Source organism: Pyxicephalus adspersus, chromosome 2 (genome assembly GCF_032062135.1).
Source record: "Pyxicephalus adspersus chromosome 2, UCB_Pads_2.0, whole genome shotgun sequence".
Taxonomy (NCBI): Eukaryota; Metazoa; Chordata; class Amphibia; order Anura; family Pyxicephalidae; genus Pyxicephalus; species Pyxicephalus adspersus.
In genome coordinates, this window is record NC_092859.1 from 123,073,082 (window position 1) to 123,217,260 (window position 144,179).

The 144,179-nt window shown below is 37.3% G+C and overlaps 2 protein-coding genes across 3 annotated transcripts in view; both read left to right on the top strand.

The window, feature by feature from the left end:
* The first annotated feature begins 22,719 nt into the window (after positions 1-22,719).
* TRPM1 (transient receptor potential cation channel subfamily M member 1) lies at positions 22,720-109,745 on the top strand. 2 transcript variants are annotated; one of them, XM_072402285.1, is made up of 28 exons: positions 22,720-23,065; positions 66,530-66,609; positions 68,743-68,938; positions 69,496-69,709; positions 70,612-70,736; positions 72,039-72,210; positions 73,999-74,173; positions 75,461-75,584; positions 80,969-81,041; positions 81,396-81,496; positions 82,086-82,256; positions 82,678-82,814; positions 84,292-84,340; positions 86,202-86,237; positions 87,620-87,760; positions 88,205-88,234; positions 89,505-89,791; positions 90,044-90,272; positions 91,973-92,095; positions 92,556-92,687; positions 94,469-94,597; positions 95,646-95,897; positions 97,149-97,341; positions 101,852-101,872; positions 102,482-102,626; positions 106,922-107,124; positions 108,107-108,239; positions 108,330-109,745. In XM_072402285.1, the coding sequence occupies exons 1-28, from the start codon at positions 22,934-22,936 to the stop codon at positions 109,618-109,620; spliced, it is 5,094 nt and encodes a 1,697-aa protein (XP_072258386.1). In that variant the 5' UTR covers positions 22,720-22,933; the 3' UTR covers positions 109,621-109,745. The 2 variants fall into 2 exon arrangements, with proteins under 2 accessions (XP_072258386.1, XP_072258385.1); XM_072402284.1 differs by lacking the exon at positions 86,202-86,237 and having other exon boundaries at positions 22,721-23,065; positions 97,149-97,323.
* Positions 109,746-119,287: 9,542 nt separating this feature from the next.
* Positions 119,288-144,179, top strand: part of MTMR10 (myotubularin related protein 10) — a 52,669-nt gene continuing 27,777 nt past the window's right edge. Inside the window, exons 1-2 of the mRNA XM_072402286.1 lie at positions 119,288-119,587; positions 120,316-120,376. Of these exons, the coding sequence (XP_072258387.1) occupies positions 119,531-119,587; positions 120,316-120,376 (118 nt within the window). The 5' untranslated portion in view covers positions 119,288-119,530. The remainder of the gene's footprint in view (positions 119,588-120,315; positions 120,377-144,179) is intronic.

Genomic DNA, 144,179 nt, shown 5'->3' on the forward strand with positions numbered 1-144,179 from the left:
TGCCTGTAGTTAGTGGTGGAATGTATAATATTTTAATTGGAACCCACATGGGAAAAGGAGAAAACATTTAGAGCAGGCAGACAAATCAGATTGTGTAACATCTGGTGTACGCCTGGGCTATAACTCATTGACACGCTCCTTTCAAGCAACATAACTGTTTCTAATGCTGTCCCCTTCTTTATTAAAGGGAACCTCTGACAACAGGCATATGCAGCTGCCATTGCTAAGATGATTTTTTAAGGTGCAGGCTTCTGGTTGTTATGCTGATCCTTAGTTAAAATTGAACTCCAGGGCCCTGCCCCCTTTCTTTATGCTTATTAAAGACTATTTATATTTCATTCATTTTATTTATTATTTTCAAAATATACAGCAAGTAGGGTAAAGTATTAGCATAACAATGGAAGTCAAGTCCCTTTAAGAGTGAATAACATACCCCAATAGCCCCAATACCCCAAAACTACCAACGGATCTAGTGAACATAACCACAAAATACCCATACAAACAGAACCCAAAAGGAGACAGGACTGAGAAGAACCGCAAAATAAAGAGGATACAAAAGAAATAAATCAAAAATGGAAACAAAAAATAAGATAAAAAGAGAAAAAATATTTTTATGAAGGTTCCCATTTATCCAAGTAATTGTATATCTAGCAGCTGCTTCATTAGATCTAACAGTGTAGGATATACCCCAAAATTTAAAACCATACAGCGCGAACACCTTAATCTAAATGCCATCACCAATAAAACATGAAATGACATGGCATTACCAACAAGTAACACCTTCCACCATGTAATTGGATCTTTTACAGCCATGCAGACTTCCTTACACCAGGGATGTGATTATGTTAATAAAATAAGGTGGTTCAACAGATTCACACCTTCTGATCTTGGTCAACCAACATCTATAGTGTCACATTACATGCTAGTTGCATTAAGATGTGGCTAATTAATTTTTGGGAAGAGTAAGAGTTAAAGAAAAATGTAAGAATGACAGTAAGTGACAGATATGTGTTTAGATGATAGTTTAGCATAGAGGTGTCCAACTCAAATACACAGACCAAGTCGCGGACCAAACTTGAAATTTATTGAAAAAATTGAGGAAGTTTTTCCTTCTCATTCGATATAAAATATTTTTATACGGAAACAAAGAGTTTTGCTTAACATTCAATCTGGAACAAGCCTATAATAGAGCTATGATAAGAAAAAATCTCATGCCTCCTTCTCTATTTGCTAACGAATGTCAACAGAGGAGGGGGTGCTTGTGCATCTTGACTGACCGCGGAAGATGCTTATAAAATCCTGACCGCCTGCGCTAAACTTGAAGCCCCTGTAACACCAAAAGCCTCCTGGCACCTCCCACGTGTAGCTGAGGGGGAGTGTTGGAAATGCCAGACGTGGCCAATGCGGAGCTAGATCTTATGAGTGGCTGGAACTCCTTCTTCACTGAAATACCACCGCTACTACAATTCCCTGCGTCAAAAAAAAATGCGGAGCTTAATGTTATGGGAGCCTGGAAGTCCCTCTTCACTAAAATATTGACAAAAGTATCACCATGTGTTTCCTAATTGTTCACAGAAAAGTGATTCTTGGATATATTCATATAAGCAACCTGAGATAAACGGAAATCAGCGGAGGACGTTGGGCAAGACGAATATTTGTGCCCACTATTTTCTATAGCTAGAACCATAGTAGTAAATGTTGGATGAGGATATTGTGTGGCAATAGGGTTACTGTGCCGAGGAACAAATTTAGATCAATCCACTGCATATTACTGCATGCTCTTCTCATGTGTTCTTGTTTCTTCTTATTGAGAATAATGGTTTTACTTTGCCAGAGAATGCAATGTGAAACCAAATGGATCATTAGTTTGGTTTCACATTGCATTCTCTGGCAAAGTAAAACAATTATAATAGCAATGGCTCTATGATAATTCCTGATAATAATAATCCTGATAATTCCTGAATATTGAGCTTACCTGTCAGTATAAACTCTATGCATAGGCTGCTGTTCAATAGACACTACTACTTTCACTACTGCCGCTACTACAGTTTCCAGCATCCCTTGCGTCTATAAAATGCGGGGCCACGCATAGGCAGAGAAGCCACTGGTCTAGTGTGATGCCATGAATTGTAGTAGCGGCATTGTACTCGTGTCTATAGAACAGAAGCTTAATATGAATTGCACCTGGCCCGCTGTTACTACAGATTGCAGTAGCGGTAAACCAGCTGCAATTCATATTTGGAATTTTTTGGGGGCCATAAAAAAAGACGTGCTGGGCCAGATTTGGCCCGTGGGCCAGAGTTTGACCCTGGTTTAGGAATTATGTGATTGGTAATAAAGGAGATGGTATAGAGGCCAGTGAGAAATGAGTGGTTAGATGATATTAGGTTCGTTTTGGGTTTAGGGTCAAATTAAAGAATGACTAAATCCAAAACAAAAATGTGATATATATTATGGCTCAGTGTGAATACATTACAGTCCTAGTGGCTGCAACATTTTTATTTTTTTATTTTTTAGGCTTTTGCTTTAGCAAACAAGTGTAAAAAATCCTCTTGTCTCTATGAAAAAGCAAATTTCTGGCTGAAACACATCATAGCAGACGGTCCCAGTTGGGCTTCATTTGTACTAGTTCCAGTAAACAAAATTTAGCCAGAACGTTGAATTGAGCACATTTCAATGGTGTTCTTAACAATTAAACAATCAATGTATGTTTTTTGCATTGCCATGCCATAATGCAAGTCACTAGTGTGAACAATCCCTAAATACACAGATGTCATACATATATAAAAGTTGTTTTACCTGCTAAAGGATTTGAACTTCTGTCTATCCTTTTTTGCCCCACAGCCCTGTCTAGCAGGTTATAGGATTTTGCTGTTTGTAAGAACCAGTTAGTTGTGATGAATAACAAGGTGCTGATAAAGATTGCAGTTTGTCACTTTACTGCAGTATGGATTTAAGTTTTAAGCTCATTTGTTTTAAAGCTCTCTAAGGCTGGAGAGGATACACTTCCTTCAGTGAAGCTGGGTGATCCAGCAAACTTGGAATGGATTTCTTCAAAGTCAATTGCTTTTTGCCAGCAAATGTTTTGAAGCCTTGACCAGATTCATTCCAAGTTTGTTGGTTCACCCAGCTCCACTGATGAAAGTGTATCCTCTCCAGTCTTGGAGAGTTTTAATAAATCAGGCACACTGTCCCAGAACAAGAATGCAGATTAAAATAAATGATGTGAGTAGCGCAGCATTTCCCTGCTCTCTAGCACATCCTACTGTTTTGTTTGAGAAAGTTTACCTAAAAGTAATTTCTGACCATAAAACCCAAATTTATCAGAAACAAAGGTAAACAACTTGCAGCTTCAGAGGGAATGTAAGTCTCAGCAAGCCTTGCTAGTCAAAGCATAAATAATCTTGAGGCATTACAAGTGATTTTAGTAATCTGCATTTTAAACTGCTTTTATCCCTAATCACTAACACAATCATTATACCATAATGAGCAGGCCCCATTCCATATAAGTATTACAAATTAATACAGAACAATGCGTATGTAGGTTTTTGTGTCAATGAAAAAAATGGGCATTAGATTCTGCTAAAATTGTTAAGTAAAAATCCATGTGTTTTACATATGTGTGCATGGGGGACTGGTGTTACTCTACAAACAGCTTTTTATAACTCTCATTTTTAATTATAAATTTATTAAAGGTTGTGTTTGTCACACTTACCTCTTCCCCCCAAAAGCGCAGGCATCTCTTTCCTGCGCATGGGGGCGGTCCTGACTCTGGGTGTGCCTTCATTCCAAAGATTTATAAGCTCATCCTACTCGCTGGCCAATCAGAAAATAGCCTCTTGACCAGCCCTGACTATTTAGCTAGCTCACACACTGCACTTAGTGTTGGCGCAACATGTATCCATTGTGCCGAGCCCCCCTAGTTCTGTTGACCTGGTTCCTGTTCACCTGCTGCCTAATTCAGTGTTTTCCCTGTCCAGTTCCTGTGTTAACGCTTTGTTGTCCAGTCTGTTGGTTGCCAGCAAACTTCCCTGTGCTGTTCCAGTGTTCCTGTCTGTCTGTGGATATCCCTGAGTCACCTGTGTCTCCTGTGTTCCCTGTGCCTGCGGTGTCCCCTGTGTCACTAGTGTCTATCTCCTGGATCCCTGGCAATAGACCCCTAGCGTGTGACCTGACCTCTCTTGCTTGCTTTCTGCCCCGACCTCGGCCTTCCTCGACTATCCTTCTGCTTTGTGATTTGGTACCGTGCTTTGCCCACCTTGGTGTGCCCAAGGACCGCAACATCTTCACTATCAGAGGCTCTGGAGAAGACCTGGTTACTGCTTAGACTCTGCACCTTGGCCCTTCTCAGGACCCACACCACCTCTTTGCAAGCCGTAGCGCCTTCTAGTGACCCGGTCTTCCTGAGCGTGACAGTGTTGAATAATAATTTGTCATCATAAGCTCAGCATTGGTATTGAGATACTACGTAGTAGCACAGTGGATAGCAACAGCTGTAGGCAAAATCATCACAATATAGAATGTAAGATATCAATAACTGCATACTATTACACTAATATACTAATCTAGCTATTAAACTCAGACATCTCAAAACAGTTTGGTTTGATAATGTTTGTATTATGAAACTTATGTAAGGAAATGTATTTCTTACACAAAAGACATAAATTCAAAAATTAAAGCAGAACAAAACCTAAAAATTAAGAACTTGTGAGCAGGCAGGTTCTAATTGCAGAAGGGTCAGGAGATATGTCTTCTGCAATAAAACAAACTTACTGTACTTTCCCCTTCACATGCTTTTCTATAATGTACACTGAGTTTCACATGCAGAGTTCAATGCTAGATACTAGTATAGCTGGTTGCTGGAAATAAATGGAACACCTATGCACATAAGTTACAATATTCTGACTTGGCCAATCAAGATGGCTAAAGATCTCTATATATAGATCCCTGGTAACATCTTCATCAGTTCTATTAGTGTAAGAAATACCTCAGCATTTATATCCACACAATATAAACATCTTTCTTGTTAAACCACCCTATATTGGTAGTACAATCCCATCCTTGGTGCCGGGAAGCCTGAATTGATGTTAAATGTTTGAATCACATGGCTGAATGTGTGAATTGTCAGAAAAGACAGGAGATTTCTCTTCTGCAAGATTGCTGGTAATGGTAATAAATGAACTTCCATGCACATGAGTTTCGGCCATTTCGACCGGCCAATTAAGATGGCTGAGGATCTCAAACCTGGAAGTAGAGCTTTATCCCATAATTTTCATATATGCTTAGCACATTTGCACATTATGGTGCACTTACCAGCCAAAATGCACACATGCACACATTCAGTGTACAGAAAAAGGTCAGCAAAAGGATCTCTAGCAGAGGAATTCATAGTCTTGTCTACCATGAAAAAAACCCTATCATGACAAAAAACCCTTGTCATGACTATTTTTGAGGACTTTACGTCTGCATTATATAAAAAAATGACAAGTCTATTGTGGTTGAAGCAATTGTGTGAAATGACTTTTAACAAGCTATCCAGGACTAATGTGCTGTCTGCTGTTATGAATTTGGAATTAACAGGCTCTTTACTGAAAAAAAAACTAAAACACATGTTCCGTTGTTTCAGACTAGTCTAGTGGTTTTATACAGGAAATTTGTTTAATGTGCCCCTGTGAAATCATTACTTACAGTAATTAATAGTTAGATTGACAGCAATAACTCACAATTGTGATAAAAAGTATAAAAACATTTGCAGCACTCAAATAGAATTGAACAATTTAAATATTCCTAAACTTCAGACAGAAAAAAAACACAAATACAAACACAAAAACACAAATTAATACAGATAAGTGAGCATCAAAAAATGTAATTATATTTTGAAAAGCAACTAAGGTAAGTACAAAATTTTGATTTGGTATCAGCCTCTAACTGCCCCCAGTCAAAGAAAACTTTGGGGCAAAGAAACCAAGTGGCTACAAAATGGAACAAGCTGTTAGGACAACAATATGCTCATCAGTCTGCTGCTGCTCCTTAATGTTCCATTTATAGGCTGGAACAAGGTCTATTGGTACTATTTAAAGTGGAACTATAATTCTGCTTTGAAAGTTTGTGATCAGACAAGATCTTTAATGCGGACAGGACATGCAATGTCCATTCTGCAATATAACATACTTACCTGCCTGATCGCTATCTTCCTAAAAAAAAACAACACACAGCTGCACATTCACAGCTTAGCGTATGATGCCAGGATACACTGGGTATCCCAGAATCTCTTTGGACTGCCAGGACTGGATGATTCCCACAAGCTTGCACATGATTTACACCATCTCTGCCCTGCAAATCATGATGGCCAAAGATTGTGAACCTGGAAAAGGAGCAGAAGAAAATGGCAGTTTCTATGACAGAACAGAGACAGGTGAGTGTAGTAGTTTCTTCTGAAATAATTTCTGGTCACAATTTTTTATATGTTAGGATTAAAATCTGCATTAACTGTAGTAGATTCCCGGCTGGTTATGATGTCTGGCAGAGCTGTATAAACCTCAAGAATTAATGAACAAAAACCCAAATTCTTTGTAATGTAAAACAGTTCTCATATAATTATCTCACCTGTTTATTTTTTGTTTGCTTAGAGTTTAGCTTCAAGGAATTCAAGTAATTAAAAGAGGAAATAATATTATAAAATGTGGGTAATAATATTCAGACTCCTGGGGGCCATTTTGGCTCTCATTGCACATACAGTATTATGTGCTTTGGTACCTATTGGCTTGATTGGTGAGACCAGGGGCCCCTTCTTATCACTGCCTGGAGCAGACCAGCAGTAACAACCCAGCTGATTGTGGAAAGGGAAGCTGGTTTGGTCAAGCACAGTCTCTGACCATTTCTAATAGAATACTTATATGACCATCACTTTTTTGCATTCCTGTAGTCTCTTCCGCTTTCTATAGCATTATGGAATGAGTATTATATGCGAATATTCCGTGATGTCAGAGGACCACTCCTAAAGCTCTATATCAGGTAAGTTACCTGCTTTTGGCTAAGATTGTCTGTAAATGGGGTTTATACCCCTCATGTTTGGTAGGCTTTGTGTTGAAAAATTTCCCCTTCTATCTCTATACTTGAAATTAAGGGAGCAGTGATGCAACTCTCCTCAAAGGTTTGGTCAGCATAGTAATATTGTGGGAAAAGGTGTGAGTATTCTTGCTGCTTTCCCAGTGTTTCTATTGTTGGTGAACTGTTACCAATGACATTTCTAGTGTAGTAAAGCCATTAAGGCTTCTCAGACTGCTAGGTTACACTAACCCAGACTGCTAGGTTAGTGTAGTAAAGCCATTAAGGCTTCTCAGACTGCTAGGTTAGTAAGTTGAAATACTGGGTGGGCATTATAATTTGCTTTCTGCCTATCCAACTTCACACTAAAGCCTATTGTTGAATTAACACGCATGCAATGAAGTAAAATACAGTACATAATAATGTGCATTGTGTTATTGCAGCCTAGTCATTATAATTAGGCTGCCAGCGCACTACAATGGATTTGAAAAAAGAACATTTTAAATCCACACATCATACTACTTTACTGTAAAGTATGTTGATTTGCCATTCGCAAAGAATACCACAACAACTTACATATAGTATATGCTGCGTACAGAGGTTTCCATATCCTTTCCCTTTAAGTGTTGGGAATCCACTGAGCTCCCAGCAATCTGCTGCTCATCCTCTGATCTCATCAAGCTCCTGTGTTCTATCCTTCCAGGTGAAGACCTAGACATGGACTGCGTGGCCAAGGAACCCTCCCAACTATTCCATGGCCGGCTCCAGGACCCCTAAAACTGGCTTTTCATATTAGGCAACTGTCCGGCAGACTAACACACATATTCCTGGACCCCCTAACAGACAAAGTGTTTTTGCCTGGGTGCTACAAACAGACGTTCCCAGCCAAACCATGGCACACCCTATCATGATATATATATGTGTACAATACCTAAGAATCTGGAGTTGATCCACGAAAAGTATGGCAGGTCAGTGATTACTAATGAAAATGATGTCTTTACAAATCTATGACACCAAATGGTGGCAGCTATCCTAAAAAGCACTACTGTGTTTTTGTATCTCCTCTGAAAGATACTTGATGAGTAGTCAGACATGCCAAGATGTATATATGTTATGGTTTTTTTGCAAACATACTGCCAACAAGATTGAATGTCGAAACTAAATATTTTTCCGCCTAATGCTGAAAGCAAACTAAAGCCTGCAGTGGCCAGTTGAAAACCAACCAGCAGTGTGGATATCGTTGTATGTAAAACACAGGGTTACTGTTATCAATATATAACTTTGGAAACTGGAGGAAGACAAATAGTTACTTTAGTTCCCAACATACCCTATATGCCATGCCTGTTAAAGCAAAAGATTATTCCCTTCTTTTTTTTTTCAATTAATTCTGCCTTAGAGGCTGCAACATAAGGAAATTAAATGCTTTCTGCATTAGGAAGTAATCAAGTAGAACCCAGTGTAAGGAGAAATCAATAAATGATTTACCCACCTGGATCTACCTAATATATAAGTATTAAATTATTTTTTCGTAATAAAGCTTTTTGATGATTTTTATGGAACAAGTGGGGACAGTAGGATGGAAGAACAAAGATTTGGATATAAGTACATGTCTCAAGGGACTTCTATTGTTTAACTGCGTTGAGGAATGTATATGCTTGTAAAGAATAAGAATGTCATAGATGAAGTGTAATTAATGGTTTAGGAAATGCTTGCTAATAACATCTTTAATGTTTCCATAACAACACTATGCATATTTATTCTTCTTCCCCAGTCTTCTCTTTATTCTACTAGTGAGCTTTCTCTTTGGAGTGAAATGGAGGATGGAGCTCAGCTGAAGGGATGTAATGATGTTCAATCAATAAATGTTACATTGAATATTGGTGTGCAACAATTGTACTTTCTATGAAGCAAATGGATATTGGTGAAGATTTCCTGAGATTGTTCCTTCGCTTGTAGTGGAAAGGTAGCCTGAGGGACCTGAAGCAAAGCATTCCAGAAATGTATGATAGAACATGTCCAAGGTACATGAGCATTTTTGGGCTTGTAGAGTATTGTTGCAATTTATTACAAGTTACATGCTCCAGAACAGGGCTTCTCAACCTCCTAACATAGGGGACCCTTGAAATAACATTCAGGTCTCCAGGGAACCCCTACTACACGCACAGTACATTAGTGTGGTGGTCAGTAATAGGAATGCATCTTATACTGCTGGCCTCAATGGGGAGATTGTCACCCATACAACTAGCCAAAAAAGATCATTGTTATATTTTAAACTGACCTTAGAATCACAAACTACCCATTGCTCAAGGAACCCCTAGCAACCTCTTGAGGAACCCTGGTTGAGAAACACTGCTCCAGACACTATAACCCCCAATTCAATGGATGGCTTCCCATACAAATGTAGGTCGTAAAATATCCATGTGGAAACCCAACAATACTTTTTATATACAAACTGATTCGCTTTTTTCACTGTTATTTTTTTTCTTTGCAATACTGTCTATTGCAAAAAAAATCTAGATTCTTTTGGGTTAAAGTAGGGTTACTAGCAACAAAATACAATAAATTTCCAAAGTGCAATCTGTAGCAAATGTTCATAGGGCCGAATGCCCTGTTGTCCAAATGTTGATAAGTATCTGTGAAATGTTTAAAAATAAGATTAAATAAGGACATTAGATTGTGAGCGCCTCCAAAAGAGTTAGGCTGATGTACACACGTCACGATCCTTTCCAACAACAAACAACTGCACGGTGCATGAACGAGTGCTGTACATAGAGCACCATTCTGCTCCATTGAGAGGGGAGGGGGAGAACGATGGCGGGGCACCCGCTGCGCTTTCTACCCCTTCACTTTTATTATGATTGTTCGTCGTCCATAAACTGTGGATCCGCCAGGATGGTCGTTGAGACGATGGACGACGCGCACTGTACACACTCAAGATTCTCGTCCAATCATCCCCGAGCTGATCATCGGACAAGAACCATTGCACATGGATACGAAGCCTTAGTGACATGACTATAGACTACAAATCACATATTGTTTGTGATGGGAGCAGGTCTTACCATGACATGTACCCTTTGTACTCTGCCTATTACCATGAGGATATACTGTACTTAGAGTTTTTGAAAACTACTGTAACACCAATTATTTGTGTTGGATGTTGAGAATATGTTGTTTAATACATGACTTTTACAAGAAATAACACACTTGTATATAATCTAACAACTTGGATTTATTTTATGGATAGACGGTTACTCCAGTGAATTATTATGAGTAAACGTAATTACCCCAATATCATAAAGTTTTAATATGTCAGTGTAATTTTTGATCATTTAAAATCTTCATATTTTGTTCAAATAATTCTTGGTGATCCACTCATGAAAATCCTTGTTCACACACTGGCTGTTTCAGGATGTCAACACTCGTTTCCTATGTTACCTTGCTGTCAAGTGGGCTTCCAATAGAGTCAAAACTTCCAACACAACTTTCAACACAAATTTTTTAGGCATGGTTTAAGGTTGTCACCGTCATCAGAAACTCCACATGGAGAAACATGCAGTCAATCCTCCTGGGTATGCATGTAGATAGTAGACGGCTTAAAAGATACTGAAGGAGATCAGAAGTGCTGAGCTGTTCACAGTACCTTAGGATTTACATCTACTTTTATTATTTGGAGTTACACTGTTTTCTACAAAATAGGAAAAATACATTAGTTCAGTCTACAGCAATTGTCTCCAGATCTAGCCTTTGTTTTTGTGAAGATAACAGCAATAATACCATTGCATTACTTGTGGCTAAGGGTTCTCCGACCTTTGGTCACTGTCTGTTGCCTGCTGTTACCTTGGTCAATTTACAAGTCTTTTCTAAGATGACAAGTAAATCTGTGGCAGCCTTTAGCTGCACCGGGGCTTATCTGGTGGAATTAGGAATTAGCTTTTATTAGAACAGACAATGCTTGCTATTCTTCCGTCCTAGAGTTTAAAAACCAGCTAGGAATTAATGGCTGCTAGATCTTGTAATGCTATGCACCTTCTGTACGACTAGGCGATATCCTAAGGATATGTTGCTTTCTCTATGTCTGACAAGGTAGGCCAATCATTTTACCATTCTAACACATTTATTATAAAATTAGGATAGTTACTACCATTGATTACCTGGAATTGTACTACCATTTTTCATGTTGAAGACTACATATATGCTACCATTCTCTTTATTGCTGGTCATAAGATTTATTCATTTTATAAAAAAGTTGAAATATTGGCAGGTGGCTTTGAGTTCTCCAAGTTAGCAAACCAAGAATCCAGTGTTCCATCACACAAGCCATGGGAGTGTGCATTGGGCCTGTGCATTGTAGAACTGATCGTACCAGTCTTGCTATGCATTAGCTGTAAGGTTATTTTATTGGCAGACTTATGGTTTATTTACTTGACACAATGCTAAAATCTTAGCATTCTATAAGTGCATGGGGTCAGCAGACTGAAGTCAAAGGTTAATCATAATGAGGATCTGACATGAAATATGAGCTTCTTTTCTTAGAGAGTACAGCTTAGCATTAACCTATTACATGATACAGCATTTATATACTAATCTATTTCACAGTATTTGTTTTACATAGCGGCAGTTATATATACTGATATGTTACTGATGTGTTTATTATATTTTGTTATTTATGATAGTCCCATGCTCTGTACTCTGAAAGAGTGCATCTAGCTAGACGGTGGAAATAAAAGGGCCTTTAGATATACGTTACATTTAGGTAAGGGTAAAGATAGCTTTAGCTATGGTTATTTTATTGATATTGTCAAGGGTGTACAATGTGGTGTGGTAAATGTCACATACCTAGAAGGGGAGCAAAGTGAGGAAGGTGATCCCTCTTGTTTCTTCTGGAACAGACAATAATAATACTGTTGAGCTATAATCTGGAGTCTGAAAAATGTTTCCAGAGGCCAACCCATTTAGTTTAAGCTTTTAGATTACTTGGAACACTAGAAAAACACAGCAGCAAGTCAGGATTGCTCACACATGTCTCCCAACTTTAGACTTTTGTAAGGAGGGAGTCATTGGCAGCATACACTAAAAAGCCACAAGGCATGAATAAGTGCATTTTTGAAAGTGAATGCATTCAAAAACACAGCATACAATAGAGAATTTTGCAACAACCCTTAAATATACGTTGACAGCAAACTATATACAACTACTGTATATACAAGGAGAAGGAGCAGGATATTTATGAGCAAGTGGCCAGAGCACCAGCAAGGTTTCAGGTATAAGGACACAGATCCAATGCTAAGACAAGGGAAAGGCATGTAAAGCGGGAATATATAAGCCTAGTAATAATGTGTCCCAGCATTAGTATGGTTGCAGCAAGTGCCCCACCTGTTGGTTGCTAGTGGAAGTACATGCAAGGAGTGCTTAATCGGTGCCACCAGCAGGCAATATAGGGGGCTGCAAGTTTCCTCACAGAGGGACAGCTTTAAAAAAATGATAATGTGAAAAGCATGACTACTGAATATTGAATATTTGGCATGGGTTTAAAGTGGTGCAGAGTATTAAAGGACATTGTCAATGACAAGTCCCCTAGTGCAGACCTCTGTAACAGACCCCCAGTGGCGAGTTGAAAACACTTACCTTTCCCATGCTTCTGATCTCTTCCTTTGACACCTCCTCTCTTTTGGGATAAAGCAGTCTGTCAGACAATAGCTCAGGGACATTGCCTGTATTCATGGAACACCAGGATCTATCCGGGACAGCCCCATGGAATCTGGAGGAGACAAAATAGGAGTTCAATACCAACTAAGAAGAATGGTAAAAATTCTAAACTGGGCCTAATTCAGATTCTAAACTGGGTCAGCAGGCACATAAACAAGGCAACTGGATATAAATCAATGTCCAAGAGACAAGCCAATATTAAACCAGATAAAGCAAAAGATACAGAGAAGTCCACCATTTAAGGATACCTAATACACATCCACTGTATGAGGATGCCCTCAAGTGCCAAATTTTTTGGAAGAACAAGTTTATCCAACATTAACAGCAGGACAATATCCTATGAAAGAAGCAAACTATGGAGCTGTTAAGTAGCCAAGGTTGTTACCAAGGACCAAGCTTCCAAGGCAAAGGCTTCAGCATAGACATAGATAGCCAGTACTCCTAAAAGGTCATCAGGCAAAGGTTCAAATCCATGGAGTCCAATAGGCCAAAGATGGTGGAAGCAGGATCAGGGATATCAGCTAAAAAAATGTAACAGGGTCTGGACAAACATGGAACAAGTACCAAACAATCACTGAGGAATCGGGCAGAGTAATAAAGACAAAAATGGCAACAGTTGTACTGGTAATGGATGTACTTACCTCAAATTATTATTAGTTCAGACATTTCCACAGAGTAACTGCTACTTTGTTTTCTAATTTGCTTTGTTTGCAAAGACCCTAAATAAATGTTTATTACCATATTATGTGTATATATTATGTGGATTATACATGCTAACTAAACACCATTCCTGTTCCTAAAGAATCTTAAAACAAAATGTTTGTAAAATAAAGATTTTAGACTAATGATTTAAAAAGATGAAAAAATCAGTTTAAAAGGTATAAACCTAAAAAAAATATAATAAAATGTATTAAAAAAAATATTTTATATTCCATACAGCTTATACATTTCTTTATCAAAGCAGAGGCAAGTGGCTACGTCTTGTTTATTTATAAGATGGAAAGATTTAGAGCAGATTGATTACGCGTTGAATGTGAAATGCTCCTTAATTAAACAGTTCAGCAATGGTTGACCTAAAGTCACACATGACTGGCTAAAGAAAACATATGCAGCCAGAGGAAAGCATGGGCCCTCCATAAAAAAAATATTTTATATTCCATACAGCTTATACATTTCTTTATCAAAGCAGAGGCAAGTGGCTACGTCTTGTTTATTTATAAGATGGAAAGATTTAGAGCAGATTGATTATGCGTTGAATGTGAAATGCTCCTTAATTAAACAGTTCAGCAATGGTTGACCTAAAGTCACACATGACTGGCTAAAGAAAACATATGCAGCCAGAGGAAAGCATGGGCCCTCCATAAATATTTATACTGACTGTTTTTCCTTGACATTGGTGCCGTTCATAATGTTGTGTAAGCACAGCTAGGGTTACATTATTTCACATTTTAGAAAAGGAGAAGCAAGTATTGTAATGCTCAGAAGCACATTTTACCTCTTTCATTACCCAGGCACATTGCTGACAGTGTTAATAAATACCAGAGTTACATTTATTTTATATTTCAACTTACACAAATGCCATTACTGTACACTGCCTTTTTTATTGTGGATAGTTTACTGTCAGCTCAGTGTAGAAATGAATAGTGATTACTCTTCTTTATCATAATTGCAGAAAGTAATTCACTTGCAAAACCACAAGGTTTGGAAACTGATCTTGTGATGGGGACAGCAGTCTTAATGTATATCATTTCTGAGCTGCCCAACATTGAGAGTCCATTCACGCATATGTGGAACATGTACTATAATGTGTGTCCCTGGATCCGTACATTAATCTGTGCATGCTATATATTTTGTGATGTGGTGCCATTCATTCCTAATGTCACTCCAACATACATTTAAAGTGTATTGCCTGCACTTAAAGGCACCACGCTTTAGTAAGCTCCCAAATACTGTGCAGACTTGATTTTTGTACCATTGTAGTGCATTGGAAAACTGATTTAACGGAATATGCTGCCTTAAACACAGCAATCAGTAATGCATGACAGTAATGTGTGGGCAAGCGTATCTGCTGAAGCTGCGCATATATGTAAATCCCCCCTAAATGAATGTGTGAAGGATGTACCTATTTTTTTTCCTAAAGGCACACTTTAACATTGTGGTGTGGAGCATGTTATTACACTGTAGTGCCATTTATTCTGCATGTCACCCCAACGCATCTGTACTGCATAGCATGGTAAACTGTGAACTGCAATATAGATTGGTTATGCCCTGTATTGCAAAAATACTGCTGGTATGTTATTCTGTCTACTCCTATTTCTCACAGCATTTGTAAACATGGCTGCTTGGTCCATTGGGCACAGAGTTTGACCATTCTGCTGAGTGTACTCTATAAAATTAAATACCTGGTCAAACATTCCCCCTCTCCTGCAATAGAATTCTCTGGGGTTAGCACTCTGGTCTTTGCAGCTCGAGGTCCCAGGTTCGTATCTCGGCTAGAACACTATCTGCAGTTTGCATGTTCTCCCCGTGATTGCATGAGTTTCCCCTGGGTACTCCGGTTTCCCATATTCCAAAAGCATGCAGTTAGGTTAATTAGCTTCCCCTAAAAACTGACCCTTGTAATAACATATGACTATGGTAGGGACATTAGATTGTGAGCCTCTTTGAGGGACACCTAGTGACATGACTATTGACTTTGTACAGCGCTGCATAATATGTCAGCGCTATAAAAAATACTGTTTAATAATAAAAATAATGATGAGTAGTGTGTCTATTATTTGCCAGCACAGTGCACTGGTGTAGGGGGGGAGGAGAGGCATTTGCACTAAATGTAAATATTGTTTTGAGAGCAGGCAATGCTCTGATAGTTACTGTATTCAAAAAATATAAAGCACTTTTTAAGTAAAACCAGACATATGATTATAGAGCTGAAAAGTGATATTTATAGTTTTCCTCCAACTTCACACATTTGTAGAGAGTCCATTTCTGTCAATAAAGAGATTATAGGTAGTCCCCGGGTAACATGCGAGATAGGGACTGTAGGTTTGTTCTTGAGTTGAATTTTTATGTAGGTCAGAACAGGTACATTATTTTAAAATATGCAATTAGGACAGATGTTTGTCTCAACATAGTATTAGGCAGTGTGGTGTCAGTTACTGTATAAAATCCTCACTGTGAGTTAATCACAAAGCAAGAAAAAAAAACTATATGAAGCCTAGACATTCATTAACTTCTTTGCAAGCTGTGCTTTGATATGCAAAAATAAACAATTGCAGAGTTTGTCTTGGACATTACAAGAATTACAAGAGGCTGCAGAAAGAGCTCACCCCCCTAAGATCACCCACAATCTTAGCTGTGTTTACTAAAGCACTTCTTCTGCAAGTCATGCAAACCGCCCCTCCCCTAATCAAGCCTTTGTCCTGCACACAGCAAGCAGGGAAGCCCCATTCATATATAGAAGGCGTCCATATGTCCGATGTCCTTAACACAGGGGCTACCTGTAGTCCCATTTCCCTGCAAATTTTGTTTACACAATAAGCATTAGAAACCTCAGCAATTATCCTAAGCGTACCTTATTTCTTGTCTAATAGACTCCATGCATCATCAAGTTCTTTCCCACAGGTCTTTTCTGTCCATGGCTCTTCTATTTGAGCTATTTGTTTTCCTGTTTTTTTCATTGGCGTTATGGAGGGCAGTCTGTGAGAATCCCACTCAATTAGCCTAAAACTTGTATCCTAATTGCTAGAATCTGCATTGTTGTTATACAGCAGGGGTCAGCAAACTTTTTTGGCTACTAGGCCATTTTAGGAGGTCAAGGGCCAGACTGTCACACTGGGCCAGACTGTCACACTAGGCCAGACTCTCTCTCGAGTCCTGCGTTGATGGCTCCACCTCCCACCAGGAATGCCCCTGAAGGGAAATCCCTCTCCACCGCAATGCATACAGAGGAGAGGGAATGTCCCCTTACCCTGGCGGCAGTTAATGTTACTGGTGCTGATGCATATGCCTATAGTTGTGGGCAGTGACATTCTACTACGCTGTATCTAGTTTAATTAAAGTGATTTATAACTTGTTAGCATTTCTATTTTATTATTTAATAACATGTTACTTTTCTTTATAGGTAAGGTTTGTCCTGATTTGTGCATGCCAGACCTTGTCTTACCATATTTGTGACAAAAGAAAGTAAAATGAATGTTAATTAGGGGAACCTTTAACTCAAATTCTTCCTCTCCTCCTGCGGGAAAGAAAAGCTTGCAACAGTAGGGGTGTTGGAAGAGCAAAAGCAGATTTCTAGAAAGAGGATTGGTGACAGAGGAGAAGAGAATTGCCCTGTCACCACTATAGCACATTGGTTGTTGCTATACTCTTGTATTTTGGTATGTCTACTGCAATTTTTTTCTCATATGCTCATGTAGCTATAAATTTGTAGTGTTGTATTTACAGGTATCTGGCTTTTGGAGAGCCATTCCCCTCCCTGCATGTCCAGTTTCTGATGAACCCAAAGATATTTGTCAAGTCATGAGGAAATGGTTAAGCTGCATACACACATTAAATTTTTCTCGCCCGATAATCGGCATCGGCCAGATATCGGGCAGGAATCTGGCGTGTGTACAGCCCAGGTCGTTCATTGTCCGTGGATCCGTCCTGGCGGATCCACGGACGATGAACGATGAGCGATCCTAATGTAAGGGAAGGGGGAGAGCGCGCAGCAGGGTGCCACTCCGTCATTCTCCCCCTCCCCTCTCCATTGAGCAGAACGGTGCTGTATGTACAGCATCATTCATGCATCGTGTAGTCCTTTGTCGTTGGAAAGGATCATGAAAGATCCTTTCCAACGACAACAATTGCACGTGTGTACGCAGCTTTAGATTGTAAGCTCTTCTGGGCAGGGTCCTCTCCTCCTCCTGTGTCACTATCTGTATCTGTCTGTCAGTTGCTACTCCTATGTAATGTACAGTGCTGCGTAATATGTTGGGGCTATATAAATATTATTTAACTAATTATTGTAATATTAAAAAAAAGTTATAAAATAACTAAAGGCAAAACATTATATATAAAATGGGTAAGGGTTATCTCTGTCAGATTTATATTTCTATCTTTGTCCCTGTTAGTAATGGTTATCTCCAGTCCTCTACCAATAGCTGCAAAGCAATGTCCGTCGAGGGGGCTAATCACTCAAGGAAGGTCACAGACTACATGTTGCATCCATGAACCTGTTGCAAACTACTGCAACAGGAATGCAACCATGCACACAAAATAGTTCCCAACCGCTACCATATGGTTGAGTAGGAGTGTTTGGGAGCATGGCTGAGCACGTGTTAAATCACTGCGGTCTACTGCAGGTCTAGAGGCCTAAGATTAAAGGAGAATTACCCTAATGGGACACATATAGCAAATAAAATACATGACAGTATCTCTCACTCTCTCACTCTGACCTCTATTTTTTGCAAAGAAATTCAGATGATCCCGTGTGAGTCACATGGAATAAATCCCAGTAATGGTTTTACTAAACTTCCATGGACCAACTAATAACTCATCATTCAATTTTGTATTTTAACTGCTGCAATAAAAGCAAACAATTAATTTTCCTCTGAAATAACAGGTGGAAAATCCTTAGATTAGTGTTTATAAGCCAAAAAAAAGAGCGAGCAGCACGGTGCCGCTCCGTCGCTCTCCCCCTCCCCTCTCCATAGAGCAGAACGGTGCTGTATGTACAGCATCATTCATGCATCGTGTAGTCCTTTGTCGTTGGAAAGGATCGTGCAAGATCCTTTCCAACGACAAGAATTGCACGTGTGTATGCAGCTTTAGATTGTAAGCTCTTCTGGGCAGGGTCCTCTCCTCCTCCTGTCTCACTGTCTGTATCTGTCTGTCAGTTGCTACTCCTATTTAATGTACAGCGCTGCGTAATATGTTGGGGCTATATAAATACTATTTAACTAACTATTGTAATAGTAAAAAAAAAAAGTTAAAAATAACTAAAGGCAAAACATTATATATAAAATGGGTAAGGGTTATCTCTGCAGATTTATATTTCTATCTTTGTCCCTGTTAGTAATGGTTATCTCCAGTCCTCTACCAATAGCTGCAAAGCAACGTCCGTCGAGGGGGCTAATCACTCAAGGAAGGTCACAGACTACATGTTGCATCCATGAACCTGTTGCAAACTACTGCAACAGGAATGCAACCATGCACACAAAATAGTTCCCAACCGCTACCATATGGTTGAGTAGGAGTGTTTGGGAGCATGGCTGAGCACGTGTTTAATCACTGCGGTCTACTGTAGGTCTAGAGGCCTAAGATTAAAGGAGAATTACCCTAATGGGACACATATAGCAAATAAAATACATGACAGTATCTCTCACTCTCTCACTCTGTCCTCTATTTTTAGAAAAGAAATTCAGATGATCCCATGTGAGTCACATGGAATAAATCCCAGTAATGGTTTTACTAAACTTCCATGGACCAACTAATAACTCATCATTCAATTTTGTATTTTAACTGCTGCAATAAAAGCAAACAATTAATTTTCCTCTGAAATAACAGGTGGAAAATCCTTAGATTAGTGTTTATAAGCCAAAAAAAACATTCATACACATCCAACTATAACTATGAAATAAAATATTACACAAATAATTGTTATTAGTAGGCTATTGACCAGTGGAACCCCAGATACTATCTATCCCTGGCTGCTTTTTGAATTGGATATTGCTTGTGTCTCCTCAGCTGAATCTGTGATGTGTGTTTTATTACTGTTTCTGATTGTAATATCACTATTACTATTATTAGTTTTAGGCAGGGTATTCATTTTGGCAATGTTTATGGGCACATACAGAGTTTGTTTCAATGCTTGCTATCATTATTACACTATGGAACATTCACTGAAACATTCCCTGGTGGAGAATCAATTAGTGCCATAGACCCGGATAATTCTCTATCAGGGAATGTTTGTGAGATGTCAGACTCACTGCGTTATACATAGATCCCTTTGAGTGCTAGCTTTTGTTTTATTAGGTTAAATTAATAATTATTAATTAAATTTAGTATAATAGATTATTTCAATGCTTAGGAGTTTTTTATATTTGTAACGCATTCAACCATTTAATCAGGTAGAACATCCAGTGTGTTAATGCTTTCTCCATTCTATCACACAATCCTTTTCCCAAACAGTTTTAAATAGATAAATAATTAAATAAATTAAAATAAATAAAATAATAATAAATAAAATGTTAAAAATGAACCAAATTGCTCTACTTTGCTTGGCTATTGCAGCAGCTTGCAATTGGCTGGAATACCCAGGGGTTGCTGCCTGTTACCACTCTTGGGCACCTAGCTGTCTTCAGCAGATGTCTGGGAGTACTACTAAAACTAAAACTAAAAATACTACTAGGTCTGAGCTCACCCGAAACCTTTTTGGCCTTTATCATCACTCCTTGTACATGATGACAGTTTTCTACAGTAGCAATCACATATTTTGTGCCAAAATAATTATTCCTTTCTGTTTATGTTATCTCTCAAGCTCAATCAATAGAAGTGTTTTTTTTAAACAATGCCCCCTGTATTCTTCACAATAGTCAGGGGGGTAGTTTAACTGCCTGACATACACGTGGCCACTGGATAGAGAACTAAAGCTGCGTACACACCTGCAATTTTTCTCGTTGGAAAGGATCTTTCACGATCCTTTCCAACGAGAAAAGACTGCACGCTATACGATCGTTCATATATATCGTGCATGAACGTTCGTCGTTCGTTTTCCGACGATAATAATTGGAAGTGTGTACGTAGCTTTATTTGCCCCACTATAAGGTTAAGTTTCCACTAGCAGTTTTTGCAAGAGGTTTTACTATATAAAGCTCTTTGCAATCTTTTTCCCAAACAGTTTTAAATAGATAAATAATTAAATAAATTAAATTAATTAAAATATTAAATAAAATGTTAAAAATGAACCAAATTGCTCTACTTTGCTTGGCTATTGCAGCTGCCTGCTACCACTCTTGGGCACCTAGCTGTCTTCAGCAGATGTCTGGGAGTACTACTAAAACTAAAACTAAAAATACTACTAGGTCTGAGCTCACCCAAAACCTTTTTGGCCTTTATCATCACTCCTTGTACATGATGACAGTTTTCTACAGCAGCAATCACATATTTTGTGCCAAAATAATTATTCCTTTCTGTTTATGTTATCTCTCAAGCTCAATCAATAGAAGTGTTTTTTTTTTTAAACAATGCCCCCTGTATTCTTCACAACAGTCAGGGTGGTAGTTTAACTCCCTGACATACACGTGGCCACTGGATAGAGAACTAAAAAATGTGTATAAAAAAGTGATCGTAAAAATATATTACAAAAAGGCTTTACTACAGACGCCCTGTTTTATTAATAAATATGGTGTACTGTGTATGTTATATTGCATATCTGCACCCCCATGCAATAAACCTTCTGTATCTTTAGAATATGGCATGATATTATTTATTGAGTTGAGTTGCTGTTTAGTTTGGCAACTCAAAAAAATTGTCCAATTTTCAAAACTTATAAAAGATTACTTTTTATTGCTAGTGAAAAGCATCTAAAAACCCGTCAGGGAAAAGCCAAAACCCTTCCTTCTGTAGGCACATGTCAACCAATGATAAATCCAGTCTTCATCATATTAACCTTTCAATATAAATCAAATAAATCCAAGTGCAATAAAAGAAAAGGTGTGGTTAGACTGTACAGTTGTTTTCTTTTGGAAAGCAGCCAAAGCCTCAGAGTAAGAAAGAACAGAGAAGGACCCTTGCCATGTTTGTGTGTAGGCAGCAGTCTCTCTGCAGGGGTCAGACATGCCTTCTGATCCTGAGTCAGAGATCTCCAATTAGCAGGAAGCCGATTGCATAGCTCTTACTCTGCAGATGACGCGTTGGATCTGTTCAGAGAGACTACTGCTTTGACACAACAGAAATTTTTTTTCTCCACCGCATGGATGCAGGTCTTGCTCTGGAAATCAGAGGGGTGAGACCTAAAAGCACACTTTATAGGTAAAGCCAATATTTGCACACTAGGTTTTCTCAAGTTTTCAGGCTCCATATAACTTCTAGCAGACAATAGAGAAGAGCAGCCACATTACAATAGTATCCATTATAATATTTTAGTGTAAACCTATTGCAATCAGTAGTATTAGTTTAGTGCGTGATAAAAAAATACATAGGCACTCATGGGATTCATTGAAATCCACAGGCTAAAAGAAGCAGTGAAATTAGGAATAAAATAAACTGAAGTTTTCTGAAGATCTCAGCCTCAAGCTTGAGCCTCACCCCTCCTACCACCCCAGCTTCCAATATTAGGACCATCTCTGCTGTAAAATAAACAGTAAGGTACAATGCACCAAATAATATATAAAATAACAAAAATATTTTTAGCCAACCTGTAAATATTGAAGAAAAAATGTATTTCTGTTTCTTTAAGCCCTGGGAGCTCCCAGGTAGTTATTTTCAGTAACTAAGGATATAAATACGATGGTAATCTTCTCAAGGCAGATACCGCTGTCGTGTGTTCGAGGAGTGTGAATATACTGTAGCAGGATGCCACTTTTTTCTGTATGGCCTTTCAATGCGGCATTGCTCTTTTTTGCTCAGCATTATCCTAAGCCTATCCTTGTTTCTATGATCCAGATCTCATCCTTATCTATAGACCTGCTGTAGGCACTTTTGCTGCACAAGCTGCTCTTGACATTTCACTGTGGAGTCTCCTAGCTTCTGGCCTAGAGACCATCTGCTCCTTATGCAGTGATACCAGAATGATTGACCTATGTTTTGCTTTAGAAAAAAAAAAACAACTTTTTGGGCTGATGCTTCACAAAGTAGATTTACCTTCAATCACCATTTATTAAATCTCCATCCATTAAAAACCATAGCTTGCTGGAGCTGCGTGCATTAAGCCTGATTATAGAGGCTGTAGCAAGGGGGATGGGATGCAGCAGTCTGTACCCATGTGTTGCTCAGTTTGTTCCCTCTCCATGATAGCTTCTTCATTGCTAGCTATGCCTCTTCTACTCTGGGATCGCTCATTAGAATTATCATGTCTTTTTCTTTAGAGTTTGACATGCTTTCCACCGCTCTCTTGAGCTGCAGCTCCTTGGAACTGTAGCTTAGACTACATGAATGGCTATAAAGTTCTCCTTAATGGCCTAGTGCTGCTAGATTATCCATGGAGGGGAAAGGGCAAGGGGGCAAAAGACCTGTTGGATCTAGAGGAGGAAAGTTCTCAGGTTCTTTAAGAAGGATGAGCGGATCCTTCAAACGCACATCACTAAAGGGCTCATCTTCTGGATCTCAAAAGGTACGTCTTTAGATTGCAGTTTAAAGCATCTATATCAACATATGTATTCATGTGAGCTTTGCTGATTGTTTTCACTGCTAACCTAACATATTATAAAAAAGGAAAAAATAATGTCCTATTTTCTATAATACCTTTTATGCAACTTATTTGAAGTTTTAAGGCATTTATTTTAATTGCATTTGGTACTACTTAAATATATCATGATGTATCAGAAACTGAGAAATGAAAAGTGTAAGAATTTCCCATTGCCATCAATTAATATTCTTGTTTAACAGATTTTTAAATCCATTGTTTGTATATATTAAACTGCAGACATGATCTGGATATTATTATTTTCACCTTTAGGAAGGATATGTGGCCAATACAAGAATTGTTGAAACCATTATAACCTTTTTTATGAACTACAACACTATATTTGTCGATATCTGGCTTGTAAAATGAAATTGTTGAAATGCTTTTACTATAATATAGCTATGTAGCTACAAAATTACAGTTGCAGACATTGCAAACTAAGAAGATTATAAATATGTAAAAAGAGAAACAAATGGTCATCCAAGATACATACATAGATATATATTTGCATGCTATGAATATTTATAACTGGCATGTAATAGGAAGGTAGGTATTATGTCGTATATTAGCATCATCTACACTAAATTTCAGCAATGTTATAGGCCCCAGGGCACACATAACACAATATTACACTCAAGGAATACAGGCAACACAAATCTGGATTAACAGATAGCACATAAAATAGAAAACATACCGGTATTACAGAGCTATACCTACTGTACATGACAAACATTACAAAAAAATACACTCACGGAACACACATAACACTACATGGCACTCACATGGCATACACAGAATTACATCCCCAAAGCACACATTGCACAAGACTGCACTCAGAGATCACAAATACAGCACAAGATTAATATAACACCAGAAAACAGAACTGCCTACATAGCGCATAACATAACACAGAGACACAGAACTACACTAACATGACAAACAATACAATGACATACACTCTCAGAGCACTGGTAACACAATAACACAGCAATATAGTCAAAGATCACATATATAGTAGCACAACAGTATGCTCACAAACCACACATAACACAACACTACATTTGCATATCAAACATAAGACAGCACTGCGTTTATTTCTTTAACACAACACTACATTCACATATCAAACATAGGACAGCACTGCATTTATTTCTTTAACACAATACTACATTCACAGACCACACACAACATATTGTATTAGCAGAACACACATGGATATATCTACAGATGCCTAATAGCAGTCCACTCACACAATACACATAACAGATCATTGCAATCATAGAGAACACATAACACACCATTGCACTCACAGAGCATACATCACATAACACTAATCTTACAGATCATACGTAACACACCACTAAAGCTCAATTAACACACACAGTATAACACTGCATTACAATCATAGAGCACACATAAAGCACTACACTCAAGGTGGAAAGTTATCAAGTGAATTGGCACCACCGTTATTTCCTGGGCATCCAGCTGCAAAATATTAAATTTTTTAGTTTATTTTTTAGACACAGCATTTACCAGCTAAGAATAAAGAGTGGTTATGCCCTTAACCCACTTTTTGGTAAAACAAAATTCTGCCATGGTATTAAAGGGGCATCTTTATAAAGCAGGTAATGGTATATAATAAATGTAACATTTGTTGTCACGTATTAGACATACTCCTGGAAGATTCACCTACTGTGATTATTTGAGTGACTGCTTTACAAACCTTTTTTATTCTTTATATTTTAGATTTTTTTTAAAGTTGTAGTCATACCTCTATCTAGCGCAACATCCTTTTTTTGGCCCCCAAAGAAATCTTAAATATGAATTGCAGCTGGCCCTCTGCTGCATTGAAATAGTGCCGCTACTACAATTCCCGGCATCACTCGCGTCCATAGACCAGCGGCTCTCTGCCTATGTGTGGCCCCACATTGGACTGTTTTATAGGCGCAGGGCATTATAGCAGCCGTGCTATTTCAGTGAAGAGGGAGTTACAGCCACTCATAACATTAGGCTCGCATTGGACTGTTTTCTTGACGCAGGGAATTGTAGTAGCAGTGCTATTTCAGTTTCATGTTTGGCCCGCGACCTCGTCCAAGTTTTTAATTTTGGCCCACTGTGTATTTGAGTTTGACACCCCTGTTATAGTGCATCAGTTGTGTCATTTATTAAGGGTGTTGTAGTTTTAGTGCATGTTAGTGAAGTAAAGATGAATGTGGAATTTAGTGAGGTTTATCTCCTATACAATGTCAGCTTTTGGTTGCATTTGACTGTGAAATTCGTCCAAAAGAGGAAAAGTTTTCTGATCCGACAAACTAAGCAATCAAATTAGGAGCCAACGTATGAACATTCTGGGTTTAGTGTCCACTATTACAGCATCTTGAGCAATAGAAATAGCATGGTAATCTGACAACAGGTAATAATGATTGTAGTCTTACAGTCAATCTGCAACCAAAACTAGTATAACTTAATAATGGCAAAACTTAGTATAGAGAGGACAGGGCTGGTTCTGGGGTGAACAACATGTATGGATGCACAGAGCACATCCTCTCTGCCATATGAGAGGGGATTGTTATCTTCCCTGTAGATGCCTACCCCACATATGACCCCTATGTGTGGAATGCTCTACTCCAGCTAGGGTCACACTTTAGTCTGAGTGACCAGTGTGATGGCGGCTGGGACCCAGGCAAGGATTTTATACGGAGGGCCTGATTTATTAAAGCTTTCCAAGGCTGGATAGATATTATGGGTGAACCTGGATGATCCAAACCTGAAATGGATTTTCTGGATTTTTTTGGCAAATGTTTAAAATCCTGGATCAGATCTGTTTCAGGTTTGCTGGGTCACCCAAGTCCTCCCATGATAATCTATCTTCTCCAGGCTTGGAGAGCTTTGATAAATCAGGCCCAGAGTGTTGGAAAAAGGTCAGGCTTGCAAATGGGTGAGCCTTAATCACTGTCCTGTTTTCTTTACTATGATCCTATTGTAGACAGATCCTGCTTCTTGATTAGTCACCAGAACAGTAAGGGCCCGTTTATTGATATGCACTGCTGGAACATTCTTGTGTTTCTATGCTTACCAAAGCAGACACGCCAACGTTCCTGCACCATTTCTGGAAAGCACTTTGATGTGTTTCTGACATTGCACTGTGCTGAAACACAGGTTCACTAAGAAGGTGCATTGAGATTATCTTACAAATGCAATAATGTTATTACAAATGAATAGATTATTTGCAATGGTAGTCTACAATAGTAACTCTGAAAGCACCTTTTTAGGGTTGAGAAGAATTCGAATTTCTGCCATTTTTAAAATTGCTGTCTTGGTCACTGATTTCTCTTCTTGCTTGTTCTTGGGTAAGAAGTGTGAGAAAATCTATCCTTAACAGCAAGTAGAACCTCCTTCCCACTCTGTCCAACATTAAAGAAAGTTTTTATGGAAATTTAGTATATAAAGATGAATGATGACAAATAAGCTTATCGTCCAAAACAATAAAGTATTCCAGCAGCAATTTTCCCTGTCTACAGCCTTGTCCCTTTTAGCCCTAATACACCTAATAAGGCTATTTCCATTTCTTTTCTGATCACTGATGCAATAAATTAAAGGGATGGAGATCTAAAATAAATTCAGCATCAGACCAATTACAAGCAACCAACATTTTGGTCATGGAGTCATCAGAGCTGTTGGTAAATACCAACAGTACAGATTGTTAAGTTTAGTTTCCAGTTGGGAACTCCTATGGTCCTGTGGTTCACCTTATTCCCAGTGATCACATCAGAATATTGTGCACATGTGTACTGGGTTTTGGGACTGGTGACCAAACAATTACTGATTAGCATGCAGACCGGTAAGTTGAGTACAAAATTGGCAGTGCATTTGCCCATGTCTAGTAGGGCAGGTATACGCATCAGGTATACTATAACTTGCTAGTTTCATTTTTAAAGTCTTTTTCAATATTTTTAAATCTCCTTTAATTAAAATAAAGATTAGTTATCCTGCCACTAGAATTGTTTCAACACATTTTATACAAGTATGGTCCTGAGAAATGGCATGAAGCTATGGCTTCTTTGTATACAGTACATGATGGGTAAAAAATGGTAAAATATATGTTTTATTCATACAGAACTGCAAATGTTTATAACATACATTCCTATGGGATTCTGCTTATAAGAATGAAAGAGGAACTTCCATGTATACTTTTTTACACGACCCCCCCCCCCTCCCTTAGCCTTCCTTCTGCCATATCTCCTCCACCAACAGCTTTCTTTTTTTCATTTTCTTAGATGCTCTCAATGATGACACAATGAAACACACATTAACATTAACACACGCAAACCCACTGTTACATTCTATGCATGAGTACCTGTAGTCACAAGAACCAGATCCTATGCATCTGGACCCACTGGCAGATCCAAAGTTCTATCTGAGGATCCTCATTGTCACCTAAACCAGAAATGTGGAAGTGAAGTAACAACACAGAAATAAAAGATTTATGCGCACACACTAAAAAGGATGAACAATTTTATAATGTGACTGGGTAAAGGGTAAGATTACATAATACTGACAAATACGTGAAAGATTTAAGCTTTATAAATTAAATGAGGCCTAAAGAGTGAAATAAATTAAAACATTTGTTTTATTTCATAAAGGGATAAAATACTAACTTTTAAAATCACCTGGTAGAGTCAACAGTTATCATATTTGATGGCAGTCCTAACCATTTCAAGTTATGCAAATTAGGCAGTTCAATTATTAAATAAAAGAGAATGTTCCATTTTTTCAGAATAATGTTAGCATGTAATTAAAACATATTTAAACATTCTCTGCAGTGCTCTGACACAGAATGATGTTCTAGCAGCCTGGCTCCAATCATCTCTTATGCAGCTTCTGAACAGCTGTGCCCTTTGATAGATAATGAAATAAATCCAGCCACAATTGTCGTTTACCCTTATCTGTATAAATTGTAAAAAATCAAAGGGATTTTTGTCATTGATGCAAAGTTAATCTGTAGGAATACTCAATACTTAAAACAAAGTCTGCATCTAAAAATCAAAAGCACATTGATGTGCAACTCTTGTGTCTACTGAGGTCCGTTAAACATGGCCTTCCAAATAATGATTTTCTCAAAGTTGCTGTTTATATATCTACAGCCATGGAGCATAGTGGGATACACTTTCTCATATAACTGAGATAGGCAAACAGAAGTAAATAGTGGCTGCAGCAATCACACGATTCATGATGGTTGTGTAATCCTGAGCAGTGGTTGCCAACCTCTTTGGACCTATGGACCACTAAATGCACGGAATCGGGACCGCGTGGGAGCCGTGTGTCACTCAAAGGGGAAGAAACTTCCTCCATAGTGACGTCATGATGCCAGAACCCACCGACTCTCCCGGGTTGTGTCTATACGAGAGACATAGTCTGTGGCTCTGGCTAGTGCACCCCCAGCAGGGTCCTTCCCCTGACCCCGCTGGGGGATGCACCGGCCAGAGCCACGGACTACCAACATTTTTTTTATGAACCACCAGTTGGTGTCCGCTGATCCTGAGGGTTGCAGGAAGACCTTGATGCCTGCACATGACCAGTGACCTAAATGTCAATTAGATTAGTGTGCAGACAAGATGGCACAAAGGTGATTGGTGGATTGACTCTAAATGAAGTCTATAAGCATTTCCAATGACATTGTCAGCATGGGATCAAACTACAGAAGCGGATTTTTGCAGGTTCGTGGGTGTTTCACAACTAAAGTATATGTCAAGACAATTTTTTTATTTTTTAAAGTAGAATAGGGAATAAACTTTCAAAATCTTGACAATACTGCCTTATGCTGTCTGTTTGAGACAGTAAGAGAAATCTTCTTTAAGAAAGTTGTTACCAAAACAAACGCCCCAGTTGGAAGTTTTGCCCTTTATTGCTGTTTTAGCATAGCATTTTCAGAGAATTCTGAATTTTGGATTTTTCCCTAATTTTATCTGAGGACAAATAGACAGTGACAATAGTCACCTAGACTATCCCCCCAGCAGGGGCACAGCAGTACAATCCCAAATGTTATACTTACCATTTCCTATACTATCCAAACTTTCTTTCTACATGCTTTTTAAAAATGTAACTACAGGCAGTGTCTTTAAACTGGGTTATCCTATCCTTTACACTTATCCTACCATTATAGGAATCTTCATAAAATAGTATAGTATTAATAAAAGTACTATGTTTTAGCAAATGTAAAATGTCACATATTTGGGTGTGCCTTCCAAAGCCACTTAGATTGTAAGCACAATTGAGCAGGATCATCTCTTCCTTCATTGGGCCTGGTTCATTAAAGCTCTCTAAGGCTGGAGAGGATACACTTTCATCAGTGAAGCTGGGTGATCCAGCAAACCTGCAATGGATTTCCTAAAAGTCATTTGCTATTTGTTAACAAATGTTTTGAATCCTTGACCAGATCTATTCCATGTTTGCTGGATCACCCAGCTTTACTGATAATATTGTATCCTCTCCAGCCTTGGAGAGCTTAAATAAATCATGGTCCATTGTTTGTATCTGTCATTTATGCAGGTTTTGTCACCTACAACCCCTATCTGTTGTAAAGTGTTATATAATATATTGGTACAATTAAAATGAAGGTTAATAGTAAAAATAGTAAAAAATATTCCCATCTTTAACAGTGTCTTTGCCAAACAGTCCACATTTGTGTGCAGCCCTTGTGGGCTTTGAGCTCTCCCTGATGGAAAAAGACTATACAATATGGTACCATACAATATGGTTGGTGTAGATTAATTTATTGTATAACTTCACTGAATCCAGAAAACCATTACAATCAGCAGTTCATGCTTAGTCTTTTTTTGTGAAGAAATAACGAACAGTAAAATCTACGCAGACATGTGGCATCAACTAACATCAGATACACTAGTATTATTACCTGTAAGTGAATGATTTTTAGTGGCTGTCATTATTCTAGAAAATGTGTTTGTTGCTGGCTTTAGGGTTCAATACATTATCCTAAAATCTTATTGATGGTGCTATTTAAATAGCAGTATTCAATATATATTTTGCTAATAAAAGTTGCTGGAGCACGTTTGGTGCTCAAGTTTGTATTTTGCTATTGATAAATTGTGTTACACCACTGGATTTATTGGAAGCCACTGGAACACATATTTCTGTATATTCTCCACATATATCAGTGGAATTTAGTAAATTAAATGCATATAATATTAATACAAAATAATATTCATCATTATGTGTAGATGGAGCTAGGGCCCTAGTTACTATGTTGTATAACCCGTTATGGGAACAGAGTGTTCAGAAGTAGCTCAGAAAGATTGCAGCTGGATGTTATGCAAAATGTTGATGTGTACTTAGAGGCAGCTTGAAAAAGGCAGCCGAGCTGCCCAAAGATTAATCTCTGATAATGGCACAGCAAAAGAGCTAACAGCTGGTGTGGATTAATATAACTTAATATCTGCTTTCATGTGATTAATAGATAGATGGCTAAAACCTTTACCTACAGAATGCAAGAGGAGTGCTGCCAGTGTTTGGCAACATTTTATAAGTCCTGGGTTGGTTCTGCTATTGTAAAAGCTAATATGGATTTCTAGCTGCTGAATTGTCCATTTGCAGGTCTGACTTTGTTATTTTATTATAATGCCATCAAATATAATTGATACAATGTTCATGAAAACAAACCCAGTTTAGGGTCCCATTGCAGCTGCAAACAGTTGCCACAGTACATTCATATTTCACATGTATTTCATTATTTCCTTTTTATTTTTTAAAGTACAGATACAAACATTTTTTGTGATCAAAGCTTTTATTTGAGTCTTTTATTTATTTTCAGCCTCATACAATATGCAGTCTTTATTTGTACTTATTTGAAATAGAACCTTTCAGTAACTTGATAATTCTGCCTGGATACATACCAGACGTAACACAATATACAGTAACTTTATTATTATTATTTTTTTAAATATGCATCTTTCCTCATTAAAAAGCAGTCCATGAGCTCCATTCAATCAGGATTTTCTCTAGCTGGGGGATATATCATCAGTCCACTGCAGGCAGAAGGAAGCATTTTCCCAGTCACCCATCTCCTATTACTATAAAATGCAAATGCATTGTAATTTCAAAGTAAGTCATGATGTGAGATGCTGCTAACAGAAGATGATCTGCAGGCACCAGGATTTTCTTGATTATGTCATCTCAAACCAGCATCTCAGCCCAGGTAGTTCATAATAGTTTTATATGATACCTAGTGGTGGTTAAATTGATTGGCATCTATTCCTACTTATATTGGAAACATTTCCAACACAGATTGGAGCTACTCCAAACTTCGGTCAGAATTTTAGCTATCTGAGCTAAAATTCAAGTTTGGGTATCCCGACATGGGCAAACATGCCTACTTTAGAGATCATCCAATGACAGTCTGCCTAACAGTCCCTAGATTTGCTAACAGCTCAAATGGGGCCTTGGCTAGCCAAGCACCGTCTTTTACAGAGGGCATCCAGTAATGTCAGTGCAGCCCTTTATAAAAGACATGCATGACTTTCCCAAAGATGCTTCGGAACTGGGTGACTGTTAAAGAAGTTATATCACAGAAATGTTTCAGTTGTACACAGGCAATATTTTTCCATAGTTTCACAAAAATGTACCAATTTTTTTATATTGTAAAGCACAATAAAGGAGAACAGCCCAGTCTTTTACATAACCATGATAAAAAAAATATCTTTATATAGCTGTAATGATTCGCTGTTATTTCAGCTGGTCAACAGCAACAATAGGAAAAAAAAGTGCCTGTTAACCAAGTAAAATCATGGTAATTATTTCTAGCTATACACATTCATACATTTAGAGATGAACAGAATAGGATTGAATGGGTTCACACTGCTCCTATGCGGTCTAAGAAATCAAAAATCCAACTTGGAAATTATTAATCTAGTTTGATTGCTTGGCTAATCTGTTCTGTTCATTTGTAATGATGGCCGGATAAGAAATGAAAATAAAAGTTTTCTCTGGTAGGGTACTGTAAATAGGTAAGAATAGAAATAATTTTTCCTATTTAGTTTAGCATTCCCACAACTGCGTGTATATTTTACAGTTACTGATCAACAAACATATGGAGAGAAGAGCCCAGAACCTATTTTACCCATATTTAAACATTCGTATATTCTTGCTTTTTAGAATGATCATAAGCAGTGAACAACATGTTCATTTTTCTAATAAAATGAATAATCTACAGTATATGTAAGTCCAAAAACAAAAAATTGATAGTTGGAAGCTTACCCGTTTTTATCTTTACTAGTGTTGTCCTTATTTATTGATGGCTTCTTTCACTTGTTTTAGGACCTGGCAAACTGGTATCAGTACTTCCTCTCCTAGGTAGACAATGCTGTCTTAGTGTCTATACAGCTTATTGTTGTTATCCTAGGGCACTGCAGTACAAGTTAAAAAGTTCAGCATGACTGACATATTTGCTTTTTAACCAAAAGACATTCCATTTGCATAAAGTTATTTTCATTGCTGCAATCTCTTTATATACATATTTTCCATCAGGGACATAGTGTTGATTTACTAAAAGAGTTAGTAATAATGGACTTACCAAATATGGTAAAAATCTATTTGCAAAATTGAACACAGTCATGTTGAATTCAAGGTTTTCATTTAAATGTTTGGATGGCTGAAGTCAAAAGAGCATCGCCCCATTCACTAAGGTAAGTACATCATCACCTTGACCCCATTCACTAAGCCAAGTAAAAATTCCCTTGTAGAGTGAATTAATTAATTTTACTAAATGAACAGCACATACCCCACTGGGGTTAATTCACTGAAAGTATATAGGCTGCTCACTTAGCAAAGTGAATTGTTCCCATAAAAAGGAACAGCCTATATTCCATTAGTAAATCTACCCCATTGCTATTGATCCTGAAAAGTTGTTCGTCCTTTTAACTTCTGGCCTTTATGTGAACAATTGCTATAGATTCAGTCATCTTCCTATGTGGTGCCAAGCAGTCAGAAGGGCTTAGCTTTTGATTCTTGGCTGTAGAAAACATGATTATGTGTTTTTTATTGTCTTGTATGACTCTTGTGTTTTTAACTAGTTTGCTTATTTTATTTTATGATTAATGGAGTATAACCTTCTTCCTGCTATTTGTGAGCATGTAGCCACAGACCTAAACCCTTTTTATTAAAAAGAATTTTGTTCAAGCAGGTCCTTTATTGCCAAAGTACAGAAGAATAAAATAACCTTACCTGCCTGATCACAATGTTTTTTAATACATTCACCTAGAGGGCCATCTTCTTTCTTCTCCTCTTTCTGGTTGCAATCTTTAGCCATCTTGATTGGCCAGGCTGGGATAACGTAATTTCTATACAGGCAAATAGAAGTTAATTCAGCTGCGGCAGCCAAAGTGGAAGACGGGAGGCACTGGATGCTGCATCCATAGCTCAACCATTTTTTAAAGAAGACAGTGATCAGGTGAGTAAGTATGTTTTATTGCAGAAGGGACATTATTATATGTATTTTAACAAAAAAGTAAATATTATTAACCCCCTGAGCGGTAACCCCCAGTCACACTCAGGGTAGCTAAACCAATGTAAAACAATGATAAATCGAGACTTACCTGATCCACCGACGTCCTCCTTCGCAATCCTTGCCTTCTTTCTTCCTCCGGCCAGCGTCTCCCGCATCTGATGAATCAACGGGAGTTGCTAGAGACGTCGGTGCATGCAGTCGTTCTTTTTTTTTTTACATTATTTTGACATGATTTTGTGTTTCAAACTTTATTTAACTCATACTAATATATCATACTTTAAAAAAAATGTTCATCAAAAAACAATGTACCGCTTTTTGACATATAAAACGGGACAGAAATGAACCACCCAGCAGGTTAAAGCATCAATCCGTCCAGACATATTATCATTCTTCCAGGTATATGCTAGTTGGGGATCCAGCAGCAAGTTCACTGAGTTTTCTTTTCAAGCCCATTTGAAAAGAATCTCAATTTTTTAAAAGATTAAAATAATCCTAAAACTCCTCCTACTGTAAGATGTAAAGTTCAATGTGGAACTCCTATAACTAAAATATATGGTTTGATGCTTGTTACCATAGGATTGTAAATATTTTAAAGTTTACTAAAGACTGCATAAAAAAAAACTTTCATGTGACACCTCCTCATACCTTGATGTACTGAGTATTTGGCTCTACTAGCTGGAAAAAAAGTGCAGAAAGTGGAGTATTGGCAATGGAGGAGGAGGAATATTCAGCCAGGTTGTTACTTTGTTCTTCATGGACAATATACTGGTTTGCCTAAACACGCTTGTATAACGAAGGGCCTATATGGAATTCACAGTGATTACCAAGTGGGCTCAGCCTATAACTGATTTTACCAAGATTGTCACAACACTTCTGAAATATATGTAAGTTTGTGTATATACATGCAATTTCTTGTTTTGTTTAATCCCTCTACAATTCATGAGTGTCCATTCATAACTGTCATCTCAATAGAAAACTAGATCTGTACTACAATGTGGGGAGATCCAGGTTAACAAAGATGAACAATACAAACCATAAACAAAACCATACAAACTAACAAAACCATACAAACTAACAGAAAGCAAGGATAGTTCTGTCCTGTACTATTATAAACTTTCAGGATTTTAGGTAGCCCCTTAAGGCTTGTTCCCTCTACGTGTTCTCTGTTCTGCATATGTCGCTGTTCATGCTCTTATGAACTATATTTAGGGCAATACTTACGAATGGGTTGCCAAATACACTTAAGAAAAACCCTTTTAAAACTGTGTATGCTGCGCTTTTGAAAATGTGGCTTGGTTTTGCCTTTTTTACCTCTGTTTCCCTAATTATTGGCTCAGAAATGCCATATGGTATATACAGCACTGACCACAAAGGGTTAACAACATTAAAAACAGACGTGTTTCTTTCCATGGATGCCATAGGATTACTGACCACCACTGTTCTTCACTCTTTGTTGCTGGCTTTCCCTTGTATAAAGAGTGTTCTTGTTATTTGTCATTTGCAATCCCTATTTAATGTACAGCGCTGCGTAATATGTTGGCGCTATATAAATCCTGTTTAATAATAATAATAATAATTGTGTATGAATTGTTTCTAATGGCAAGCAAACAGCACCAAATTGTCACTTTTACAAACTTGGTTTGGAAATTATTCAAAGTGTCAAATTGGTTGCTATGAAAAACCAAAATATTTGGTTTGAACAAGGTCATATTACTTTAGCTCATGTAATTTTATATACGGTAGATACATTGATTTTATTTACCAGAAAATAATATTTAGGTGCATGAAGTATTCATTTTCCCTTAACAGGCTGCCTATATATAGTTTAATAGACTTTAGGTTATTTGTAGAAAATAGCAGAGATCCTGTGTTAAATGGGATTATGCCAAGAAAAGGCTTGAAGTCAATGCTATAATGATCTGATTCACATAGTGATGTTTAAGCTTTTCATGGTCTGTGTGGATTAAAGCTCCCCTACTATCTACTAAAATGCTGGATTTCACAGGCAAGCCCCTTTACCAGTGGGAAATCCCTACAAAATCCATTCTGTGTGTGTTGTAACACATTGCTTTTATACTGATAATGTAGGGGTTCCACATATTTAGTAAATAGGGATAATCCTGAAATGTTGTTGCCTTTAGAATATAATCAAGCCTTTTTATTTTTAGAAATTTGGTCTTTTTGCAGAATATTAAAGATAATTCCTTTTATAGGATGAAATCATTGGTCTTATAACAAAGGTCATGGTTTATTCCTGTTTTTAAAAAATCCAATAAGAAAAATAAATAAATATAAAATAATGCAAAGTGATGTGTCCAACTAAGCAATATTTGTGTTTAAACATAGATAGACAGATAGATAGATAGATAGATAGATAGATCCCATAAATAGTATTAATGGGATTCCTTTGTCACTGTGAGTGGCCACTCTTCTTCTGTGACTAATTTGCAAAAGTTCTATGTTCTTTTTTCACAATCTGCATATTTTCTAATACCAAGTTTTCAAATTCCAAACTCAGCATTAATTTTAGGCCACATATAATGAACATTGAGTTGCAAACAGAGTATTTTTATTACTTTTATTCATCCTTGTGGAGACAGCCAGATTATCGTCCATACCCCTATTAGTTTATTTGTTTACAGTATAGTAGTAAAACCATAGTATAGTCCTATTTTAGATTTATACACTGTTTCACATATCCATGAGCATATACCTATTATACCTTTAGGAGGGTCACGCATAGCAGATCTATCCTCAAATTGCCATCACTAAAGAAAATTCAAAAATAATTTTCTAGGGTAGAATTTTTAATGGCAGTGAAGGACTAAAAGTGTATTGAACAAACTGCCTCAATAACTGTAATTGTAACAACATAACACAAGCTGTTTTATGATGATGATGTGTGTTCAATATTGTTTAAGCCAAAGGGCATCGAAAAATGATTTCAACCCATTCCTGGGTTTCCATTTATAAAACAGGGTACCAGGCATTCCTTTAAACATTTCCTTGTGGGAATCTTCCAGATATATGTGTTTCAATGGCAGTGATTGATTCCCACCAGGGAATGTTTGAGGGAATGACAGGTTACCTGTTTTATTTATAATGGAATAGTCAAATTCCAGATTCTTCGGGACCTGTTGAGGTTTTTATTGAGCATGTTCTCTCTGGATTCATGGGGTTCTACAATGACAGTGAATGTTTTTAAGACAAAGTTTGGCACTTGCAGGCACCTTAATGTGCCCAAACTTTGGAATCAGTAATACTTTAAATACCTTTTAGGCAAGGTGAAGTTCAAATTAGGTGTGTGGGAGGCAGGGGTGCATATGTTTTGCTTTCAATGGCCATCAGAATTTTTTTTCTATTTTAACTTTGTAGGGAATTTTATAAAAGTATTGGAGTTTATACTTATAGCTAAAGTTAATGCTAATTATTTATTATTCCACATTTGCTTTAATACTGAATTTCCTAATTTAGATCCAGTAATGCTGGTAATTCAAAGGTTGAGGGAGGGGTTGGCATTGTACTCTTCAGTACAAGGGCACTGGAATGGGCACATCTGCAGTTTTGAATTGCTGATCTCCAACATCTAGAAGAGGCTCCTGCTAAGGACAAAGATGGGGGACTTACGGAAGTAAAACATTGCCATACAAGATATTTGAACACGCTGAAGGTATGAAATGGAGTAGGAGAAGTTTCACTTGTGCCCATAAATACACTTTATTTGTGTCTTTTATGTCTGCCTAAAATTCAGCATAAATGGTATTAAAACTTATCTTTGCAACTTCATCTGCAGCTGCTGCAGTTTTTCAGAAATTCCCTTGCACTAGGGCAAACTGAATGGGAGTTGTTGGTTTAAAAAATGCAACCAGAAATCTAATTTCCTGGTTCACTGGTTCACGTGATTGACTCACTTCTTTTCTCAGAATTCCACTCAAATCATCTATCCTCCAGCAGCAGGAATTTCATTTTCCTGGCTTGTCTTCGGAGATTGTGCCAGGCAATTATAATGAAGGCTGACCTTCCTATTCTATAATCAGTTTGAAAAAGTTGATATTTGTAAATGTTAAAACAAATATAAATTTGAATTTACAAGAAAGTTTTGTAAAATCCTTGCAATGTATATAGTTTATATACTGGGTATAGTTAACCAGTAGCTGAATCTGTTTATTACATTTTTTTCACATAGATAGATTGTATCCAATCTTACTTTTTCCAGTTACTTGTGAATATAAAGTGACAACATTACCTGTAGGATGGCACAATAAATGTCTGTGACTGTTTCTCTTAGTGAAAGGCTTTGTCTATGTAGATGGTCCATGCAGCAAAGCTTTTGCGAAAGACGACAGTGCATAATTGGACCAAAAATTATTGTTAAAGTAACACAATGTGATGTCTTCATTGTCCAGTTGACTGATGGATGTTAATCGTATAGTCTGCAAATACCTAATAAAATAAATAAAAGTGTTTTTTAATTCCCAGGGCCCATTTACACCTTTCCAATCTGTTGTAGTGCATTAATGCATGTTGTGTCTCATGTAAATGTATATTACTTTAGGGTAGCCTACTTATTTGCATAGGCCACCAACACATCACAACGGTATAGAAAAAGGTCACACACCATATTTTTCCAGCAGCACACCACAGTGTACAGTAGTATATACCCAAGCATTGCATACTGCACTGCAATATTCCCTAACTGCACTCTACACTAACACGCATATGTTGCATTGCAGTAATAGGTGATGCAATACATAGTGTAGAGTAAATGGGCCCCAGTGTCATAAACTGCCATAATGCTATTCATACGTATAATATTTCAGGGATCATTAACACCATGCTAGTCTGTCACATGTTAGCACATTTTGCACTGGGGTAGTCTAATCATTTGAATGGGCTGCCAATACATTACAACAGTCCAAAATCACACACAACGTATGGTAATGTAGAAGATGGCAATATGCTCTGCATGGGTTGCTGTAATGCAGATGCATTTTGGAAGCAAATAGGAGTTCCTTTGTGTATTAGTTTGAACAAAGCATCAATGGAAAATGTTCCTAATGGAAAAGTGGGACATTAGCAGTGCAAACTTTATGTCATGCTAACTTAGCCCCAACCCCATTCTTTAGCCCCAAAAAACTAATCTAACCTCGAACCCCCGACCCAATGTATGCTTAGCTAATATTAGTAGTAGCACTCCTGCCCTATCCTGTATGCAGATATTTCAACCAGTAATAGCCGTGCTTGTGCAGTGACTCTGGAAACATGACATTGTAGTACAGTATAGATGTATAAAGCCTTTTACAGCCATAGGTTGTAGATATTTGCAAGGAGTCGGCAGTTTTTTTGGAGGAATGTATAGTACGAATCTTCAGCCCATATTACAGTTAACTGACTAATATAAATAAAAAAACAAGATCTCTGTGCTATGGGAAAGGACTTTCAGCAGAACCAGCTATCTCTTCATAATCATTTCTCTTTTTAATAAGCCTTTAAATGGTGCACAGATGGCAGTGGATTACTGTTTCATGGTTCTAAGCCCTGTGAGGGGAGAATTAACCCTTATCATAATGAATACAAAAATTGATGTCATAACACATTCAATTACAGAACCAATGTTCATCACATGTATTAGAGAGGGGTCAGATAAGTTCAGAAGACAATATGGTGTAGGCATTGGGCCAGGTGGTAATAGTGCAAAAAGATCAGACAGAGAAAAAGAAATAAAAATGGCAGAAAGAGGTGGGAGCCAAAACTGATAAATCCCAACATGTTCTCCAATCAGCATACTGCTTATTCATTGGGGGCATTCATCTCTCTTTACTGCCCCAGATGAACTCTAAAAAAGGTAATTTAGTTATTTAGTTTCAGTATTTTTTATGCATGAACTTATTGTAAATCCCCCTCCAAAAACGTGTAATTATTTCTGAATTTAAATGGTTGGTCTTCATAGGTGTGTACATTAAATACATGAAAAATAAAAATATGTTCTTTACCCTTACATATATGTGTGGATGGACCATAGCCCAAGAAAGGTACCAAACTACTTCAGATCTTTAAAACCCCTTATGGACTGGAGCAGTTTTTACATTTCCACCAGGGGCCTGTGTATTCAGTGATGACTTTAAATTTACAGGTAGTTCCCGGGTTATGGACATCTGACATACATACGGGGCTTCCCTGCTCGCTGTGTTCAGAAGGAGGCTTGAAGAGGGGAGGAGGCAGTTTGCATGACTTTCAGAGGAAATCTTTGGCTAAACACAGCTGAGGTTGTGGGTGATCTTAGGGGGTGAGCTCTTTCTGCAGCCTCTTGGAACTCTTTAATGACCAAGACAAACTCCAAACTCCGCAGCTGTTTCTTTTTGCATATCAAAGCACAGCTTGCTCCAGAAGTTAATGAATGTCTAGGCTGTATAAAGATTTTTTTTCTTCCTTTTTTGTGAATAACCCACAGTGAGGATTTTATACAGTAACTGACACCACACTGCCTAATAATATGTTGAGACAAACCTCTGTCCTAATTGCAATTATTGAAATAATGTACCTGTTCCGACTTACATACAATTTCAACTTAAGAACAAACCTACAGTCCTTATCTCGTATGTAACCCGGGGACTACCTGTACTTATAATGTAAAGCAGTGTTTCCCAACCAGAATTCCTAGGATCCCTAGGGTTCCTCCAGAGGTTTCAAGGGGTTCCTTGAGCAATGAAAAATTTGCGCCTCTCAGGTCAGTCTTACTGACACCAATAATTTTTTTGGCTATGCGTAAGAGTAACATTCTTCCAACTGGCCAGTAATATGAGTGGGATTCTTCCCACTAACCACCACATTAATGTACTGTGAGCTGTGGATATAGTAATGATAGCAGGAGTTCTCTGAAGACTTGAAAGTTTTCTCAAAGGTTACCGTGCGTTAAAAAGGTCGAGAAACACTGATATAAAGTAATACATACATTGTGTTTGGGGGACAACTATTATTACTTTTGGCAATACTGTTTTATTTAAGTTACTTTTTATTCAAAACTGTACACAAAAAGATGTAAAAAAATTAGTTCTTTGTATATAAAAAGTATAAATTTTATGCTATATTTTTGCCCCCCTAAAACAGCACTGTGATTATTTTTGTGTGGGGTGGGCAGTGGAAGTAATAAGGACTGAATATGGTAAACTATGAGGTTATTATGGAGGTAAATAGAAAAACAAAACATTAGAATTGATTATTTATTGCCAGCTGTTGTAAGTGAAATGTTAAAATACTAAAAGATGGGGGGGGGGGGGGGGTTGAATCTGGTCCTGCATCCATGCATGGAATCACACAATCCTATTTGCATACTTCTCCAGGTTACTCTACATTCAACAAACTGCTGCTAAAAGCTGATTTACCTAGAGTTTGTGTATTCTGGCTGCTATAGAGAACTGATTTATTACCCAAGCATTAAAGTACCTGTGTACATTTCCCATACGCACGCTTTATTAATGACTTTGTGACAACCAAAACCAATATTGAATAGATATGCAGCACTTACCCCCATAGGGGTGGCCAAATTGTACCCAGGTTCCTTCTTAGAGCGTGGCATAAGAAATTGTCCTGAATCTTGGCTCTAAGTTTTTTTGAGGTGCAACTCGTACAGAAGGTCAAACAGTGGCAATTTCCATACAAAAGCAATCTATACAGTAAACACTGACAGCTAAACTTTAGAGGCTCCTACTAAGGACACAGATGGGGGACTTACAGAAGTACAACATTTACAAAGCCTTACAAGATATCTGAGAAGAAGTTTCACTTCTACCCTTAAATATACTTTATTTTGGGTCTTTTATGTCTGCCAAAAATCCAGCATTAATGGTATTAAAATCTAACTTTGCACACACAGCATGAAGCACCAAGCATAAATTTCTGTTTGGGGGAGGAGGTATACGAAAAAAAGTTTGCTTCGTGGAGGTAGGACAGTTGTTTAAAAGTTGCCACAATCTGTAATATCACTAGCCACCAATAGCAGGAGACCCTCTTTGCTTTGTCCAAAGAATTCCAACTACTTTTTAAGTTTCAAAGCTAAAATAATGCAATAAAATATGGGTAGCATGGTGGCTAGCACTCTTACCTTGCAGCACATACTGGAAGGTATATTGGCCCCTGACCAGGGGTCTATACTATACTGATGATTTGTTTCTTTTCTACCATTCATATAGAATCTTCATTTTGCAAAAAACCTTTAACAAAAGGAGCACCAAGCACAGAGCATTATGTATTTTCCAGTGAGAGAGAACTGCAATATCTATTTGCTTCTAGACTGGCCTTTCCTAAATAAATGTCTGCTTTATGCCATAGGGAGCAGTTGGGATAAGGGGTAGGGAAAGTGTTTGTGAATTATTCCACTCATTCATCCAAGTTCCTTAAACATGTAAAAAGGAGCATAGTGCTCCCTGCTGGCTTAAATATTAAGTGTTGATATGCCATATTTACCTAAAGCTACTTACACACATCCAATGGTTTTCGCCCGTTAATCGTCTCAGGGCCGTTATAGGAGGGCCGAGAATCTGGCGTGTGTAGAGCGCCTGGCGTCCATCGTCCGAACGACCGTCCTGCCGGATCCACGGACGATGGATGATGAACGATCCTAATGCAAGGGAAGGGGGAGAGTGCACAGCGGGGTGCTGCTCTGTCGCCCCCCCTCCCCTCTCCATAGAGCAGAATAGTGCTGTATATACAGCACTCGTTCATACATTGTGCAGTGCTTAGTCGTTGGAAAGGATCGTGAAAGATCCTTTTAAACGACTATAACTGCATGTGTGTATGCGGCTTTACATATTTTGTTTATTACTAAGCAAAATAAAGAGAATGTATCCAGGACAACTCATATCCTTATTGTGGGGCAGTAAGGCAGTCTTTCTCATCCTTCTTACCCTGCATTAACCCTTGAAGTATTTTTATGCCCCATGAACCCCTGCTAAAACCAGTCTATTTGGGGTCAGAAAAAAGAATGCCTCCCATATTCGTGATTAAATTATCCTCATTATAGATGTCTTAAAAAGGTACTCATGGTACTATGTCATGGTACTGTAAACACCATCGAATGGGAGATAAATAAGCAACCTCTAGCAGAACCCAATTCAATAGAAACCAAGAATAGCTGCAAGGGATGATTTTTTTTTAGTTTATGCTTTCTTCAACTTGCCAATAAATCCATTACCGACCTGCCCCAAAAATTTAACATGCTCATAACTGAGTATTTTATATGTTTGCTGATATGGTTATGTCTATTGTCAGTATGTCTACTGACCATTTTTTCTCCTTTATGTGTAACAGCTTAAGGGGAAAGTATTTAGACAGTGATGGCATTAGAAATAAAGCTCTTTGTCAGCACAGTTGGCTCGATGGCCCATATTCTGGCCTTTACAGCACTAAGATTACAGGTTCGAATCTCAGCCAGAACAAAATCTGCCAGTTTGTATGCAAGTAGGTTACTTGACTTCCCAACAAAATTGGATTTAAACTCTGTTAACATGTCACATGGTAGGGAAATTAGATTGTTAAACAGTTCATGAAACAAGCATGGACATTTTAATATGATAAAACCTATTTGTTTTTGCAATCAAGCCAGCAGGTGGAGCTTTTAGCTCCTTTTTACATTTTACATTTTGTTTACACGGCTCAATGATTACACTGGGGAACGCATTTTTTGTTACATCTTACAATTGATCTTTACTAATTTTTGGGTGGTGAATCCAGAAATGACCCTAGTTTTTGCTATCACATTCAGTTTTTACCATACAGGGTACCCTCCATTTTTGTCAAAAAGCATACAATTTTACATACAATGAAAAAATAATGAAATAACTTGACCGTACTGTTTATTTACATTTCTTTTGTTCATACAAATGATTTATTGTTTCTCTATGACATTTTTTTTTACAGTAAAACATTTGAAATATAATTGGGTAATCGGTTAAGGTAAACATTTATGCTTATAGCTTATCCTGATGTATTCAGTGTTAGGACAATCCCGTCGCATGCTCCAACAATAGTCAGCCATCATATGTGCATCCCATCTACCCTGATACCCTCCTTCCATGACCTTCAAATCTTGGTGGAATTGTTCACTTTGCTCATCACTGATTGCACCAAGGTTTTCAGGGAAGTTAGAAAGATGGCTATGCGGAAAACGCAAATATAACACGGTTTAGGTAATCTGAAAAAGGTAAAACTAACTTAAAATCATTATATTGTATCTTTCAAAGGAAACCTGTGTTCTAAATGTCAGCTCAGTGCTTGTCCAGACAGTTTGGGGTTGTTTTACTAAAGGAATACAGGCTGTTTACATGGCAAGTAAATTATCCCCCTTGCAAGCTTAGCCTAGCCTAGCAAAAGAAATGAAGCTCTGCTGACTTCAATCATCCAATCATGTACAGGGAAAAGTCTTTCCTTTTTAGATATTTTTGCATGTGATTGGATGTTTTTTGTAAATTGAGTTTTCACCATTTTTTCTAAGTGTAGTGAATTACCCCCTGCAGAATGATAACTCACCTTGGCATACAGGCTAAAGTCCTTTAGTGATCAGTCCCTTTTTGTCAATGCCTCTCATAGCTATAGAAAAGCCCCCCTTCTCCGCCTTGGTCCCAATGAAAAATGTGACTATCTGGGGTGGTCTGCAGCAGCACACATACACGTGCCCCTGGTTGCTGCCCCTTCTTCAGAACCTTCAAAGATGCAGCCACATTTTGGACCCTTAATTAACCCTCTGAGCATGTATGTAGCCTCAACTGTCTGAACACTGGAATGCACAGTGCACAATGCCAACAAAATGAACAGTAAAAGTTTTTTATTTTAACCCCTAGAAGTAACCCTTATGTTGCAGATAAATAAAATTCCAAAGTGAGTGAAAACAGAACAAGGAATCATGAAAAAAAGATCATGTCCCTAACCAATATTATAAGCCAGTACACCTTTTAGTCTGTGCCGAATTTTAACTGAAACATGGCAAGCAAGAGCAGATGTCCAGGTCCACTGACCTCAAAGGTTTTATCATTCAAAATGTATCTTAAAGCGTACCTGAATGCAGATTTTTCACTTTACATTAAACCGTAGACAACCCTTTGATTTAACTTAAAAATTCAGTTTGTGTTTTTTTAAAGTGCATTACCCTTTTTTAAAAAAAAAAAAAAAAAAAAGGGTGCAACACCACCCCCTAAATCTTGATCGGCTAGGTGATCAAGAATGAATGAGAGGGCAGAGCCTCCCAGGATACCTACGTCATGCATCTTTGGGAGTTCTTGGCTGATCTTGAAGCCCTTTCATCAATAATTGGCGATCCCACGCATGTGTAGTAAGATCGGCAAGTTTTTTCCCAATCTACGTCACCTGATCTCTCGTGCCTGAACAGTGTGAGATCAGGTGATGTAGGAAGAAGAACCAGGAAGAAGAGAGGAGAAGATGGCACCGCCTGGCACTCCCTCTGCAACAGGCCGAAGACAGATACCAAGACGACGTGGGACCCGATGGAAGAAATCTCCAAACGGACAGACTGATCTGCGGGATTGAAGGTAAGTGTGATTTTATTGTTTTGGGTGAGTTTTGGATGAGTTTTGGATTTACTTCTGCTTTAACATTTTAAGAAAAAACATGCAAACAGGCAGGTAAGTTTGTTTTATATTAGAAGAAACATCATGCCCTTGTGCCTGCTCACAATTCTCAAAATCAATATCTGTATGTCATTGGCAACCCTATGTTTCATACAGTACTGCGTATTATGTTGGCGCTATATAAATACTGTTTATTATTATTATTATTAGTAGTAGTAGTAGTATTAATAATAGTGGAACACACCAAGATCTGAATGAGCCCATACACAAGAGAAAATAATTGGTAAATAGTAACTTGTCTATTTTCATTTCTGATCTCCACTGATCTAATCTATATGCATTTCAAAACTACAGTTCACTTATTAAGGCTGCTTTAAATATGATTATACAAAATGCTGATCCAATCCTTTTAATCACATTACAAGTCTCTTGAGTAGTGAAAGGAGCTACTGTTGCAACAAACCATTTCTTGTACACTGCTGCCTGAGATATTGCATGACACAAATGAGTATAGATGTCAGGACACAGTCATCACATGTCGTCAAAGAGCACGTGTTCAGAAATGCCTATCACAAGACTATACACACTAATCATTCAGTGTACATTCTTAGTAAAGATTTAAACACATCCTTGTTTAACACTACGTAATAAAATGGCATGATAATTTTATAGATCATGCCTATATCCTTCTGCTCAATAAACTGCTACTGTGTAGTTCTTTTTTCTACTACATTAATCTTGAAAAAAAAACAGAAACCGAGAACCAGCATTTGAGCTGTTAAGTAAAAGATAACCTTTTATGAGAGGCTAGGGGAACACAAAAGTTAAAACACAATGTCCTCCCTCACGTGCCCTAAATTGTTTTGCTTATTGTTTTATCTATATAATTTGTTCACATGCTTTAATTGCAGGAAACTATCCAGGAGAATATAAAAGCTGGTAATAAAGTGTTTGTATCTATTCCCTTTAAAACCTTTTTTCTTCGGTTTATAATATTTATTTTATGTTTAGTTTTAATTAGTTTGATTTAAATGGATTTTCTTACACCCTTTGGAAAAATTTTATTAAAGTAAACCCTACCTGCATGACATCTAGTTTGCTAAAATATATAAACATTTACTTATGTTTTTCTTTACTAAATTATGTTCTTACCTTTTATATTTGCAGCTTCATTCCTTTTTGCATCTTGTTTCAGCAACTCCCCATCCAGTGTCAGCTTTATGTGTGATTGCTCATTGCAGACTTTATTATTTATTATGGTGACCCGGTGGAACATGTGTGCACACCAGATATTGGCCCTGCTTCCTCCAGGAGTGCATGTGGCAGGGTAATAAACACATGAGCAGTAAATACTCCATAACCACTCCACATACTCCACTGACCACTGTAGGCAAATCTAATTAACAATTAACTAATCAACAATTAATTCTCAATGATAAGCAATAAAGTCTCACAATTTTTTTTCCCAGCACTTCTTCTTGAGTAGCTGTGCTCTGTTTTAGCCTTAAAAATCAAAAGTCTGACAGGCGGAAGCTGAGCTATACAGAGAAGGGTAAACTATAAAGCATCATCCCCAAATTTGAGAATGAAGGACAGTGAGGGCTTTGAAGTGTATTAGCTGCTTGTTAAGAATGAGCAAATATTTCATGTCCATAAGCTAGGAAGAGTTCTACTTCAAGCTTACAATTCTCATTTTCCCACACATATACCGGTAGCAGCAGCTCCAAATCTGATTAATTTCAGTTTTAAAAACACATACTATTTGATCAAGCAGTAATAGACCCGATATCACTGAGGGATGGCAATTGGCCAGCTTGGTGAGGGTAGTCCTGTTACAAAACTGTGCTGCTGCTGCTAACCAATTACCTGGTTAAGGCTTTAGGCATGCTGCATAAACCCAAAATAACTTTTTGAAGTACACATAGGGAACATAGCATGTCCAGTCTTCCCCCCTGCTGTTTGCCCCCAATAGTTTTACTAGAAATTCATGACTGTCAAAAGATAGGTGTGACTTGATTTGCAAGTGAATTTCAAGTAAACGCTATTTTAACTTTCTGTTGTTTTTTTCAGAATTTTTTTGAGTATTGCACTGCCCAGGGATTGCAGTGGATTAATTAACCTCTAGTGCCCGGGGATTTTCCTTTCCTCAGCCAGAGCACTAGAGGTTTAGAATGGGGAGACTTGTCCTTATTTAACCTCTAGTGCCGGGGATTGCACACTGAGCTGATCAATGAATGCAGCCGTGGAATGAATGCAGCATTCATTGATCAACACAGCCCGCTGGACTTTTTATTTTTCTTTATTTATGGAAAATTTGATCTCGAGTTTACACTGGCCGTTCTTGCCTACAATTTTGGTAAGCCAGAACGGCTTAATTCGCAGTGAGATCGAGTTTAAAAATCTTGCTCGCTCATCAAGAAATGCAAAAAAAAAAAAACCATAAATCATATGTTAGTTTAAAGCATTTACAATGGTAAAATAACATCACATGGGTTCATTTTGTATTTCTTTTTACCCCTTTTTACAGGTTCAAGTATTTGGTACTTTTGAGCTGGTTGTGATGGGATACAGCTCCTAGGTGTTTGTTGGCCATCAGTAGATGGCAATGAGTTTTTAAATAAAGTGTGCAACAATCCCATTTTTCCAATAGCAAGAGCTTGTTACACACTTTACATGAGGTCCGGTGCCCTCTACTAGTATGACCTGAATATAGATTTCTAATGCTATTTTGAGGGAAGAAATCCCAGTTATACAAACATATGTAGGTATATAATCAAATATATATACTTTATGTACAGTTACACTGGTCACATTAAAAAAGGTAAAGTTTTTTTTGGCATATTTCTCATCTATAGTTTGTATTGAAAATAAAAAAAGGGTTTGCAAGAAAAATTTATAAAAAAACGTTTTATCCTGTAGAAAATGTAAATATTACATTGTTATCCTAAATAATGGGAAACTTGTTACCAAATACACAGACCTATAGCAGGACTTGCTCTGGACCCAGTATACAGGTGTGAATGCTAAAGTGGTTAATGAACAAGACTAGGCCAAAAACTGTTAAAGACATAGGACAAGAGAGCACAGATGGTAAAGTATTGCGATGTGCTGAACTAGGACCAGGCCAGTTTAAGTAAGTAAAGCACTGTACACCTTATCTTTTATTATTGCTATGGGGAAGAGGGTTCACTACCTGTAGGAAAAAAATCCAAATTAAAACCCCAAATACCCCCAGCTGAAATAAAAGCAATTTGCTACGGATAAGGCATGCAGCTAGCAAGTGACCACTGCCCTTAAAGAAGAACTAAACTAAAAACTGGCAAAAATTGGTGTCCTGCATCGTCCTGACTTCTGTCCCGGAGCCGGCGCTCTGGGCACCGCCATCTTCCGGGTTCTTCATCCTATGTCACTCGACCCAGGCAAGAGATCGGGTGACGTATGATGTGAAAAAACTTGCCAAACTCACCACTTTCCCATGCACGGAAGGAGTACCCAAGAGCCTCCTGCGATGCGTGACATTTGTATCCCGGGAGGCTCTGTGCTCCCATTCATTCTCGATTGCCTAGGCGGTCAAGATTTAGGGGGGGTGTCCTGCACCATTTTTTTCTAAAAAAAAAAAAAAAAAAAGGGTGTTGCACTTAAAAAACTAACAAACAACTTTACATAAAAGGGTTGTCTACCCTTTTATGTAAAGTGAAATTTCTGAGTTTCTGACTTTAGGTATGCTTAAAGTCAACCACAAAAAAAAAAATCAAAAACAAAAAAAAATCTTACAATCTTAAAAAGGGAGCAAAAAGTGTATTTGCCCATCGAGGTAGCAATCAGAAGTAAACGTAATTATCAAACTGACCCTAATCTCTTCCTATGCAGTTTGTCATCTTACCGTGTCCTCTACCTACAGCAGCTTTTAATACATTTGGACTATACCTGCTGTGAACCATTTCCCCTCCTCACTTTATAGTGAGGAGACTAACTTATACAAAAGCATCTTTATTGACCTTTCCAAGCCTTCTGGCCATGGTTTAAAAACTTTGCAAAGGATTCTGGTTCAAAAAAAAAAATTAGCGGAACTCTGGACTGCAAATTTTAAACTAACAGGATTTTCTGTGGAAGCAAGGGCACAGCAAATCTGATCCTCATGTCTGGTAATTTCAAACGAACGCAGTAGACCTCTTCTAAATTAAATCTCCATCCTTCCCTGGTCACCAGCTGAAATGCGTCCATGATAAAATTATTTTATGGGTTTTAAGCCAAGAAATTTAGCTTTTCCACTATTTTTGATGTCTGGAAAAGAATTAATCATTATTGATACCACTTGAGTGCAAAGATATATATCATCTGCACCCAACCACAAGTAGGGACATGGTATAGCCCAGGGGAGACAATATTAGCCCCAAAAAAGAATGGCTACAATGTTATAGCACTGAGCCTAGACAACGTAACTCTTATCTTGTGCTTTTCACATGTCAGATCTTTTAGCATGAACCATTTCCTGGGACATAGCTCAAAGTGAAACTAATCTAGGAGTCTGAGTCACACAATGTACCATAAGAGAACTTTAAGTCTGCTATTGCCAGAAGGGGAAAGGGACAAGCCCAGACTGCCAATCATATGATATTTGCCAAATGATTTTGCCTTACAATGTCTTACAGTGTCTTGTATGTTTTTTTCTGTAGTAGTCTTGTAAGCCTTTAATTCTGTTTTGTTCCTGGCTTTCCCTTTTTATTTTAACTTTATAAAAGTTATTTTTAAGACTAACCAAATACAAAATAATCTGTAATGCATATGCACAATGCATATTTATATTTACTATATAGTAAAGGATTTTTTTTAGTTTTTCCCCTTGGTGCATTAAACGACAAGGATCATACCAACACATTTAACAGGTACATGATAAGGCTCAGCAACTTTCTTAAATATCTTTGCCCTTACCATGTTTGATATTTGCCCTTCATGTTTGAGGTTTTTCTCTTTACTTTCACCAAACCTCCAATCAAGCCATGGAACAGCCTTTTTCAACTAGAGTTTCATGGAATCCAAGGGTTCCTTCAGAAGTTGTTGGTTGTACCTTGAGCTGTAGCTGATATGTCTCCATCTGATGGTACCTGCCTAGCTCTGAGTCTAAGAACACTTAAAAAAGTCACCTACACGATACCAACAATTTTAATATCAGAAAGTAAGGGTGACATTCTGACTAATACTGAAAGGTAGCATTTTTCAACTAACCACCAATTAATTAGTGTTGGCAGGAGTTCCATAGACCTGAAAAAGATTTAAAGGGTTCTTCAGGGGTAAAAAACTTTGAGAAAGACTGCCTTAAAAGTTTATTTTATATTTGGGAAAGTGCTAGAGAAGAGTCTATTTTAGACAGCATGGGCTGAACTTCTCAGGATCCATCACACCATTTGCCCCATTAATATATCTATGACCCCATTAAATAAAAATTGCCTGCTATGATCTGCAATGCCACAAACATGCCAAATTGTTGTAGACCATTGCTATAAGACAATATACAATGAAACCTGCAGGTGATCAGAGACATTTGCAGCCATTATTTTATAGTGCTTCTCTTTCTTTACCAATTGGCCAGGTATTTCACACCTGTTCAGTATAAATTGCAGGGGGGGGGGGGGGGGCAGCTTTTCTATCATTATAATAGATGCTAAGTAAATAAATGTTTTATAACGTAGGAATTGTCTCTGCAAATTCCCTTTAAATTTTCCACACACAGACTGTACCTTTTATTAAGGTATTTGAGGTTGTTGGGAGAAGTAGGCATAAGGTTAAGATTGACGTGTGTTTGAACCAAATCCCACATGTTTAAGGTTCAACGGTCCCAAAAAAATTATGTCAGAATTGTTCAGGAGCAAATCTAGAAATCTTTGGTAACATTATTTGTACATTACTAATTTGGTCATTTCAATGACTTAGAATTCTCAGATGTGTTGCTGTAGCTGGGGATTCTTTACTTAGTGATGGGTGTTCGACATGTTACCATGCTTTAGATTTACTGGATTGCTGGACTTTGTGAAGTTGAAGACATGATTGATGTAAAATTGCCTCTAGGAGTGACCAAAGGGCTAAGTCTCTCTCTCTTATTTTGGTGGACTTTCCCATTGAAATTGTAAAACTGCATTGCCCTGCAGTTTTGGCTTAAATCATATGGTTACTTTGAGAACAATAATGCATCGTTGGGGTTCTTTAGCAGGAACATGTGGTTATGTAAGTATCCCATATTTTATATAAATTATAGTAATACCAAGTGAAAATCTCTCACACGCTATATGCTTTTTTTTCAGACTCGCCCACATGATGTATGTTACAGTATGCTGTATTACATTGGGGTGCACAGTGTCACTTGAATAGCACCATGATGTTAAAATGCACATTTTACAATGCATGGAATGGACCCTACAAAAATAAATTTTATTATTTATGGTACAAGGGAAATAATACCATTTGTTACAATTCACAGAATAATACATTATGCAGCATAATATGCAGAGTTATAGAGGTTCACGTGGCTATTAAGAAGTAAATTACTGTCACCAATGCTGCAAGCTTTCCACTTCCTTGCTAATGCAGACAATGGTGATTTTTGTTCAGACCAGTTTCAGTAAATTGTAGCTCTTTGTAGGATAAGCCTAAGAAGTAAATCCTATGTGGAAGTCTTATATGCCTGAGGTAGACTTGTAGTTGGGCATTAACCTAAAATGTCTAAACTATTTTACTCTATTATATTAATATAGTATTTTCAGGTTTAGGAAATTAGTTATATAAATTAGTTATATAACAGTTCACAAAGAACATTGTTTGCTTGATTTTTGTTTCTCATAAAGTGTTGTCATGAAGTTTCTATATGCAAGGTCCTACAGACTGATGTCTCTTTATTAGGCATTATATAATGTTTCAATTAGGACTTACGGTACACATTTTTATGCATGGATAGACAATATTATCTTTCTAATGGCAGTGTTAGCCAAACCAAAACTGCTGCTCCTAGCATTTTTAATAAAGACTTTAGTTTATTCAAACATTTTAAAGCAATTATTAAAATAATACCCGATGATACTGTCATAAAGGTCCTTCTTTAGCATTGCTTGCATTCCCACCTGCACTATTTGTGACAGTAATATTTCCATTATGATGAGGCTGCAGGTTTGCAAACTTTATTACATGCATTTTCACACGACATGTGTGAATGGGCTACAAGTGTTTCCTGTTGACAATGCTCTGTTTCCCAAAGTGTTGTTACTCAATGGTATGATGGTCTACAAGTGGCAGATTTAACATGTAGACATAATACAGAATAGTCAAATATAAGGACATGACACTTCTGTGTTGCTGTGCACTGCACTTTTTTACGGTGTTTACGGATTCTATACATGTGGATCTTGTGGATTACCTTAGTGTCATGGATTGCTTTATATTGTATATAGTTTCACTGTGCCATGATAAAGCTTGGGAGCCACTGGCCAAATCCATCCAAGCAATACAGTTAACAACGTTTTACACCATTATTTTTTTATTACAATCTGCACAACGTATTACAAAGTTTTCCCTTTTTACAACCCTTTGTTGAATGGTTTTAATAAAAGAGAAAAATTGCAATATTAATGATTGCATTAGTGTTTTTTTTGCAAACTGGAAGAAAGAAAAAACATGCAATATTAAATCCCCAAATGGTATTTTGAGTCTCTCTGAAACCCTAGCGATGGGACATATGGGGCTTGCATTCTTAGAGTGTCTGTTGCCTTTACAGTCTTTAATACAGTCTAAGGTCAGTTTTTTTAAGTTTAATATTCCAGTTAAACTAACTGCATGTTTTTGGAATGTGGGAGGAAACCAGAGTACCCGCAGGAAACCCATGCAAACACGGGGAGAACCTCCAAACCCCATGCAGATAGTGTCCTGGCCGAGATTCCAACCTGGGACCCACAGCAAGGGGCAGAGTTCTAACCTCTGAGGCATGGTGCTGCTGATCAGTTGCCAAAGGGAGCATTGAGGGTGGTCAGGAAAAGCGTGATCAGACTCATATCACCCATTAATGAAAAATCACTTTTTAGGTGCAGTAAACCTTCATAGCTGTGATATCACAGTCTAAAAGGAACAGAAATTTCATAATGTACAGCATTGCTTTCTCAAATATGAACGCATTTACATGCTAATTATATAACAAATCCAGAAAAATATAGATTTAATATTTCACTGTAGCAGAAGGAAATATGCAAATAATTGTAACTGGAGCAAAGAGTATGGTTACCGTATAATACTACATATACATAAATATAGAACCATTTAGGCAATGTGTTTACAGCCATTTTGAACTCAATGCTGACCATGTAGTTGGCAACCCAACAATTCCTACAATTTAGAACCTTTTATTTAATGCCAATTATGAAGCCTGTAATGAATTTAATTACTTTGCATATTTCAGGCATCTTTGAGCATCAGCTATTTGGTTTAAATTAAACTTTAATTATTGCTATAATCAGGTCACTTAAAATAAGTAAATAATAAATAGGACCAACGGAGACAGACAGGCAGTTGTTGAAAGCTAATAAAAACCTATCAAATGTATGGCCATCGTTAGTGCAAATCATAAAATACAGCAATCAGTGGTGTGCCAAGGTTTGGTACCCCGCAATGCAGAGTGGTTTCAAGTAGTAATGTGACCTTGTGATGGAAATCACAACTCTTAGTCCAAAAGTTTAAAGTATCCCAATTGCTGGCTTTAATTGATGCAAATGGAAGGGGATCTCATGTGCTACCCTGCCTTCAGACATCTTATGATGTCTGGATCAAACACTTGGGCCATATTAAAGACTCAGATCTTTACCTACAGCTCTGATTTAGGTTTTTTTTTGTTCTATCACATGGCACAACCTATTCTGCTTTATTGTTTGGCTCCACTGCCTTCTAAATTGTTTATTGTATAATGTCATTTTGAATGCTTCCCAAGTGTTTTTTTTTAAATTAAATTATTTTCCATCATGTGTTCAATTCAATCACACAACAAAAGCTTTCTTTGTTTTTGTGGTTGCAAATCCCAACCAAATATAGAAAAATATATGATGAGAGATTTGCTACTATGAACTGTTTTTTTTTTTCGCATTCATATAACACCATTATATTGTGCAGCGCTTTACAAAGTCCATAGTCCTACCACTAACTGTCCCTGAAAGGAGCTCACAAATCAAATGACCCTACCATAGTCATATGTCATTACCACAGTCTAAGTTATATTGTTTTTAGAGAAGGTCAATTTACCTAACTGCATGTTTTTGGGATGTGGGGGGAAACTGGAGTTTCTGGAGGAAAGCCACACAAACACAGCGAGAACATACAAACTCCTTGCAGATAGTGTCCAAACTGAGATTGGAACTTGGGGCCTAGCGCTGCAAAGGCCAGAGTGCTAGCCACAGAGCTAACTGTAAAACACTGTACTATATTAAAATAGTATCCTTGTAATCATATTATTTTTTCAATTTTAGAAACCAAAGATATAATATCTGGGCCGTGTGTAATATTGTACATTTATTAAAATACTAATAGATCCCCAATTTCTCTAATACTAACTGGTCCTAATAGAGCATATATTCATATGTACATGGGGTTAAGGGGTCTCCTTGGTTGTTTATTCAATGTTTTTATCCTGAGTTTTCTATGCAGTTTAAAATTAATTTGAGATTATTTTAAATGATGTATACAGGCAATTTCTATATAATCCTTAATGTATTCATAATAATGTCACCTTTATAGTTCATATGTATTGTAATGTTTTTGTAGAAATGTTACTTGTAAATCATAATTCCCATAATTAATCAATGTAATGGTAGTGACATAAACAAACATCACTATAAAAATTACACCTTAAAGACAAAACGATAGTCAAAATGTCCTGTGTTCCTATAGGTTTGTCAAAATACTAATATTTATGGGAAATTAGTTTTTTTTTGTTGCGAAAAATAAGTTTATTGAAAGTAAAAAACAGAATTATTTTACTTCAGGTGACATACCCAGAGGGCCACAGAGACCTATAAAAACCTTACTGAGGTTGTTTAGGTTATGTACACACATCAGATGATTATCGCCTAATATGAACAGTTGGGTGAGATTCTGTGTACAGTGGTCACCTGATATTGTTCCATCTTGGCGGACCTATGAACGTCCAACGAAGAACCACAGGTGTACAAGATATTAAAGAAGATCTCAGTGGAGTGTCCCTCGCTCGTTCTCCCCCTTCCCTCAGAGCGGCGCTGTGTGTACAGCATTCATTTATTCATCTGCCACTTTTTGTTGTTGGAAACTATCCTTTGTGATTTAATGTGTGTACGCTGCCTACGTTTCCTATTCACCATTCCATTAAAAAGGAGTTCTGCTAATAAAATAACTAAAAAGCCTTAACAACTACTAACACTTCTTTGAGACTTTTGTAAGCTGCCCTTTATATGACATCTTAGTGTACCAGCACTGAACACAGAGGGATAAGTCTGTACAAATTGCCCAAATCAGCCCACACAATTTTCACATGAAAGGAGACAGGCTTGTAAAATTGGAGATACAAGGATAATTAAATATAACTCAAGGAAGAGAAACACGTACAGCTAATATATTATGAATGTGAAAAATGAGTTTCAAACATTCCATAAATTTGAAATATAAGAGTCTGTATTGAAATAATTACCTTATAGCATATTTTTCAGCTGCCTTCAGCATCTCTGCAAAAAAAAAAAAAAAAACTGCAAGTCTAATACAGCTGGTTGCACATTATGGTGGGAAAATGTTTAATGTCAGTGCTTCTGCGGGCTGTAGTCAGCCAAAGTGCATAGTCAGTGTTCACAAGAATAACACAGATGAATGAAATGAAAAAAAGACGAGCAGAGATAATATACCCATACAAAAGGTGATCTCATGGGTGAGTGGGCACCCTCTATGGGAAAGATCAGCTGTCTTTCAGTTTGCTTAGTGGAATGACTTGGCATGATACGCTGTGACTGAAAATAATAGTTATGTGTATTTGCCATTCACATGTGCCACTGTAAGTGTGACTTGGAATCCGTAAATTCTATATATCAGCCATTTTTTCTCAATCTATTAGCTTCTAACTTTGACTATCAATTTAATATGTGTACTAAGTAGAAGTCAAAGTCAAACTTCAGCCATTTTTATTTCTAGAAATATTGAGGAAGAGATAGAACCCTTGTGGGTTTTATATTGCTCAGAATATTTCCCCCGTTTCCTGCTTTGTTCCATTTGTCATATGCAGAGCAAATCTCAGCCATACAAATCTGCAGATAGCAATTATAACCTGACAGACGTACTAATCCATCCACACTGTGCTATAAAAATTGTTATTATTGCTGTCTGTGTTCCCATTGACGAGGCTTACTCTCACTTCCTGTTCTGTCTGATACCCATCAAATAGACAGAAACCAATGAGCAAGCTCTTAAAAGAAACAGATAATGATTCACATAAATGAATATATTTCTGTATGCGTTTGTCTACAACTTCTAAATTATTTTGGCTGTTATTGATTATGCTAACCTAATCCATTACTGCATCTCATCTAATAGTAAAGTTTAAAGTCCTAGTCTTTTAAAATTTTGTTTCATAATTTTTTTATGCTGTGTGTATCATATTGTAACATAGAGAGGAATTACTGTTTGATATAACAAAAAATTAAATCTCGTTTCTCAGCTTCTCATTCCCCATATAGTTATACTACCTCCTAGAACATATCGTGTTCAGACTGCGAGCTGTACATGTAAGAATTGCATTGCATTTCACTTGTAACAGCAGTGATCTGGGTTTTTTCAGACTCCATTAAAAAAGGGAACAAAAGTGAATCTCTTGGACTGAAATATAGAAAAGCTTATGGGAAGTATGGTTTTCTTTGCAGTCATGTTGATCCGTCTTGTCTAAATTCAGAATAAATGTCAATCAAAGGATATGAACAATATCAGGTTATAACTAGTGTTGGTCGAACAGCTGAGTGTTTGATTCGGCAGCTATTCGATCGAATAGCCCCATATTTTTCGGGTGATCGAAGGCCGAATTTGAACTCCATTAAAGTCTATGGGGGGGAATTCGTGTTTTTTCGGGACTGTGTAGAACTGCAAAAGTAATCAGGGGAGGGTAGCTGACAGCTCTGCTCCCCTGATTGCTTTTGCAGCCCTAGTGTAACTGTAGTATGTGTTCTTGGATAGAGATTCTCTATCCAAGAACACAGTGTTCTTGAGAAGAGAATCTCTCTGACTGCAAAGTTCCCAGGGTCACCGGGCTGTACTTCTCTCCATTGAGAGTTCATCTGCAGTCACAGCTGATTAAAAGCACTCCGTGCCACCTATCAGCCGTGACCACAAGTTCCCACACTCCCCTGGCTGTACTTATCAATGATAAGTACAGCCTGGTAACCAGGGGAACTGAACTCAGATGAACTCTCAATGGAGAAACTCCATTGAGAGTTCATCTGGAGTTCGCCTTTTTTGTATAAACATATTTTTAAACACGAAGTCGCAAAGTCGAATTCCTTGTTTTTCAGGTTGGGTCTGCCCGAATTCGAACCGCCATTTTCAGGTCGAATAGCAGGACAACCCGAAATCAAACACCAACACTAGTTATAACCAACTCCAACATTCTTGGGTCTTTAACATTAAATGCTTAAAAAACTATAACTTCTAATCAAGCAGCAAGTAGCACAGAACCTAGTGGAATTTATTGAACCTTACCATTCAAACAAACACAAAAACATATTCAGGTTTGCTGTCATACAACATGCAATGCTATTTAGCAAAAGTATCATAATGCAAGACAAAATATGTTAACTAAGGAAAGCCACTTTTTTCAGTTTTTCTAACCTCTGACCTGGAAAAATGAATGAAGACCTCTACTGAATCTTGCCCACCCCTTTGTCAGACATTCCTTTTGATCAGCGAGGCAGACTATCATAGTGAGGGACTCATAGACATAGTAAGATGTATTTAGAATAAGATTATATTATTGGTCCTTGAACTATAAAGTTTATTTATGGCTATTTGTAGGTAATATTTCTAGTGGAAGTGCTTTGCCAGACGATTTTCAGAGAGAAAACTTAAAATGGGTATTACATGAAATAATTTTTGTTCAGAATAATTTATTTTAGTTTTGGGTAAAGACCAGGAATTTGGATCTTTACATGTTCTTGGGTGGCCTTATTTTTTCCAATAGGCATGGTGACCTTGGTTACCTTGGTAAGGTAAATTTCCTTTTTTTTACCACCCTTCCTTACTATATTGGTGAGAATTAAGAGGAAATGTGTTGTATGACAGGGAGACATGGTAATACTTTTGGGTAAAATGTATTTTTGCATAGCAGACCTTTATGTGAATGAAACTCTGTTTTTTAAATATCGCAAAACATTTGCTAAACAACAGTGCTTCCCTATGGACAGATCTATTTGCTACTAGGCTTCTTTGATGCAGTAGTTGTTCTCCTGCAGCTCAATCCACAAATCTATATATAGTGATTAAAGATAGAATAGAATTCTGTGTGCGACATTTATCCTTTTTTTCTTGTCCCTGAACAAGAAAAGGGAAATAACTGAATGGCCATTGCAGCATTGTAAACATTACCAGACCTATCTTCCTCATACTAAATAGGTGTTTTTTTTTCTGGCTCCGTTAGGATGATTGCCCTTACTGTCTTGACAATAAGTAAAGTTATTTCTCCCTTGTAAACAGTTAGACATTAAAAGCCAAACAAAGATTTAGCTGTTCCTTTTCTAATCCAAAAGTCATATTCAAAGGAGATGGGTTTACCTACATGCTCATTGTGTATATCCTTCAGCTATCATTTCATTGACTGTAAGGGCCAATCAGAAAAGGTGACTGATATAAAATACACATTGCTGAAAGTTATGTGCATGCAAACAAACCACCCAAAAAATCTGAGTGCATAAAAGCATGTTAAGGAGTACAGGCTTTTTTCATCACCCAAATTGGTCCTTCACGATCGTCTCAGGTAAAACTCTCATGTTACTTATTATGCAAAGAGCGACATAAACAATATCTGTACACACATAAAGATGACAGATAATCACCAGAATAAATATATTAGGATGGATCGTTTATTGCACCCAAAAATCAGTGTGGATTGTCAATGATTTGATGTCATTGGATGTATTTTACTAAATTATTATCTAAAAATGTGTCAGTAATTGTTTATTTTGGAAGACAATTATCCTGTTTGTATTTGTAGCTTTATGAAAAATCATTAGATTTCAGAGAGACTATTTAATTAGCAAGTAAAAGCAACCAAAGCTTTACTTTCTTCACTATGCTCTGTGAACAATTAGTTTTGTAAATTAACTTCTTTTATTTACCTAATGTTTAATTTTTGTCTTTTTATTGGGGAAATACAATGCCATAAGGCATAATTCAACATGGGACAAAAAAAAACATATAAAGAAAAAACATTTTTTAACACCCACTATGCAAGGTATACTTTCTATGGCATTACACAATATTTAACTAAATTTAACATACAAGTTCTCAAAAACAGAAAAAGATGACCTTCCCTTAACCTGTTTGCAGATACACATGCATGCAATGCAGTGAGGTCAAATTTTGTAAGCACAATGAAATAAATGTAGCCAAACAGTGTAAAGAGTTTTTTGTTAGATTGTTGAACAACTTGAGGATTTCATGCTGAAATGGCACTGAAGTTTCAAAATAGTTTTTAAAAGGGATTAGCTGTAATTAATGCAGGGTGACCTCCTTTCTCCATTTTGAAAGAATTAATGAGGACCCCTGAAAGGGCCCATTATGTCCAATTGTCTCAATTATGCAAATAAAGTTGAAATTTTTAAGCAGGGGCAGCAAAGTTTCAGATTAGTAGCTCCAGAGATCCTTCTGCAAAGTAGGCATTTTTTCAGTTACTATAGTCACACATAAGGTTTAACAAATTGGAGATTTGGGCATTATCAAAGTAGATTTGTTGTGCCTTGTTCCACCATGAGATGAAAATACCCTCTGGGCAGGGAGATGGATCATGGGACTGCTAAAGGATTACCTTCAAAGGCAGTCATGAGATTGGCTTGGACAAAGAGGCTGCTCACATGCTTATCATATGAGATTCTCTTCTTAAAGTGGAGGCAACCCTTCTCTTCAGGGATTCTCATCAACTTTCAGAAGGCAACCAGCGGGACAAGACGCAAGGGTCTGTCTTTCCAGGAGTCTCCAGGTATGGAAATACATGAGGCCATATTCAGAAACTTAGCAATCACAATAAATTATCATCAGAGATAACTTCATGAAACAACTTTTTTGGTGCTTTGTAAATTTTCACATTACATTTATACAGATGTTGTTGTGTTTAAACTATATCAGGTAATTGCCTTTGTCTTATCATTTTGCCCTGATAAATGTTTTGTACATTTTAATGATTTTGTGTTTATTAGAGAAAAACATTTTCAGATCCTACACCCGTATTATAATGGACTTGTATAAAAGGTAACCTAAATGACCCTTAAGATCATGTAGATGCTGATATGATTGGATAAAATCTTTGAATGTGTTAGAAGTAAGGTGTACAAACTCTTTTACAAAAAGTGTATTCAAAAACATGACATGATTGAGAAATCTATGAGCAAATTTTGTCTATTAGTTTACATTTTTACCAAAATAATATTCTGAGGGAGAACTTTTTAGAATAAGAGTATATGTATAGATGTAACTGGTCTGAAAGTTCAGAATATCAACAATTAGAATATCAAGATTTGCTTTTAATTAATGACCACTAACTGCAAGGCAATGGATAGCTTATCTGGTATTTGTAGGTGCTCATGCTTGCACAGAGAGGTTTTCCCACTTCCCGGAAATGTGCCTGTGAATGTAGTCCTGATCTATTACATTTTTATATAAAAGTGCAGAATTAAAACTTTTGTACCCCTGTCAACAGTAGGTGACTTTTGGGACAAGTACCCATCCTTCTGGAGACATGAACTGGACAATATGGACAGCCTTAACTGAATAGTTCATAGAAAATATATCTAATTATATATAGTTTGACTGTATTCCTTCATTTGCACAATATTAAAAATAGTTTCATAGTTTCAATATTCAAAAGATTATTATCAAGAAATTCTCATATATGGTAAGTAAAGATGATCTGAGCACAATATACTAAACAACACTCCTAAAATAAGTCAGTTTGTGAGTGCATTGGAAGTTCTTTCCTTGTATTTATGCTATAAATAGTACAGTTTTAACATTATTTACCTCCTGTTTCTATGCAGACATATTTTATGTAATTATCTGAGTAAACCACCCAGCTCTAAAGTTTATATGACTTGATAAATATTGTATGATAATGAATAGCCACTATTGTAGTTACAATGTAAGAATTTGAGAGCTGGATTAAAAAGAAATGGTCACAAACCACTGAAAAGGAATGATACAACCAAAATATCCAGATATAATACTTAAAATGTCCTGAGATTATTCCTAATCCTAATTTAAAAAAATCCCAATTTGAAATGCAGAGAGATATGTTAGCTCTAAAGGCTTTGATCACTTTGCCGATCATAGTAAAAGCGCCATGTCGTTTTATATTCAGCTCTTTTACAATTTCAGTTCCTTTAATAGGATTCTGCCTTGAACCTCATTGACATTTTACATCCACTGACTGTCCCCAAGTTTAACGATTCAGAAAACCTGTTTTCTATTAAATGAATGGATTCTTTCATCATGCATGCAGTCACATGAAAACATGCAGCCTAATGACAGATTCATGTGATATCTAGATTTTACACAAGAATACACTATGTTTCTCATCATCATCATGTGATACCAGATAAATGACAATCCAGCTGTGTGTGGTTGGCGTCCTCTAATTTAAATCATGGTCCTGCTGCAAACATTTAGCAAATGAAAATCATAGGACAGTTAGATTTGCATCACTATATATCAGGTTAGAAACATATTTTTGAGCATCAACAATACTACTGATAACTGATACAAATAATATTTTGGAGAGCCAGCAATGGATAACAATGCATTTCTTTTCTGACAAATGTATGTTTACGTACAGCCACATTTCATTTTTAATTTTGTAGGGGGGATTTTTTCTTTATGCATCCCACTACAGGGACTAATTCTTATGTTAAAAATGCAACAGGAAATTATAGAAAAATTGTGGATACCATCTTCTCTCAGAGGGTTGATCCCTCAACAGGTGTCCTCAATAGAGGATTTACTCCACCTATTGCTCTGATGAAAACTCATCAAAGAATGTTCAGTTTTCCAACGCTTTTTGTCTTGGTAATAATGGTCACCAGAACAAATAAATGAGGCACATGCACTTTAACTCTTCCACTCACATAATATAATATGACTGTACAATGTCTGTATAATCCACTTTGGCTAAACCAAAAAATGATGTAATAAGAACTACACTACTTAGTTGTTGGTAGATGTGAAAGAGTCAAACTCTAACTGATGTGGTAAGCATTTCAGTAAAATAAAGTTGTGCTAAGGACCTTTTTCCAATTGGATTTTGACCTCACCATGATCATGATGTGGTTATTGCACCTCTCCTGCAGAATTATAGGAACCATTTATGTAATTTTAAGAATTTTTCCGTCCTTGTTTCTATGTAAATTTTTTTTAGTTTTTCTTTATTAAGCTTTTTTTTCAACAAGGTACTAAAATAGACTTTTTTGTATAATGGCCTTGTACGAGAGCCAGTGAGAAACATTATACTGATCTGATGAACCTTGTTTCTCCAAAGTATAGATGAGGTCCAATTCTTTATTTTGGGAAAGATGTGGTAGCCAAGAACTATTCCATACCAATGGTAAACTTTGCGTTACTCTTTATGGTGCTGCAGAGTTTTCATTAGATCATGGACACTTAATGTGGTGACTGGACAATAACTCAACAGCTAACTCTACCTGCTTATATGTTATTTTCCTTTTTCTTTTTTTTTTTGTCCACAAAAAGCATTGGGCTTCCTAATATAGTTTCTGGAATGCAGTTTAAAAAAAATTTAATTTGGTTGATGTGACCTTTACTTATAACTACACTTACAGCATGCCTTTACCCTGTAATAAAAAAAAGAATATAGCTTGATAATTTAGCTAATATCTCTTTTTCCCTAGGTAAAAAAAAACATATCCGCTTGAATTGTGCACTTAATCTGTTATATTCTTTGCTAAAAAAATGTCTCAGTCTCACAAAGTGTTTTTTTTTCCTGGCAATTTTTGTGGATAGGGATAGGTTTAGATGCCAAATGACTGTAATCCTTGGAGAAACAGCAGCTTACCATGCCAAATACATGCAGAAAACAATGTACCCATTTTCACTTAGCTCATGTATGCTGCAGAATTTGCACTGGATTACAATCAAGCTGTCAGTAAGAAGATTAAACAGACAAGGACAGTGAAACTTCAAAAGCTGAACGAATTCTGAGCGCTCGCTGTAATGATCTCTGTTAGGCTTGCATATTTCTTTCCAGCCCCAAATCTGGTGATACTTGTCAAATATCGGTGACTGTACCTAAATCGAGCACTGGATACATAAGGTTCAGTTCCCAAGGTTTTAACAAAAAGATAAAAATGACCAAAATTTTAACTGTGTGACTAATGTTTAAATCTCATTGATGTTCTTGAATTTGAAATACCCTTTTTATTAAGTATAATTATCTATGTGTATTTTTATATCATATCCAGTATTCATTAACAATAAACATACTATGGTGTATATAATGTATTAGTAAGGTGCCAGCATTCACTAGTATACACATGTAGGATTTTAGTCACTGGAAATGATCTTTCATGATCACTTCCAGTGACAGACGAATATGCTGCACACAGCACCTCTTCTGCTCTATGGAGGGGGGGGGGAGTCGGATGAGTGACCGTCACCCTGCTGTGATCCCCTCCACTGACATGCATAGCGTTCCTGTTTGGACGTTTATTTATCCGCTGTGGTGCATTGATGATTGACATCAGGTGACCGTTGTACGCGTCAGATTTTCTCTTGTTACAACAGTTAGCTTTATTAGGGTTCTAGTAATAGTATTGCTCCTTCAACTCATGGAGCATGATTTATTAAAGCTCTGCAAGACTGAAGATAGTCCATCCTAGGAGAACCTGGGTGATCCAGCTAACCTGGAATGGACCTGATACAGGATTGAAAAATTTGCCAACTAATAGCAAAATATTTTTTGCAAGAAATTCATTCCAGGTTTGCGTGATCACTCAGGTTCTCCCATGATAGTGTATTTTATCCAGCCATTGAGAGCTTTCATAAATCAGGCCCATGGTGTATGTTTAGTAAAAAGTGAAGAGAAGGATAAAACCTTTAAAACAGTAGAGAAATTCCCATCTGTGACAGCTGTCACAATTGTCTTCCTTTTTTTACCCTACCTCCTGCTCTAGTGACAGCTTTGGATTTCCCCAACTTTCAGCACCGATAAACGTGGTCACCAGGGCAAATTAAAAGCCCAAAAGGTACAAAGATAGCAAATGCCTCAATAAAAAGTGTCAACTTTGGTGGAGAAATATCCCCATGCAGGTGTAGCTGGTTTAGACTATACCACTATATTCTCATCTGGGATCTTTTACGTCAATATAGTTCTTTTAGGACACATTGTTTTGTTTGATGTTTTTACGATGAGGTTGTTATGTTCTCTTTGGTCTTTAGTGTTCTTGTGCTCTTTGAAACCCAGGGTTGACCGCAGCGTCCAGCCACAAGTCCCATTCAAGGGAACCATTTGGTGCACACGGCTGTGGCACGGCTCAGAGCAGTAACAAGTCCCTTTTGGTCATGTTGTTGTTTTTTTTACTCCTCTGGAGAAAGAATAGCATAGCAGCCACAACTACACACAAATATGTTTACCAGTGGGGCTGTTTGCGACTCCTGGGAGCCGGCAACTGTACGGTTTTTCACTGCAAGTATTAAGGGGGCCTAAATCTTTCTGTGCTGTTAATAAAAATCAACAAATCTACAGCATCACTCCTGTACAATAGATCCAAATTTATATAAAAATAACTCTCTTTTGCTTTATAAACATATTCTTTGCTTAGAACTTTTTTATTTTATTATGGTTTGATAATTGGTATTTGCTATCTTCTTTAGTGTTTAATGAACCTATATTGTTCTGGTCATCTGCTTTGATTTTTGAAGCCTTGAGTTAGGATGATGATCAGTTTCTACTTTTCTGGCAACATGTATTTAAAACTATCACTGCTTTGCTACTCCTTAGGCTGCTATGGGTATTGGATTGATGGTTGGGTTGAATAACTAGTGCCCTCACCACAAATATTGGTTGCTTTCAGTGGGTTATAGTACCTGAACTTGTGTATAAGCCAGTGTGAGGAAATACTTTGTGAGGTCAGGGGATCAGTTTTTTAACCCATTGGGAGGTAATGAATACCTTCAGCGACCGATTAGCAAAGCAGCCGACAACAGTCACTGAAGACATATTAAAGAGGTTTTAGTGTAATATAGTACGAGTTACACCATGAATATGATTTTAGACAAATCCAAAAATTCAGAATCAGTTTATTATTTCACTAAAAGGCCAACGATTACAACAGATCCAACTATTTCAAGCGTTGAATAAAGATTTGGTTACTATTTCAATGAAAACTTTGTACATAAACTCAAGTTATTAAATCGGTGTTAGTTTGTACATGTGCTCATGAATAAGGTAGATTTACATTGTCATGAATGTATTAGTATACAATGTGTATTTCCAAGGATTATGTGTCAGTTAAGTTGTATATAGCATAAATAGCATATCCATGCAAAATATGGATTCAAATATTCACTTACAAATACAATGTGCAAAGTGTTACTTCTTTGACTTACAAAAATCCAGAATCCAATACTAAAAATACAGAATCCAACTGATCCATCCTAACTGGTAAATGCAGTGTTCTTCCGGCGTTTTATTGGTTTAAACGCCTGCAAGTACAGAAAAATACCTTTTGCTCTGCTACAGATGCACTCATTCATTTCTAATGTGGGCTGACAGCACCTTGCTTTGTAAAGACTTTACCCAGTTTTGTACTTATTTTCAACCCCTCTAAGAACTAAAGTCACAGAAGACAGAATAAATCTGAGTTTCTAATGATACATTTCATTAATAAGCAGATATAATAAAATGTTTGTAGTTGTATATAAATATGGGAAAAAATAAAAAGTTCATTCTCAGGTTTACCATATACATAAAACATTACACAAATTTTAAATGGTAAGAACAACTATGTTAATAACTAACAGTTACTGTTTTTTTTTTTTTTTTAGGGTCAAAAGGCTTGGATAGAAAAGACTTTTTTCAAAAGAGAATGCATCTACATAGTTGCCAACAGCAAAGACAGCAACAGGTGACAGCTTGTGTTTGTTGCATAAAACGTGTGTGTCAATCAAAGATACCTTCAAAATCTGTTAATCTGTAATAACATAAAAGGCAGGAGGGCATGACCTCTATAGTCATGTATATGTTTATATGCATTTATGTTCTAGTAAAACAATCTCTTGCCATAGCTGATAGTTCTCTAGAACTAAATGATTTATCATGGTGGGTTCTGGCCATGTTTGTTTTATATTTTATTAAGAAAAGGCTGAAAAGTTCTCTATGTTATACTGTATCGTAATACTTGCTAATGAGTTACTAATGAGTTGTTTTTACTACTCATATTTTCTCGAAGATTCTGGGCAAATAATACTAGAGAAAAGGAAATATGGATATATTGGCCCTAATTTATTAAAGCTCTCCAATGCTGGGGAGAATACACATTCATCGATAAATCAGGGTGATCCAGCAAACCTGGAATGGATGTCTTCAAAGTCATGTGCTATTTGTTAGCAAATGTTTTCAATCCTGGACCAGATCTGTTCCAGGTTTGCTGAATCACACAGCTTTTCTGATGAAAGTGTATTATCTACAGCCTTGGAGAGCTTTAAAAAATCAGGCCCATTGTCTGTAACAAACAGTCATATGCTTAATGATGTTATCTACCAAATAATAATAGTTTCCCCGTTGCTGGCAACATGCCCTTTTAAGTTATCAGCTATTAATGTACACTATATACCAAAAATAAAAGAAGACCCAAAAGACTTTGGTTTCTTCTTTTACAATAAATGTGGTTGCCAAGCCTATTTGTAAAAATTCCATATAAAGAAAACAAGAGAAAACGGCTCTTTGTGGCAACTTAGGTAGTTTATATATTGATCATGTTTAACATCCTAATTTCAACATAGCCCAATTAGATTTTAAATCCATACAGGATCGTCACAGGTAATCAAGAACATCAAAATACAGGGTTGTCTCTGTTCCGGATGCATTTGCCATGTGGCTTCCTCGGGATAGTAGAGAATGTATTGGTAGGCTATGAGATGTAGTTTTGTTCAACAACTTTGATGGTATTTGGTAATATATTGTTGAGTTGGTATATATGATGGAATTATTGTGAAGGTTAAAGACAAGACCAATAGGATATTAGTGGTTGGTTTATACTGAATCGTCCATATAGCAAGACCTTTGTGGACTCAATGGTCTGAATATGTAAATGGACCAGGATCCAGTAAGAGATCGCAGGATAACTGCTGCTGACTGCGTTCTTTTTTCTTTTTTATGTTATTTATGCTATATACCAGTTGTCCAGTCTCAGTTTTCTTTGATTCTGGTGATGATGTCCTCCACCTTTTCCATAGTAGGTTCAACAAGAGCAGATGCTTCCAGTAAGAATGTACTGAAACCCCCTTTGGAGACTAATGACTGGAATGCCTCTATTAAATTAGATTTCTTTCTTTATTGATTTAAGACAGGGGTGTTATGTCCTTGCCTAGCACATGGTTCAAGTCCTTCACATGACTCTGATATTGCAAAATGTGTTGTATTCATTCATATAGTGCTGGTAATTTTCCAGTTTAATTTTCCAAGCTTGATGAAGCTTTTTGTCTAATTGTCAATGGATGATGGTATCCTTGTTAAAACTATACAATGGGCCCCAAAGTTGTAAAGAATTGAATAAGAGGACTTCTTACCCCATTCCCCTAACAAACCTATTTTATTTTCCTAAATTTACACCTTTTCCACCTGTCTTTTGGCCATTTTGGTTTCCTCCTGTCCATAAACGGTAGTTAGTCCCATCATCACATGGGATCATTAGACAACAGACACGGAGGAGTATGGGTACTTCTCGGGAATTTCTTCAAAGTATTACTTAAGAGCTTCAGCCTCATTTTTACAAGTTTGTAAATAAAATACCTTTGATTTTATACTACAACATTTTTTTTAATATTCTACATTGTATATGTGGCAACTCTATAATCCTGATAAATGGTCAAGTAAACATAGTTTGGGGCACTAACTACCACATTCGTAATATAGTTCTTATTAATAAATGAGTTAAAGAAGAATTAAAAAGTCAAAGGTTACCAAAGTTTATTATGTATGAACACAAAACGTGTAAATATGATTCAGTACTCATATAATGCTGTTGTAATACTTTCAGATGTTACTGTGGTCAGGTTATTACTCAGCATATCCCAGTTCCCCAAAATGCCATAGCTAACAAGAATGGAGAGGACAACAAGCAGTTGGAAGCCGTGCCTGAGAAGTGGTCTATTAGTAAGCATACGCAGCTGAATCCCACAGATGCTTATGGAATCTTAGAGTTTCAAGGAGGTGGACACTCCAATAAAGCAATGGTAAGATCCTTTGTGGAAATTCTATGCTTTGAAATAATATATAGTAGAATTTAATGTATTAATCCCTCTGAAACAGGAAATATCTGTGTTTTCTCTTACTTTGAGAAATGTAATGTAATGCAAAATTGCACAGATTGGAATTTTGATATATTGATTTACATGGGATGTCACATGTTATAATCTACTTCAACCTTACTACTTAAACTATAAATATGTAAACAGGTATGTATGATACTTTCGGTCTACAGTATTTATTTAGGGGTTACTAATAGCAGTAAAGTGTGTATAAAGAAATAAAAAATTCCATAGGCTTATCTATAGCACAGGCCAAAATATTGAGCAAATGTACCTTTAAAGAATTCCCTTCTGCTTTAAAATTTAACATAAAACAGAAATTTCAGATTTTTGCTTGGACACTGGATTGGATATTAAATTCAGCACAGCTTTACCTCAGTCACTAAGTTGAGTGAAAGTTTACTTTGCAAATAATTCATGCTCTTTTAGTAAACCAACCTCTTTATTCTGTATCGATGAGTAAATGAATTGTTCTTTTACAGTACATCCGTGTATCATATGATACCAAGCCTGATTCTCTGCTTCACCTCATGGTAAAGGAATGGCAGTTGGAACTCCCTAAACTATTAATCTCTGTGCATGGAGGACTCCAGAATTTTGAAATGCAACCTAAGCTGAAGCAAGTATTTGGGAAAGGACTAATCAAAGCTGCTATGACCACTGGGGCCTGGATATTCACAGGGGGTGTCAGTACAGGTGAGACATTTAAATATTGATTCACATAGACAGCTACAATAATAAAGCCCAACTTCATTATTGCAGAACAGCTCAATCATTAAAAGAAAACGCTGCAATAATAAAAAATAACTTAGTCGCATTCAAAAGTTTGCAAACCATAACTTTTTTATATATTTCTTCCCTTTGCATCAATCAAATGCAGTTATTTGTGATAGCTATAAATAGGAACCCTAATTTTTTTCAACTGATTAAGTTACCCATTCTTCTTGGAAAAGAAGTTTGTTTACAGTATGTCTAGAATGAACTGCATGCTTGAGTTCCCCCCCAAAGCAGCTCAATAATGATGAGGGTAGGCAACCGTAATGGCCACTGCAGATCCTTTATTGTGCCGGAGCCATTGAACACTCTACTTGGCTTCTTGAGGTAGAATTAGTCTGCTTTCCTTTTTGATAGTCCATTTTTTAACCAGAAAAATTGTTTCATTGTCCAAAATAATTTTGTTCCAGAAGATTTGAAGTCTTTCAAATGCTGTTTATTGTAATATAAGCAGACTGTTTTGTGGTGCTGGTTCAGGAAAAATGTTCAAAATTGTACATACTCTGCCAAGGGTGTGTGTAAGCTTGTATACACAGCTGTATTCTGTATAATAGTATTACATTTGCATGTAGTCAATTATTTTACATAAACATGTCATATAACAATTGACACATGTTGGTTATTCATTTTTATATTTTTAGTCTCACAAATCATATGTACTCAGTCTTCAGATCTGCTAACAGACCAAGGAAATGTAATAAATGTTTTTTGGATCCTGATAATATAGGAATTATCTATAGGTTTATTGTAGCTCATGAATCATTAGCATGTGACTTGTTTTCTGATCCTACATATAAGAATAATCTGTGCTGCACTTATTGCAGGTGTCATTCGCCATGTGGGGGATGCTTTGAAAGATCACTCCTCTAAGTCAAGAGGAAGAATATGTGCCATAGGAATTGCCCCTTGGGGCATTGTAGAAAACAAAGAAGATCTCATAGGAAAAGATGTAAGATGTTTTTTATTGATTTTAAAAAATAGAATGTTGAAAAGAATGAGATTGTATTTAACTGATGTGATCAAGCAATCTTTAATTCATGCCCAGTGTCACTGCCGTTAAAATTGTAAATGCTAGATGTATTTTGTTATATTTTGGTTTTATATTTTTTTAACACATTAAAGAGGTAAACAACTGAACAGTACAAGTAAACTTCTAATTGGCTACTAACCTTTTGTAGGACTTTGTGTGCTTTTTTTTTTTTGCCAGGGTTTACACAGACTACGGGTAAATGGCAAACTTGGTAATGTTGCTAATATATGCACAGTTGCTTAGTTTACTGGATAGCATTAATAACTCACTGAATGATTTCACCTCCTTACTGAAAATTCCCTTTGTCATCTACCATATTCATCTACATTTTATATGTACTTTTATTCTACAATTTTGAATATATTATTGTAAAATGTAATTTACAAAGCACCAACATATTATGCAGCAGTGTAAAGGGTAGGATGCCTGCATATTTTTCATGCACCAACAATGACACCAGGAGGAGAAGAGGACCCTGCCCAATGGAGCTTACAATCTAAGAGGTTGGAGAAGCGTAGTATACTATAGGTGGGAAATATGCATATCTATGTTTGAGTAAACAATCATGTAACTGAGGGGCATTGGTGGCACAGTGTTAGCAAAATCTGTAGTAACTTGTTTAGCTTACTATTTTCACATGACTTGTAGCATGTGAAATTAATGCTAACTGTAAACATTTAACCTTATTTCACATAATCAAATAATGACTAACTCATGTTGCAGAAGCGCAATTTGCCAATACACGACATGCAAGGGAAATGTGATGTGGCTTTTTTAACCCTATAATGGCCCTTGTAACCAATGAGCATGTAAAAAATAAATGGATCCCAAAGCAGACACCACCATATTTGCTTTTCCTCCAGGAAGAGGAAGGTTATTGTCAATGTTAGTAAGCCTATCCATGTCCCTAATTACAAGGAATGGGAACACCTAGAGAGAAATAAGTTGTATGTTTAGAGAGTACACACATACCTTATATTTAAAATATTTAGTATAGTAATAATTACATCATTTGACATTGAGAAGGTAACATGACAATGTGCTATATTGACAATGATATCACAAATTTTATTTATCAGCCAAGTGATGGGTATTTTCAGCTCTCCTTGGCGAAAACAATCTGTTATGTCAATACCAATTGTCTATTCCTTATTGAACTGAACCTTGGGTGTTATAGTTACTATTCTATACATGACTTATTTATGTTTGTTTAATTAATAGGTAAATAAACCTTACCAAACAATGTCAAATCCCCTAAGTAAACTCTCCGTCCTGAACAACACTCATACACATTTCATCCTTGCGGATAACGGCACGCTTGGAAAATATGGAGCAGAAGTCAAATTACGACGTCAGCTAGAGAAACATATATCTCTTCAGAAAATTAATACTAGTAAGTGTCAATCAAAATGTCCACATAGTGAAATTGGTTTTTGTGTTACAGAGTTTATTTTTCATACGGTAAATTAATTTACAGGGATCCAACTCATTTCAAGATATTTTTTATAAGTTGTTCTTTTATAAACTATGCTCAGTGTTCACGTTTTAAACACACCTATCTAATACACATGTAGAGATGTACAGGTTGACATTCAAAAATCCAGCAACCTTTGGACCTGAGGAGTGCCGGATTTTCGAAAATGCCAGATTTTTTATGGTTTTATATGATGTATATATTTAACAGAATATGGCTTTCTCTGCGATCGACAATGCACAATGCTTAGGTTTTACACCACCTCTTTTTTTTTGCTGAATCCATAATGGGGCTATAGAGCAGCAAATAAATGATAAGGAATGTGAGAAGGAATGAGCAGGAATGATTCTAGAGTACAGCCCAGTGGAGTTCTGGAGTGGCGCACCAACTTTTGAAAATGTCCTCCGAAATCCATGCCGGAAATCTGAAGGAACCGGATTATCTATGGCCGGATTTTTGAATGTTAACCTGTGCGTAGTCACCCAAGTACATTATTCAAAGGATTCTTAGTTGAAGCTGTTGTATGCAAATAAAGCATTCTTTATATCATTCCTCCACCAGCCTTGGTTATTGGGAAAATGAAGGATGGATTATTATTATTATTATTATTATTATTATTATTAATAATATTGTTGATAAACATGATTTATATAGCTCCAACATATTACGTAGCATTGTAATATATATATATTGATTGATTGCTCTTACTATCTGCATGTGCCAACGAAAATCAAATTTTTTCCTACCAAGCAGCATTTTATAATCTTCATTTGTTTTCTATCTCCGACATTTTGTCAGAATTGTCCCAATAAGTTATTCATTTCTTGCCAATGAGTTTACATGCAACATTTTCGCAATAGTCTCGCTGTCATTATGAACTTCATTATTTTAGATGGTTTATTCTGTGTTTTAAAACTACATTTTATAGTTGAATATATTTATAGAAGACGCTGACAACGTGACACATGGGTTTCCCTTTGTCATCCTATGCCTGGAAATAAAAGTGAGGCAGGGACAGCAAAGGGATGCTCAGCTGTCATCTCCTGCATCTGCATAACCATAATCACCAATACCATTACTGTGCCTAAAAAATGTTTTTATGGAATGTATTATTCCTAGGTGTACAATATTGCTGTTTTTTTGCATACACGTTTTAGTGTGTAAAAAAGTATTTTCGGTACACTGGGAAGTAAAGATAGATTTGATGATTAATTATTTTTGGTTTCCTTATTTGCAAGTAGAATTTGCTGAAGAAATAAGTACAACATGGCTAAAATATACACTCACTGGCAACTTTATTAGGTAGACCTTGCTAGTACAGGTGACATTGCGTGTTACCCTGCTGAAGTAGCCCGCAGAAGATGGGCACTATGGTCATAATGGGATGACATGGTCAGTAACAATACTAAGGTAGACTGATATACACAATGCTATGTTGGTACTAAAGAGCCCAAAGTGTGCCAAGATGGGAGTAGCTAATAGAGTGGCAATGACTGTATATATTCCCTTTAATTAAAATGTTATATAATGACCAGTGGGAAATCATCTGTCATAAGTATGCCTACTAAAAGACACTAAAAGTTTTTTTTTGTTTGTTTGGATATTGTGATTTACTGCTTACTATGTCTCTGCATTGTAATGGAGATTTTATATAAATTGGTGATTTTATAAGTAGTGAAAAGTGGATGTGCTATGTTGATATTATAGGATTAGGCCAAGGTGTGCCTGTTGTAGCCCTTATTGTAGAAGGTGGTCCAAATGTGATCTCCATTGTTCTGGAATGCCTACGAGAAGAACCCCCCATCCCTGTCGTAGTTTGTGACGGAAGCGGTCGTGCCTCTGACATCCTTTCCTTTGCACACAAGTACTCAGAGGAAGCAGGGTAGGATTTTATGTTCTTCATCTTTGTTTTCATTATTCGATGAATGAAAGATTACAAATGTTTTGATTCTATTAAAGCAAATTTTCTAGATTGACATAGTTGTACAGTTTGCATGTACATTATAGGTGTCCCATTCAAGCAGTATACAGATCGAGAAGTGACTCTGTTGGTTTACCTATACATGTAGTAACATTTGTTAGTGAATTATTGTAGAACATTTGAGCACTGTACCATTATATGACCTCTGTATAGTAATCAGTCACTACTCTTAGTAATCGCTAACAATTTTAGAAAGATTTAACTAATAGCATTCCTTGTGAGCTCATGCATATAGTTACAGCAGAACTCCAGTTATTTTTTTTAATTAATACATTTTAAATAATTAAAAGATCTTTGCTGAAATACATATCTTCCCTATGGCACTGTCCCTGCAAGTCCACAGCTTAGAGGTTCAGTGCTGTTCCTGTTTGGTTTGAGTTATAGTCAGTGTGATTCTGCCCATTTCCTGTCTGTCATGGACTCACGCCCCAGGGGTGCATCACTATATTGGCCTGAGCTCACGTCAGCTCAACGTCAGCACTGCTCTCTGTAGTATTGAAGACCAATAACTGCCATTGCAGAGAGAGAAGGATAAAGGTCCTGTGATGAGCCTTAAAGCAGAATTAAACTCAAAAGTCCCCCAAAATGTAAAAAATTCACTTACTTGTAAATCCGCAGGGCAGTCCGATCCATCAGAAGGTCTGTTCCATTGGGTCTTCTTCCTGGTGCTTTATCCTATGTCACCTGACCCTGGCGCATGCGTGAGATCGGCAATTTTTTTCCACTTTTCACGAAAAGGATCCTCGGGCATGCGCAGAAGGAGCACCCAAGAGCTTCCCAGGATGCGTGACATATGTATCCCAAGAGGCTTTGTGCTCCCATTCATTCTCAATCGTCTAGGCGATTGAGAATAAGGGGGTGGTGCTGCACCCTTTTTTTAAAAAAAAAGGGTTCTGCACTTAAAAAAAAAAACAAACGAACAGAATGTTTACGTAACATAAAAGGGTTGTCTACCTTTTTATGTAAAGTGAAAATTGTGAGTTTAGGTACGCTTTAGGACTCCCAGCTTTAAAGTGTGTCTAGGGGGAATATAAAGACACTTCTACTCCAGGGCGGAGTGGGGAGGGTTTGAGGAAGCCATAGTTTGCTTTAATGCATACATAGCTCTCAGCATGTCTAGCATTTATGAGTACAAACATAAATTAAACTTTTATTGCTCTTGGTACTTTTTTTTATGTGTATTTGTAGGATAATCAGTGAATCCCTTCGTGATCAACTTCTAGTTACCATTCAAAAAACATTTAACTACAGTCGGAGCCAAGCTCACCAGCTCTTTGTTGTCCTTATGGAATGTATGAAGAAAAAGGAACTGGTAAGAAAATTATAGGAACACATGCCTTGTCATTCTGCCAACTAGCGTTTAGAGAATGGCACACTGACATCGGAAAACTACAAGCATTATTAAAAAAAGATGTGTATCACTGGGTATTAGCAAAGATGGTATTAATAGTAAGTTTGCGGAGCATATAACTTTGAGACTCTATTTCTGGGATTGTTCTTGCTATGGTAGGAGGAGTATTGGTGCTAAATTGGTGCAACATTATTTGCTCCATAGTCCATATACTGTATATATGCTTCTGATAATTGATATTTCAGCACCTTTCATCCTAATTCATTATCTTCATCCTAATCGCCAACCCAAACTAACCATAACCCTGAATCTAACTATTGGCCCCAATCTATCTCTAAACCACACTTTTAGCAGATTGCCAACCATTAAATGTAACCTTAAAATGTAGCCTTATTCATAAAGCTAAGCTTGGTCCTCCTAACTATACCCTAACCCTACCTAAACCCTTTCCAAATTGCTTGAACTTTTTCAAGTACATATCCACATACATACAATATAAGGAAGAGTTAATAAACCCTTTAAAGACTTGGTCATAAAGAAGAATAGGTTACCTACACAGAAAATATAAAAGTTAATACTATGGAAAAATTATATGATAATGTAATTGTATCTAGATACATAGCTGACAGTTTGTAGTATGTAGTTAATATTTTATGTCAGATGAATTGTATTTAGCTTTTCTATTTTTACCATAACCAACAAAGATCTACATAAGCACTCTGGCTGCTATATGTTACAGGTTTCTATTCTGATTCCTATTTTGGCATAAAAGAATAAATGTTTGTGTTTTCCCCAAATAAAGATTTCCTGCATTCAATTTGTTTTGTTTGTGTGGCTGGTCACTGTGTCATATTCCTCACATAGTTTGCCCGGCCATTCTTCATTCCCATGTACTGTCTGTGTCTGGCTGATCATAGGACCGCATCTAATGAGCACACAAATGTGATACTATTACATTTATAAAATCATTCATATACAAAGGACAAAGCAGCACTTGTGTGCCTTCTCTATGAAGGCTTGTTTATGTTTCTCTGACTTATTCTTGGGATTTTTAAGCATTTTCTGAGACAATACTTCATTAGAAAAGTGGTAGTCAGCTGACATCCGTGTGAACATCAGCAGTAATAGAAATCATAAGAATAATGGTAACTATTATTTAATTTTTTTTTGCTTTTCCTTATCTTTATAGCCAGTCATGTGCTACATTTATTTTTTAAACAATCACCAGTACATGCATTCAAAATAGGTTTAAAACATTAAAAAAATATATACAAGCCTTCTCACGCACTGAAAGACATCCCCAACATGCCTATAGACGTACAGCAGGGCTGCTGGTTAAAAGCAAGGAGGGGTAAGGCAGGGCTTTGCAATCGACTCAGCGTTGCCTTTGCAATTGACCAGTAGATCACGATCAACGTTTTGGGCACCCCTGATCTAAAGGATCCTTCAAAATGTTTTTGCCAAGTTGCAATTAAAATATTATTGACTTGAATGCTCCCTTGCTCTTTTTCTGCATTGTCCTTTAGCCAATGTCTCGTGCTGCAAAATTTTTACTCCTATTTGCTTGGAAGAGGACACATAAAGGAAAAGGGAAATGTAATAACCACAGATTGCATTGTAAAGTTATGACAATTCTTATTATGAACTCATTTGCCTAACCACATGGATAGAAGAATAGGCACATTTGTATTTTTTTTATTTATTAGTTTATATTTTACCAGTTAGTCATATTTCCTATTTGAGCATTCAAAAATTATGAATATTTAAATAATATGTTAGTATTACCTGTTCTTACTCTGTACATGTTGGTATAAAGCCATCTGTAAAAGGTACCTTTGTCTATCATTAAGATCCATTTTTGTTCGGTATAGCTTCCTATTAGATGTCAGGGAAAATATATCAACAAAAAACTAGCTTCAGCCCACAAAAATCTACTGCTAAAAGTACTAATTGTAGTAGACATTGTTCACAGCTTATATACTTCAACCAAAATACAGAAATCCATATGACTTGATAAGTCAAGAACTCAAAGTTGTAGAATTAGGTAGTGACAACTACATAACAGTGACTCAGGGTCAGGGTCTGTCACAATTGTAATACAAATTATGATCTATTATAAACACAAGGGATGCCTTAAATCATATATTTGATTAAATTTTGTAGTTGCATTCAAATGGAAATGAATCAATGGACATCACTTCCAGCTTCCCTTTCCTTGTATTACACATTTGCTTTCTTCATTTTATTATTAGACCAATAGTTTTTCTACTTTCCATTACATTTTCTTAGAGTTTAAACATCTTATATGTGATGGCTGAATTTGTTCTTTTTTCAGTCCAGTTACATGTTCTGAAAGTACAGATCTTGCCAGCTTCAATGTTCCTGTAATTTACCATGCACTAAACTGATATGTGTTTAGTGGATATATAAAGTGAATGAATGGTTTGTATTCCAAATCAGGAAAGTAGTCTATTGATAACCAGGGTTCCCTCCTTAGGGGCAGTGGAGTGTGTGTATCCACCCTAGGACAGGAAGTCCACTATTCCTAGGATTACCTGTCAGAAAAAAAACCTAAATGGGCAATAATACAGTCATCACATTTAAGTACTGGAAACAATAAATACTTTTAGTTAAAATGTTAAGAGGGTCAACATAACCTTTCTGGATGATCTACAAAAGAGGTGGCATTTTTGGACAATATCTCCAATGTGTAAGGCAAGACTTTCCAGAAGAAAGTGTCTCTAACAAGGCAGTGCCTCTGAGATTTCGTTGTCTGTTATAGGCCAGTATCTCTACCATCTTAGTGTGTCTTTAACAAAGCAAAGCCTTAAAGCCGCACGTGCAGTATGGAAATATTTATATTAAGTCAATCTTTCTAACATGGCACTTTCTATGGCAGCACTGTCATGGCAAGTATTCTGGTGGCATGATAGTACTATCAAGAAAAAAGCATGAACATCCATCCATGGCCAAACAGTAGTTACTAACACCTACACCTGAAAAGCCACACCTTTGCACAAGTGGCCTTAGTAAAACCCTGTTTATGTCTGCTTAAAAGTTAGGAAACATTTATAAATGTGCATACCATGCTTCCTTTTTTAGCAATATCTGTCAATGAGTACATTAGCAGCTAAAGAGAGGCAAGAGATCATATTAAACTGAGATTTTCAATTATGTTAACATTTAGACTTTTAGTCTAAGAATTATTTTATACATGTTTCCTATTCACATAACCTTGCAAGTTAGAAAAGTGAACCTAATTACACATGCAACATTTGCAGTGCTCTCAATAATGAAAGCAATGGACATAACTAGGTGTGGCCATGTTCTTACAGACCAGCTACAGGTCTGGAAATCATCAGTGATAATTCTGATAGCAATGTCCCTGAAACATTTGTCTTTGCAATTCAAGCAGGCACAGCCTGCATGAAAATGGTGACTGCAATGCAATATCTGTGGAACAACAATCATACACATCTCCTGAAGGCTACTAACAATCTCACACATCATCTGAAGGCCACCAAAAATTAAACACATCTTGTGAACACCACAAACATTCACTGGCATCTCCTAAGGACCACAAACATTTTCTGAAGGCCACCAGCAATCACAAATATCTCCAGGGGGCTACCATAAATCACACATCTGAAGGCTACTAGCAATCCCACACATCTCATGAAGGCTACCAACAAACTCACACATTCCATGAAGCCCCCAACAATCACACATATCACCTGAGGGCCACTAACAATCACACATATCCCGTGAAGGGCTAGTTCACACGAGGGTTTTTCTCAGAATACATAAATGTAATAAAGAAAGAATAAAATATATTTTCACCTCTTTTTATGTCGTTTTTATTTGCGTAAATGTGCATTTATATTTGTTCACAGACATGTATGTGCATTTAATATCATTTACATGTTTTTAATGTGAATGTGCATTTCCAACAAAACAAAAGAACAAAAAAATTACACACAATGAATCCATATAAAATGTAGCTATACATATCATGCATGTAACTATAAACTCAATAATGTTGTGCTCTTATTTGAAGTAGAGCTGACACAAACCTGAGCATATGATAAACAACACATACACTTTACATGAAGACTTGGTAAAATAATCAGTAGAGTAAGAACTATTGGCATGGAAAGGTATATGCACATTTTAATTTTTTCTGTAATACATAGGCTTTACCTTGTGCCAAACCCACATTAAATGAACAATTGGGATCATCAGGAGGTTGGAGAAACCAGACATTGCTTGATTTCTATAAGAAATGTTTTTATCCATCATATACGAAACATTGACAAATAAATGTGCTATCTTCTCTTTTACCAAGACTATAGCTGTGTGCAGCTTCTAGAGTTTTGTAACCTGAAATAAATATCCTAGCATCTGTACAGCTGTTCCCTGACAATGGTCAGTGATCTGTACTGCTGGATTGCAAAAAATGGGAATGAATTTTGTAGTTTCGAACTTGGAGCAATCCTATTTGGGTGTAGTCCTGTCTGTATAATGCTCATATATCGTCATTGAATAAATGCCCATTATCGTCATTGTGTCATTATTCAGAATAAATAACACTATCAGCCTTAGTTATAGTATTAGGCCGTAAAGCAATGGATATACATGGATAAACAAATGTTTTGATAAATGCTTGTTGCTTCATAAAAGTTGTTAAACCAAACAACAAAATGTAGATTTTAGGAGGTAACTGTGTACTGTGATCCGCCATAACTACTGTCAATTTGTAAGGAGGAAAGTACAACGGGATGGCTCCCACTAATCCTTCCTCTGTCCCCTCCATAGAACTAAACAGCAGCGTTCACTCCAGTGTTGCAGTAAATGATCACAAAAGATTATTTCCAGCAACACAAATCTGACATGTGTATGTAGCTTTAGTCAAGTTTTTAAAATTACAGATTGATTGCCATGAGGTGTTGCATGTTAGATCAGCCCCACCATGAAGAAGTACCATTACATTTATTTTATACGTGATAGCACAGGTTTATGCACACTACAACAAACATAATATATTTGAACAAACTTGAAACTGAATATTTAAAAAAATCTAGTGAGAAGTAAATATAATTATGTTACATGCAATAGTTGCGTATTACACACACATTATTAAAACTGTACAGTGAGATATACCAGATGTCCCAAAACATTTCCATATTGTTAATTATACTTTTCCATGAGATTTTTTAGCATGCATGTTATTTTTCAAAACCCCAAGCATGTAAACAATAATGCATGACTAAAACATTATTCTTATTAATTCTTTACGTTTTTTTTTTCTTTTAATTGGCTTTACTGTTTTAACTGTTTTTTGACAGATCACTGTTTTCCGTATGGGATCAGAAGGTCAGCAGGATATTGAAATGGCAATCTTAACAGCTCTTTTAAAAGGTACTTGCCTTGCTGTGTTTACTACATGCTGATTATTTTTGTAAATTGCCAGGAAGTTTACTTCATTAACTTTTAGTTTTGCCAAAAAAAAAACCAAAGTACACCATGTGGCATGATTATCATTTACTTTGGTTCATTAAACAATATTCAGTAGTTATTTATACCACAAAGCTGCACTTTATGGACATGTATGCCTTATATCTGGGTATACTGAATACTTTTATGCAGCTTGTTTGGGCAGAAGAGACAAATAAGAAAAAATAGTACTCCTTTTAAAGTTATTGATGTTACTGTCCTACTCTGGAAGAAGACTTCAGTTGTGAAAATCACCTTTTATCATTTTCTTTTCACAAGGTACAAATGCCTCAGCACCGGACCAACTTAGTTTAGCATTAGCCTGGAATCGAGTCGATATTGCACGCAGCCAAATTTTTGTTTTTGGACACCAATGGCCGGTAGGATTTGTGTTTTAATCTTTTGAAAAGTTAGTTAATAATTATTTAGGATTGCTACAGAAAATAGGACAACCTGTTTTCAAATACATTATTAAAATAAGTCTTTGATTTGTACCAAATGTCTCCTTTTACTGAGACCAACTAATTTTATCTTTGATTTATCAGGTCACTGCAAATTTTTCCAGAAGGCCTGGTCTTTGTATGTTGAATGGCAAACTGTAGTCTTGTGATTCAACTCCAAATTTTGCAGGATTTCTGTAAGGATCCTGCAGCGTACTTTATGGGGTTCATTTTAGCCTAATATGGTCAGCTGAATTTGCTATGTTCATCTGTCCTGTTTTGAACTTGTCATGATGACACTATACAGGTGACAAATAAAGAGTTTACCACCCCTCCCCAAAATTTGACTTTTCCTTACACTATATTGGGTGGCTGAAGTTAGCAAAGCCTTACCTAATTCACAAATCTAAGTAAATGATCAATTTCAGAATGATACTTTACTTTTTGTAGTAAAGAGCATAAATATTAGTTTTACATTTATTCAAATAAAAAAAAAAATCAAATTTTTTCATTTTTTTTGTGATTCTAGCCTTTAGGAAGCCTTACCGCAGCTGATGGGACTGCCCAGGAAAAAGAAAAGCGATCACCGGCAGCTCAGTCTAAAGCACCAAGAGGAAAAGGCAAAGGGAAAAAGAAGGGAAAAGGGAAGGAGGAGCCTGAGGAAGAGACTGACCCCAGGAAGCTTGAGCTCTTGAACTGGGTACTTCTACATTGAATTTATTTATTGTATGTTTTCCCTACATTCCATGATCTTACATAAAAAAAATACTTTCTAATGTTTAAAAAGTATTCAGTCACTGCATTATTTTAGATTTTGGCAGGGGTCTACTATACGCCTTTGGATTTATATCAAACCCATGATCTGTTACTATTAAAAAAATTACAGTGTACCGAAATTTTGGATTGCCCTTCACCTAAAAAAACTGTTGTTAGAACTCCACAATCCATAACTGACAAATTTCTAGCTCTTGCCATGCAAAATGAGAGCAAGTGCAAATGACTGCAGTATAATTTAATATTATTATTATTATTAATAATAATAATAATAATAATAATAATAATAATATGATTGCTATATAATGCTATTATTATAATATTTATTATCTGTAACTTTTTCAAAGGTGAATTCCCTAGAACAAGCAATGATGGACGCCCTGGTTCTAGATCGGGTGGATTTTGTAAAGCTTCTAATTGAAAATGGTGTTAACATGCAAAGGTTTCTCACCATCCCAAGATTAGAAGAACTGTACTGGTCTAGGCCTTCCACCCTGTCATGCAGGCCCTGCCCTTAATGCTTACAGCTACAGGCCTCTCTTAATATTCACTGGTTGCTTGTTACTTGTTACTTTCCTTTTTTATATTAAAATCAACCTTACCCACACACAAAGAGCATAAAAGGTCATAAACCTATTTATTTATATATATATATATATGTATATATATAGTGCAGCAAATCACGCAGCGCTGTACATTAAATAGGGGATGCAAATAACAGACAGATACAGACAATGACACAGGAGGAGAGGAGCCTGCACAGAAGAGCTTACAATACAAGAGGTGGGGGTGAGTACTGAGGGTTTACGAGACAGGAGAAGCGGGTAGGCAATGAACATTACCAAATGTTGAGCAACATGGACATGGAGGCACAAAATGTATGTAATAGGGAACATATACCTGTGCTCAATGTTCATTAATTAAACAGATATCACATGCTATGCTTTTTATTTAGGAAAAAAAGGAAATAACATTGACAATACATTGTGAGGCATACAAAAAACTGAGAAAAATATTTAAAGTAAAAAATGTCTTTCCACATGTATTCACAAACGCCTACCAGTGCAATTCCTATTATCTAAACCAGCTAGAGGAATGGATACTCAAAGATCTATGTGTTTTTAATGGCAATTGTGAGATTATTGGTCAATGTCACGTTTACTGCTTTATGAAGAGACCCCTAAAATGGCATAACCAATACATAATACACATGCTGTCTCCCACATCTTCTAGTCCTAAGTAATGCCTTTTCATGTTTTTTATCATGGGCTAAACTAAATAGGAAAGGTTGGGAACCATTGTGCATGCGTACACATGCGGCTGTGTTTTGGTGGGGTTGCAGCACAGTTTCTGGCAGTGACAATCACTTCTGGCCATCTTTTCCTCTTCTGGGGCAGCTCCTGGGCACATGGCAAAGGTTGGCTGTGCACCTGAGAGAGCCTAACTGTGTGGTTTTCCATGCAAATATGAAAGGGATCTTTGGGAACAAAACTAATGACATTTGAATGAACAACATGGACCTACATTAGCATGTGTACAACTTAGATTTTTTTTATAGCAATTATAATTTTTTTATTTTTAGTTTTGCTGTTTATCTTTTTGTACTTGTATTCGTCATTTTAAGTGGAACTCCAGGCAAGCAGCTAAAAACCCTTGCCTATGCAGGCCAAAGTAAAAGTTTTCTTTAAACAATATATCTAACTTTCCTTGGTATGTTGCTGATCTGCCTAGTCCCATGTTAGCTCTAAACCAACTTGTCTGATATTTTTGCCAATGATAATTTGTAATCATATAATCATATTCAATAATAGACCATCTGTGCAGGATATATATATATTTTTTTTTTGTTAATTTTTTTTTCAAGTTTCAGTATCTCTACAAGTCTCGGTTACTTTGCAATTAAAATCAATGACCTCATAGTGTGTGCTCTAAACTAATAATTATTATTTTCTGTTTCAGAGATTGGGTCCACCAAATACTCTTCATTACCTTGTAAGAGATGTTAAAAAGGTAAATAACTTCATTCATAGCCCAAAGTATGAACTGTAGTCAACTTAATTGTAATTGTTAGGTCATAATGTATAGAAATGGTTTTGCTATCATTTCTTGATATTTATTTACTTCATTTAGGAGAACTTATGAACTGTGTCTCAATGATATATAGTCTTATGAAAAGGTACTGTATATACCCCCAATGGAAATATTATTTTACATGTTATTTAAAAAGGAAAACTTTAAATCTACATTAAACCAGAGCCTGCAGCCAACTGACATAACGATGTAGTGTGGATAAAGTAAGTAAACTCCTGGCCCAGTAAGCTAGTGTTGCCCATTTTAGCAGAAATGGCATCTAAAAGACATTTTGCATAACTTCCAACCAGTGTCTGACATTGACATTCATGACATTTTCATTTACAATTTGTTTGTGGGTCTTCTTCCATAAGTTGTCTGTTTCAAATTACTTTCAACAGTTTAATGGGATATAAATCAGAGCTTTGACATAACTTTGTCAATTTTTTCTTTTCGAGCCATTTATTGATGGATTGTGTACTTGTATTAAAATATCCATTTCAGCTTAAATTTCAACTTTTGGATAAATGGCCTTACTTTTCACATTAAGCACAGAACAAGCCAGAGCCAAGTCCAACTAAGTACATTCTTCCAAAGAAAGATCCCACCAAGTTGGGGTGAGCTAGGCCACACTTGTATATGCTCTCTCTGTCATCAGTTTTTCAAGGCCCAAGGACCTAAGCCATACTAATCTAGATAACAAGTGCTGTGCAAAATGTTACAAACAAACATAGCAAAACATGGTGGTGCCAAAGGCTGCCTTTCTGGCCAGATATAGAAATGTCTCTATGTCTCTTGTCTCTTGGCCAAACGTCCCAGCCCAGGAGGCATGTGTAGAAAAAAGCATGCATAAGGTAGTGATGTGAGTAAGGTAGTACCATTAATGTACCATTACCATACCATAAAGTACCATCTTAATGTCCCCACTAGACTGTATTTTATTATGTCACTCCTGGACTGCCACTTTAGGGCCGCAAATACTGTCAGCCTTTTTTCTATCACCTTTAGGCCCAATAAGAAAACCACCATCCCAATCAGCAGGTAATAATGCAAAAGAAAATCTCTGCTACCCACTTATTACCCCATGGGGTACTGAAGAATTTGTAGTTGATCTGATGTCTGCAAGCTGCCCCTGAAGAAACAAAGCATACATATCTCAACAATATTTTATCTGGAGTGCAAAGACAAAAGTAGGCACTTAAAGCAGCAATGATATGTGATGTAATACCCTACATCATTTAATAGATTTCATTTAACTGGATTGAGATCAGTGAAATGTGACTTTTGATAAGTTGAATCTGATCATTGTAGTTTGCCCTATTAAAGTTACCCTCCAAGAAATGTTAAAATACGCTTGCCATAATGGGATTTCCCTTTATTTTCTTTCATGGTAAAAATAGTCGGAAGAACAAAGTGAAGGGTCAATAAGGAATCAGACAGCAATAAAACATTCATATATACATCTCAAAGACAGAAAATTGCAGCGTATTACCATCAGGAAGTGATACTGACTTATGAAAATGTTTACATCATTTGTAGCTGAATGAAATATTACAAATTTTACAACAATCTTTTATTTCAACAATTCTACAATCCAAAATCTTTAGGTAAAATATATTTCAACAGTTGAAAATAATGTATAATTTCTAAAAATAAGGAAAAATATGCTTTATGAGTCTTATCCATATTCATTTTCCAAGTCATTTATATGTTCACCATGCATTCATTTGTATATCTTTGTCATTTTTCATTCCTACATGTTCCTAATGTTTTCCATCATCACCGCTTCATTGCCATGCAGAGAATGACTAGGGGATTCGGATGGGTTAATATGGAGGTGAATTTCTTTTTCATTCTTTAAATCATCATATGATGCTGCAAACAAGTCTCACAGTACAATACAGATTATCTTGTTAATGTATTATATTTGGTAGTGCATAATGGTTATGGCAACTGATAGAACAACCAACCACAGTACAGATCCAAATTGTTGTTTTATATATACAATAGATATATATATATATATTTAAACTGATAGAACAACCAACCACAGTACAGATCCAAATTGTTGTTTTATATATACAATAGATATATATATATATATTTATACACACACAGTATATTTATTGTATTATTTTATCTAATATTTATAAAAAAATATATACATATATGTATATTGCTAGCCATCGGGAAGAATGTCACCCTTACAGATAGCCAACAAGATCATTGATGTCACTAAATCTGACCTGGGAGGCACAAATTGCTCATTGCTCAAGGAACCCCCAGCAACCTCTGGAGGAACCCTGGTTCAGAAACACTGGTCTATGGTGCCACAATTTGCCCTTAAAATTCAGAGGATAAATTCCCAACTCTCTGGAATGGTTTTCCTCGTCCTGTTTGGCTTGCTCCTACTTTCTGCTAACTTAAAAGAGCACTCAAAACCCTTTTTCAACCAGTTTGCCTACTTGTCTTCTGTCTTTTGAAAACCCTTGCTACTTCCTACTATTCCATACCTCCCCTTCTGTTGTTATATATATATATATATATCTTGCCTTTGCAGCGCTAGATCCCAGGTTTGAATCCTGGCCGGGGCACTATCTGCATGGAGTTTGCAGGTTCTCCCTGTGTTTGTGTGGGTTTCCTCCCACACTCAAAAAACATGCAGTTAGGTTAATTGGCTTCCCCAAAAAAATTGACATTGAACTGTAATAATGACTGATGTAGGGACCGTAGATTGTGAGCCCCTTTTAGGAACAGTTACTGTCACGACTATGGACTTTGTACCATATTAATATCATATATACCATATGTACCATATAACATATATATATATATATATATATATATTAACAAAACAATTAGCATATTTTTTTAGAATGGTAAATTATTTATCTTTTTTTTAAACTTGATTGTGCATTGATGAACATTTTCATCATGTTAAACTCTTAAAATTTGCACATTAAACTTCCTGCTTTTAGTATTTTTAGATGGTGGAGTAGACATACAGAGAAATGGAAAGTCTATATAAATTAGCTAAACTTAGGTGACTTTGTTAAATTGATGATGCAAGCCTGACCTTAGTTACTACTAATATTGTAGGTTTGAATCTGTGATATTAATATGGTAATAATAACACATAAATATCCTCACATAAAAATCATGTATTGTTAGTACAGTCAACCATACTATGAAATCCTTTAATGTGTATGATTTGAACAGGGTAACCTTCCTCCAGATTATCATGTAAGCTTGATTGATATTGGCCTTGTGCTTGAGTACCTCATGGGTGGAGCCTATCGCTGTCACTACACCAGAAAGACCTTCAGAACTCTTTATAATAACTTATTTGGACCAAAGAGGGTAAGTAAATTAATGTTCCCTAAATAATACTCATCTATTAGATACATCATATCTATTTAGATTTTTCCATCTTTTTATATTTCTCTCTATTAATCTATCCACATATACATTACACTCAAATCATGTAATAATAAAAAATACATATAGTAATTTATCCACCCACAGTAATTTAAATTATCAACATTTACTTATAAAACATTTGACTAATTAATTAATCATTATTTTGTATATTATATTTAAATTATATTATATTATTAGTATATAGTCTATTATTATATAATAATATATTTTTATATTATATTTTTCTATATTATGGCACATACATATTAAGAACATTTCTGCACACAGTACCACATTACAGGCACTGAAAATATGATTTATTAAGGTTGTGTAAGGTGTAACATGAAACATAAATAAAAAATCTTAACTCTGTTTTCTCTATAGCCAAAAGCTCTCAAGCTTTTAGGAATGGAGGTAAGCAAGTATTTGATTAATATTCTAAGAATGTTGTTTTATGTTTGCATAAACTGATATAGTTCATTTACAAGCATTAGAAATGTTCTGAAAAACTAAATACAATGGGCCAAAATATGAGCAGTGATTCTGAGTGTGCCAAACTACAGTATAGTGTATATTTGATACATTATACCAGGTAAATGTACAGGCGAGTTGTAATTTCATGTTTGGACTGGTATGTTTACTGGTGATTCATGTTTCCTTAATGTTTCTTTGTGATCCTGAAATGTAAAACATTCCCCAATGTTTCTCCACTAGGTTCCAGAGTAATAGTCTCCACCATTCCCTGCCTCTACCCCGTTACCAGTTCCTATGGCAAAGACCTCCCTTCCTTTCCTGAATGGTCCTATATTTGGAACATCTGTATGTGCTGCAGCCACAAGATGCTTAAGCTTTCACTCAGGTGACCATTTTTCTACTCCATGTAAAAAATCTATGTCACTCTTTGTTTCTCTTAAGCATCATTTTATATTAATATTTGTTGTTGAGAATACTCTTTCATAATACATTTACCTAGAACTATTTATTTTAATTGGCTTGGAGATGGTGGGCCTGTTTTATTAAAGCTCTTCAAGGCTGGAGAGGATACACTTTCATCAGTGAAACTGGGTGATCCAGCAAACCTGGATTTGTTAGCAAATGTGTTCAATCCTGGTCCAGATGCATTCCAGGTTTGTGGGATCACCCAGCTTCACTGATCAAAGTGTGTCCTCTCCAGCCTTGGAGAGCTAGGCCCTGTCCTTCTGTAAAATCATAACTTTGAAGAATACTGCTAAAACTACGCTGTGCCAAGGTTTTTTGGAAGCCTCAATCCCTTAATATGTTGTAATGGATATCCTTCTGGACATAGGATTTGTTTAGTGACTGGTAGTAGCAGTGAGGGGAGGGAATTTCCAGAGGAATATTACAGTACTGTCTTCTGATATCATTAAAAGTAATAAATTATTACACTGACACTACTTAACAAATTAATAAGGTGCTACCTAAATATATCATTATAGATAATATTTTAAAAGCCTTTAAGCTTCAAGAAAAATAAAAAATATCAGTGAAGAAGGCTAATACTAGGCAAATTCTCATTTAGAATATGGGATGGAAAAAAATGTTCATATATCATATTTTCTCGATTCTGTAGGCTTAGTCTTTTCTTATTCCTGTATTTTGTTTTTATTTGTTATTTTTGCCTGAATATATACTATATTAGTGTTGCCACCTCACTTTTCTATAGGATGATCCTCCTACTAAAGGGAAAAAAAAGAAGAAGAAAAAGGAAGAAGAAATAGACATTGATGTGGATGATCCAGAGGTTAGCCGCTTCCAGTATCCCTTCCATGAGCTAATGATCTGGGCTGTGCTCATGAAAAGGCAAAAGATGGCTCTTTTTCTGTGGCAACGTGGAGAGGAAACAATGGCCAAAGCACTGGTAGCATGCAAGCTATACAAGTCTATGGCTCATGAGTCCTCTGAGAGTGACCTTGTGGATGACATCTCCCAAGACTTGGACAACAATTCAAAGTATGTGTTTTATTCATTAAAATCCCCAAATTTTCATATTTTTTTGATTTAAAAAGAAAGTATAGGATAAGTTTAGGCAAAGCCTAAACTCAACTGAACTTTCAGCTGCTGTTCCCTTATGAATGTACTGTATTTCTGTTTTTTCATTTTTATTCACTTTTGTAATGCTGTTCTACAGTAAGATTGCTTAAATTATTTTCTTCTTTTATTTGACTGTCTGAGATATTTACGTCATTTTTTTTTCCTTCTTAGGGATTTTGGTCAGCTGGCTGTGGAATTACTGGATCAATCCTACAAACATGATGAACAAGTTGCCATGAAGCTTCTAACGTATGAGCTAAAGAACTGGAGTAACTCTACTTGTCTAAAACTAGCAGTGGCTGCCAAACATCGGGATTTCATAGCCCACACATGCAGTCAGATGTTACTGACTGATATGTGGATGGGACGCCTACGAATGAGGAAAAATCCAGGTCTCAAGGTAATCCAAGATTATGCTTTCAGTGTTTTCAGCCCTCCTTTATATATATTGTCTTTTGGGTAAACTTGATTGTTATATGTCTTTTTAAAGTATACATCAGCCTAACAACCTGCTCACAGGCGTTTGATTGTAATATACCTGCTGTACAGTCTGAGATCATACATGTCAGTTACTTGAAACACAAAGTGAATCAGAGCAGACTATGGAAGAGACAAATGTGTGGAAAAAACAGGAATAGCTGTTTTTTTGACATATTTGCCAATTTGTTGTGCATTCTTTCGCAGTCACCGAAAAACCAACCTCCATCAGGGTGCATCTCCCCACAGCCACCCCACTCCCCCACCACAGCACATACCTCCAAAACCACCTCATCCCTGCAATTGCAGCACATCCCGCTACCAACACCTTACAAAACAATCCCAGCCCTCTCAGCCACCGTTCTTGTTTTCAGCTTCCCCTTTTCTACCCACTTCACCCTCTGGTCAGAGCCCCTCCATCCACCAAACTTAATTTCTGTAGCCACATCACACCCCTTCTCTCTGCACCCTCTCACCACAAAGTACAGTTTCCTTCCATCACAGCGTCCTCTCCCATTCAATTATCCCCCTCATCCATTCATTTACAAATACCCCTGGCCACCTATCTCACTGAACTAAGTAAAATAACCCCCTATAAAACACCTTGCCACCTGATATAACCCAGTTATCCCACCTACCTTGCTACCTGCTCACAGCATTTCCCTTTCACATGCCTCTCTTGCTGGTCACATGACCTCCTGCTGACCCCCCTGATCACTCTGATTATCTCCCCAAGCAGCTAACTTTTGGGCTCAAAAAAATTCCCTCCCTTTCATTTCCCCTCTGGCTCACAGATCTTCTCTTCAATGCACGCTTAGCTCACAATGGCAGTTTGCCATCCGTCTCACAGGTCCCTACCAACCGAGTCCTCTCCCACCTAATAGCCCTTCCATGCAACACAGATTTCTCCAGCATGGAAACTCTCTCAACAATACATACACCCACCTCACCCCTCATTCACCATGTTCCCTTAGAGCCTGCTGCTCACACCTAGTCCTAGTTCACAGCACCATCCTTATTGACCCCTACTGCACAGACCCTCTCCAACACCATCTGTTAGTAGAGACAACTCTATAATTTCTGTAAACAGAAAAAAGGACTGAAAACATTTTGCAGCATGTTTCAAAATTAGGTAAAACTAGTTCTGTCATGAAAAGATCTCTTGTCCTGGATTGTGTATGAACAACCATCCTAAAACATAGGAGCCGTAAACCTATGTGTATTCATAGCCTTATCCTGACCAGTTTATAAAAGTATGTATTCATAAGAAAGCCATTATAATGATATTTTAAGTGGTTTAATTTTGTATTACTTATTGTGCTGCCTTGTATGAAATGGACCAAAGTAAGAAAAGCCCTGGGCATTTAGTAATTGCGGACAAATACAGAAGCTGCTGTTCATGTCTCACTAGACTGGATGGCACGCCTCACATGTGAAAACCATGTCACAGTCTGAGAATTGCTGGACTGTAATAATGCAGCTTTATCCCAAATCAATAAGCACAAACTGCAAGAAGTTATAAGAAAGTTACCATATGTGCAAAAAAAAACCTGAACTTGTAGAGACTGACTTTTATCATAATAAATAAAGCAGGTTATGAATTCTGTTTGTTTCTAAATACAGGTAATAATGGGCATTCTTCTACCTCCAACAATATTGTTTTTGGAATTCCGGTCCCAAGATGACCTCTCATATCATACCTCCAAAGAATATGAAGAAGGAAAAGAAAAAGAAGATGATAATGCTGTAAGAAATTTGTCAAAACATCATTCTCTGTATGTCTATGGAAGTATGATGAATGCCATACCATAGCTATCAGTCTTATTTAGGCCTGTGTTGTGTAAATGGCATCAGACAACAGTTTAAGATGCTTCTGAGATCATTTAGAATTTACTGACCGGTGTATTTGACCCACAGTTGAAAGCCTTCTGAATTGTTTGACCTTAGACTGTCTCAAGGACATATGACTATGGTAGGACATTAGATTGTGAGTCCCTCTGAGGGACAGTTGGTGATATGACTATGGACATTGTAAAGCACTTCGTAATATGTTGGCACTATATAAATACAACATAATAATAGTAATAAACTCTTGTATAGGATGCAAGACAAAAAAATGGATGATAGTGCATGTTGCTTTTTTAATCTTAGCACAAGAGTATTTGACCTATTTTATTATGCTTCTCAATATGTTCATTTATTCTAGGATGGAAATGCTGATGCCAATTCTAGGAAAGGTGATGAAGAGAATGGAAACAAGAAACAAAGAAGTATACCAATTGGCACTAAAATTTATGAATTTTACAATGCCCCAATTGTCAAGTTCTGGTTTTATACAGTAAGTGGATGGCTGGTTTTTAGTTGTGTTAATCTACAATACAAGATGCACAAAGTTTTGTCTTGGAAATGGTGTGATTTAGACTCTATAACAGTGTTTCTCAACCTTTTGACCATTGGGGAACACAGGTCTTCAGAAAATCTCTACTACAATTACTATATCCACTACTCACAGTAAAAAATGTGGTTATTTGGAAGGATACCTCCTACAGTGCTGAATAGTGGGTAGAATGTTACCCCCTCAGATAGCCAAAAATATCACTGGTGTCAGACTGACCTCAGAGGCACAAACTGCTCATTGCTCAAAGAATCCGTAGCAACATCTGGATGAACTCTAGGCTTCCATGGGATCAGAAACGGAGCAGTAATTTTTGCTAGCCAATGAAAAACATCCCTATTTACTTCCTATTATACAAATCATTTACTTACTATTATCTGCTACGTCTCCTATCTCCAAACAAAGCTATACCATGCTGTCTCCGAATATAATGTCCCCTATTTACTGTGACAGTTTTCTCCAGCTCAATTTATATTTAACATGTGTGGCTTTAAGGTGATCTCAACGGCCAGATTTGAAGCCCCTCTGCTATGTGAGTTAACAACCCCTCTCTCAATACAGTGCAGGGGATATGGCAAACTTGATTGCATATTTTTACCTGTTTTCACCCCAAGATAAAGAGACAAGTCAGTCTAAATGTTGGTAAAAGGAAAACCCTTTATTTTGCTCTCTCTCTGAACATCTTGTAGCCTTACTATGTATCTTACCAAAGTCTTACAACAGTGAACCCCCGCCCCAAAAAAAAAAAAAAAAAACAACCTCCCACAGGATTCTGGAAAAAACAGAATGCCAGTCTTTGAGGAGAAGATAGCTGTAAGCTCCAAAAAGCTTTGACACTATTACCAACACAGCCTGCATTACCCACTACCACACACTTTTTATTAACAAAAGGCGAACTGTTTCCTAATTGTTCTGACAAATAGCTTTCAGCAACATTGTGAACAGCACTAAACCCCCCCCCCAACATTTGAAGATGAATGTCTTGCAGTTTTTACTGGAGTTCTTCCTACCTAAACCTCAACAGTTGAATAGCCAGCTGTAAAACAATACATTGCATATGTGTATATATATATTTATATATATATATATATATATATATATATATATTATATATATCTGTCTATTCTGCATTTTTACTATTCATGGAATGTGAATGCTTTTTCTAGTTGTCCAGAAGATTGATATACCCATCTGTTTTTTAATACTGTATTTATTCAACAGAAAACAAAACATCAATCCAGTTTATACATGATGTCAAATGAGTCACTTTCTATTCTAGTGGCTGAGATTGTGCACCGGCCATGCCATAATGATTTTATTTTATGCTTCAGTTATTTGGACTGAAGGAATTCATTATCTCCATCTTCTATGAACCTTTCTTAGGTCAGATCAGAGTTCAGCACAGAGGTGATCTTTGTATTAAACCATTTGACCTTTCTCCGTAATTCTCTACAATCATCCTAAAGGGGATTATACAACCAGAGATCAAGGACAAAACAAATTCCTTTAAGTTATTCTCTGGCACCTTTTTTTTCACAATGCCTCCAATAATGATTGTGACACAAAGGCACCTGTTTATGTTCATTGCAACAATACATCTCCTAGTTGCAGTCATACAGCCTTTTATTTATCTAGTTTCCGATAGTAGATATTAATATAGCAAAGTTGTTTACCTTTACATAGTATCATATTACTATAATATATAAAAAATGTATTTTTTTCAGATTTCATACTTAGGATATCTTATGTTATTTAATTACATAATTCTGGTGAAAATGGAGCGCTGGCCTTCGATTCAGGAATGGATTGTCATCTCATATATTTTAACCCTTGCATTGGAGAAAGTTAGAGAGGTGAGAACTGAATATTGCATGCCCATACAGTCAACACTAGATTGGTTCTATTTAAAAAGCAGTAAATCTGACTGATTCATTCAGTGATCACTTACTTACTGGGCAGCATGGTGGCTCGGTGGTTAGCATTCTGGCTTTTGCAGTGTTAGGTCCCAGGTTCGAATCTCAGTCAGAACCCTATCTGCAGTACTTTGATTCCAAAAACATGCAGTTAGGTTCATTGCCTTCCCCCAAAAATTGACCTTGGACTGTAATAAAAGACATATGTGAGTCCCTTTGAGGGACAGTTAGTGATATGGCTATAGACTTTGTACAGCTCTGTGTAATATGTTGGTGCTATATAGATACTGTGTAATAAAAAAACACATGGACCCTGGATAATGTTTAGGAAAACACATACTCTCTGCTTTTTACATAGACCTCCAAAGTATACATTGAATGCTGATGCTATTAATGCAAATACGTTGCAAGATATTGCAACATTGTAATGATACCATAGCAGACAACTTATCACATTTCTCTCTGTCATCACCAACATAGCATATTATGCAGAACCTTATATACATCTTTTCTGCAATCACTACCCCACTAATCACTATAGACTATTTCAGAAATTGCAGTACACTGCAGCAATTTTCTACAGACTCAACTGCAGTCCCAACAGCTTTAATTCATCCTGTGTCACTGTCTGTATCTGTCTGTCATTTGCAACCCCTATTTAATGTACAGTGCTGCGTAATATGATAGCGCTATATAAATCCTGTTTATATATTAATAATAATAATTATAATAATATTATTAATAATAATGTAAATTGTAGTGATTGAAAAGTATTGTGTACACACAGCTGCAGCAGAATGTGCCCAATCATGTGGGTTTCCACTTTATGTATGAAAGGGGTTCAATATATAATAGGACCAGTTTTAAAAAAATAAACTACTAAAATTTTTAAAAGCTTCTATGCTTCTAAGTTTTAACCTTTTTGTTAGATTTTGTTAGATGAAATAAACATATGCATGTATTTTTTTTAATTGCTATACTTTTTCAGATTCTAATGTCTGAACCAGGGAAGCTGAGCCAAAAAGTGAAAGTTTGGTTACAAGAGTATTGGAATATTACAGACCTTGTGGCCATTTCAGTATTTATAATTGGAGCAATTTTACGACTTCAAAATCAGCCCTACATGGGATATGGTAGAGTCATTTACTGCGTGGATATCATCTTTTGGTATATTCGCGTTTTGGATATTTTTGGAGTCAACAAGTACCTTGGACCCTACGTAATGATGATAGGAAAAATGGTAAGTGAAAATATAAACATAGATACATGTTAATCATAACTAAGGGTTCTGTTTATGTTTTAGTTTATAGTAAGTGAGCCTTTACTGAGTATATCATCCCGTGATTCACTAATCATGCTGTATATTAGGAAATATCTCACTTATCACACTTGAAGATATTTCACTTATATCAAGTTGTAGTCTGTGGTCTATTTCTTGTTTCCTGTGAGTACACTTTGAATTTCTCCAACCATGTAAAAATGGCTTTTATCTAGAAACCCTTTTTTTCTTATTTTTATCTGACAAGCCCAGTTAGCTAAAAGCAGTACTGGTTACTTGTCAGAGTTTAGGGTCAGGGTTATGGTTCAGCAAAGTGGTTGTTTGAAAACAGCATAACCAGGCAGTCATTCAAAGGACATTCCAAATTGATATTTCAAAATTGGAGCAAGTTAGTGTTTTCTTTGTGTGTGTGTGTCGGGGGGGGGGGGGGGGTAATCCAAATTAAACTAATGAGGGTCCACTAGTTTGAAGTAATGTTCCTAATACCTAATAGTAACGAAAATAAAAATATGTTAGGTAATACGTTGTGCAGAAACCCGTACATCAGCCTGGCTTAAGCTACTTAGAACTATTGATGCAGAACAGACCTATAAGACTGAAGTTTTATTTTAACAGGCAGCTTTGTGAGTTGAGCAGTATCTTCAACATAAGCAAGTTTAATAAACAAGACAGATAATAATTACATTTCACAAGATGATTTGTGGTTTGCATGCACTGACTGATAAGACATATTGCATAAATTAAAAAAAAGGTGAAACAATAAAATACTTTGTATCTATAGCCCAAACTTTAATTTTGTAGTTTTGGATGGAATGAGAATGGTAAAGACCTCTGTCAGGTTTTGTCACGGGTAACCTAAATAAATTATTTTCCAATAAGGGAAATCTGACTTTGTGACAACTGTCACTAAGACTTCTGACAAGTGAAAATTCCCCCACGCTCCTTCTGTATTCTAAAAAAAAAAAGGGAAATCTCTCATATTGGATATAAAGTAAAAGAACTGAACCAATAAGGAGTTATAACTAATACCTTAGTTTGTTTAAGACTATAAAAATCTAGCTGCATAGACACCTTAAAGTTATAATCGAATAAATAAGGGAGTTCATATACCTGTGTATTCGTAAAGAATGCCTCATTTATTGTTAAACAAGTATTGCAGTGTTTAATTTATGTTTTAGTACCCCATCTTTTCATTTTTCCACTTTTTTCTAGATGATTGACATGCTATATTTTGTGATTATCATGCTGGTGGTGCTGATGAGTTTCGGAGTAGCACGTCAAGCCATTTTGCACCCAGATGAGGAACCATCCTGGAGATTGGCCCGCAACATCTTCTACATGCCTTACTGGATGATCTACGGAGAGGTGTTTGCAGACCAGATAGACCGTAAGACTAGAGTTCATAGTAAGACACTGCTTCCTGTTACCCAGGCAGATGATCAGTCCAAATTAACAGATTACCTGTTTTAATTTGGAAAGCATACAAATTAGTGATTAAATGCACCATAAGCCTACCAAACTGTACCTATTGTTAGAGTAAATCAACAGCTAATAACATTATCTAGCATCAAAAATATGGTATCCAAAATGGTCTACGTTGCTCTGAGTTTTTGGGAAAGATAAAAGATAAAAACACGCTTAGACTGAATCCTTTATGTTTGAGAATTTTAAACTTGAGAGTGGCGATGATCATGATCACTGTGCAACATATATCTTCTACTTGCAAGGGAATTATTACTGAGTAAATGTGGTAAAAATTCAAAGTGTAAAGAATACCCAACCACATGCAATAACATTTAAAAGCAGAATTTGTTTGTACATGATTGGATGATCGAAGTCAATACAACTTTGTTACATTCACTAAGCTAAATTTAAATATTCTTCAATATTACCAATTCCTTTACAAAATCAGGCTCAATGAGCCTGATTAATAAATTCTGCCCGAGACTGTAGAACATGGACTATCATAAGAGAACCTGGATTATCAAGCAGACCAGGAAAGGATCTGGTCCAGGATTGAACAGTTGCCAACTAATAGTAAACAATTTTTAAGAAATCATTTGCTGGATCACCCCGGTTCTTCCATGATAGTCTATCTTCTCCGGTCTTAGAGAGCTTTAATAAATCAGACCTGATGTGTTACTGTTATATATACAATATACTGTATATAAGATACCGAAGATTGTGATCAGCCAAAACTCAATTTGCAGCACTGCAGGCCTTTAGTAGTAACTGCACATACTGTGGATGTCCATCCTAATGCTGTTTAATTGGAAAGTGTAGTAGTAGCAAGCTTACCTTTAACATTTAAAACAGACTTTGTATTAAAAGTTCGAGGAACTGCTACCCACCTGGGCCCTCTCCCCACGCAAACACAATAAATATGATTACGCACCTTACACTCTGCCTTCTGGGCACCTAGCCTGCCTGAGAAATTCTTGACTTGCTCAGGGTTCCTCACTAAGGCTGAGTGATGTTACTCTGGACAAAGCAGCTGGAAGCTATGGTGTATGGAAACTTTTTACCCATCGTGATTTTTGGTGTGTAATTGTGATTTTTTTTTATAGGCAAATTCATATTTAAAGAAATGTATAGGCACTTCCCTGTTTTACTCAAGCCTCTATACTTCCATTATGATATAGACATGTTTGCTTACAATTAAAGCAACTTTACTTTTATCCAATTAATTATGTGTATGTTAGATGTTGTTCTTTATACTTTATTGGTTATTCATGATCTTCATAGTTCAAGGTGATAAATCTTTTAAGAGGTAATACATTGGAGATGATGCCTTTGTGTCATTACTATAATTTTTTTATAATTAAGAAGCAGAAGGACTTGTAAGGGTAATGTATATTCTAACAATTCTGAGAATCCAAAGTTAAAGTTGATCATCTGCCAACCTCATAATATTCTAGCAGCTTTTGCCACTTAATTATTGATGGATATCTCATTCAATGGATTTAGAACAATATTATGCTATACGTTATATTACGGTATATCTGTTTGTAAAGCATGTTCACCCTACCATTATAATTTTTGACTTAATTTGTATTTTTCATTAGCTAGAACTCTAGTACAGCCACATTAATATATGGGTTGTTTTTTTACAATGCTAATGCAGCTCAGTCAAGCAGTGGTTTTACTTATTTGGGTTATAGATGAGTTTAGTCAGTAATGAGCACTTGTTCATTTGGATTTGCTAGCTGGAACGAGCTGGAAAGCCTCTTCAACTGATCGGTGTTTAGTTTCCCTTTCCATAAATTTCAAATGCATCTCATGAAAAAAAGGCTGTGTTTAGAAGAGTAAATGTGCCCTATTAATATGTTATCCACAGAGCCAAAGGGCAGATCCTTAACCGCAACCATTCAATTACCAGATGCTTTTCTCTTTGCTAAGGGCTACTGCACGCTATCCTTGTAAAAAAGCTTGTTGTTAGGTTGGAACACAGAATTATGGGAAAATAGATAACCTTCATACAATGCTTTACTGAAGAGGTGTATGTGTAAACTTTATAGCCATTTGTTGCAACATCCTTTAGTAATACTTGTGTGATAGGGAGTTGATATTTTGTGATAGATTTTATAACAGGTTTCCTCAGTTCCATACTCTCGGAACATGGCCAACTAGACTATACTTCTGTAGATCATCTAGAAATGACATTCAAGTTGGTTACTTTTGATTGCTGATATTTTAATGAAAAGGAAAACCGACATCATGTTTTAATTGCTGTCATTGTTTGGGAGAGCATCTTCCCAAGCATTGGTATCATCAGGTATAAGAACCTGAAAGGTTATGTACCCTGTCTATCAAGACAAACAAGTCCAAAAAGACAAGACCTATATCCTTTTCTTTTGAGCTTACATAGCAAAGTGAAGTATTTAGTTAGATTCCTTTTCAGTATATATTTCTTTTCTCCTGGTGAGATCTTGAATTAGGAAGCACCTGGCTTTTTCACATGCTTACCGTACTGAAAAGTTCTGAGTATTTCGCTATGCTCCCAACAGCTGTGGGGTGTATTATCACTGAAGTCAAAAAAGGTGACTGCTGTGGTAACTCAGGCTTGCGCAGTAGGAGCAGCCAAGAGCCTCCCAGGGTGCGTGACGTAGGTATCCTGGGAGGCTCTGCGCTTCCTTACATTCTGGATCACCTCGCTGATCCAGAATTTAGGGGGCAGTGCTGCACCATTTTTTTTTTTAAACGGTGTTACGCTTAAAGAAAAAACAAAAACAAATTTTTTTGTAAAGTGAAAATTCGAAAATTCCAAGTTAAACAGTTACATATTCCAGTTCCATATTTTTCCATGTTGAGCAAAACAACAAGTTTATTTACCTGTCTCCATCTCCAACTGCACTGGTAATTTACTTTTTCCCCATTCCATTTAACCACTGAAAGTGACAAGATTTACCTCTGTTAGTAGGGGGCATATGTCTCACTTGTTTTCCCCTATGTGACATTGTTGGTGCTTGATAGTTGTTCACTCAGGCACTGTCACATGAGGGCAGGAAGACAGTACATACGGCTTTCCCACTTTTAACAGCAAAACGGAGCAGAAGGTGCATGAAGGGAAGGTAAGTATGTCCAGCTAGATAGGGTGGTAGTTAGGCAACCTGTTGGTTTGCCCCACAACTCATAGGCTTACTTTAAACGGTCAATGGTCAGTCTTTAGGCCAGGCATGGGCAAACTACGGCCCGCGGGCTGTAAACGTTTCAATACGGTTGTTTCTCTGGCCCTTTGGGTGTTCGGCGGCTCTGGCCGGTGCCACCCTAAGCAGAATAAAGGGAAGGAGCCCGCTGGGGGGGGGCGCACCGGCCAGAGCAACAAAACACGTCCCCCGTTGGTATCCCAGCTTGTGGAGGTGGGAAGGCTGTGTCCCTGCACACAACCCGCCCACTTTCCTATCAAAGGCTCAGATCTGTGATGAAAGAGTGGGCGGAGTTCTGCTATCATGACGTCGCATTCAGTGGCGTCATGATGGCATAACCGCGCCCACTATCCCATCAGCCTGGCCCCTCTTTCAAATTTTATAATGTGGCCCCTGACTGAAAAATATTGCCCACCCCTGCTATAGGTGGATGTCCCTGTAATGACAAGACCAGGTGTGCTGTCCCAGAGATGAACTAGATGACAATATCAACCAAATGTACTTATTTGAAATAAAAATGCGTACATTGATAACAATAAAAACAGAGCCACAGATTACAAAGAAGAAACCTCAATTCCACGAAAAATGTATCAGTCAAAAAATATAAAAATAAATCTTTAGTTCTATTGTCATTTCAAAGTCACTGTGCAGTATTCCAAACAAAATGTGTTTTCAAAAATCTACTCCAGTGTTGATAAAGTGCTCTAGCGCTGATGTTTAATGTCAATGTACACAAAAATGATTACAAATTCCTTCACTAATCCCCAAGTGAAAACAGACTGTCCAGATAAATTATAAGTCCAAAATATTAGGCAGGTCAAAAGAGTGCTCGTTATAAACTTGCAAGCTTACAGTCAGTGTAAGGCAAGTTAGTTATCTTTATTGTGGGTTGTTGGAACTCAATACTTCCTTAATGTCCCAAAATTGTTAGGAAACTAAAGGCATTAAAAAAAAATTACGATATTATTGGTAAAAGGAAATATAAACTAGTCAACTTACATTAATCTATGCTCTGCCCAGAAAAAGTGTAGTCAAAACCTCATCCAACTGATACCACCAGCTGGCATCTTGTCCATATGTGAGTGGTGATATAAGAGCTCTTGTTTCCCACCAGTGCTGATAGAAATAATACAATTTCTGTAGGTAAGAGAAAACTTGGCAGAACCTGTGTTATCATGTGATAATATGCAGTAATTATGTTTATTATAGTTTAATTTATTGTTGTTTAATCATTTCCTTTTTTTTGTGTTTTGTTCCTCTGCTAAACAGTGTATGCAATGGAGATAAACCGTAAGTATGCCATCTTCTATTTTTCTGTGTTTCTTGCATATGTACGCAGATATGGGGTACTACATATTTCTGTTCACTCTGCATGGGATAATTCACCTAGCTTACAGAATGTGTTGAAAATTCATAATTTTTGGTGATTGAATGGCTCATTTAGTAAATCAACCCAATGCATAGCATAAATATTACCTTTTTAATGTATATAAAAAAGTTTAATACCTATTTCAGGTAATGGTTGGATATTTTTGGACGGTTCTTTCCATCTATTAAAACCGTCCAAAAGTGTTAGTTTCAAGCCGGATTCACTGAAGTTGGGCTGGGGGTACATAAATGTGCTTTGTATTGTGCACTGTTATGTGGTCAGGCAGTCCATTTGTTTGACTGGGATGCCTATTTCATGGCACGGGAACAGTTGTCAAAAGCGTTACTGTGCATACATGGTGCCAAGCTTTATACATTTTCTTTATATATACTACTTTGTCAATCAGTTACAGTATATACACTACACCGATAGGAGAGCTTCTAATAGGAGAGCTGCTGATAAATATTATTTACATGCTGGTATTATTGTTATAGTAGAAATAATAAGTAAGCTGTTATGTTTTATTACAGCTCCCTGTGGCGATAATCTGTACGATGATGATGGAAAGCGCCTTCCTCCTTGTATTCCTGGTGCTTGGCTCACTCCAGCCATTATGGCCTGTTATTTATTGGTTGCAAATATCCTCCTAGTGAACCTTTTAATAGCAGTGTTCAAGTAAGTTCCTATTGGCTATACTTGTAAAGCAACACATAAATGAGATACAATGTATTGTAGAGGAAGTGAAAGCAATGACTTTAGTAATTAATGGTACTGATTGTATCATGGTTGCTGTAGAGGCCACAAATGTAATCGCCATGTCTTTCAAGAGTATTTACCAAGGCAAAATGCAGTAGGGCTTAGAAATTAGTCAGATTTTTTATTGATTTGAATGTATTAATCTTGCAAAAGCTAAATTCGGATTTCACCTGTATATCACTATTGTTAACTGTTAATCTGCTCATTGCCCTGGGAAATGTTTGTGATTCTGTGTCTGACAGCAACAAACATGATGATGAATCTATGTAGACATTAGGTTAAACTAAAGATGTTGCTGTGCACATAGGTTTACTTGGTGGCCTACAGAAAGCAGGCAGATAGTGTTTAAGAGAAGGCAGATGGTAATGTAAGCTTATTAAGAAAGCAATGTGCAGCTTGGATAAGTCTTAATTCTTCTAATGAAGCCATTTCTCAAGGCAGCATAAACATTGCATTCATATAGAACGCCACCATCTGCTGTCAGGTTTCACACTACACAAGAGAATTGTCGTTTTGGAACATAATATTGCCTAAAGGGCAGGAGTAGTTAAAGTACACTTATCCTTAGCGACCCCCTTTGCCATAATTACTTACCTAATACTGAACCTTTGGTCAGAACTCTATAGTCCCATTCTCATTCCTTGGAAATCCTGGAAACATTGATGGTAGTTCATAGATTTCTTTTCCAATAATAAAAGAAATTAAATCTGTGGTATGCATGTTTAGGTTTATGCTTTAGCTGGCTAAAGAAAAATTTGCAAATAAGAGGCCGGAATTACAGGTAAGTATTTGCAATTACAAATTGCTCAGAGAAGAGGGAGGGCTCCAATGAGGATAACCTGCTCTAATTGATCTCCACAAAGTAAACTTCTATGGATGTCAATATTTAAAATTTTGCCTAACAACAAGATGCTGCCAATGCTTAAGCCTCCGAGAGAAAGTATCCTGTCTGGTCAGACCTTGCTGGGTGTGCAGAAGGGCAACCACTGTATAAGACTGCTGTGGGGACATCCCTGGTTCCTTTCAGAAGGCCTAGTGGCTCACCTAGCCCTATGCTAGGCTGCATGGTTTTGCCAATTGTACCTGTGAGCCAGGCTAGAGCCTGTATCTCTGCACCAGAGCTGCAAACATTTCATGCCTTCTAAGAATCATTACAGCATGACCCTTCTTGCTCTTCCTCCAGCATCAAGGTTCACATCTAGGACTCTCTCATTTCTTAGAACTCCAGGACTTACCCACAAAATGTGACTCGCGGCTTTTGCATACTCAATGACTGGATATCACATGGCATTGCTTGACATGACGCTGCTTGCTTTGCTTATGTACATATGTTTAAGGACTGATGCTTTCCTCTGCATTTTCATAAACATATTTATTATGTGCCAAGTGCCATCAGGAGACTCATTATGCCATCAACAGAGGTAACGGTTAATACTATCAGGGTTCTCAAATGCACAAAAGGCCTTTGATTGAGTGGACTGGATATTTATACAATAGACGCTATAACTTATATGTTTAGGAAACAATTAGATGTCCTTGATAAGGTCAATATACTCCCACCCCTCTGCCTCAGTTAGGAGAAGTGGCTACGTGTTGGACTAAATATCCAATGGTATTCATCATGAGTGTCCCCTGTCCCCACCCTAGATTTATTCTCACCCTGGAGCCTTAACACTCTATACATGCTAATCAAGACAACATGGGTCCTCATAGACTGTTACAGCATACACTGATGACCTGCTTTTTGTGGTCACCGGTCCTAATACTTCATTGCCTACCCAATAGCATGAATTCTTCATATATGGATTCCATTCCCTCTTCAAAATAAACTTTTAAAATTGGAAGTAGTTAATGTTTCTCCATCACTAGATCATCAGGAGCAGTAAGCCAACTATTTTCTTTCAAATGAGCAAAGGGAGCCATAAAATATCTAGGTATGCTAGTGACCTACTATATTGTTTGTCCCTGGTGTTTAAATTAAATTTTTATCTTTTACTGTCCAAGATAAAAACAAATGCACATCAACGAGACTTTGATACATTTAAGTGTTTCGGCCATATACATATATTTAAAATACATAGTCTACAAAGGGTCCTGTATTTCCTGAGACTCTTTCTCTGGACTCTCCCAGTATTGATTTTTTACTTCAAAACACTCTCATGTTTTCACTTTCTTATTATGTAATAAAAGTCTTTTTTATAAACCAGAGGCAGTTGTTTTGCTTTAGACTGGTGAGTAGCTTGGGAGTTTCAGACATATCACCTTAGTATATTTTATGGCATTTTGGCAGTACAATTGATTACTGCTGCTATGAGGACCATAAACAGTCGGTCAGGGTTGAGCAATCATTCATAAAGTCTCCTCTCCACTTACGTGGTTGAAAGTTCGTAATCCAAAATCAAGTCACTTGCCACAAATGGCGTCTACCAGAACACAATTGATTGCCAGAGCCTACTTCTGTGTTTCTGATTTGGGGGTACCCATTCTTTCCCATGGGGTGGGAAGGCCCAGGTTTTATTGGATTACTCCTGTGATCTTTGTAGAGCCCAAAAGTCTCATTTCTTTTGTTGCCATCCTTTCGGGAATTGTTTTTCCCATCTCATGACTGTATTAGAGTCACTTTGTATGGGGAGAGGGATAACTCCTTCCTTTCTTTTCTTTACTGCTTGCTTAACAGAGCACCCTCTGATTATGCTCTGCCATTTTGCTGGCTTTGTAATCTGCATTGTACTATGCAGTGGGTTTCTTATCTGCATGTGGTGGATCAGGTACAATTTTTACTTGTGCTCTTATCTGGGGTTTGTTACTGCATTTATTTGACTGCTGCAGTATTTTTCAGACACATTGTTAGAATTATTCTCTTTTCCTTTCTCCTAAATAAATAAATAATGTTATAAAAATTGTAGAATCTGTGAGCAAGCTCTTTATTGCAGAGGGGAAATGCTGTGCCTCATCCACAATATCACAAATATATCTGCCCTTTTTCAGTATTCTTTTGAATGTACACTGCTCAGCTTAGTATACATTCTTGGAATATCTGTGTCAGAATGAACTCCCATCACATACACATAATTTATGTTCTTCTGATTAGCCAGTTTAGATGGCTAAACCCAGAAAAAGACAAGGCGAAGGTCTTATCCATGAAGATGGAGTTAGTGCAAGTGGAATTATTTTGGCTCCCTTTGCCATTTCTGGCAAAAATGTTTTTGTCATAGACCAAAAACAAGCATACTGTGTATGTGTCCAAAACAAAAAAAAAAAAAAAAACTTTGTGTGGCAATGGCATTTTCCATACTTTTGCCAATACAATGTTACTTTAAGGATATCTGTTTGTGGAGCAATGCCACAACTGCTAACCCATACTTAACCTATCATAAACAATAATTAGGAAGTGGTGTGTATAACATAGCACCACCAGTGAACTTTAATGTGGCATTAAACATGAGTTATTAAAGCTAAGCAATCTGGAGACTTTACTGAGTAATTAGAAAGATAGTCTGATTCACTGAAGGAATTGGATTTTTTACTACAGGTTTGCCGCAAGGCATTTAAACTGAGCTTAAGCTGGGTTTAAAGAACGTTTATTTTTTTCAGTAACTAAAAAAGTCAAATATTAAAATACATCATTGTTAATACATCTCCTTACTGACTAAACTTGAGATGGATATGGTAGAAAATACATTTTGTGTCAGACTATAGGAATAATGCATGCACCCAAAGATTTAACTACAGTTAATTAGTAGATAGATATCATGGATTTGAACATCATAGTACCATAGTAGATTATTTTTTAACCTAGAACCTTTAACAAGTTAAAACTAAGTTACAAATATTTATATTTTTCAGGATTGGCTGTTGGCATAAATTTGAAATGTGTATTGAAACATAGTTCTTCTTTTTGTCTAAGTGTCTGCCCATACTGAAGGCATGTGGGTTATTAATGTGGGAGCATTACCGTGCATTAGCCCAGTTAGGCCTGGCTGCAAGAACCCCAACTTTAGCTCCCCTACAAAAATATACTTCAGTGCGGACAGATGCTAAATATTGAGTTTTGGCTTTATTTGCGAACACCATATAGTCCAGTATAAATGAACATTAAACAGATTTGGAGTCATTTGTTTGTCCTAACATTTTCATTTGTTTTCTAGCAATCTTACTATTACTTTACAAACAATTGTCACCGTTTTGCTGTTTTTTTTTTTTTTTTTTTATAGTAACACCTTTTTTGAAGTAAAGTCTATATCAAACCAAGTGTGGAAGTTTCAGCGTTACCAGCTCATTATGACTTTTCATGACCGGCCTGTCTTGCCTCCTCCAATGATAATCTTTAGTCACTTGTATATCATCATGAAACGTCTTTGCTGCCGCTGTAGGAAGATACATGAAGGGGAGCAGGATGAGAGAGACAGAGGCCTGAGTATGTTTATTTGATAACCTATACATGTATATATGAAAAATAAATGATCTCTATTCCTGCAGAAGTTGACAGGGTAGCAACTGCTATATCTAAAACAGTGTTTCTATTCCCCTTGTTGTTTGTAAATAATATAAAAAGTCTCCGTTTCTTTAGAAGCTGATTTCTAGTCAAAAACTATACTCCCTTCCTCTCTTTCTTTCTTGGCCCCTATATTAGCTGGCAATATAAAATTCTAAATGTACTTATTTTTCATCAATAACTTATCATGTGATGGTTTAGTCCCTTACCGTCCTTTACATCAGGTGGGCCATCTTTAGATGTCCATGTCACTTTATATTAACTGTTCAGTAGTAAAACCCTGTAAAAAAAATCTCAGAAGTGGATCCAGAAATGATGACATTGGTAACTGGAAAGAACAGGGAAGCAGCAGGCTCAAGCACATCCGTGGCGCTGGATCAGTGAGTCTCCGCTTCCATAAAAGTGGACTTTTTTGCTTTATAATGTAAGAAAAAATAAAAAGGGTAAGAAAGTCAAAAGATGGCAGAAGGAAAGGGTAGTGGGTGGGGTAGTTTTTGACTGGAGTTAGCTTTAAAGTGAGAGCTTTGGTTGGCTTTAAAAATTCCAGCTTTTGTTCACCTGTGCTTGAGACATGTGCTGGTATCGTCATAGCTTCCCTGCTACCCTACAATCCAGCTACCTTGTTGGTTCATCACTATGATAGTCTTCCTCCATGGTCAATAGACATTTTTGTGAGGCACAAGTAAATGAGCAAGCTCTATCACTAAAAGCAAGTACATGTGTTTTGCCACTTCAGATTGGCCAGTACAAGACGTAAATTAGAGGCTCTGCAGGTATATAGCTCTCCTCCTTTTTAAGGAAAAAAGGACATGTAAATGCTTTCCCTGTCATATGTTGTGCAATGCATGGTTTTACTGATTTGATGTATTACCTGTCCAAGTAAATATTTTCTGTAATCCTTCAGAGTTGTTTCTAAATGATGAAGAGTTGAAGAAATTGTATGAGTTTGAAGAGCAGTGCGTAGAAGAGTATTTCCAAGAGAAGGAGGATGAGCAGCAATCATCAAACGATGAACGTATTCGGGTTACTTCTGAAAGGTAATTTTATTTCAGAATTGTAAATAGGAGTATAGAAAACACGAGTTGTTTCTGCATAAATTCCAATGGACTCTTTGTTTACTTTTGTAGAGTTGAAAATATGTCCATGCGACTAGAAGAAGTGAATGAACGTGAACATTTCATGAAGGCCTCTTTGCAGACAGTTGACCTTCGGCTTTCCCAGCTAGAAGAACTTTCAGGAAGAATGGTTAATGCTCTTGAAAAACTTGCAGGAATTGACAAATCAGAGTTAATTCATGTACGCTCACGTGCTTCATCGGATGTAGATGGTGCTTATCTCTTACGACAAGGCAGTGTAAACAGTTCTGATGGCAACAGCCTATATAAATACCATGTTGAACCCGAGGAAATACCAGGTGATGACAGTGTAGGTTCCATGTCACCTGCTCTTGGTCTTCGTAGAAAAGCCTATTCTTTTGGAATGAAAGTAGAGAAAGGTGAGGAGGATCAAAACATGCAACTAGTGCCACGGCAGGCAAGTCTTCGTTATGCCTCAAGTGCAAATGCAGTAGCAACAAATGATTTTAACAAAATCACCCTAGGAATAGTTCCACATACAAATCAACTTTCTAGTATAGGTATCCGGACTCCAGAAAATGCTAACCATAATGGTAACTCTAGTGAAAATTCCGGTGAAGAAGTAGTAAAGCAACCTGATGTCCTAATGAATGGTCAGTCAGTAGCAGAAGTCACTGTTCCTGAGTTTTCAAACTCTCATTTAACAGTAGAAAGAACAAAACTAGAAGCCACCATCTCTTACCCCTTAGAAAAATCAAAAGCAATTCGTTATTACCCTGGTCAGTCATTTAACACTTGTCAGGCAACTATGACCAAATCTAGAAGTTTTTTCTTTACACAAGGTGGAAAACTAGTTGGCGGAGTTAACAACTGGACGACAGAATACAGCACAATTGTGGATCAGATGTGTACTCCAGCTATAGAAGACTGGGCAGACCGCTGGAGTTATCAAGGAGAAGGTTCTTGCAAGGAAACCCCAGAGATTCCAAATATTGTATCGGAGGCTGAGATCCAGGCTGAGCTAAAGCCATTGCTAACAGATACAGAAGATGAGAGCGACATAGGAGAGATAGAAAACAGTGCCTCCTTTCCTTGCCCACCTTTCACTGAAAGGACAGAGACAGAAAACTTACTGTCTGTGAAATCAGACAAGACTTGTGGCTTTGCTTCTCCTAGATCAAAAAGTTTACACTGCCATTCAAGAAAATCACGATCGTTAATGGATAAATTAGAAAGACCAGGACATGCAAGCAGCGTCATGAATATTGTTGTGGCCTGCGGTAGTGCAGCAGATGACTCAAAAACAAAGAAAGATAATGCATCCACAGAAACAGAGTGTTAATGTTAAATTATATTTATTTGATGTAGTTCAGTAAAACTGAAATGTGTTTAAAAATCTTCTGATATTTTTTTTACACTGCTGAAAAATAAAAAATATAATAAAATAACAAACACTTGACAATTCTATCACCTGGATTGCTTAAAGCCACACTACCTCAGTCATTTATTATTTGTTGATTCACCATTGACATTTACAATGTGGAATTCATCAATTGTCATGCTCACTGCCCAGCCAGAAAACTAAGCAGAACATTTATTTTTAGAAGCAAGACAGTAAAGTGTAGTAATAGGAAACCCTAGCACCGTAATGTCATTGAGAAAGTCAATTTCTTTGAATAAATATATTTATTAGCTTAATATATTTATAAGCTTATTATGAAGTATAAGAAAGACAACTGTAAATTAACACCACGGGTTACAAAATAAGTCTCCCCAGAACACACTTTGGTCAAACAACTATCTGATGTATATATTAGACACAAAAAATTGGAGTTTTCAAATATGCCTTGTTAGGGGTGTCCACATTCAGTCCTTGAAGGCCACATACAGGCCAGGATTTTCATATACATGGAATTTTCTTCTGACTCTTTGTAAAGCATAAGGTACAAAATGTTCTCTGGTAATAAAATGCTAATAATGTGTCTAGATCACAGCATCTAAGGACTGAGGTTAGACAGCCTTTTGTTATTAAGCTTAAAGTTAAATAAAAGCTTAAAGCTAATAATAATAATAATAATAAATTTAATTATAATACAACAAAATTAATATATGCACGCACATTGTCCAAATTATTATTGTTATTATTAAACAGGATTTATATAGCGCCAACATATTACGCAGTGCTGCGCTTTCATTAAATAGGGGTTGCAAGTGATAGACTAATACAGACAGTGATACAGGAGGGGAGGACCCTGCCCCGAAGAGCTTACAACCTAGTAGGTGGGGGAATTTACACACAGTAGGATGGGAGATATGTAGTGGTGGGAAGTAGTGATGGTTTCAAAAGGCAGAAGAAGATGGGTAGGCAAGTTTGAAAAAATAGGTTTTGAGCGCTCTTTTAAATGAGCAGAAAGTAGGAGCAAGCCGAATAGGACGAGGAAGACCATTCCAGAGAGTTGGGGCAGCTCTAGAGAAGTCTTGTATCCATGCGTGTGATGTGGTTATGAGTGAGGAAGTCAGTAGTAGGTCATTGGAGGAGCAGAGAGAGCGGCTGGGGTAGTACTTTTTTTACCAGGTCAGAAATGTAAGTGGGACAATAACTGTGTAGAGATTTGAAGGCAAAGCACAGGAGCTTGGATTTGATTCTACGGTGAAATGGAAGTCCATGGAGAGAACTACAAAGAGATGCAGCGGAAGAGGAGCGTAGGGAAGGATGGATGAGTCTGGCTGCAGCATTCATAATAGATTGTAGAGGAGAGAGTCGGGTTGGTAGAATACCAGAGGAGAAGGTTACAGTAGTCCAGACGGGAGATGATAACGGCATGTACAAGGAGTTTGGTGGTCTCAGGGGACAGGTAGGGGCGGATTTTGGAGATGTTGAGTAGGTGAAAGTGACAGGACCTGGAAATGTTCTGAATATGGGGGGTATATGAGAGGGCAGAGGCAAAGATGACACCAAGACAACGTGCCTGAGGGGAGGGCCGAATACCGGTGTTGTTAACAGTTAGATATATGTCGGGGAGATTTGGAATTTGAGGGGGGGGATGATGAGTTCTGTTTTATCCAGGTTGAGCTTCAAAAATCGATCAGACATCCATGATGAGATGACTGACAGGCAGCGTGAGACCTTATCTAGGACTGACGGAGACAGATGAGGGGTGGACAGATAGATTTGATTGTCATCAACATACAGATGGTACTGTAAGCCAAAGGAGGATATGAGACTACCGAGAGAGGAGGTGTACAGAGAAAAGAGAACCGGTCCAAGGACTGACCCTTGGGGAACACCAACAGGGAGGCGAGTGGGCGAGGAGGAATTACCATTGAAAGAAACTTGAAAGGAGCGGTCAAACAGATAGGAAGCAAACCAAGAGGGAGAAGGGTCACTGATAACTATGGAGCGCATGATTTGTATTAGAAGGGGGTGATCAACGGTGTCAAAAGCAGAGGAAAGATCAAGGAGAAGGAGCAGGGAAAAGTTGCCTTGAGACTTAGCTCTGATGAGGTCATTGGCCACTTTAGTAAGGGCTGTTTCGATGGAATAGACAGCTCGAAAGCCAGACTGGAGGGGGTCAAGGAAAGAGTTGGTGCTCAGGTAACGGGTGAGTCTTTTGTAGACAAGGCGTTCAAGAAGTTTGGAGACATATGGGAGAAGGGAGATAGGACGGTAGTTAGAGGGTAGGAAGGGGTCTAGTGAGGGTTTCTTTAGGATAGGGAGAATTATGGCATGTTTGAAAGCTGAGGGGTATTTACCAGTAGAAAGGGAGAGATTGAATAGTTCAGTCAGGGCAGGGGCCAGGGTGGAGGAGTGGGCACGGAGTAGATCAGGGGAAATTGGGTCAATCGGACAGGAGAGATGATGGAGATGATGAGAGAAGAGAAGAGACTTCGTCCAGAGTAACAGGGCTGAGGGAGGTTGAGTGGGTATGGTCGGAGTGGCGCAGTGAGCAGAGACATAGGCCCTGATTTATTAAAGTTCTCTAAGGCTGGAGATAATACACTTTCACTAGTGAAGCTGGGTAATCCAGCAAACCTGGAATGGATTTTCTAAAAGTCATTAGCTAGCAGTATTCCCGAGTGTGACTTTCCAGACAAAAATCGGTATTCCCGAGTCACACTTGGGGTCGCTTTTGACGAAAAACACTCCCACTTACCTTGCTCCATCGACGTCCCCCGTCGTCCTGTTGGTCCCCGCAGGTCCTGGTGACACGGCCTTCCTCCTCGATCTCCAGCCGGTGAATGCAGAGGCGATCTTCGGGGTTCCCGGTGACATTGGTACATGCATCGGTGCAGGTGGATCGTTGGGAAATTCAAATAATTTTGTATTAGATTCAATACACAATAGCTGTATCCAATACAAAGAAATTCCCATATATTATATATAGAATTATATTATATCATACATACATTATATATGCTACTGTACACTTATATTACATGTTAAATATTTTTTTTATTTATTTTTTTTTAACAGATTTTTGTGTTTTGTTATCTAAAGTTTATTCATACATGTATTAAATATCGGTGTTATGCCTAAGAATTACAGCCTACAATGAAAAATACATTTCCAAATTTCCATGCAAAAAGCGGTACAATTTTTTGCATTGGAATTTGGACGGAATTAGATTGCTAGGGAGGTTAGCAAATGTTTTTAATCCTGGACCAGATCCTATCCAGGTTTGCTGGATCACCCAGCCTCACTGATGAAAGTGTATTCTCCCCAGCCTAGGAGAAGTTTAATAAATCAGGGCCATAATGACCGATTTTGTCTATTTTATCTCTAAAGTAGGTGGCAATGTCTTGGGCAGAGAAGGATGTTGTGGGGGGAGCTGGTGTGGGGTTTAGGAGGGAGTCAATTGTATAGAAGAGGTTGCGTGGGTTGGAAGCTTGAAAGGAAATGACTGCAGAGAAATAATTTTGTTTGGTGACAGTGAGCTCTGTGTTAAATCTTTGTAGCTTGGCTTTGTAGTCCATGAAGTCAGCGCTGAGGCCAAACTTACTCTACTTGCGCTCAGCTGCACGAACAGTCTTTGTAGCTGTTTGTAGCTGTTTGGTGTGATTGTTGTGCCAGGGTCTGGGGTTGGCAGGGCAGAGGTAGCGGAAGGCGGCAGAGGCTACTTTATCCAAAGCCAGGGAAAGAGAGTGGTTTAACATGGTGGCAATATCATCTGGGGAGTTGATTTTGGGGGTTAGGGATGCAAGGCAGTTTGAGAAAAGGTTGTGGTCAAGGTTACGGATATCTCTCTGCCATTGACCAATGAGGGGTAAGGGGCTAAAGAGACGGACAGAGTGGATTTCAAAAGAGGTGAAAATGAGAAAGGGTGGGGTAGGAAGGACTCTGTATGTACAGTTAGGTGAGAGAAGGAGACCCGCACCACCTCCTACTTTGTTGCCAGGTCAGATGGCAAAGAATTCCAAACAGGTATCCCTGCAGTGTAAGTGTAACTGCATTTATAATCAGAGGAGTTCAAAAATCTAGTTTCATCATTGCTGGCAGTCCAGTTGAAAGTCCAGTAAAGTATACCAACTATGCAACTAAGTGGATCATCAGTTTTGAATGAAGAACAAACTATCTTATTCCAGCGAGTTTATTTGTGCATCAGTGTGAACACTTAAAAAAAAAAATTTGGTCCTGATATATGTCCTATATGTGGGTTCTATAGATGAGACAGAACCAATGAAAAGTAAATGAAGAAAATGTAATGACTTAAATTAATTAAATATGACGAGATAAACAGTAACCTCAGCCAAACATGAACCCATTGAGACTATTCAGTGTATAAAAAAGCAGTAATAAGTTAAAACATACTATAATCATTAGCAACCAATCAGCTTTCAGATTCCCATTCTGAACTCATTTATAAGTTTATTTGCATTTAATTGATTTGCGTTGTTTAACTTGTGTGTTATTATTGGTGTATTCTTCTTCTTCATTCTTCGCAGTGCATTCCTAATAAACCCTATATTGGTAATTATTACCTGAAAAATGGTAACAATGATAAAGCAAGAAAGACAATGAAGCTACTTTAGCAAGGTATAAAATTTATGATAAAGTGCTACGTGATTGGTTCTCATGGTTTACAGAAATTCTTTCTTAATTATATTTAAATTAAATCGATTCATAATCATTAACTTTTGTCATTTGTATTTAAAAGTCATAAATTCATTTCCTTTACTTTAAGTAAAGGCCTACAAGTAACTGTATGTTACTACAATTCTGTAACTGATACTGGTCTTTCCGTGGATATACTGAAAAAGGAATTTTTTTTTTGTATACCTTTGTAGACTATTAGAAAGAAATTGCTGCACAAAACCTTGATAAAACTAGATGTGAATGAATATTTTATATCTTGTTTCAGCAAGAATTAATTTTTTCCTCTATAACAAATACTCGTAAGGTAATCGGCATCCCCCATAATTGTGCAGCCACACATTAACTATTGATGTAAAATACCATTTATTTTATGAATCAACATCAGCATTTCATCACCAGAATTACTACTTTCTTCACTTATTTTAAATCTACATTCATCAGCTAACGTCCTGAAAAAATGTTTTATTAAATATATTTTGGAAACATTAACATGTCCACAGGGATACAGGATCTTGTTTTATGGGATTTCAATAACAATTCAAGATAATAGGTGCCTGTTCTAAAAGTACATTTTAAATGTTTTTAATTTCAGAACCTTTGCTTTGCTCACACATTATGATAGCTCACTGACATCATTTATATGTGTCCCAAATAGCATACAGTATTTGATCATGTCCTGGCTGCATTCTTTATATTTGCCAGTGGGTGGTGCAGAAACTTTAACATGAACAACATGAGAGGCAATGGAAGTATGACATTGGAAAACCAGCAGCTGCCCATGTTGGAGTAATGGTATGTACATACTTAGGGAATTTCTTTAAATTTTATTTTCGAATAATATTACAATTTAAATCAACCCTTGCTATAAATTAAAGTTATTGTACTATCCACCTATCAGTATAATAACTGATCTACAATACACAAAAAGTGTTTAACAGACAAAATTATTGCACAGTGTATGACTACTTTAAAATAATGCTTTTTCATGTTTCACATGGGTTTGGAGTGCAACATCAGGGGAGCAGATATTCTATAATAAATTGCAACAAATGCAAGAAAAACCACCTACAGCAAATTGCCAGTCAAATCTGCTAGTGGATGCCCCCAGATGCCTAGAAGTTAAAAGCAAACATCCATGAGTGGTTAACCACATGGTTGGCAGCTGTCTGTTTGAACTCACACTTACTAAACTAAACTTTTTACAAATAAAAAAAAAAACAGTTTAAAACTTTGCTAACCAAAAACGTACTGCTACAACCTGTGTGCATAAAAACATCTAAAAATCATGAAATTGCTGCCTTTGGTACAATGCTGGTAGAAATGCTAACCCTAATACAAAGTGATTGGATATACCTGAATGGGACCTGAAAACCTAGCTTAATGAAGATGAAATAGGCATACAAAAATAGATGTTAAAATGTTTATACAGAAACAAATGCTGCAATGTAATGTGTATAAAATGCTTCTGAAGATGATTTTGTTATTAATGTCTTAAGATTTATTTATTGATGCAGCTTGAGATGACCAAGTGGTTTAATGTTTTCAGACACTGCATAATGCACAGTTAGCACATTTTCGATGCAAAAGATGGTATAATTAATTACCAAAGATAAGACAGAACACTTCACATGAAGAACATTCTGTTACAGCTCAATAAAATGTTTGTTTTAAGGGTTTCTTTTAACTTTGGCATAAAACATATGGAAAGACTGGACTACACAAGTGTGTTTAGTCACAGGATCTAGACACATATCTGTAAAATAATTAATCATGTCTTAGTATAAATCTTCCTATACAAGTATGTTCCATTGTTCCATGTACTCTTCTTTGGGCTTTTAAAGCAATCCTATCATATATATATCAGAAGAGAATATATGCTTTTTATTGAATGTCTTCAGATGGCCGATTTTTTTTTTTTACCTGAACACATTCTGTATGTCATACTGGGAATTAATATGTTTCTAAGGGCATTTTTATTTAAACAACCAACAATTATAAAGCCTTTGTATGATCACCAATCCCAGTTGCCAGCTAAGAGCACTCAGCTACCTATGGCACTCCCTGTTCGCCTTGCGACCAGCTACAGAATTTCAATACCCAAAGAGAATTGATAGGGCACCAAGTCGTAAGCTGGTCTGGTGCAATACTGTGGAGGCAGGTCATTGATTTTACTGCTTTACCGGTGATCCAAATGTTGGTAAATTGCTTTTAGCAATGGGATCATTAATGTGACATAGGCCTTATAAATGTATAAAATGTATAAAAGTAATATAATATAAAAACACATAAAGGGGACAGTAGTTGGCATTGATTAGATTTGATGTAAAGTGAAGGTGGACTATGTGTAAAAGTTTAAGTGCTGTAATGATATTTAGTGGGTTGACTACATTTTGGTGATTTAATGATGGAAAAAATAAGGGTTACAGCCAGTCTTCTTACAATAGAATTGTTCTTTTGCCTCTGTCCCTAGATAATCAACATTTTGTACCTGAAATGATAAACCTCCAACCCATCCCCAACTCAGGGGTATGATATCCCTAAATGTATCAAGCCCTCCCAATACCAATTGAGAAGTATGATATGAACATATCTTGTCCTCTTATCCTAAATTTGGGAGTACATTGTCCCTAGAAATATCCATTCCTCCCATTCCCACCATCCTTGTCTTAGAAGTAGGGTATGCTTAGATATATCATGTCCTTGCTTCCCACACTCAGGGGTATAGCGTTCCAGGTAAAATCCCTGCTATCCCTCCCTCCTATCTCTATAACAGGAGCATGAAGCCCCTTAAAAAGTCTGTGCCCCCCATCACAGGAACATGGCATCTCTTCTTTCTATTTTTGATTAATTCTTGAACCCACAGGTAAACATCCAGAGTAGCTTGTCAAAACTGAAATAATTCCAATATTGCTGTAGTACGTGCAGTGGACATTTTCTTCTGGAATAACCTAAATGACTTTAGTATGGTTTTTTACGTCTTCCATAAAATAATATCAGATGGGGAGGGGGTCATCCATGTCAATGCCTTAAGGGTTTAAACATTATCTGAAATATATTTGAAGTAACAGGGCCAGAACTGTTTATCCAGTTAGCTAAATAAGTTAATTTCAGGTTTGCAGGGCGGGGGTTGTTGTTTTGGGATTTTAAAGGTCTTCAGCTAATTAACCAAATACTACATTTTAGTTTTGCCATTCAGGGGCTGTCATCAAGGCCAATTTTAGGGGATAGGGGGCATATTGGGAAATTGACCAGGGCAGGGGTAAAGGGTGCTGGAATGCTTTACAGTAAAGGTTCCCCTTTTATACTTGGTCTAATACTGTCCATGGATGTCATAATAGGGTTTTAGGTCATAGCTCTTCATCTATCAAACCAATTATTTTGGCTGTTTGGCGGGCAGTAAAACGTGTCCCCACACACACTTGGCTGCACCTATTGTTTGCCACAGAGCGCTTAGTGCGCTGCTGCCTCTGCTTTGTGTCCTTTTTTTTTTTGCCACTTTTAAATGTTGGGAGGTATGGTTTTGAGGAATAGGGGAAAATTTGAGAAATTGCCCAGGGCCTCCACCTTTTCTATGGCCCCAATGGACAGAATAGTAGTGGGGGGGGGGTTAAAGGAGCTGGAATGCTTTACATTTAAGACTGACCTGAACAGGGCTTCATTTTATTATTATTACTAATATTATTACACAGTATTTATATAAAGCCGACATATTACGCAGCTCTGTACAAAGCCCTCAAAGGGGCTCACAATCTAATGTCCCTTCCATAGTCATATGTCTTTGGGGGGAACCTAGTTTTTGGCATATTTTTGGAATTTTGCCTAATACTGTCCCCAGATGCCATAACTGAGTTTTAGAAGTCATAACATTTGACTTAACTAACCAATTATTACTGTTTGCAAGGCAGGATGGTCGTCAACGCCAATTTGTTTTTCTTTTGGCGAGTTACAATGAGTCATACCCTAGGGAACCAATTGGCAGAATACTGGGGGGCTAGGAATGGAGTGAATTTTGGGCCCCATTTTCATTTAAAAACGTTCTTGGTTATTGTATTGGAGTTTGAAAGGTCATAATTCGTCATCTAACAAACCAAACACCAAGTGCTTAATTTATTTAACAGAGAATCAGACATTCCCTCAAACATTCCCTAGTGGTAATCAGTTTAAACTCAATAATTTCACTTTACATAAAAGGGCAACCCTTTTATGTAGTGTAAAAATTCTGTTGTTTGTTTTTTGTTTTAAGTGCAACACCCTTTTTAAAAAAAAAAAAAATAGGGTGCAGCACCGCCCTCTAATTCTTGATCCCCTAGGCGATCGAGAATGAATAGGAGCCTCCCGAGATACCTATGTCGCGCATCACGGGAGGCTCATGGCTGCTCCTTTTGCGCAGTGGGATCGCCAAGTTCTTTTCCCATCTACGTCACCTGATCTCGCACCTGGGACGGGTGACGTAGGAACGAGGAGGAGAAGATGGCGCCGGCCGGAGCGCCGGCCTAAAGACGGATGCCAGGACAACGTAGGACCCCATGGAATAGATGTCCGGATAGATCAGACTGCCCTGCAGGATTGAAGGTAAGTGTATTTTTGTTGTTATGGGGGACTTTTGAGTTTAGTTCCTCTTTAATACATGAACACATGGACCTGGAAAATTCCCACCAGGGAATGAAATAGAGCTCACAATGACAGATTTTCAGGTCCAGATATTGTCCTATCAGGTCTCTGTGGACCAGAACTCCTTATTTAATAAACAAATACAACATTTCAGGTCTGAATGGTTGCCATAGCAAAGTTATCGAATGACTTCAGCCTGCAGTATAGCGCTCGGACGCTAGATGGCGATGCAGTACATGCGCAGCGGCGTCCCTCCATAGCTGTCTGCACATGTGCACAGGCTGTGAAAAGAAAGGGACAGACTCACAGGAAATCAGTGAGAATGCAAATACAAAGTGCGTGTGGGAGTGAGACACTCAGAGGGAAATGTCTGGCCTGAGCTCTAACAAAAGCTAGAAGGTTCCAGCCATGGAGCGGCAGACAGCACAGGTCCAGGGAGGATCATTAAACTTGTAGGGATCAGAGAGGGAAGCGGCGGGCACATCTTCTCTTCCTGCAACACCCGGATCACACACACATAGCAGGAACACTTGTCTGCAGCTCCACAATGTTCTCTGTGAAACAAGCTAAACCTACGTTCAGGTCCTATCTTCTGCCTCCACAGGTAGGTGATGTACACATGCGCATAGGATCACCCTATGTGATGGGGGGTGCAGGGGGTATCTATGCTATGGGGGGTATCTATGCTATGGGGGGTATCTATGATATAAGGGGTATCTATGTTATAGGGGGTATCCATGCTATGGAGGGTATCCATGCTATGGGGGGTATCTGTTATATGGGGGGAGGTATCCATTCTATGTAGGATACCAATGCTATGGGGGGTATCTATGCTATAGGGGGTGTCCATTCTATGGGGGATACCAATGCTTAGGGGGGTGTCTATGCTATAGGGGCTGTCCATTCTATGGGGGATACCAATGCTATAGGGGGGTGTCTATGCTATAGGGGTTGTCCATTCTATGGGGGGTGTCTATGCTATGGGGGGTGTCCATTCTATGGGGGATACCAATGCTGTGGGGGGTGTCTATGCTATGGGGGGTGTCCATTCTATGGGGGGGGGGTGTCCATTCTATGGGGGATACCAATGCTGTAGGGGGTATCTATGCTATAGGGGGTGTCCATGCTATGGGGGGGGGTATCTATGCTATAGGGGGTGTCCATTCTAGGCCTGTGGATTCATGCTACAAGTGTTAATTGAAGTTTGCATGCACTTTGTGTGCTGTGTAGATGGCTGTGTGCCTGCCTTGCACATGTCTGTACACATTGCAGAGAAATGCAGGCTGCTCCTTTTTATGTCTGTCAGTATAATGAGATCTGTGTTTCTTCCAGCATGAAGATAAACTCAGCCCAGAAACCAAGATTAAAAAGCTGAAGCCGGTCTTGCTGCCAGGTAAGTGGCATGTTTGTCGGTTGTGTTTATTGTGTCTGTTGTTGATTTTTTTCATGTTTGACTCAGATTCTTTTCCACACTTTTAACAAGGAAACCAGGAAGCCGATCCACCTGTCTGTGGCTGCACAGATCACATTCTTCTTTTTGCAGGAAGACAAACTATGCAGAGAATGATTACAAATAGGTAGACTGCAGCCGGGGAATGTGTTTATATAGTAGGAGTAGTCTATTGATTTTTTTTCTTTACGTAAAAGGAAAGCTGGTTGTGTCCTGAAATTCTGGGTTGTCATTGTCATTCTTTTGTTTCAAGGGTATGACTTGCTAAACCAGGAAAAGAATGCAGGTCAGGGTTTCTAGCTTTTCCTTGTTTTGGGTCAGTAACTCAATGGTCTGAATTTAGTCTTGTAATCAGATAACATGCTTTTCCAGAAGGAGAGCAGGAAAGGCAACTTTTCGGTTTGGTGCCTTTATAATCAAACTAAACCATCAAAAAAAAAAATTGTGACCAGGCACGCCCTTTATTGCACTTGGGAAAAGGCGATATCCCTTCTGCAATAAAATAAACTTACCTGCCTGTCTGCAATTTTTTATATTTTAACTCACCTGTACTCTCTCTAGTCACCAGGCATCCAGTCCTCTTCTGGGTGTCGGAACTTCTACCATGTTGGTTAGCCAGACTGGCATGACCTGCAGAAGTCCATATCCCAGCATCCTGCACACTATGAAAAGGTTGGGAACAGGAGAGTAATTATGTTTTATTGCACAAGGGACATCTCTTGTCACTTCTGCAATAAGAATCCTCCCTGCTCACAATTTTTGCATGCACATCTATAGTTCTGCTTTGACCTTTTCATTGAAACCAGTGTATCCCTTACATAGGTGACACCACGGACATGTAAACAGATGACAGCCGCTATACCAGTCAGAGTGGCTGGTTCACTTTATGGAACCTGTAAAGCTCCTCTTCTTTTTTCCTTAAAGCAGACTGACCACTGAGAGATGATGGAAGCCTCATTTCTAAACTAATTGTAAAGAATACCATTTTTTTGTAAAGATCTCTTGAATTTGGTATTTGCAGTCACACACCTAAAATAATCATGCAGATAACAGTGCGACAAATTGTGACAATTAGCCGATTACCTGAGATACATACTCCTTCCAGGTCACTGATTCAGATTCACTGATGTTTTTTTAGAACCAGGTCAGCAATGACAGATTCTGTATTCTTTCAGTGACAGGTCCACTTTAGCAGACTGAGTGCTCTGTAAATGCAGAAGATTACCAATGATATTATGAGTGGAAGTGATCAAGCAGCTTTACAGCTGTCTGATTGCTTGTGTCACAAAAGCCCAGAGCCTGCTGCTAAAAACCTAAATCTGTCTGTTTCTATCGAAGCAATGAGCTCATTAAAACCCTTAGAATTGTTGTGACAAGTAGCACACATCATTTCATTGTTGTCTAGGCAAGCCATAGCCATGGTGTATACATTCACATTCCTGGAAGTCAAAGGGTTAAAGCGCACATATGTGCCAAACTTCAAAAGTGTGAAGTAAAAAAGTTAGCAAAGCTTGTCAGTTTCACAAATAATGTGCTCTGAAACAACACTAATTATATCACCACAATATCTTCATACCTAATAAAAAAAAATGCATAAGGTTTGCAACTTTAAAATGTTTAAAATGTCTGTGCCTCACATCCCATATAATTGTCTTGAACAATCTTTTATTTTTTGGTGGATCAGGTCAGTTAGTTGACATGGATCCTATTGATAGTGCTCACCTTTGTTTATACCCCAGAGGACCATTGGGTCATTAGTCACGTTCAGGGCTGTGGTGTTCTGTTCTGTTTTACAGATAATAGTCACCATAAAGTACTCATCTGCTAAAAGAGAAAGGCTCAGATGAGTGGTGGGAACAGGTGTACCCAGGCAGCTCCCAGTATGTAGCCAGCCGCTGGGGCACCTCAATCACTGTGTTGGTTCTTAATGAACCTCTTAATGCGGAACCAAACTGAAAAATAAAAGAATCACTGCGCTTTCTTAGATCGGCCATCTTCAGCCGCCTTCTTCTGGTGCGCCAGTTTGGGTGACGTAGCCTCCCGTTAAAGGGTAAAAAAACTTGCGTGAGATCAGCATCTCTTTCCCCTTCATGTAGGAAAATGCCGCTTCTGCGCAAACGTGATCTTTATTTAAAAGAGTTGTCTACCCATTTTAGTTACCCTACTTGCCCTGTTTTACTTACCCTTTGTAAAGTAAAAATATTGATTTTAGATCTGCTTTAATGAACTACTCTTTACCCCCCTCCATACATTATCTGTGCCCAGCCGTGGGTGAGACATGTCTAAAAAATGTTGCATTTATAGGTTTTATGTACTAACTCCACAGCCCTATCACACACACTGCTCCATACTGTTTTGGTGATGGAGCATGGTAAAGATTGGGCACACTTGCTCACAGTTACAATTGTGAGTTTGATTTTTCAATATTTAAAGGTCTCTAATGGCACTGCAGAATCACAACCAACTATTTCCCTTCCTGGCTGAACTAAAACAGCATAGGAAGCTTTGTCTGATGTTTGGTGACACCATAACAAAATCTGGAATGGAATTAGAGTAGACATTCAGCAAGGCTACTGATTTCTCATTTAAGACCTTTCCTTCCACATCTTGCTATGTCTTGACACCTGTCACATAGACAGGAAGCAGATGGATGTCTCCCCAGTGAGAAGTCTGGAATGAAACCTTTTGTTCCCTTCTTCTTTTATGTTATTTTGTTCCTTTAAAAAAATGTATACCAATTTCATTTACAGCTAGCTAGCTGCAGACATTGATTTTTGGCTGAATACATGTGGAATGACTCATCAGTTCAGTAGAATGAAAACCCCTCTGATGTTAGGAATGTCATTTTCCCATATATTGTTACTTTTCTACGTTACATCATCAGGGTATCCATCACCAGATTGCATTGGCCCCTTTTTTATAGGATTACAGTAAACAATACCCACCCAGACTCATTACAGCAAGCTGGAGTGTTATCACTCATTAAACCATGGCACGGACTTGCCTCGCTGTGTCCATTTCATCACACATGGAGTAAGTCCAAGTTGGAAAACTAAACTACATTGTACACAACTATGCTGCTGTTGACAGTGGAACCCACCAGTCACTGTACTGGGACAATAGATTGTAGTGTTCGACCCAGGAAATATTTTTAAGCTGGGTGGGAAGAAATTGTAGGCGGGTGGTGGCCCCTGTATTATAACCCAACTCTTCAGTAACCACCCAAAAACAGCCGGGTGGTTAGTGAAAAGTGGCGGGTGGTGCGGCCAGCTAAAAGGGGCTGGGACGAAAACTGAGGTTTGTAGCTGTGAATGTGGGGTTACCTGTTTTCTTATATCAAAAAACACCCTTTAATTCTTTATTTTCTAAACCTATCATCTGAAAATTCCATATTGCTCACCTGCTTCCTCCCTGTAAAAAAAAAAAAATTGATTCCATAAACAAAACTAACATAGCTCTTTGCTGAGGAGTCACTGAGTCTACTGAAAGATTGATGTCAAGCCTCCTGTAATGTGTGGTTTAGATTCTCCAGGGTTAATAGAACTATCTACACACAAGCAGCTCATGTGGCTCATCAGCAAGGAACCGACCAAGAATTTACAGCTGGAACCCAAAACCAATATGGCAGCACAGGATGTAACTTTCATCAAAAAGGATAGTTGAGAAGTGAACAAAGCTGGTTTTCCTGGTCTTGTAAATACGTTTACGTTTACGTTCCTGGTCTTGTGTATACGCAGATGTGAGGAGCATTGTTCAATTATTTTATGGGGGCTGAAAGCTGCTTGAAATTGCCTGTTTTGTATCCTGATTTGGTTATTTACACACAGCTATAAAAGTGTGGAGTGTCATGCAAGTGTCCATTGTTACTTGATGTACGCATGGGGGCTTCAGTGGCATTCATCATTGCTCCGATTCATAATTGTTGGGCTCTGTGTTGTATATTTTTCATAATGGTTAGTTCAATATTTTTGTGCCCCCCGCCTCCAACCAAAACCACCAGAAAAATCCTTTTTTCAGAGCTAGGTTTTGCATACACGCGTGAAAGGGTCTGAATTGCTCTACATAGTTTTAGTAAGTATCATTGTACTTGTAAGGGGAATACAATCCTCTGTCTGAGCTGTTTTGTTGCTGCAGATCCATATGACACATGCATATATGTGAGACGTTCTTTAAAGTTAGCATGTGGCTCCACATATGTTTATGTGGTGGAGAGGTCTGCTGGTGTTATTCCTAGGACAGGATTTAATTAGGTTCCCTCTCCTGGTAACAGAACAGAGTGCTGTAAAGAGTGTTTTTTAATTCCTCAGAGCTCTGGAAAAAGATACAGTGTATTATAGAGTTCATAAAGCCATTTATGTATGTATGTGCCAGCTCTCATACAATGTATAATATGTTCCCATCTCATCCGCACATTTATAGATTGGTACTAGTTTGCGGACACCAGCCAAGCTTCCTGCTATGTTTTCTTCTGCGTTATGAAATAAAAATGGACACCCTTACACCCCTAGGAAAACATATGAAATCCCTGCAATTTTTTCCATTACAGGATTCTAACCTAGGATCCTAAGATTGTAAAATTGCTAACTACTAGCCATTGTGCTGACCACAGTGAGTTGTACATCCTGTGCTGGGTATAAATAGATGATCTGCTTGTCTTTTCTTTCTTCCTAAATCAAACGATTATGAAACACTTTATATAGACATATATTTATTGTAATAATAACACACTATCAAAACCACAGCCCTAAAATGTGTGTGTAGACAATAGTCTACTGCAGCCATAAGAAACCTTCACGATCAAAAATTCCCATAATCTGGATCCAGTAAATTTACTTCTCTTTCCACATAGAGCAAACAGGTTTTATTTACCTATGTGCAAGTTTTTTATATCCTCTAGTGTTTGTTGTACTACCAGCTGTATACACAAGGATAGGCCAGACTTCTTCTGCCTAAATGTCATTGCCTTGAACTTGGATTGGTTAACTATGGCCTGACATGTTACTGTAATGTGTACTGTGCCTGTACTTCATTATTGTGCTGAAGTATTCACATTTTAAGGCCTGTGTACATCAGCATAGGTATGTCATTTTTAGAAAACTTGGATATTTAACTGAACCTTGCAGTCCATGCAGAGTAATGGACTTAAGCTGTAATATATTTCCTTCCAATGATTGCAAAAGCTGTTTGTCTGTCAAAAATAACTTTGAAAACAGTGCCATAAAATACAGCATTAAATAGGTGTCATGTAACGTACAATGGCTTAGAGGTTAGCACTCGAGCCTTTGCAGCACTAGATCCCAGGTTCCAATCTTGACCAAGGTACTATCTGCATTGAGAATGCATGTTCCCCCCATGTTTGTCTGCGTTTCCGGGGTCTTCCAGTTACCTTCCACATTCCAAAAACATGCAGTTAGGTCAATTGGCTTCCCCCCCAAATTGGCTTTAGGCTTTGTTATTGACATATGACTATGGTAGGGACATTCGATTGTAAGTACCTTTGAGTGATATGACTATGGACTTTGTAAAGCGCTGCATAATATGTTGGCGCTGTATAAATATTGTGTAATAATACTAATGATACGGGGCCAAACACTGGATCATTGGGATTCTGCACATGACCTACACTTATCTAATGACCTTTTTACTCCTAAGCCTTATTGGTGTTCTATCCATACCATACCTAGGGACCATATCAGTGTTTGTAACTAAAACTAGAAAATTCTGGATGCCTTTCTAGTTTGAGGTTGAAAACAAAGCAAAAATCTGGTCCCTATGTTTAACCAAACACCATAAAATACCGACTCAAGTGAAATTCGAAAAGATCTTTGTTCTATTATCTTCTTCCTCTAAAGAAACTTGAAGATTGTGTTTTCTGGGTGTCATCTTCAAAAAAAGAAGGAAGCAAGGCTCAGCTTTGTATTTATTTATGAAATCTTGTTACTACAAACATTGGTGACCTAGAGGCTTCTGTTTCAGGATAAACATGCAGTAACAATTGTTCTGTTTAGAGCTAAAACACAGTAACCACTATTGGGGACTGAAAAGAAAAATTTTTTGTTCCAAACTAGTGCTCGTCCTTTTAGGTTCATATATTTATATTTACCAGCAGCCTAAATGTAAGGTAATATATTGTTCATAAGAACAAACAGGTGATAAGTTTGCTTTAAGGTCTGGTTTCCCAGCACATGTTCACATTTGCCTTACTCCCCTGCTGAATACCAATACTTGGTGAATGGAACAGCATTGTGACATGGTGCAGGATAATAGAGGTTTGACTTAATATTCTTTGTAATGCATTGTATTGTTTTCTTTGTACTTTTTTTAACACCATTTTTATATAGTCTTCCAGCCAGGAGCTGGAGGTTTTTTATTTCTCTTGCAGGCTTCTTAGTTTAAACTCCAGCTTATGGTATTGAGCTCTGTATGCAACACGTTTCACAACTAGTCAGATAAATGAATTATCCTTGACACGCGACACATTCCTGTTAATACCACTGTTATTCAGCCCTCCCCTCAAGCACGTTGTCTTGGCGTCACCTTTGATTCTGCTCTCTCCTTTACCCCCCATATTTAGAACATTTCCAGGTCCTGTCTCTTTCACCTATGCAACATCTCCAAAATACCCCTCTACCTGTCCCCACAGACCACCAAACTCCTTGTACATGCTCTTATCATTTCTCGTCTGGACTACTGTAACCTCCTCCTCTCTGGTATTCCACTAACCTGACTCTCTCCAATACAATCTATTATGAATGCTGCAGCCAGACTCATCCATCCTTCCCACCACTCCTCTTCCGCTGCTTATCTTTGTAGTTCTCTTCATTGGCTTCCATTTCACTTTAGAATCAAATTCAAGCTCTTGAGCTTTGCCTTCAAATCCCTGCACAGTTCTTGTCTCAGTTACCTTTCTGACCTGATAGAAAAATACTCCCCCAGCCACTCTCTCTGCTCCTTCAATGACCTACTAATGACTTCCTCACTCATAACCTCATCACACGCACGGCTCCAAGACTTCTCTAGAGCTGCTCCGACTCTCTGGAAAGGTCTTCCTCATCCCATTCGGCTTGCTCCTACTTTCTGCTCATTTAAAAGAGCACCTAATACCTTTTTTAACTTCCCTACCATCTTCTTCTGTCTCCGAAACACTCACTACTTACCACTATTCCATATTTCCCCTCCTATTGTGTGTTACTTCCCCCAGCCCCCCACCACCCAGCTCCTTCCCCTAAGCTCCCCTGGGCAGGGTTCTTTCCTCCTCCTGTATCTCTCATTTGCAACCCTATTTAATTGTACAGTGCTGCATATTATGTTGGGGCTATATAAATACTGTTTAATAATAATAATTATAATAATTAGATTGTTTGTCGAGGATTCATGAGTTGGAACAAGCTGAAAGAGAGATTTCTTTTTTTTCAATTTCTTCATTTTCAATTTTGTAAGTAAAACACAGTGCTCTAGGAATCCTTTTATCTTACGTGAAATAAAACAAAGAAACAAAAATATTCAACCCTTATTTTAGGATTTTACCATACAAATATATATACAGAAATATTTGTAGAAACAGAAACAACTTTGACTGTATACAATAAAAACTTTTACTACCATGACAAAAATAAATTAAAATGATAACTTATCCCTCAAAAAGTTAAATAATTTATGGTTTCATTCAGTACCCAAAACAACAAAGCTCTTTACTGAAGGCATGTATGAATACTTGCAATGAATATTTTTCATTGTGTTTTGCATGTAGTCTGCTTCTTCAGGGAGTAAGAAAGTACGGAGGGATATATATTCCATGTTTAACAATCAACATGCTATATAGTAAGCCAGTTACAGAAATGGATAATATTCGCGTATCAAAAACACATATACTTAGTTTCTTAGATTAGCTGACCAACCTCACATGCAGGGCAGAGCCTAAGGAAACCCAGATTAGTGGTGAAGGACACCTTGGTGGGGCAAGCCATAAAAACCCAGATTCTGACACTTGCTCTCAAACACTTGGTACTCCTCTTCAAGGTTAGTGCTAAATGTGAATATTTCTAAGTATCCTACTTCACCACAATGTGGTTCTGGTCTTTAAATACCTTTGAAATCAGACTTTTCCAATAAAGGAATAGACTGCAGCCACTAGAAGGGGTATAGAATTTATTAGGCAGCCATAGGGTTTTTGTACAGTCCAGGCCCACCATACTGCGCCCCCTCCCAACAAATGGGGCATTTGGTAGGAGAAAGAAGTGCCTGCCAAGTGCCAAGATGATGTAAAGCAGAGCCGACAAGGGCTGTCTGACTGATTTGCATATGTTGAGCCCTTCCAGCTTCAGAAACTGACATGTATTATTCTATGGCAGTTTATTCTGATGTATACACATGCTTCCCACTCTGCTTCTACTTGATGCACATTATTAGATCTGTATGTAGTTTGCTCATGGAAGACTTTTTCCTCTCTCAATTTTTACCCCCTTGCTGTTGAAAGATCAGCAGTGTTTAACTATAGCTTCGTCATTTCTTGTAATGCTGAATTACTTGGCAACGTGCAGTCGCTATGCTGCTACTAAAGAAGAATGCACAAATGCTGAATGGACATTGATTTAGCCTTTTGCTCCGTGCACTCTGGGAGATGGCTATAGAATGATGTGCTTGGAATGGATAATGATGAGATGATGTCATGTTTCTGTTCCATCTCCATGGATCTGTGTGTAAAAATATCTGTAGTTATGAGTGACCTTATAATATAAATGCCATATAAACGTGAACAATTTTATATATACGGACCTGTAAATGTTTCACGGTGATGTTCACTTGGATATTCCAAGTTTTATGTAGTGATCCTGAAGTAATCATTTGTATTAGGGAGTGCCCATATTTACCTTTTTACTGTCTCCATTTTTTTCCCCCTAAAGTCAATCTCATTTTAGGTGTTTAAAAGCCAGATGGTATCTGCCAGAGGCAATTAATATTTATTTTAGGTCTGGACTTAGGCCAAAAGTGAAGCAGCCACAGCAACTAACATTTTTGGCACTGGCATGTATTTCTTTTTTTCCTGACTAGTTTAATATTGTGGTGTAAAGAGCAATAATAATATGCAAAGTACAGTCTGGAATCTGCAGTCAGCAAATTTCTCACAAATATCTCACAAATATAAGGGCACAAGCAAAGGTATAGCACTGCACTGTGGTAAAAAAATTACCTGTTGAGGTTTTTAACCTTTCTGTATCCAAAATGGGGAGTACAAAGGTTTTTTGGTTTGGATATTTGTAAAGACTCCGTTTAACTGACCAAATTCTCACTTTTTGTTTTATTTTGTGTACTTTAACTTTAGCTATTGATTTCTGTTCCATTCGCTTTTTACATAAGCAAGAAGCAAGTAAAACTGTGGGGAACAACACAGAAAAAAGTAACCAGAAGAAAATGAACACAAACCTAGCAGCTCTACTCTATAAAGCTCTGTACAGACATCAGATTCACAAAAGATCATTTGCAGGATTATTGACAGGAGAATGAATGAGCGCTGGGTACTCGGCACCCTTCTGTTCTATAGATAAAGCAGAGGTAAGATGAGTGAGTGGCACCCTGCTGCTTTCTCCTTTATAGGAAAGAACAGTAGTAGTCTCTGCTCGCTTGTTCATTGATCTGCCAGGACAGATTGATGAACATAGTTTGGGGACAACTTTATACATGCTAAATTTTCATAACCATTTGCTCGGGCGACATAAATCTAGCATGTGTACATAGTTTAAGGTTAGTTATGTGTGTCACATGCAGCCTGCCGGCCCAAATTGGTCTGCAAATGTGGCATGTGTGTCGGGGTTCAGCGGGAATACTAGACCGTGCCCTCATTACTGCTGTTCTATAAAATGGAACATTTGTAAAAGAAAGAAGCCTTTGTGCTGAGAGTCTTCGATACTTTCTTCTTCACTTTGAAAGCCTTGTTCATCCTAAATTTTATTGGAACCATTTTTATGTGGCAGCTGCAGATGCACACGGTGCTTTATGGATTTCAGTATGATCCTGAAGAAGTGCAAGTTTTTGGCATCTGCTTCTAGGTGTTTATGTCAGATAAACGGAATGCATATTGCTTGTAAAAGATCTGCTAATAACAGGTAATGTGATTTCCTGTAGCACCATTTTGTGTCTATGATGTTATAATACTTTAAAGAAAATGTATGTAAAACTTATTAATGTTTTACCGTATTTTTTATTGATGTCATTTTTTAAAAAGAAAAACTTTATAAATCTAATATTTTGTTCAATGTTTGAATCAACTTCAAAGTTCAATACTTTTCTCACTTTTCATATATATAAAGTTGCCTAGACAAATGAGGATCCTTTATGAGGATAATATGGCATGACATGCAAAGGAAATGTGAATCAATCACATTGAAGCTCAACCTTAAAGCGGACCTATTAACCAACATTTTTGCTTTACATAAAAGGGTAGATAACACTTCTTTAAATAAAGTAAAATTTATTATTTTTTTGACTTTTTAAAAAATAAATGGGCAGAAGCTCCTCGTCTTCTGTTTTTACCGCTATAAAGACTGAATGGAAGCACAGAGCCTCCTGGGATACATACATCACAGCATGTAAGGGCTGTTTCCTGCAATAGGCAAAAAAGTTCTGATCTCACGCATACGCAGCATTGATACCTCACCTGATCTGAGGCTGCACAGTGTAAGATTGGGTGACATAGCCAGAAGTAGATGGTGGTGCCCGATGCTTCCTCTGCGCTGGGATGAATGAGCATTCTAGGATCAGGACCAAATTGAGGACATTTCTAGAGGGATAGAGGGCTCTGTGAAAGTAAAGGTAAGTGTGATTTCTATTTTTTTTCTTATTTTAAGGATAGTCCTGCTTTAAGGGCTTCATTTATAAAACAAGGAAATCTGACATTGCCTCAAACATTTACTGGTGGGAATCAATTACTGCCATTGAAACATATGGATCTGGAAGATTTCCTTGAGGGAATGATTAAATCCCTGTTTTATAAATGGAGCCCTAAGAGTTTTTAAAGCAAAACTGATTGCCCATTCAGGCCCAGTGAAGTAAATGATGCTTTCTTTTTGAAAGTTTTGGCTGGAAGGTGGAATCTTTCAAACATCTTTTTAGTCGAAAGGAAGTGTGTGTTTTTTTTTTGGAGAGTTTGCTTTTTTGCCTAATGTTGTTTTTTGGCAAATAAGTGAGGAAAGTCTCCCTAACTCGACACAAAAGAAAAAAGTGTTTTTTGTATTGAGAATTAAAATATTCTTAATAGGTTTATGTGTCATCTGGAAACATTAAAGATTCAAATAGATTCATTGGCTACAGCACACAATTTACCTTTAAATAGCAAGCTCTGGAAGCTAAGGTATACATATAAAGAGATGTCATTGGTTGTCCGGTTTTTCTTTTTTTTTTCTTTTTATTTTCTTAGTTTTATGATATGCATGAGCACCTACAGATTGTAATAATATAGGCAAACCACAAGGTTATTATAAGAAATAAGTTTAATGCCACTAAATTGTGTATGGCGTTTTGCAAAATAGTTGGACATAATTATGTTATAAATATTAGCCCAATGATCCGATTTAGTCCTGTTACAAGAAAGTACAGTTATTGTGGATGTCTTTAGCTGTGCATTTGCCAGGTATTCGGTTTACACAGAGAGTAGGTTGTAAATGCTAACTTTGGCATGCTGTAGGCATTCATCTCTGATAGCTACTAATTCCTCTTGATTAATTGTCTTTAAGTGGAAAAGATTTATTAGTGGGTTTGCAGTTGGTCCAAAAATCTTAACCCATAATTCCCTGTGTAAAGTAAGGCAAGAAGAGGCTAGAGGGACTTTTCCATAATATACATTGGTTGCAAACACAATTTATTTTTTTATTATTATTAATAAACAGGATTTATATAGCTCCAACATATTACGCAGCACTGTACAATGATATTTCTTTTTAATTGATGTTTATTTTTTTTTTAATGGTCAATTAAATGTATGTTAAACCAAAAAATGTGAAACAGCTGGATGATTTTCATAGATAGATATGCATTTAAAGGAATGGGTTCAGAGGGAAATACATAGATTTTTACTTTGCTGACTACCTTATAAAGGTGTCATTCTCCTTCATGAATTAATAGGTTCCTGAATTCCTGATGTGTAATTGTTTTAAGTAAGTGACTCCCAGAGAACTGACAGTGGACCTAAGCACAAAAAGTTCCTTATGGCCTTGTGGGCTAAATCCATTGGCCCCAGCAAAATATGATTATTAAGGTGGTATTATTTTGTAAGGATTTTATGTTGAATGTGTCACAAATGCTGGGAGTAGTGAAGTTTAACTTTTGAAGGCATTTTCCACAGTAACAGAACATCAACTGCTTAGCATGAACTTTCAATTTCACATATTGAATTTTTTCCTAACATAGACCAAGCAAAAAAATCAAGGATAGTGCTTGTGGGTGGATCTGTCGGGCTGCCAGTCTGTTGCTCAAACATTTAGTTTCCCATTGTGTGAGCATAAAAAAAGGAAATGAGGATTTGTCTGTAAAGGCCCGTACACACGTCAGATTTTTATCGCCCGATAATCGGCATCGGCCAGATATCGGGCGAAAATCTGCCGTGTGTACAGTCGGTGTCGTTCATCGTCCGAACGACCGTCCTGGCGGATCCACGGACGATGACCGATTCTAATGCAAGGGAAGGGGGAGAGCGCGCAGCAGGGTGCCGCTCCGTCGCTCCCCCCCTCCCCTCTCCATAGAGCAAGAACGGTGCTGTATGTACAGCACCGTTCATGCATCGTGCAGTCCTTTGTCGTTGGAAAGGATCGTGAAAGACACTTTCCAACGACAAAAATTGCAAGTGTGTACGCAGCTTAAGCGGTACAGAAAAAAAAAACTTTGATACATTGGTTACCATTGTAACTTTTTGTGAGGAGTACAACAACAAGACTCTCTGAAAGTAGACTATGCAATATAAAAAATTATTCTTTTCATATATTTTTACTTAAATCTTGATTATCATTTAAGTATTGTACAAATCACTTCTGCCTTTGTACTTGCTAAAATAAAGACTTTCCACAGCTTTCTTCCTCCTTGTACAAGTGACTGTCCTTCTTTGCCCCCTCATTCTTTAGTTATCTGCAGTGCTTTTTATTAATATTTGTGCATTTTCAGGAATATATTTAAATTGAATAACATTTTAAAATATCTTCAGTATAACCCATTGGTCACAGGACTTGTTTATTAGTAGGGGGTGGCAAGGGGGCAGGTAGGTTGCACATAACTGATCCAGATGCTGGCATGTCCACCAGGGCACTGTAGTGGTGCATTTCATCTTCTATTACTAGTGTATGGGCCGCTATGGGCATGTAATTAACACTTTCTGCCTTCTTGCCTTTGCATTACTTACCTACAAGCCTTGTGTGTCCACCTCCAAGTTTCTCATACTAGTCCTGTACGTTAGAGCTTTAGAGACAGTGAATCTTGAGAATGATTGCATTTTTTTCCCTAAAATTCTGTTCGGAGTTGTTCTTGCTATGTAGGTTTGTTAGCTGCACTTCACACCGTGTGTAATTCACAAGGCCATCAGACATAGACTTGTCTGTTTTTTTGGGTTCTGTCCTATTCAGTTTAATGAATAGGATCAAGGTTGCTATGTGGCTGTATTGTTGTATAAGATTCATCAACCAACTTTCTTATAGTGAACGAAGCCTTATTTCCTGCCTCGGTCTGACAGACTACAGTGTATGGGAGATTTTCATAGCTTGAAAGATTCATTAACATACAATTTCCCAGTAAAGAACATATGTTGGTGAATATTTGTAATGGTTCTTGACATGGCAAATGTACCCAATATGGCAGTAATTTGCTGGTCAAGCTGCAACAAATGTCCGTATCAGTATGTCCCCTAGACTATTTTCATGTAATTGCCTGTACTGTGACACTCATACAGGTCCATTGCTACACTGTTTGACCTCCACCTTGACATATACATGCTGATATGTTATATATTTGGAATCCAGTAGCATTATGTGCAGAAGCAGATACTCCGACCTGCTGAGAAACATTATACCCTACTCTATAATAGCCTGCCGTAGGTGTGAAATTAACAAACATACCCTTAAGATCTGCTGTCACGCAATGTCAAAGTCAGTTCAGTTTAATGCACAGAAATCACAAATCTGTCAAATATTATATTTTACACAGGCCGTGTGCTGAACTGGCTCGAAGACAAAAATGTGTCTGTGGATGGTGTTGAAAAAAATGAGTACAAAAAAAAATCTAACTTGTGGACAGACAAGACTTGGCTGGTTTCTACGCAGAGCTCAGCCTTTGCTTGAAATGTCCTAATTTATTCCTAAATTCTTCGTATTTCAGTAGGAGGGTGCGGAGCTGTGGTTGCAGCCTGGGCTGTGAGTGTTTGCTCTGCTCCCAGCTTAGCATGTAACTAAATAAAAATAAACCTGTAAGTCAATTATCTCTTTCCAGTAAAAACATAGTGGCTTTAAAAACTTCAACTCTGAAGAAGGCACTTCCCTCAGAAGTAAACACTGGTTAGTGAGGTTCTTAGAGCTGAACTCCAGTCAGAAAAAAAAATATTCACACCAATCCAGTTATTTAACTGTAAAAATAATTAGGAGCATATTTATTAAGAGTTTGTTTGGTGAATTAGATCCCTGAAAGTGCTGTTTTTTAAAATTCTTTACTAACTGAGATGGGGGGCGCATGCACATGAGCGGTAACTAGAGATAAGGAGAGGGGTCCATTCACGTCAATGTAACTAGAGATGAAGGGGGGTGCTCATGCACATAAATGGTAACTAGAGATGGGGGGTGCTCAGACACGTAAATGGTAACTAGGGATGGGGGAGGGGGTGCACATTCACTTGAACAGTGAATGGTTTGGTCATTATTATGGTACTTGGGGGGGGATATGCACCTATTCAGTCTAGTGAGGGCATTTTAATGGTAGGAGATTGGGTATTATCTATGACTAATATGTACGTTGGCTTTAGGAAATCAGATGACTTACACCCGAGACAAACGGTTGTGCTCATCGTTGACAAAAATCCAAATTGTTCAACAAGCCCCTGCCCCGGTGGATTGACGAACGGCCAACTGGAAACGACTGCTGTATCCTTGTATGAAGGAGAGCACAGCGAGATGCTGCCTGCTTGTACTCTTCGTTAAATAAAATGCTTATATAGCACTCATTCATTGGTCTCTAATTGGAAATTATCACAAAGGTTTGTTTCCAGTGACAGTTATTAGACATCCATCTGATATCCGTACAAAGCTTTACAAAGATACACTGTAGGTGCGTTCCTATTGCCTGGTGGTGTAACAATACCCAGTCAGAAGGTGCTTGCTTGCTATGTACCTTTTAGTAACCACCTGAAATCTATAATTAGTATTCATTAGTTACCGATCATTCAGTACTGACTTCATATATTAAACATAACTGTACTTCAATTTTGCCCCTGGCCACAAACACTTGATTGGATAATGTTACAAAGGTAAAGTACAGGACAACATTTAGGCAGATTTATTACTTTGTTTGCTGTTCACTTCGAGGTATGTCCACCCATGTCTGAAAGCAGAATTAGTCTGGTATAACCTGCAATAGGTGGTTGAAAAATATTCACATTCACACAAGAATTCCAAATTCTCCTAATGCCTGTTACAAGTTTGTGACTCAAAACTGTATTGAGGCTTCAGTCAGGCTGATAGCAGTGTTAAACCCAGGCCTTTTTTAAGCTTAGTGGGAAGAAATTGTAGGTGGGTGGCAGCCCCTGTATTGTGACCCAGTAACCACCCAAAAACAGACGGTGGTTACTGAAAAGTGCCAGGTGGTGCACCCAGCTAAAGGGGGCTAGGGAGAACACTGAGATAGTATATGAAGAAGGTGGTCAGCAGTAAGGTGTCACCTATACAACATTTAATACTTTTACTGATCAGCAGTGGAATATACACAAACTTATGGCTTGCTATTCCTTAGTTGTTGTATAGTCACATATTCAGTGTTCGAGAACTATTACTATGAAAGAATGTTATCATTGTACTATGGCCACTTCCCAAACACAAACCATAATCCTGCTTTTATTTTGCATTCTGCTGGCATTCTTGTGTTGTACCAAGATGTTTTTTCAGCTGTCACTTTTCTTGATAGGCATGTGCAAGGAAAAATTCCTTTGTGTTTGTACAGACTGGTATTATTATCAGTCTCATATAACTGTTTGGGCTGTTTTTTGTTTTTTTTACTGGAGGTGAAAGAGAACGACAACATTGTTTTTTTGTGTTTTTCTTTCTTTTATCTGTACAATGTGATGGCAGACATCTAACTCTGAGCAGAGCTGGATTGGGAGGCTGTCCAGCCTTATTCTACAAATACTTCAGATCAAGAAAAGTACACATAGTAGTCCAAGTGTTTGTTTACTACAGTGCTCAGCGCAGCTGTGCGGTTTGTCTGGTAATCTAAATCCAGAGAATCGTGTATTGCATGAAGCATTTGAATTTATAAGTTTGAGGGAGAAAAACATTGTGGTTGATAAATCTTGTCAATGTAAATCTGCTGAGCTCATGATTGGGGTAACTTAAAAATATTTTACGGATGGCTTCAGCTCGTGCTTTTTTTTTTTTTTTCTTTATACAGCTCTAACCAAATGTGGTCATTTGGAAACAAACATGGCAAGACATTTGAGAAGCTTTGTTGAGGTTGAAAGATAGAATTGCTGCTGGAGGCTTGGTTGGAGAGATTTCTCCACTTCCATGTCCCTCTGGATGCCTTGTAGACTGGGTCCCCTAAAAAACATTCTGGTTTTGACCACTTTTTCATCTTGTTTTTTTCTGTGCTTTACATTGATAGTTGATTAAAGTTGGGATCTTGTGATACACCATATGGCCAAAAGTTTGTGGACAGTTAACCTTCTGCACAAAGCCAGGGCAATATAATGTAAGTTTGGTGTAGAGGTACTTGGTTTCACAGAGCCCTTACCTCAGCCTCACTGTGTACTTTTGGGATGAATGTAAATAGTTAGAAAGATCTGCTTGACCCAACATCTGTACCTCATATCAAATGTTTTCCTGGAGGAACGGTCGCAAAATCTTAGACACTCCAGAATCTCATTCCCAAATCAGAGTGATTTTGGTTAACATGGGTTTGTGAAAAAAATATCTTCATTAACGTGACTGTTAAAACAAGTGAAATAACAGTAATTTTCCCTTTTGTTGCTATACCATTCACCCCTTTTCTTATATTAATATATTTTTATATCTGTATATTATTATATCTTATATTTTTCTTATGGAAAACATGGATGCGGATGCCCCCCATGCTTTCAAAGGTTCCTAAAATTGTCAGGAAGCTGTAAATAATGGTTTTCACCAAAAATGATGAAGTTAAACTTTTAAAAAAAATCTGAATTTTGATATTGAATTTCCAAATCAGGTTGGATTTGTTAACCCAACCTGGATTGTTTTCATTCTCTTATCCAGTTGTCCAGTTGATCCATTCTCGTATCTTAACAGAATAGCTTAGATTGTTGTAACTGCAGACAAACATGTTTTGAAATGGGGGTAATAGGTGTACAAAAACATTTGGCAATATAGTTTTCTGTTATTCTTTAACAGTGTAAGCTCAGTATGAGAATCAACAAATCTTTGTACCAAGGCTCGGTAAATTTATTGATATTGTAGGGAATCTCCAGGGAACTGCCGAAGTACGAACTTCAAAAAATATATATATTTGCTGATTTAGCTCCCAGGGATTTGTATTTTGGCTAGCTTTATTTGTAATGAAATATTATCAGTGTGTTTTTAAAATATATATGCACGTAATATTACTGTAAAGTGATAACAGCAGGTGAGTCATTGAAGTTTTCTTCTTGGGGGGTTAGACTTTTACTTTGATAGTTGGTTACAATGAACATTGGTGATGTTGTCTTTGTTGTAGTACAAAGCAGTGTCCAACAAATGCGTACAAATTCAGCTTGCGTATACCCATTGCGGAATTGTTCTGGACCATAAATTATATCCAACAGTTTCTGATTTGTTGCTCCAAGTAAAGCGGAAGTAAACCCGAAACTAACACAAAACAATAAAATCGCACTTGCCTTCTATCCTGCAGAACAGTCTATCCATCCGGAAGTTTCTTCCAATGGGTCCCGCGTTGTTCTGGTGTCTGTCTTTGGCCCGGCACAGAGGAAGGTGTTGTCATCTTCTCCTTTTTTTTTTTTACGCATTCTTCTTCCTATGTCACCCAAACTCGCTCTGCGCACTTTTTTCCCTATTGATGAAAGGGCTCATTCTGCGCATGCCTTAAATGCTCGAGCATGCGCAGAAGGAACAGCCAGGAGCCTCCTGGTATGCGTGTCCTAGGTGTCTCGGTAAGCTCTGTGCTGCTATTCATTCTTGATTGCCTAGGCGGTTAAGAATAACGAGGGCAGTGCTGCACCCTTTTTTTTTTTTTTTTTTTATGAAGGTTGTTGCACTGTTACTGTGCCACAGTATACGGATAAAAGATTTAAACTAGTATTTCTAGAATCTTAACATTGGCAACCCACCTATATTTCTCATTACAGATGGACCTTTTTTTTTTTTCTTCTATTGATTTGCACCACATCTGTTAATCTGTATTATGCAACATATAAAAATTATTAATAGAATAACAACTATTGTGATGTTAGAACATATTACTGAAAGACTATCCACATACAAATGTTCCAATTTTTAGTAGTTTAGGAACAGTTATCATGTATATTATTCATATAGGAGACAAAAAAATGATTAACAAATATTCAAAACGTTATTAATCCACATACATTAAAAAACACAACTGTAGATTAAAAGATAAAAATTGAATAAACCCTTCAATAGTTATACATTTCTTTAGCAATTGTTCCAGGGTGGTTCATATACAGAATACCCCTTCACCAAATTTAAAAAAAATGGTTGAAATTGTTAAAGTAGTGAAACTTCATGGTAATGTTGAATGATGTTGAAAATCCTTCAATGCCAAAATGTTTGAGTGCCCTTTTTGCTTTATTGTTATAAACATATTACTGAAAGTTTTGAGTTTTTCCACCATGGTGATTAGTTCTGGTATATAAAGCCATGAGTAGTAGAAAGCGAGAACATAATCATAACTTTTGTCATCTAGTGAAACATTTCCTTATTCATATTCAGCCCACCTTCTTAGTTTTCTGAGTTGTCACTGTTGCCTAGAAACATACAAAATTATAAGGATGCTTTAATTCCATACTAATGAGGCCCGTGGTTTCTTTTGCAATGGAAGATGAGTCACAGCCGCTACAATCATAAAACTATGCTAGTTTTCTTGATTTATTTTTCCTTTGAGGTGGTAGACAACGAAGCAAAGGGACAATCCTTGGCAAAACTTTGAAGAACCTTCTAGTGATTGCAACGTATTGTTTGTGATTTGTTATGATGATACGTCATGCAGTTTCCATATACTAAATTTGCAGGAAGATGTAACTTGCTGAACCTATTCTCCTGTATATGAATTAATCATTTATTTTTTATTCTCAGATCCTGTACATTCTGCCAAGGTCAGACAATGAATTGTGTGTTCATAGACCTTTCATAAAGTGGAATGTTGCTGGCACAATCTTGTAAGGATGACTAAGAATTCATGCATGTGTCAGCCATTCTGCTTCCAAGATGCAAAGAATTTCTGGAAGAATCCACAGTTATTTTTTTTATTTTACATTTTTAGATATTGCTCCTGATTTTGATGTGTGTGCGCTGCCAAAAAAGGCCCCTACATACACACAGCCAAAACATTAAAACTTCTAAAAGGTGGAGTAAAAAAAAATATATTGATTACATAACTAAAAAAGAATCTGACAAAGGTGGGATGCAACTGAACAGATTAGTTCAGGAAAACCAGGCAAGTGTAAAAATGTGATTGACCTGGACAAAAGCCAATTGTAATGGTTTGATACTTAGGTCAGAGTATCTCCGAATCGGCAGATGGTTTGCAGTGTTCTGGTGTGTGGTAAGAAGGACAATTGTTGAAGCGGAGAAAGGGTTAGGGGCGTCCAAAGTTTAATATTATGTGTGATGGTCAAGGTGGAGGAAGATCATCTGGTCTGAATCTACAGAGCTCCAATTTCATATCCACAGTCTGTACAGCACCAAAAGCTTGGAAGCAGTTTGACCTAAAGAATCTACTACTAACATCTTATTGCCATATAAAACGAGAGATCTTCAGAAGTTCTGTGGAGTTGGTGAATTGATGAGTTGGAGCTGATTTGAGGACAAAGGGGGGGAGCTCTTATTATTAGTGTGTAGTATGTGTGGCTTTTCATGATGCTACTCGCACCCTGGACCAGAATAGAACCGTGGTACATTTCAGTTCTGATGTTTTTACTCAACTCAGCCATACAGGTACCAGGCCTGAAGCGGTACATAGAGCAAGAGATTAGCCTTATTTGTCGTGTCCTCCCATCAGAATATAAACAACAAGCTGTTAGATTATAACTTTTAGGCTACGTACACACGTGCAATAATTGTTGTTGGAAGGGATCTTTCACAATCCTTTCCAATGACAGTACATACAGTACTATTCTGTTCTATGGAGAGGGGAGGGGGAGAACAACGGAGCGGCACCCCACTGTGCTCTCTCCTCTTCACTTTTATCATGATTGTTCCCCATTTGTCATTTATGGATCTGCCAGGACGGAATGACGAGCACTGTACACACGCTAGATTCTTGTCTGATATCAGCCCTGAGGCAAACATCAGACAAGAATCATCTGACGTATGTACGTAGCCTTAGTCTTTGTTGTGATCCTTGAGGATCTTATTCTGAAAAATTTACCTTAGCAGGAAGTCAAGCATGGCTAGTTTTAAAGCTCATTTACAGTTTAAGAATCTGTGTATAGTGTAATATCTATAGCCTGGGCAAGTCAAACTCGGATAATTGCACCATTTGCATTTGAAAAATAACATCTGTTTGATATGGTAATGAACACAGAGATGAATAAATGTGTGCCCTTTACATAGGCGTGTAGCAGAGCTTTACCAGAAATTAAAGCTGACATTTATCTGTTTGAACCCGAAAAAATCTATAGTACCCTATACTGTTGCTCCAAATGATAGAAAATATGTCGCCAGCATGTTGTCCTTTTTTACAAATCACATAGATCAACCCATATATATCAGATGAGCTTTTATTATGGGGAAGGGTGGAGAGCATTTCAGCTTCTGTTGCTCTCAATGATTTGTTTAAAAATAAAAGTAAAATGTATTCATTATGCACCCCCATCCAAACCTGTTTGATTCTAGGCAGGTGCCTTGCTTCTTTCCACTTGCTATAAAATAAGGGTGAACCTGGATTTGCAAGTGTTGGATTTTCTTCATTTGTATTGGGGAATTGTAGTATTTAGCTTGCATTGTGTAGCCTGTTTTTGCTGTCTTCTGTAGGAGTTCTGACGTTTTCTATTCATAATGATATGCAAGTTATTTGGTAATTTTCTTTTTGTATTTTAACATTCTTTTCTGGCAATTCCTGACTTGGATCTAATACAGCATGTTTTTATTGTTGTGAGTCACATGCCATTCAGCTCAGTGTCTGGGACAAGTTGTATCCATTTTGTTTTAGCAGAACAATGTGTGCCACTGAGCGGCGGGAAAGGGGAAGAATTTTGGTGGCAAAAACTCTGGAATCATAACTTTTTAGATGGCCCCTATTTAGAGGTTTAAAATCAAATTTTTGTTTTTTTGAAAGAAATGTATTGTTTGTAAAAATAAGTGGGGAACCACTTAGGACTGTTGCACAAAGGTATCTCTTCTTGAAAGGGGAGGAAAATGTGCAGACTTGGAAAGTGTGTGACACCAGTAAAGTGGAAGTAAATATAAAGCTTAGTTCTTGATTGTCACCTGAAATAAACCATTGCGCTCATCAAAAATCTGATGTGTACACCAATTTCCCAGTGTCATTTATCCTTCTGCCCTGGCGAATTGATGGAACACTGATCAGTAACATCCACTTTACATTGAAGGGGAGCACAGGGGGGTGCTGCTTATTCATCCTCCACTTTCCCCTTCCCACATAGCAGGACAGCTCTTGGTGTACAGTGCTTGTTTCCTTGTCTGTCACAAGAAACAATTATGAAAGATCACCTCCAGCAACAGTTACTTGACGTCTGTACAGGCATTAGATTCATTTTGATTGGTAGTTCCCATTGACCAGGAAATGCTGCAGTCAGCTCCCCATTGTGATGAGAATGTTTCTTTGATGTAAAATGAGATACCTCTAATTGCTAAGTAAACAATACGGCAAGATTCTCCATGGCCAACAGACTGTAAAATGCACAGCCCTCTGTCTGCTTAGGATTTAACCCAACCATGTAATATGGCTGAAAAATCACTAATTTGCTATTAAATAGGAAGTATTGTGTGATTTACGTAGATGAGATTACTTTGAGACAAAATCAGGTAGGATAAGCATATGGATAAGAAGAAGTTGGAAAACAGGTTTTATTATACATTGTGTCTGACTGTAAAGCTGTGATCATTTCCAGTGACAGATAATCGGGGACTGTACACAGCACAATTCTGTTCTATGGGAGGGTGAAGGAGCAGCACCCTTTTGTGTTCTCATTCCATAGGAAAGCACAGTCATCAATCTGCCAGACATCATTGGACCTCTGTATACCTGTCAGATTTTCGATTACTATTCACCTGCGGATAACTTTAGATAGGAGTTTGCTTTTCATGTCCCTGGAAAACATCAATCTACTAAGTGACGCTACCAAACCCCTTTTATAAGTCAGTCCTATTTACACCCTGGTCAACTCTCTATATGAGAATATAGACGATTCGGTGATACAAGTAGCTCAGCCGTAAACACAAAGTTCAGCCTAATAGGGTAATGATATAATGAGACTTTCCCACTGGGATCCTGGATAGCGGCAATCATCGTTCAGCGGAAGGGGAAGGATCCCTCTCTTAGCTCTATACAGAAATATTCTCTCAATTATTTTGTGAGATCTGCCGAATATGAATTGTCATTATTAGAACAGTAATTTCATGGTTATGTTACAGATTTTTACTTGTAAATAATTTAACAAAATTTATTTATTCATTATTCTTTTTTTTTTTTTTCCTGTAGTATGTTTGTGACTTGCTTGTGTGTGTGCAATAAAATGTTGGGTGGATTGGAACATTGTAATCTCCTGTTGATAAACATTATGTATCTGTAGTAGGTCAGGGTGGAGAAAGTTTTATTGTGTGCAATAAAATGTTGGGTGGATTGGAACATTGTAATCTCCTGTTGATAAACATTATGTATCTGTAGTAGGTCAGGGTGGAGAAAGTTTTATTTATATATTGATATCAGAGAGCTCCGGATGAAGAAATTACTTTTCCTTCCCATGTGCCCGTGTATGACTCTGCGGTATGGGGTTGAGGAGGAGGACTTGGCACGTAACATTATGATTATGGAGGTGGAGGCATAAAATAGCTTAGAGGGCAGGAGTAGAAATCTTCCTAAATCTGGTAATTGATGATGAAGTAAATTGAAAATGATTCACCTAAATGATTTCTGACATATGTCTTTCTGGCTGGAAAAACAAGGTTCCTGCTGAATTAATTTGTGCAAGGTGCAGATTTGTACTGGTGAGAAATCTAGTCCAGAGTCCGGATTTAAACTGGGTGTGTAAACATTTTAGGACAGGGTTGTGTGGAGCCAGGAGTAACTTTAGGTGTGGCTATGAACCCCATATTCCTTATGTTATCTGAAGGGTGAA

Bases quoted from the DNA above. Each gene is read 5' to 3' on its own strand.
- TRPM1 (XM_072402285.1), top strand. From the start codon at position 22,934: ATGGAGGGGAAAGGGCAAGGGGGCAAAAGACCTGTTGGATCTAGAGGA. The intron at 66,610-68,742 runs GTGACAGCTTGT...TAATACTTTCAG, and splicing joins AACAGCAAAGACAGCAACAG to ATGTTACTGTGGTCAGGTTA. The intron at 84,341-86,201 runs GTAAATAACTTC...ATTGCCATGCAG, and splicing joins TTGTAAGAGATGTTAAAAAG to AGAATGACTAGGGGATTCGG.